Below are 144,179 nucleotides of genomic sequence, written 5' to 3' on the forward strand. Positions count from 1 at the left end.
CCCTACACCACCACTCTGGTTAAATAAGTTTCTTCGGGGTTCCCTATTTGAGTTCTTGGTGACTATCTTATATTGATGCCTTTAGTTTTGCTCTTCCCTAGAAGTGGATACATCCTCTCCGTGTCTACTCGATCGAATCATTTCATAATTTTAAAGACCTCTATTATATTATCCCTCAGCCTTCTCTTTTCAAGAGAAAAGAGCCTGTTCATTCTTTCCTGATAGGCATAACCTCGTATTTGTGGTATCATCCTTATATATCTTTTTTACATCCTCTCCAGTGCCTCTATATCCTTATTATGAAATGGCTCGATGTCAAATTTTGTTTGATAACGCTCTTGTGAAGTGCCTTGGGACTTTTTACTGCAGTAAAGGTGCTATATAAATGCAAGTTTGGTGGCTGTTGAAGAAGCCAGGCCCCTTGGCCCTGGTCCCTGTCACCTCCCACTTGCCCATCGCAACAAACAATGGCTCCGCCTGTCAATCACCCTCATCCGGGGTCTGCGGGAAAGGGGCGGGGTTCGCCGCGAGGCGCAGGGGTGCGTGATGACGTGTATGCGTGGGGAGGGGCGAGGAGGTGGACGGTCGGTTGGAGCCGGCGGATATGCTGGGGCTGAGCCGACTGCACTGCAGGTTCTCGCACAAACGTCCCGCCTGTAGTCGGGGCGCCAGGCAGACACGGAGCAGGAGAGGCCTCGGGGTCTGAGCGTGGGCCCGCCCGTCCGCCCGCAGGTGACTGAGGGATCGGCCAGGAGCAGCCTGTAGTCTGCTTCGGTCAGCACAGTGGGGGGTCAGGGGGGCAAGGAGAGCGGGCCCGGGAGAGGAAGCGAACAGGGTCGAAGTGAAGGGCAGGGGCTGGGAGGGCCAGACCGGGGTTAATACCCTGGGGGGTCAAGGCCCTGGGGGGGTCAGCAGACCAGGGTCAATGCCCTGGGGGGGGGGGGGGGGTCAGCAGACCGGGGTCGTTGCCCTGGGGGTCGATAGGCCCCGGGGTCATTGCCCTGGGGGGGGGGGGGGGGTCAGCAGACCGGGGTCGTTGCCCTGGGGGTCGATAGGCCCCGGGGTCATTGCCCTGGGGGGTTCAGCAGATCAGGGTCAATGCCCTGGGGGGTCGCCAGATCCGTGGTCATTGCCCTGGGGGGTCGCCAGACCGGGGTCATTGCCCTGGGGAGTCAGCAGACCGGGGTCATTGCCCTGGGGGGGGTCAGCAGACCGGGGTCAATGCCCTGTGGGGGTCAGCAGACCGGGGTCATTGCCCTGGGGGGGTCGCCAGATCCGTGGTCATTGCCCTGGGGGGTCGCCAGACCGGGGTCAATGCCCTGGGGGGGGGTCAGCAGACCGGGGTCAATGCCCTGGGTGGGGGTCAGCAGACCGGGATCATTGCCCTGGGGGGTCAGCAGACTGGGGTCATTGCCCTGGGGGGGGGTCAGCAGACCAGGGTCAATGCCCTGGAGGGCGCCATGGGAGCTCCGAAACTTCAGGCCCTGGGCTCGCCATGGGAGACCAGTTTACTGTGTGGTGTAGTCTGGGAGTTCAGACGGGGCTTATGGATTAAATAATCAAAACTGACGAAAAATCGTCGACCCGAAACATTATCTGTTTTCCTCTCCACAGAATGCCGCCTGACCCGCTGAGATTTCCAGCATTTTCTATTTCAGATTCCAGCATCTGCACTATTTTGCTTTTTGTGTAGTGGGGCTTGTGGATTGATCAACTGGGAGAGACGGATTTTTGTAGCTATTAATTTGGATAGCTGTAAACTCTGATGTGTTAATCGCAAGTTGTGTATTCTTGATGCTGAGTAAAATAATCTCTTGTGACTGACACATGTATCACTTTACAGAGTTTTTACAGAAATGTAATTGGTGTGTGTCTCATAGACCTGAATTTACAGTATATTGAAAGGTACAGGGGGTTACTTTGAATCGCCCCATCTGGAGCACTTTAGATTTAGTTGTTCAAACTCTTCATAGAAACCTAGAAAATAGGTGAGGAGTAGGCTATTCGGCCCTTCGAGCCTGCACCACCATTCAATAAGATCATGGCTGATCATTCCCTCAGTACCCCTTTCCTGCTTTCTTTCCATATCCCTTGATCCCTTTAGCCGTAAGGGCCAAATCTAACTCCCTCTTGAATATATCCAATGAACTAGCATCAACAACTCTCTGCGGTAGGGAATTCCACAGGTTAACAACTCTGAGTGAAGAAATTTCTCCTCATCTCAGTCCTAAATGGCATACCCCTTATCCTTGGACTGTGTCCCCTGGTTCTGGACTTCCCCAACATCGGGAACATTCTTCATCTAACCTGTCCCATCCCGTCAGAATCTTATACGTTTCTATGAGATCCCCTCTCATTCTTCTAAACTCCAGTGAATACAGACCCAGTCGATCCAGTCTCTCCTCATATATCAGTCCTGCCATCCCGGGAATCAGTCTGGTGAACCTTCGCTGCACTCCTTCAATAGCAAGAACGTCCTTCCTCAGATTAGGAGACCAAAACTGAACACAATATTCCAGGTGAGGCCTCAGCAAGGCCCTGTACAACTGCAGTAAGACCTCCCTGCTCCTATACTCAAAACCCCTAGCGATGAAGGCCAACATACCATTTGCCGCCTTCACCGCCTGCTGTACCTGCATGCCAACTTTCAATGACTGATGTACCATGACACCCAGGTCTCGTTGCACCTCCCCTTTTCCTAATCTGCCGCCATTCAGATAATATTCTGCCTTCGTGTTTTTGCCCCCAAAGTGGATAACCTCACATTTATCCACATTATACTGCATCTGCCATGTATTTGCACACTCAGCTAACCTGTCCAAATCATCCTGCAGCCTCTTAGCGTCACCTAAATAATTAATGTATATTGTAAATAGCTGGGGTCCCAGCACTGTACCCTGTGGCACCCCACTAGTCACTGCCTGCCATTCTGAAAAGGACTCGTTTATCCCGACTCTCTGCTTCCTGTCTGCCAACCAGTTCGCTGTCCACATCAATACATTACCCCCAATACCATGTGCTTTAATTTTGCACACCAATCTCTTGTGTGGGGCCTTGTCAAAAGTCTTTTGAAAGTCCAAATACATCACATCCACTGGTTCTCCCTTGTCCACTCTACTAGTTACATCCTCACAAAATTCCAGAAGATTTGTCAAGCATGATTTCCCTTTCATAAATCTATGTTGACTTGGACCGATCCTGTCACTGCTTTCCAAATGTGCTGTTATTTCATCTTTAATAATTGATTCCAAAATTTTCCCCACTACTGATGTCAGGTTAACCGGTCTATAATTACCTGTTTTCTCTCTCCCTCCTTTTTTTAAAAAGTGGTGTCACATTAGTTACCTTCCAGTCCATAGGAACTGATCCAGAGTCGATAGACTGTTGGAAAATGATCACCAATGCATCCAGTATTTCTATGGCCACTTCCTTACGTACTCTGGGATGCAGCCTATCAGGCCCTGGGGAGTTATCGGCCTTCAATCCCATCAATTTCCCTAACACAATTTCCCGCCTAATAGGGATATCCTTCAGTTCCTCCTTCTCACTAGACCCTCGGTCCCCTAGTATTTTCGGAAGGTTATTTGTGTCTTCCTTCGTGAAGACAGAACCAAAGTATTTGTTCAACTAGTCTGCAATTTCTTTTTACCCCATTATAAATTCACCTGAATCTGACTGCAAGGGACCTACATTTGTCTTCACTAATCTTTTTTTCTTCACATATCTATAGAAGCTTTTGCAGTCAGTTTTTATGTTCCCGGCAAGCTTCCTCTCATACTCTATTTCCCCCCCTCCTAATTAAACACTGTCCTCCTCTGCTGAATTCTAAACTTCCCCCAGTCTTCAGGTTTGCTTCATGACCTCACCCCTCTCTATCTCTGTATCTCTCTCTGCTCCACCAAATCTGACCTCTTATGCATCCCCACTTCCTTTGACGCATCTGTGCCTCAGCCATCTAGGCCCTAAGCTCAGGAATTCCCTTCTTGAACCTCTCCGTCTCTCCCCTTTTAAGACTCTCCTTAAAAGCTACCTCCTTGATCAAACTTTTAATATCCTATCATAATATCACCACCTTTGGTTTGGTGTCAGTTTTTGTCTGGTAATGTTCCTGTGAAGCGCCCTGGGATGTTTTATTACGTTAAAGGCGTTATAGAAATGCGATATGTTCTTGATTTCCATATGTGGACTTTACCTTTTACTGCTTCAGCTGTCCATCTCTCGGTGAACAATGAGGAGCTGTTCTGCGTCTGGACGGAGCTGTCTTCGGGCAGAGACGTTTCCCTGGCTGTTTGATGTTGTCCGCCCCTTGCAGCGCCATTTGTCCAGCAGCTGTCAGAGGGGAAGCTCGACAGCACCCGAGTCAAACGTGAAGCCGCTGCCTAGACAGGCCCACGTTGTGATCTGTGGAGGAGGGATTGTAGGATCGTCCGTGGCATATCACCTCTCCAAACTGGGTTGGAATGATGTTGTGCTACTGGAACAAGGACGGTACGCAATGAGAGAGAGTGTGGCTAACTGTTCGGAGAAAGTATTTTTCTTGTTTAGTCAAATGCAGATCCTGTGCAGCCATTTGATACTTCATACCAGATGAAGCATACTACTGTGCTAAATTCTGATACTTTTAAAGAGAGGAAAAGGGTAAGTAAGGCTGTGTGACAGGTATTTCAATGTAAGTGCACCAATGTTTCTATAATGAGCAGGGTCAAGTTGTGTCATCACCTCGGGCTGCTCCCAGTAGTTATACCATGTTACATAGAGGAAAATGCGTCCTTTATGCTTAAAACACACCTAACATAGCACAATGGACATTAGACAAAGCTTCCCTCACTAAATAAACCATGTATTGAGTACTGACCTAGGATATTAAAGATGCGATCCCTGATTTGGGCTGAGGTAGCTAGTCTCAGCTGGGGAGGTGATGTGTGGATACCACAGTCGGCCTCCACCACCTTTGCTAGGAAGGGGCAATATTACCCACACCTATTATCCAATGACCCTCAGCAGAAAGTGTGTGTGTGGACATTAAGTGAGGCCTGGATGAGTGCGCACGAGCAATAACCACTTGTACGATGAGCTAGCAGTCTCTCGTGCTTGTGGGAAATGTACTCCTTTTGGAAGTAACTCAAAACTGGAAGTAAAGCCAACATTAAAAGGTAGCCCTGTACATTATACACTCACTTAATAGTAGTAGAATTTTATCTCCTTTTGTAGTTGTTCCAATTCAATTGCCACAGTGCGAATGGAATAAAGATGAGGGTCTGATGGCAAATGAAAACGTGGGATCTTTTCTTTCTCTGGAACCGCAGCCTGGGAAAATTGTCACTGCTGCTTTCTAAGTGGATTTTAATCTCCCCTCCGATTACATAAGAACATAAGAAATAGGAGCAGGACTAGGCCTTTTGGCCCCTCGAGCCTGCTCCGCCATTCAATAAGATCATGGCTGATCTGATCTTGGCCTCAATTCGACTTCCCTGCCCGCTCCCCATAACCCTTGACTCCCTTATCATTCAAAAATCTGTCTATCTCCACCTTAAATATATTCAATGACCCAGCCTCCACAGCTCTCTGGGGTAGAGAATTCCATAGATTCATGACTCTGAGAGAAGAAATTCCTCCTCATCTCTGTTTTAAATGGGCGACCCCTTGAAACTATGCCCCCTAGTTCTAGATTCCTCTGAGGGGAAACATCCTCTCTGCATCTACCCTGTCAAGCCCCCTCAAAATCTTATATGTTTCAATAAGGTCACCTCTCTCTCATTCTTCTAAACTCCAATGAGTATAGATCCAACCTGCTCAACCTTTCTTCATAAGACAACCCCTTCATCTCAGGAATCAACCTCATGAACCTTCTCTGAATTGCCTCCAATGCAAGTATATCCCTTCTTAAATAAGGAGACCAATACTGTATGCAGTACTCCAGGTGTGGCCTCACAATGTTGTGATCTAGTTCCACAGCCACTAACACTGACTCAGTTGAAAGTTTTTCCATGTGCGAGGATAGATTTTGAAGCTCATCAGAGGAGCCTCACCCTGTTCTTATCTAACAGGTGGTGTTATATCACAGTGAGGAATAGCAACACTGGCTAACTCCGCGCACGCAAGTGACTTCCCTTAGTCCAGTGGTACTGAGGCCATTTCTATTGCTTGCAGCACTGTGCTGTCTGAGATTATCGAGCTGAGTACAAATCGGGTGTTTAGTCTCACACAAGTGGTGCATTTATCAACTGACCAAGTGTCCTGGCCGATATTTATCCCTCAATTAACATAACAAAATAGATTATCTGGCCATTATTACATTGCTGTTTGTGGGAGCTTGCGGTGCGCAAAATGGCTGTCGCGTTTCCCACATTACAACAGTGACTACACTCCAGAAGTACTTAATTGGCCGTAAAGCACTTTGAGATAACCAGTGGTTCTGAAAGGCGCGATATAAATGCAAGTCTTTCTTACAAGGAAGACTTACTTTGAACAAAATTAATTACAGTAAATTGTTGTCATAGCTTCATTGTAAGCGGTATAATGATGCAGTGGGTTCACAATGGTGGGGATCATTGGGTGTGAGAGAGCCTGTGCCCCGACAGTTCATGTTGTAACAGCAGCACTGATTAATGAGCCTTTTTAAATTTAATTCCGAGTTCAGTCCTGAAATAGGTATGGGCTGTTGGTATCACCTCGCAGTCGCTCAGTGTTCGGCACTGTGAGAAGTGAACAATGCGCTCACACACCACATTCCAACGTGAGCTTCGAGCTGCGGACTCAGGCTCGCCGTCAGCTGAAAGTGAAGTTCGGGCATTGGGACTTGGCCCAAGATTCACCGTCAGTGTTCTTGTACCTTATGTACTCTTGCATGCTGTTTTTGTGTGTAAAAGAATAATAGTTGCTCATTTTTTTTAAATTTTGTGAGCTGAGCAAGTGGGATCTATTCAGTCAACCAAATTTATCCACCTGTGTGCCTGTTTTCCTCATCAACTTTACTCTGTTGATGTTCTAACTGATATGGATTTAAGAAAATGACGTGAGACAGTGTATGTGTATATTTAGTATATAAGCGTGCGTGGTGTGTGTGTGTGTGTGTGTGTGTGTAGCTGGGTATGATAGATGGCCCAGTCCCAGCCTGTGTGCTTCTGCTATCTCATTGCCTCCCCTCGGTTCTGTTGGTGTTGATAGGTTGGCCGCAGGAACCACTCGTCTCTGTGGCGGCATTGTAAGCACAGTCAAGCACATCAGCATAGAAACAAAGATGGCAGACTATTCAAACAAACTGTATCAGCAGTTGGCACAAGAAACTGGCGTCACGACAGGTAAAGGCTTTGTTTCCACATTGCTTGTTTTTTTTCTATGGGTTGGGTTATGCAGATATCATCACCTTCCACCGTCTGGGGAGAAGTGCTTCAGGAGACCCTAGTCGGTGAACAGGACTAAATGTTCACTTATCGAAGCACTTCAGTTATTTTTCTAACTGGGATACATAAATTCTATTTTTGGATTTTCATCTAAGTACATAGTTAGTGTACAGTGGAGAGCTGGAATGTAACAAACTACCAGTTTTGTTGGGAGGACGGAGGTTGTGGTAAGTTTATCAGGTGGCAGTTGGATTGGTGATTCACACATGTAAAGAATAAGGTTTACAGCATTTCTGTTTGTTTGTATATGTGGGGAGGGGTTATAGTGTGACTGTTTACTAGTGTACATGGGGGGAGGTGTTAGTGTTTCTGTTTACCCTGAGTACATGGGGAGGGGTTACAGTGTGTCTATTTGCCCTGTGTACATGAGGAGGGGTTACAATGTTTCTGTTTACCCTGTGTACATGTGGAGGGGTTACAGTGTGTGTTTGTGTACAGGAGTAGGGGTTACAGTGTGTCTGTTTACTTGTGTACATCGGGAGGGGTTACAGTGTTTCTGTTTACCCTGTGTACATGGGGAGGGGTTACAAGTGTGTCTGTTTACCCTGTGTACATGGGGAGGTGTTAGTGTTTCTGTTTACCCTGTGTACATGGGGAGGGGTTACAGTATGTCTGTTTACATTGTGTACATGGGGAAGGGTTAGTGTTTCTGTTTACCCTGTGTACATGGGGAGGGGTTACAGTGTGTCTGTTTACCCTGTGTACATGGGGAGGGGTTACAGTGTGTTTACTTGTGTACATGGGGAGGGGTTACAGTGTGTCTGTTTACCCTGTGTATATGGGGAGGGGTTAGTGTTTCTGTTTACCCTGTGTACATGGGGAGGGGTTACAGTGCGTCTGTTTAGTGTACATGGGGAGGGGTTACAAGTGTGTCTGTTTACCCTGAGTACATGGGGAGGGGTTAGTGTGTCTATTTACCCTGTGTACATGGGGAGGGGTTACAAGTGTGTCTGTTTACCCTGTGTACATGGGGAGGTGTTAGTGTTTCTGTTTACCCTGTGTACATGGGGAGGGGTTACAGTATGTCTGTTTACATTGTGTACATGGGGAAGGGTTAGTGTTTCTGTTTGCCCTGTGTACATGGGGAGGGGTTACAGTGTGTCTGTTTACCCTGTGTACATGGGGAGGGGTTACAGTGTGTTTACTTGTGTACATGGGGAGGGGTTACAGTGTGTCTGTTTACCCTGTGTATATGGGGAGGGGTTAGTGTTTCTGTTTACCCTGTGTACATGGGGAGGGGTTACAGTGCGTCTGTTTAGTGTACATGGGGAGGGGTTACAAGTGTGTCTGTTTACCCTGAGTACATGGGGAGGGGTTAGTGTGTCTATTTACCCTGTGTACATGGGGAGGGGTTACAAGTGTGTCTGTTTACCCTGTGTACATGGGGAGGTGTTAGTGTTTCTGTTTGCCCTGTGTACATGGGGAGGGGTTACAGTGTGTCTGTTTACCCTGTGTACATGGGGAGGGGTTACAGTGTGTTTACTTGTGTACATGGGGAGGGGTTACAGTGTGTCTGTTTACCCTGTGTATATGGGGAGGGGTTAGTGTTTCTGTTTACCCTATGTACATGGGGAGGGGTTACAGTGCGTCTGTTTAGTGTACATGGGGAGGGGTTACAAGTGTGTCTGTTTACCCTGAGTACATGGGGAGGGGTTAGTGTGTCTATTTACCCTGTGTACATGGGGAGGGGTTACAAGTGTGTCTGTTTACCCTGTGTACATGGGGAGGTGTTAGTGTTTCTGTTTACCCTGTGTACATGGGGAGGGGTTACAGTATGTCTGTTTACATTGTGTACATGGGGAAGGGTTAGTGTTTCTGTTTACCCTGTGTACATGGGGAGGGGTTACAGTGTGTCTGTTTACCCTGTGTACATGGGGAGGGGTTACAGTGTGTTTACTTGTGTACATGGGGAGGGGTTACAGTGTGTCTGTTTACCCTGTGTGTATATGGGGAGGGGTTAGTGTTTCTGTTTACCCTGTGTACATGGGGAGGGGTTACAGTGTGTCTGTTTAGTGTACATGGGGAGGGGTTACAAGTGTGTCTGTTTACCCTGAGTACATGGGGAGGGGTTAGTGTGTCTATTTACCCTGTGTACATGGGGAGGGGTTACAGTGTTTCTGTTTACCCTGTGTACATGGGGAGGGGTTACAGTGTGTCTGTTTAGTGTACATGGGGAGGGGTTACAATGTGTCTGTTTACCTTGTGTACATGGGGAGGGGTTACGGTGTTTCTGTTTACCCTGAGTACATGGGGAGGGGTTTAAGTGTGTCTATTTAGTGTACGTGGGAAGGGGTTACAGTGTGTCTGTTTACCCTGTGTACATGAGAAGGGGTTACAGTGTGTCTGTTTAGTGTACATGGGGAGGGGTTACAGTGTGTCTGTTTACCCTGTGTACATGGGGAGGGGTTACATTGTTTCTGTTAATTGTGTACATGGGAAGGGGTTACAGTGTGTCTGTTTAGTTGTGTACATGGGGAGGGGTTGCAGTGTGTCTGTTTACTTGTGTACATGGGGAGGGATTACAGTGTGTCTGTTTACCCTGTGTATATGGGGAGTGGTTACAAGTGTTTCTGTTTACCCTGTGTACATGGGGAGGGGTTACAGTGTGTCTGTTTACCCTGTGTACATGTGGAGGGCTTACAGTGCGTCTGCTTAGTGTACATGGGGAGGGGTTACATTGTTTCTGTTTACTTGTGTACATGGGGAGGGTCCCAGCTGTTTTCACTGTACATTAATGATTTAGACGAGGTGATTAAATGTCGTATCTCCAAATTTGCGGATGACACTAAGTTGGGTGGCAGTGTGAGCTGCGAGGAGGATGCTATGAGGCTGCAGAGCGACTTGGATAGGTTAGGTGAGTGGGCAAATGCATGGCAGATGAAGTATAATGTGGATAAATGTGAGGTTATCCACTTTGCTGTTAAAAACAGAGAGACAGACTATTATCTGAATGGTGACAGATTAGGAAAAGGGGAGGTTCAAAGAGACCTGGGTGTCATGGTACATCAGTCATTAAAGGTTGGCATGCAGGTACAGCAGGCGGTTAAGAAAGCAAATGACATGTTGGCCTTCATAGCGAGGGGATTTGAGTACAGGGGCAGGGATGTGTTGCTACAGTTGTACAGGGCCTTGGTGAGGCCACACCTGGAGTATTGTGTACAGTTTTGGTCTCCTAACCTGAGGAAGGACATTCTTGCTATTGAGGGAGTGCAGCGAAGGTTCACCAGACTGATTCCCGGGATGGTGGGACTGACCTATCAAGAAAGACTGGATCAACTGGGCTTGTATTCACTGGAGTTCAGAAGAATGAGAGGGGACCTCATAGAAACGTTTAAAATTCTGACGGGGTTAGAAAGGTTAGATGCAGGAAGAATGTTCCCAATGTTGGGGAAGTCCAGAACCAGGGGACACAGTCTAAGGGTAAGGGGTAAGCCATTTAGGACCGAGATGAGGAGGAACTTCTTCACCCAGAGAGTGGTGAACCTGTGGAATTCTCTACCACAAAGTTATTGAGGCCAATTCACTAAATATATTCAAAAAGGAGTTAGATGAAGTTCTTACTACTAGGGGATCAAGGGGTATGGCGAGAAAGCAGGAATGGGGTACTGAAGTTGCATGTTCAGCCATGAACTCATTGAATGACGGTGCAGGCTAGAAGTGCCGAATGGCCTACTCCTGCACCTATTTTCTATGTTAGTGTGTCTGTTTACCCTGTGTATATGGGGAGGGGTTACATTGTGTCTGTTTACGAGTGTACGTGGGGAGGGGTTACATTGTTTCTGTTTACTTGTGTACATGGGGAGGGGTTAGTGTGTCTGTTTACCCTGTGTACATGGGGAGGGGTTACAGTGTGTCTGTTTACATTGTGTACATGGGGAAGGGTTAGTGTTTCTGTTTACCCTGTGTACATGGGGAGGGGTTACAGTGCGTCTGTTTAGTGTACATGGGGAAGGGTTACAGTGTGTTCGTTTACCCTGTGTACATGGGGAGGGGTTACAGTGTGTCTGTTTAGTGTACATGGGGAGGGGTTACAGTGTGTCCGTTTACCCTGTGTACATGGGGAGGGGTTACAGTGTGTCTGTTTAGTGTACATGGGGAGGGGTTACAGTGTGTCTGTTTACGAGTGCACATGGGGAGGGGTTACATTGTTTCTGTTTACTTGTGTACATGGGGAGGGCTTACAGTATGTCTGTTTCCTAGTGTACATGAGGAGGGGTTAGTGTTTCTGTTTACCCTGTGTACATGGGGAGGGGTTACAGTGTGTCTGTTTAGTGTACATGGGGAGGGGTTATAGTGTGTCTGTTTGCTCTGTGTACATGGGGAGGGGTTAGAGTGTGTCTGTTTACCCTGAGTACATGGGGAGGGGTTACAGTGTGTCTGTTTACCCTGTGTACATGGGGAGGGGTTACAGTGTGTCTGTTTTCTTGTGTACATGGGGAGTGGTTACAGTGTGTCTGTTTACCCTGAGTACATGGGGAGGGGTTATAGTGTGTCTATTTACCCTGAGTACATGGGGAGGGGTTACAGTGTGTCTGTTTATGCTGTGTACATGGAGAGGGGGTACAGTGTTTCTGTTTACATTGTGTACATGGGGAGGGGTTACAGTGTGTCTGTTTACCCTGAGTACATGGGGAGGGGTTACAGTGTGTCTGTTTACTGGTGTACATGGGGAGAGGTTACAGTGTGTCTGTTTATCCTGAGTACATGGGGAGGGGTTACAGTGTGTCTGTTTTCTTGTGTACATGGGGAGTGGTTACAGTGTTTCAGCTTACCCTGTGTACATGGGGAGAGGTTACAGTGTGTCTGTTTACTGGTGTACATGGGGAGAGGTTACAGTGTGTCTGTTTACCCTGAGTACATGGGGAGGGGTTATAGTGTGTCTATTTACCCTGAGTACATGGGGAGGGGTTACAGTGTGTCTATTTACCCTGAGTACATGGGGAGGGGTTACAGTGTGTCTGTTTACATTGTGTACATGGGGAGAGGTTATAGCGTGTCTGTTTACCCTGAGTACATGGGGGTGGCTGTAACGTTTGCAAGTTGTGCACCATCAAAGTGAATGAGCACTGAAATGTAGCTTCAAACTGGTCTGCTTGCCTTTACCAGGTTATATCCAGACTGGTTCAATCTCACTGGCTCGTACACAGGACAGGCTCATTTCCCTACGCCGTCTCGTCTCACGATTACAGTAAGTAAAACCAATGGCATGCCCCTCTGTTCAGAGTGACTTCAGATGGTGCTTGATTGGGGAAAACGCAGGTCAAGTGTCCTACAGAGCGCCTATGTGGGTCGATTGCTGGGGCTGCCTATGGCTACTGTTTAAACAGTGGTGTAGAGATGCTAATGTCGTCAACATTGCAGAGCTGGGTCACAAGAATGCCGGATTGCATCCAACTAATCAAAATGGTTAATTGCATTGGAACAGGGAAACGTGACTCTCGAATACAAATCTGGTGATGATCAGATATTCCCTCATGGGCACGAGTTTTGAAACCTGTCCGATCTCCATGTGTGTAGATTTGTTCACCGGTTAATTCATTAGAACTATGACCCAGTCCTGGCTTGTACAATACAGGTCAGAAATAATGTAGGCAAATGTATATGTAACTTACCATTGAATGCGGTGTTCTAAGTTCCACATATTACTGTCACTAAATGCTCCCCTATATTCATAGGGCATTAATTGATCATGAATGTGTGACTTGTGCATCAAATTCTGTGGCGAGTATAGGTACCAATTTCTGAAAATCTGAGTGTGTTACAATGACACTGTATATTAGAAGTACTTCCAGTGCACAGTGCCAAGTACGCAGGTTCAAGCCCCACACTCTTGCTAAGTTCTTGATCTTGGCTGTGGTGAGGCTGGGCATTTTCCCTTGGAGAGGGGAGGAGAGGATAATGGCAACATGTCTCCCCACTGTCACGCACCTGCAGACCAGTGGACACGAGTGGCAAGGGAGCAAACCACTCGTCCTCCTTGGGATGAGCTGAGAGAGCAGAAATGAATGCATAATTTCCACTGGACAGCGTCGTACAAAAACAAACCCTGTGCAATGCTTAAAGGAAGCAACAGTGAAGTCACATTAAGCTGTTTAGTTTATAATCATGTAATTTATGCAGTGTTTAAAATGTTCTGCTAGTACTAACTGACACTCTGGATTTTAATAGAGCCACTTTGAGATCACTGGCCCCACTCCAGAAGACCCTGGAAATGCAGGAATTTGTTGTGAAAATGTGAAAGGACTGCTTTGCTCGTGACCACTCTTGTATTAATTCTATGTCCGTGTGCAAGTTATTCAGAAGTCTTCACAATGAGATGTGATGGTCCATCATAGCAGATCCTGTGATCATCACTGCTGTCTAATTGTATCAATAGTGACCACGTGCAAGGCAACTTGCTCGCTTTCCTGCTGGGAGTGTGTGCGTTCTGTAGGACTTGTAATACACAGTATTAAATGTTTTCTTTCATTTGTGTTATCAGGGTAATGGGGATCGCCTGCGACATCATCAGCCCAAAGCAGGTAGCACAGCTGCACCCTCTGGTAAACATCCATGACCTAGTGGGAGCGATGCACGTCCCAGGAGATGCAGTCATCTCGCCTCCAGATGTTGCTCAGGCACTCGTGACAGCGGCTGTGCGCAACGGTGAGTATTCACATCATTGATGACATCTGCCTGATTATTTTCTAATAGTGAGCAGTTAAATGATAATTCTCAAAGAGTTTGGTTTCCTATATAACCGGGTAAACACACTAACCCTGATATTTGGCTTGCTTTTCGCTTACAGTACAACCTAGACAGTCTCTTTCCACATTGCACTTTCAGTGTACTTTGTACGCCTGTGAAAGGACTTGTACATGGTTTCGCCAAGCGGGGTTAACATGCAGCTCACACCGTGCTGTTTACGGTACCTCAACCCTCCAATTCTCTACTGGGTAGTGAGGTCAGCAGCAGGCTGGCCACATGATGTAATGCTGGAGTTATGGAGGGTTTATTGAGCCTGTAGATATGGTGAACATTCCTTTTGTCTCTGCAATCCCATTCTGTGGAATAAGAACATAAGAAATAGAAGCAGGAGTAGGCCATTCGGTAGAATTGCCTTCCTAAACCTCCTTTTACGACTCCTTCAGATCCACCTCTTTGACCAAACCTTTTACGTTTACGGTCCTATATAAATTCAAGCTGTCCAGAGAAAGCTCTGGAATTTCCTCCCTAAACTTCTCTGCCTCTCTACCTCTTCTTACTCCTTTTAAATTTGGTTCACTAATGTCCTTTAGTGAAGGAAGTCTGCCATCCTTACCTGGTCTGGCCTATATGTGACTCCAGACCCACAGCAATGTGGTTGACTCTTAATTGCCCTCTGAAATGGCCTAGCAAGCCACTTAGTTGAAACAAACCGTTACAGGAAACAAGAATAGGAATAAAACCGGGAAGACCACCTGGCATCGATCTCGGCACCGGCTACGGACACGACAATGGCACACCCAGCCCAGTCGACCCTGAAAAGTCCTCCTCACTAACATCTGGGGACGTGCCAAAATTGGGAGAGCTATTCCACAGACTAATCAAGCAACAGCCTGACATAATCATACTCACAGAATCATACCTTTCAGCCAATGTCCCAGATTCCTCCCATCACCATCCCTGGGTATGTCCTATCCCACCGGAAGGACAGAGCCACCCGAAATGGGAGGGAGGGAGAGTCCCTGGGAGTCCTCAGCGTTGACTCTGGATCCCATGAAGACTCATTTGCTTCAGGTCCAGCATTGGCAAGGAAACCTCCTGTTAATTACCATCTACTGCCCTCTCAGCTGATGAATCAGTGCTCCTCCATGTTGAATGCCACTTGGAGGAAGCACTGAGCGTAACAAGGGCACAGAATGTACTCTGGGTGGAGGACTTCAATGTCCATCACCAAGAGTGGCCAAGTAGTACCACTACTGACTGAGCTGGCCAAGTCCTGAAGGGCATATCTGCCAGACTGGTGAGAGAACCAACACGAGGGAAAAACCTACTTGACCTCATCCTCACCAATCTATCTGTCGCAGAAGCAGCTGTCCATGACAGCATTGGTAGCAGTGACCAAATCACAGTTCTTGTGGCGATGAAGTCCCGTCTTCACTGAAGACACCCTTTATCAAATAAGGGGTTATGGGGAGCGGGCAGGGAAGTGGACCTGAGTCCATGATCGGATCAGCCATGATCGTATTGAATAGCGAAGCAGGCTCTAGTGACCGTATAGCCTACTCCTGCTCCCATTTCTTATGTTCTTATCGTACTGTGTGGCACTACCACCGTACTAAATAGGATAGATTCAGAACAGATCTCGCAGCTCAAAACTGGGCATCCATGAGGTGCTGTGTGCCATCAGCAGCAGCAGAATTGTATTCCACCACAATCTGTAACTTCATGCCCCGGCATATCCCTCACTACCATTACCTTCAAGCCAGGGTACAAACCCTAGTTCATTGAAGAATACAGAAGAGCATGCAAGGAGCAGCACCAGGCACACTTAAAAATGAGGTACCAATCTGGGGAATCTGCAACACAGGACTACATGCATGTTAAGCAGCAGAAGCAGTATGCTATGAATAGAGCTAAGCGAACCCACAATCAATGGATCAGATCAAAGCTCTGCAGTCCTGCCACATCCAGTGGTTAATGGTGGTGGACAATTAAACAACTAACAGGAGGAGGAGGCTCCATGAATATCTCCATCCTCAATGATGGCGGAGCCCAGCACGCAAGTGCCCAGCACGACAACATCCTGGCTGTCGTGCTGAAGACTTGGTTCCAGAACTAGCTGAGCCTTTAGCCAAGCTGTTCCAGTACAGCTAAAACATTGGCATCTACCCGACAATGTGGAAAACTGCCCAGGTATGTCCCATCCTCAAAAAGCAGGACAAACCCAATCTGGCTAATTACTGCCCCATCAGTCTACTCTCAATCATCAGCAAATGATGGAAGGTGTTGTTGACAGCGCTATCAAGTGGCACTTACTCACCAATAACCTGGTCACCGATGCTCAGTTTGGGTTCTGCCAGGACCACTTGGCTCCTGACCTCATTACAGTCTTGGTCCAAACATCGACAAAAGAGCTGAATTCCAGGGGTGAGGTGAGTGACTGCCCTTGACATCAATACAGCATTTAATCAAGTGTGGCATCAAGAAGCCCTAGTAAAACTGAAGTCAATGGGAATCGGGGAAAACTCTCCACTGGCTGGAGTCATACCTAGCACAAAGGAAGATGGCTGCGGTGCAAGAAGGCAGCTCACCACCACCTTCTCAAGGGCACTTAGGGATGGGCAATAAATGCTGGCCTTGCCAGCGACGCCCACATCCCGGAATGAATTAAAAAAAAGGCTCTCCTTAAAACCTACCTGTTTTACCAAGCTTTTGGCCACCTGTCCTAATATCTCTTTATGTGGCTTGGTGTTCCATTTTGTTAACGCTCCTGTGAAGCAGCTAGGGACATTTTTACTATGTTAAAGGCGTTATATACTTTGTTGAAGCAGGTTTTATTATCTAAATGTAAATTGTTGAATTCTGAGACCCGGTTACTGATTAAATAACGTCTACTGCAGGTGTCCAGATATATGAAGGGACCAGTGTCAATCATGTGATGGTCGAGAAAGGTTATGTGACTGGAATTGAAACTGACAGAGGGCACTTAGAGTGTGAATACTTTGTGAACTGTGCCGGACAGGTAAGCAACCAGGCAGACCATGGATCAGCGTTACACTGATCTGCTTCTTGTCACTTGTGAAGCTGCTGACCTCTATTATGTCCATTCCCTCCCCGCCAATCAGAAAAGCAGAAAATAGTGATGTGAAGCAGAGCTCAACCCACTTTGTAAACAGAATGAAATGTTGAGAGCAACATAAATATCTCAACAGGATATTTGATTTGTGAGGGGGTGGTTAATATTCCCCAATAATTTCAAGCAGACTAAAATGGAGGATCTTCTATGGTCCATGACCTTTGGCTGCCTCCACACTTTAGTCTTGAACTCAAGCATAATACTGTTCCTTTGATGCGGTGTAGCCTGAAGATTTGAGATGTCAGTGGTCTGTAGCCCCTGTGACAGTTCTGCGAGCCCTCGCTGAGCTGGTGCCCCCATCCCTTCCGCTGTAAGATGGGGCAGGTGCTTCGGGGGATGCTGAAGGCTGGTGTGACTCAGGAGAATGGTACAATATGCCTCCCCTGTGAAATTTGTTTCTCCTGACAGCAGAGATGCCTGATGTAGAACAGGACTGACAGCTACATGGTGATTCATTCCGATTCACAGTCGTAAACTGGATTCCCTCGTCCCATGCCTAAACCTCACAATCCGCTATTCCGCACTTCAAATTTGGCGACTAGCATACAGCATTCGTGGATTGTTCCAAAAATGGTTTAATATTGGAGCAGTTTGCTTTTTTCCATTTCTACCTTTGGCTTCATACTATTCAGCATCATAGAATGGTTACAGCACAGAAGGAGGCCATTTGATCTGTCGAGCCCGTGCCTGCTTTCTGCAAGAGCACTTCAGCTAGTCACACTGCCCCCGGTCTTTCCCTGTAGCCCTGCAATTTTTTTCCTTTAGGTACTTATCCAATTCCCTTTTGAAAGCCACGATTGAGTCTGCCTCCACTAGGTTTCAGGCAGTGCTTTCCAGATCTTAACCACTCCCTGCATAAAAAAGTTTTTCCTCATGTCGCCTTTGGTTCTTCTGATAATCCTCTGGTTCTTGACCCTTCTGACAATGGGAACAGTTTCTCTTTATCTACTCTGACTAGACCCCCCATGATTTTGAACACCTCTATCAAATACAACCCCAGCTTCTCCAGTCTATCCACTGAAGTCCTTCATCCCTGGAACCATTCTTGTAAATCTTTTCTGCACCCTCTCTTAAGGCCTTCACATCCTTCCTAAAATGCGGTGCCCAGAATTGGACACAATACTCCAGGTAAGGCTGAACCAGTGTTTTATAAAGGTTCATCACAACTTCCTTGCTTTTGTACTCTATGCCTCTATTTATGAAGTCTAGGATCCCATATATTTTTTAACTGCTTTCTCAACCTGCCCTGCCACCTTCAACGATTTATGCACATATACCCCAGATCTCTCTCTTCATGCACCCTCTTTAGAATTGTATCCTTTAGTTTACATTGCCTCTCCTCGTTCTTCCGACCAAAATGTAACACTTTTCTGCATTAAATTTCATCTGCCTTGTGTCCGCCCATTCCACCAGCCTGTCTATGTCCTCTTGAAGTCTATCACTGTCCTCATCGCTGTTCACTAATTTTGTGTCATCTGCAAATTTTGAAATTGTGCCCTGTACACCCACATCCAAGTCATTGATATACATCAAGAAAAGTAGCGGTCCTAGTAAGGACCCCTGGGGAACATCACTGTATACCTTCCTCCAGTCCGACAAACAACTGTTCACCACTACTCTCTGTTCCCTGTCACTTAGCCAATTTTGTATCCATGCTGCCACTGTCCCTTTTATTCCATGGGCTTCAACTTTGCTGGCAAGCATCAGACATCCTGGGAATGAAGGAATTAATGCCTGTAGAGTAAGCTGGCCAAGGTTTTTGCAGTTGAACCCATATGTAGAACCCAAGCATTACGGTGCACGTGTTGTGCTTATGGTTTATATCTGACGCTAACACTGATGTCTCTCTCTGTCTCCGGCCAGTGGGCCTATGAGCTCGGACTAGTGAGCGAGGAGCCCGTAACTGTCCCGCTGCATCCGTGTGAACACTTTTACATGGTGACACGACCACTCAAGCAGGAGCTGCGGCCCGACACACCAGGTAGGGAGATTGACTTGACGCGCACCTAGCTGTAATCAGCAGTTTGTTTACACCAACACGCCTATTTAATATGAATCAATCCTGTGCACTCCCTGAAGCTCATTAATGATACTTTGGGAGAAAGTGTGATTGTTGCTTTCAGTCTGATCGAGTAGATAAATTCGATCAAATAATGAGACTCAAACTGGCTAATGCACCAAAAAGCTTTAAAGATGATCTGGACAAATATCTCATTAAGAATAGGACTGAAAGCCGTGGGCTCCTTTTCATCTTGATTTGCTCACCCCTAAACTCCCCTCCAACAAATCCCTCTTTGCGTCTTCCAGTGAAGTCTCTTGTATTTGCACCACCTCTGCTGCCTGGCCAGATGAGGCAGTAGCCATCATGCTTCCAGTGGTCAGTCCATAGGAGGTGTAGGTGTTATGGGGTGAGGTAGCCACCATACCTCGGAACAGTTATCTGACCACCCAGGCCAGGACGCCCCTCATGTCTGTGGCCAACTGACTCGAGTGATGGGCAGAGCTGAGGCTCAAACCAAACCCTTGAGTTTATGGAGCCAACACAGTCAGCATTAACTCTGGCACTGTCTCATGGCCAACTTCAGAATTTCATTGTGTTTTAATTATTTCACCGTATGGAAAGAAATATGATTTGTCATTCCGTTGTTCAAGAATTTGAAGGAGGTCGGTTTAAAACGCTTCGAGTGAGCAAACTGAAAGGAGTCAGGAATTTGGGGAAATGCAGATTCTGTGGACCTTCAACTTTCTGCTGTAGCAAAATGTTTAAATGTCAGGAGGCAAAGGGTCTGTTAAACTCAGAGCTTTACCTGAAGTGGGAACAGCCCTGTGAAGTGAGGTGATGCTGTCTGTAGTGTGAGGAGGGGGAGGGGGGGAAGGCTGTCTGCAGTGTGAGGGGGTGGGGGAGGCTGTCTGCAGTGTGAGGGGGTGGGGGGAGGCTGTCTGCAGTGTGAGGGGGTGGGGGGAGGCTGTCTGCAGTGTGAGGGGGTGGGGGGAGGCTGTCTGCAGTGTGAGGGGGTGGGGGGAGGCTGTCTGCAGTGTGAGGGGGTGGGGGGAGGCTGTCTGCAGTGTGAGGGGGTGGGGGGAGGCTGTCTGCAGTGTGAGGGGGTGGGGGGAGGCTGTCTGCAGTGTGAGGGGGTGGGGGGAGGCTGTCTGCAGTGTGAGGGGGTGGGGGGAGGCTGTCTGCAGTGTGAGGGGGTGGGGGGAGGCTGTCTGCAGTGTGAGGGGGTGGGGGGAGGCTGTCTGCAGTGTGAGGGGGTGGGGGGAGGCTGTCTGCAGTGTGAGGGGGTGGGGGGAGGCTGTCTGCAGTGTGAGGGGGTGGGGGGAGGCTGTCTGCAGTGTGAGGGGGTGGGGGGAGGCTGTCTGCAGTGTGAGGGGGTGGGGGGAGGCTGTCTGCAGTGTGAGGGGGTGGGGGAAGGCTGTCTGCAGCGTGGGGTGGGGGGGTGGTGTCTGCAGCGTGAGGTGAGGGAGCGGGGGGTGTCTGCAGCGTGAGGGAGCGGGGGGTGTCTGCAGCGTGAGGGAAGGGGGGTGTCTGCAGCGTGAGGGTGGGGCGGGTGTCTGCAGTGTGAGGGGGAGGGCTGTCTGCAGTGTGTGGTTTTGGGGGGGTGGTGTTTATAGTGTGCGCGGAAGGGGTCAGTGCTGTCTCATTAAAGCTCTAAAAATTGCTCGTCTTTCTCTCTGCGAGGAGTAATTCCAAATATTGTGAGTTATTGTCAGTCTGGAGCAGGTCCCGTTCATCTGCTCTGCCCTGACACAGCCATCCTTGGTGTTATTTGTCGTGGCTCCACGAACAGGGCATGTCATTGTTTTGTGTAAACTGGCATTTTCAGAGTCCTGGGTGCTGCTCCATTGACTGAAATGTCTACGCATTGGTTAATCATGTTGACCAGCTGCCTCACCTGCTTGCGAGCAGGTTTCCCCACAACCCTCAATAGTAGGAATTTGTCCTAGCGTACAGAACAGAAATACAGTCTTTATTGGGCAGCAGTTTACACTGAAGTATCTTTTGCCTGAACTGTCATCTGCACAAGCTTTAATAATCTCCTGCGAACATCTTTCACAGGGCTGTGTTTTCTGATCAACTGTGTTCCTATCTTTCCCAGTAATCATTGATCTGGACGGTAGGATCTATGTCCGCAACTGGCAGGGTGGTGTTCTCTCCGGGGGCTTTGAAAAGAACCCGAAACCGATCTTCACGGAGGGCAGAAACCAGCTGGAGTTCCAAAGCATGCTCGAGGACTGGGATCACTATGGTATGTGATCAGGGAGAGATAAAGGCCAGACAGAGACTGGACAGTGGAAAAGAGAGCTTGGATGTGCCTGGCTAGGCACGTCCGTGTGTGTGTGTCTCAGCCAGATGTATGTGTATGCATGTCTAAGCCTACTGGATGGGAGATGAAAGACGTTATAAGCTGGTGTTGAAAAGTCATTAGACAGTTGGACAGGTGTAACAGACATTAACAGCAGAGTGTTGGCGTTGCAAGTGCTAAAAACATACGTATGTGACAGGCAGGAGTAGACCATCTGATCCATCAAGCCGCCCCACACAATCACGAAGCCTGAAACATTGTGATTTGACCCCCCCCCCCCCCCCCTTACCCACCAGCAGCTGGGTAACCTTGGAGGGGCACAAAAACAGAACCAATTCTTCTCTGACCCCTGATCAAAACTAGTCCAGGACACCACATTGACCATGCTTATATTGCCTGATATTTCACCTACCTTTTATTAGAGGTCATCTCCGCCTCAGCCATGAACTGGTCCAGCTCTCTTTTGAAGGTTTGCAGCGAGTCAGCACTTGCAGCATGAGCCAGAAACTTCTTCCATGAGTCCACTCTCCCCTGGTGAAAGAAGAACTGTCGAAACCAAGCCCTTCTGTTGGGGTAAAACAAAGATTTCTCTTTCTCTGGGTGGACTACCTGATTTAGGTAATCGACACCTCGCCCTTCGCCCTCTGAATAACGACCACGGAATCAAACAAACAAAACCTTAGGTTCAACCGGCTTTATTTCGAGCAAATGCAAGGGAAAGTTCAATCGTGGAACCTTCAAAATACAAGAGTTTCGAGTATAATTTATACAGGTTTTGGAGAGGAGCTACCCTCCTACAAAATCATCGATAGGTCTATTGCTATCAGCGGAGTTACATTGATTTGTTGTCTCTTATCAGACTGGCTCTGAGTGGTATATGCAATTGTCCATCTCCCATCATTTGTTAATTGTGTTTGTTCACTTAAATGTGCACTTTGCCTTCGTCTATATCGCCTGGAGTAACTGTTCCAAAATACTGGCTTTCTTATCTCTTCCTCAGAGATTTCTAATCAAAATGTTATTTATTGTAACTGCTGAGTTCTGCCATTTTATAATGTGTTACTAAGGTTAAGGATTTATTAACCATATGGTTTTAATTCTTTATAAGTGTGCTATACCTACATAAGCAAGTGTTACATACAATAGGCAATTATAATCCATACCATCACCGATTCCTCAGACCCTCCTCATATTGATCAGTTCACTACCTTCAGCATTGTTTTTTGACCACCTATCTGTCTCCTGCCTGCTCGAATTGTATATCCCTTACACCTCCCTTTGTACAGCTGTGACGCATCACCCTGTGTTAAGCAATTCTACTAACGTATGCTGGGTATGTGTCCCGACATTACTATGCCACTGGTCTATGCCTGTCCCCATGTAAGGATATTCGGGGATAAAATTTCTGCAGTAGTTGAATAGCTCTAGTACCTGCCTGACCCCTTTCACGGTTACTGGCCTGGGTATTGATCGAATAGCTTCTTTTATGTACTCGGGCATCTGTCTCTTGTGATATTATGTATCCTTAATATATTACTTCGCTCCTTCCTACCTGCACCTTCCTAGGATTAATTATTAATCCCGCACTCTAAATCCCAACTTAATTATCTTTTGATGGGCTGCTCCTAGCCTGTCTTTAAACATCCCGTGCTGGAGGAATTTTTGCATTTTTTGCTACCGCTGTGCACTGCACTATCTGTCTTTTATCTCTTCCAGCTTATTTATCTTAGCTTCTAACTCTTGAATTTGTTTTGTTTGCGTATCTATTCTTGTTCTGACTATCCCACCTGTCCCCCTCTGTCTGTCAGGTGACTCTTCTGGCTGTCATCCTTGCTTTTTCATTTCTTTTATTAAGAAATCCAAATTAATAATATCCAGTATAAAACAACTGTCAATGGAAAGGGTTAACTCCTTTGCAGGTTTGTAAGAAGGCCTGACGTCATTACGTGACTTTGCGTAATTTTTTAAACCTTTCCCGATATCAGAATTTTTTCCCCAAGTCTTTGTGCCTTCAAAACTTGCTTAGAAATTAGAAATCCGTTAAAACAACAGAAATCATTAGTAAAGCTGTCATTAGCTTTAAATAAAACATTTTCATCAGGAAAGACAGCATTTTAGATTAAAGTCCAATTGTTTCTAAACTTCCAATTCAAATACTTGCTAAAGATTTTTTTTTTTAATTGATGTAAAACAAGACCACACATTTTCAATAGCTATTTTGTTTACTGAAATTCAATTTAAAATTTCATTTTTTAAGGTCCCGTTCACTGAGCAAATCTTGATTTATTTCTCTTGGCACAAAAGCTAAAACTTCCGTGTCGGTTCCATCTTTTTAAAAAATTGTCACCAGCATTTTCTAATTCCCAATTTTGTTGTTTCCTTTGCTGAGTTCGCATAGCTTAGATCTTTTCCCCTCATGATCCTGCTTGTTTAGACCGTTTGGAACTTTTCTCGATAAGCACCGTCCATTTTGAAAAGATTCTCAAACCCGAAATTTAAATCTCCTTTACTGCAGTGAAACTTTCTCGTAATTTAAAATAATTATCAACATAGAATGTCTTTTATCTCTCTCCCAATATTCACACTTTGAAACAAAGCCGAGATTTCACTGTGGCCATTATGAAAGTTTGGCTTTCATTGGTTAATTACCCTCCAATTAAACCAATATCTTTTTCCCAGCCAATATCAACTAGTATCCAGTAAGTTACGTCTTTTTCCAATTAAATCTCCTTTCTTCAAATTCGGTTTTGTATCTAACAAACATTTTACACAGAGGGCTTGTGTCTCTGTGAATTTGTTCATTTAAAATACATAAGACAATCGCAAACACTTTTTTTCCCCAATTAGACGTTCACTGGTTTCCTTTTAGCAATCTAGCTTCAAGGTTGCGTCTTTTAGCTTTTGATAAAAACAAGCTGTCCTTTGTGAATTTAAAGGACATTGTGAAGATACTATGTTTTTTCCAGAAAATTAATGCATGCCAATTTTCATCTGGGTACGTTTACCCCTCTACCAGATTCCGTGTACTGTTTCCAAGCCTTTGGACCCCTCTAACGTCCGGCCAAACTAACAATACTGCTTGCCTCCCTAATTTGGTTACTCCGACTTGAAGTGTCGGTTTTATTTTTCGTCTTTCCTGCTAGCATTTATACCCGGGACCCTTTTGGTCCATATCTCAGAGACCCACCTTGGTCTTCATTTTATCCCACTGGCCAGTTTTTCCTAAACATCTTGAGATCCCACCTCTCTTTAGGTTGTATTCCTTCTTGTTCAGGCAATACACCTATTCCCCCACCTTGGTTTTAGTCCTTCCATGGTTCGCTATAACTTTGTTCTACAGATTACCCCCTTCTAGTTCTTTATACAGATTACCTCCTTCCCCATCAATGCTACAACTGCAGGTGGTACAAAAACATACTCACTGCCATTGTTAGCTGTCACATCATCCAGGTCGGAGGGTCTGTACCCTGCTCGCTGCGCCAATTGTTGGGGTAAAAGGAAGACTTCCCTTCCTCGGGGCGGACTATCTGATATAGGTAATCGACACCTCGCCCTCCGTATAATGACCATGGAATCAAACAAACAAAACCTTGGGTTCAACCGGCTTTATTTCGAGCAAATGCAAGGGAAAGTTCAATCGTGGAACCTTCAAAATACAAGAGGTTTCAAGTATAACTTATACAAGTTTTGGAGAGGAGCTACACTCCTACAAAATCATCGATAGGTCCATTGCTATCAGCGGAGTTACATTGATTTGTCGTCTATCAGACTGGCTCTGAGTGGTACATGCAATTGTCCATCTCCCATCATTTGTTAATTGTGTTTGTTCGCTTAAATGTGCACTTTGCCTTAGTCTATATCGCCTGGAGTAACTATTCCAAAATACTGGCTTTCTTATCTCTTCCTCAGAGATTTCTAATCAAAATGTTATTTATTGTAACTGCTGACTTCTGTTTTGTTATGTGTTATTAAGGGTAAGGATTTATTAACCATATAGTTTTAATTCGTTATAAGTGTGCTATACCTACATAAGCAAGTGTTACATACAATCGGCAATTATAATCCATACCATCACCGATTCCTCAGACCCTCCTCATATTGATCAGTTCACTACCTTCAGCATTGTGTTTTGACCACCTATCTGTCTGCTCCTGCCTGCTACAATTGTATATCCCTTACACCTGCCCTTGCACAGCTGTGATGCATCACCCCAGTCTTCCAAATCTATCAATGGGAAGACAACCTAGCCCTTTATAACTTTTTTATATACCTCTATCAAATCTCCCAGAAATCTACACTTCTCTAAAGTGAACACACCCAGTCTTTTAAGCTTCTCTGAGTAACTAAGGTTGTTTAAACTGGGAACCATGGATCCACCTGGAGTTTATGCTCGTGATGATCCATGTCAGCACTGGCCCAAAGTGCATCTGTAGGTGGCTTAAGTTCAGTCACTGAGTCCGTCCGACCACTAAACAGTGGTTTAGCTCTCCCGATGGCTTCAGGGATAAAAGCAGCACCAAGTAAAATACTGAGAATCATCCCAGGTTTGTTTCCCAATCTGTGCAGGAGTTAGCTGATTGCAGCCAAGGATTCTACAGTTGGCCTCAGCACCCTTGGGTGAGGAAGGATAAAGATCAGCCAAGGGGTCCCTGCTCCGCATCACACTCTAATGACTGCTGGAAAGCACAAGGGCATGGACCAAACATGAGGGAAGGATTGGGCTTGTTTGTGGTGTTCACCAGTGATGGATAGCTTGACAGCGCTCCGTGTCTGGGCTCATACTTGGAAAAATGGGGAAGGGGCGGGTGGGGGAGAGGTGGTTGTGCCATTGGAATTGTACCCCAGAAAGAGCCAGCGCCTTCAGTCAAGTTGTGGGGAGGGAGGAATGGGACTGCGAGGGGTTAATGAGATTATTACTGAATACGAATTCTGTGGAGCTCTCCACTGTCAGACCCAGAGGTACGATGTTGCAGGATGAATGTGGTTGAGCTGCTTCGATTTATTACTGTGACTGTCCTTTGTTGCCAGAGCCACTGCTGAGTGCATTGCTGCGACGGATGCCATCCCTGGAGTCAGCCGAGATCCTGCAGCTGGTGAACTGCCCAGAATCCTTCACTGCTGACATGAGATGCATCATGGGAGAGTCAGCAGCCGTGCAGAACTACTTTGTTTTGGCGGGAATGAACTCCAGTGGCTCGTCCTTCGCAGGCGGAGCTGGGAAGTGAGTGGCTCGCTGACCCCTGGGAGAGACGCAGTTATAACCTTTGAATGGGAGTGGGTGAATCATTTCACAGCAAGCGGGACCATAAAGCAGAGGCGACGGGGCATTGGGTTCATGGGGAGGGAAAAATCGGGACGATTCTTCTCTCTACTCCCCAAACACCTTCTGCACGGCTCATTGGCAGATGTGAGAACCAGTACCTGTGTCTATGCCAGAGAATTGTGTGTAGCATGTGGTGGGGGGATTGGTGAAAGAAACTTACTCATCGCCTCCCCCCCCCCCCTCCCCTCTCAATTAATTTCATATTTCCTTAAATGTTAGAGTTTGCATTTTGTGTCTCCAGTACTCGGTGAATTGTATATTTTACCCTGTTGAAGCGATAGTAGGCACCCTGCAGAGATTAGGAGGGGACTGGACGGAGAAGGAGAACACATGGCATGTGATCGGTTCCATGGGCCTTATCAAGCTGATACCCAAGACTCTCTGTGCCTCCAGAGCATCTACTCCAAAGTTTACTGAAGTAAAAGAGCCTAAAGCATCGTGGCTTACTGATGTCTCGGGTTCAACACTAAGCTGGTGTAGATGGGAGAAAGTCTGAGCTCCATTGTGTGAGATCCACTCAGACTTACCTGTTGGTCACCATTCAGCTGTTGTGGTCCAAAATGGCTTCCCTGTTCAGACATAACTCTGTTTCAGCAAACTAACTTGTTTTTTTTACTGCCTGTATATACGTGTTGGGATTGCAGAGTCCTGCTGTGCTGTGACATACTGCTGTTCCTCCCTGCGTATTCAGGTGGGATTAGAGAGTACCGCAGTCCCTGACGCCTGGACTGCTGTGTGTATTGGTTGGACAGAGGCATCACTTTACGTGTAGGTTGTTCTCGGACCATATAGATCTTGTTTTCATCGGTCTTTATGGGAAATGGTCATAATACAAGCCCAGACCATCATGGACGAGAGTTTTTGCAGTTGATGGGTTGCTGTTGATGTGGATGTTCACTGACTGAGGTGTGAGGATGATATTACTACTGACCATCTGAACATAACTGAGCTGCCCTTTCTTGACTGCAGCTTATTAATTGCTGTGTTTGATCCCTGTTCCTTGCAATTCTACAGCTCCTGCAGTATGATTGTTTTTAATGACCATTTCCTGGAAGCTTTCAATTATATAGACTCTCTGTCTTTTGACCCTGTGTTTTCTTTCCCTCTGCAGATACTTGGCAGAATGGATGGTTCACGGATACCCCTCCGCAAATGTCTGGCCGTTGGACATCAAACGCTTTGGAGGGCTCCAGAGCAGCCGCACATTCCTCCGCCACCGTGTCACGGAGGTGATGCGTAAGTCTCCAGGGAACTAGTATATAAAGGGACAGTGACTCGGAGCAGGAGCTGGGACCGTGCTGTGCTACAGAGATCTTTATCTCTGAATGTATCGGGTGTAGAAAAAGGATCGTGACTGGGGGAGGAGTCTGCCAATACTGTTCACTGCAACTCCAGTCTGTGCTGAAAGTTCTGCGGAGTGACAAAGGTTCTGGGGGCTGGTGGTGTGGTTATGGAATTGCGAGATACAAGGGAGATGGAATGGTAGGAGGCAGGTTCTTGTCTGTTGCTCCTCCCAGAATGAATTCCTTTTTTTTTCAAAAATATACTTTATTCATATAAAATGTTCACAATACATTGGAAAATAGTTCAGTACCATGCGGTCAGCAATTCCATACAATTCGTTTGGATGCTGACAGCAGTTCCATACAACGCACTAGCATACATTTCATTTCAAGGTACAGTTTAGTACAATCCGTAAATCACGTTACATGTAGTACTGTGCAAATAAGAGTATTACATGAAGCAGATAAGAACAGGTTTAGAAACATAGAAAATAGCTGCAGGAGTAGGCCATTTGGCCCTTCGAGCCTGCAACACTGTTCAATAAGACCATGGCTGATCATTCACCTCAGTACCCCTTTCCTGCTTTCTCTCCATACCCCTTGATCTCTTTAGCTGTAAGGGCCATATCTAACTCCCTCTTGAATATATCTAACGAACTGGCCTCAACAACTTTCTGCGGTAGAGAATTCCACAGGTTAACAACTCTCTTAGTGAAGAAGTTTCTCCTCATCTCAGTCCTAAATGACTTACTCCTTATCCTTAGACTGTGACCCCTGGTTCTGTACTTCCCCAACATCGGGAACATTCTTCCTGCATATAACCTGTCCAATCCTGTCAGAATTTTATATATTTCTATGAGATCCCCTCTCATCCTTCTAAACTCCAGTGAATACAGGCCCAGTCGATCCAGTCTCTCCTCATGTGTCAGTCCTGCCATCCTGGGAATCAGTCTGGTGAACCTTCGCTGCACTCCCTTAGTAGCAAGAACGTCCTTCCTCAGATTAGGAGACCAAAACTGAACACAATATTCCAGGTGAGGCCTCACCAAGGCCCTGTACAACTGCAGTAAGACCTCCTTGCTTCGATACTCAAATCCCCTAGCTATGAAGGCCAACATGCCATTTGCCGCCTTCACCGCCTGCTGTACCTGCATGACCACTTTCAATGACTGATGTACCATGACACCCAGGTCTCGTTGCACCTCCCCTTTTCCTAATCTGTCGCCATTCAGATAATATTCTGGCTTCATGTTTTTGCCACCAAAATGGATAACCTCACATTTATCTACATTATACTGCATCTGCCATGCATTTGCCCACTCACCTAACCTGTCCAAGTCACCCTGCAACCTCTTAGCATCCTCCTCACAGCTCACACCGCCACCCAGCTTAGTGTCATCTGCAAACTTGGAGATATTACACTCAATTCCTTCATCTAAATCATTGATGTATATTGTAAATAGCTGGGGCCCCAGCACTGAACCCTGCGGCACCCCACTAGTCACTGCCTGCCATTCTGAAAAGGACTCGTTTATCTCGACACTCTACTTCCTGTCTGCCAACCAGTTCTCTATCCACGCCAATACATTACCCCCAATACCATGTGCTTTAATTTTGCACGCTAATCTCTTGTGTAGGACCTTGTCAAAAGCCTTTTGAAAGTCCAAATACATCACATCCACTGGTTCTCCCTTGTTCACTCTACTAGTTGCATTCTCAAAAAATTCTCGAAGATTTGTCAAGCATGATTGCCCTTTCATAAAACCATGCTAACTATAATTCCCCGTTTTCTCTCTCCCTCCTTTTTTAAAAAGTGGTGTTACATTAGCTACCCTCCAGTCCATAGGAACTGATCCAGAGTTGATAGACTGTTGGAAAATGATCACCAATGCATCCACTATTTCTAGGGCCACTTCCTTAAGTACTCTGGGATGCAGACTATCAGGCCCCGGGGATTTATCGGCCTTCAATCCCATCAATTTCCCTAACACAATTTCCTGGCTAATAAGGATTTCCTTCAGCTCCTCCTCCTCACTAGACCCTCGGTCCCCTAGTATTTCCGGAAGGTTATTTGTGTCTTCCTTCGTGAAGACAGAACCAAACATTACATTCCAGGATACATTTCAATACCGATCACGAATCACGTTACATGTAGCACTATGCAGACGAAAGCAGTACACGGAACGGATAAGAATACATTTACATTTCTTTACAAGTTACTAAACAGTGCAGAGACTTTCATTACACATGGCACAACGCAGGTGTTTTTCAGTACAATGGTGCTCTATGTATACAAGCAGATTAACAAGTGCAGCCCGAGGGGGATCTGATTCCATCCCCTGGGTTTACCGTGGCGGAAGGGCCTTAGACTGTGGCTCTTCCCCATCGTGCCTTTGCGGCGACTGCATCAACCTTTAGTGCGTCCCTCAGCACGTACTCCTGGACCTTGGATTGCGCCAGTCTGCAACACTCGGCCGTGGGCATCTCCTTGCTCTAGAAGACCAGCAAGTTTCGGGAAGATCAAAGTGCGTCTTTCACCGATTTGATGGCTCTCCAACAGCAGCTGAATTCTGTCTCGGTGTGCGTCCCTAGGAACAGTCCGCAGAGCACAGAGTTGTGTTACGGAGCTGCTTGGGATGAACCTCGACAGCAACCACTGTATCTCCTTCCAGACCTGCCTTGCAAAGAGGTAATCCCGAAGGAGATGGATGACCGTCTCGTCCGCACCACAGCCGACTCGAGGGCAGAGTGCCGTGTCTCTGAAACCCCGGCTGTGCATGAAGGATCTGATGGTAGGGCCCTTCTCACCGCCAACCAAGCTACATCTTGGTGCTTGTGTGAAAGATCTGACGATGAGACTTTCTGCCAAACAAGTTCGACAGTCTGCTCGGGGAACCGCCCGACAGGATCCATCATCTCCTCCTTCCATAGAGCGTCCAGGACTTTGCGTGCCGACCATTGCTTAGCCAGGATCCCATTGCCCACCAGGAGAAAGGACAAGAATATATTGGGCCAGTCACCTTTTAGTGTCACCACACACCACTGTGAAGTGGCCAGTTGCTGCTTACGACTCCCACATGGCTCCCAGTGTCCAGCTGAATGACGTGTAAGAGGATTCCAGTCTGTCCTCCTGGTTGGAGATGGTGTATGACAGGAAGATCGGAATGGGATAAATGAAAGAAAATAAAGCCCCAATGAAAAGCGCTGTTTTTCCATAACAGTGCAGTAGAATGCAGTTTGATTTGACCTGTGTTAATCTGATGCGGTTTTTTAATGTGCGGGGACCATTGATATCCCAGACAGAGTTTACCTAAACTGAGTTCAGCTCATGGCTGTTTTGAAGATTGCCAATAATTTATAATTTTCATTTAGTTCACTGCTTAAACCCATTTAAAAGAATCATAGAATGGTTGCAGCACAGAAGCAGGCCATTTGACCCATCGAGCCCGTGCCGGCTCTCCCCAAGAGCTCCTCAGCTAGTCCCACTCCCCCGCCCTTTCCCCGTAGCCCTGCAAATGTTTTTCTTTCAGGTACTTATCCACTTGAAAGCCACAATTGAGTCTGCCTCCATCACCCTTTCAAGCAGTGCATTCCAGATCCTAACCACTCACTGAGTAATAAAGTTTTCCCTCATGTCGCCTTTGGTTCTTCTGCCAATCACTTTAAATCCGTGTCCTCTGTTTCTCGACTCTTCCGCAAATGGGAACAGTTTCTCTCTACCTACTCTGTCTGGACCCCTCATGATTTTGAACACCTCTGTCAAATCTCCTCTCAACCTTCTCTGCTCTAAGGAGAACAACCCCAGCTTCTCCAGTCTATCCACGTAACTGAAGTCCCTCATCCCTGGAACCATTCTCGTAAATCTTTTCTGCACCCCTTCTAAGGCCTTCACGTCCTTCCTAATGTGTGGTATCCAGATTTGGACACAATACTCCAGTTGAGGCCGAACCAGTGTTTTATAAAGGTTCATCATAACTTCCTTGCTTTTGTACTTTTACATGAGCAGCTGTGATTCCTGGCGTCTGTTCCTTCTGCAGTCCCCTTTGCTGGTCTGTGCATTAAGTGACTGGCCCTGGCTTAGAGACAGAGAGAGCAGCTGTGTAAGGAGAAGCTGTTGGCTGGGCACATGTTAAAAAAAAAAAACTGCCCACCTTTTGTTTCCTTTTCCGATCGCAGCTCTGATGTATGAGCTGAAGGTTCCTCGTTGGGATTTCCAGACTGGCCGACAGCTCAGGACCTCTCCCCTGTACGATCGCCTGGATGCGCAGGGTGCGCGCTGGATGGAAAAGCATGGCTTCGAGAGAGTCAAGCACTTTGTCCCTCCCGGGAAGGGTAAGTACACATCATGTACTTCACACCTTCCTTGTGTTGGTACTGTTGCTGTGAGATGTAGCTTTGGGCAGTTGTAAGACGTTCTTGGACCTAAATCTGCATCATTAATGGTGCTAGTTACTGGGCAAACAAGATGACTTCATCTGTACACTGATAACTGGTAACTGACTCCACAGAGGGGAACTGAGTAATATCAGAAAGAAAGAAGGAATATGCATTTATATAGTGCATTTCACAATCTCAGGACGTCTCAACCAATGAAGTACTTTGGAAGTGTAGTTACTATTTTAATGTAGGAAATGCAGCAGATAATTTGTGTACAGCAAGCTCCCACAAACAGCAATGAGATAATTACCAGATAACCTGTTTAGTGATGTTGGTAGAGGGATAAATACTGGTCAGGACCCAGGGAGAATTCCCCTGCTCCTGTTCGAAACCGTGCCAGGGCATCTTTTACGTCTACCTGAGCGGGCAGACGGGGCTTCGGTTTAATGTCTCATTTGAAAGATGGCACCTCCGACAATGCAGTCAGTACTGTGCTGGAGTATCACCCTAGATTTTGTGCTCAAGTCTCTGGAGTGGGACAACCTTCTGACTCCAAAGCTTAGAGTGTTACCATTGAGCCACGGCTGAGGCCTTTTTTTTTTTAAGGTATTTATAATTTTTTTTTTAAAGTGTGTCCTAGGTCTGAAAAGCTGTCTCGTCTGTCTGTTTTTGTGTCATTATCTCTAAGTCCTAAGGATTAGTTGTTGAGCTATTCTGTCTGTCTTTTTGTTTGGGTCGTGTGCTAACCTTCACTGTTTTATAATCGACAAATATTTGTTAAGTATTCCAGTTTCCACTACATCAGATGAACTATTTCATACTTGCACTTATCCTTTCCAGCAACTGGAGAAATGATACAGGCCACAGTCATTCAACTGCAACACAGCGGTGACCATTAACAAATTGTTTGACTGCATTGAATGCTGAGCACTGTAATCCAGCCTCTGATGCTACTCCCTCCGATCTGTCCTAGTCTTACTCTGAGCTTCCTCCCATTGTGCCTGTCATAGAATCATGGAAGTTTACAGCACAGGAGGGGGCCATTCTGTCTTGTGCTGTCTCTTTGCTGGAGTGATCCAAAACTAATCCCACTACCGATCGTTCGACACATAGCCTGTGCTTCAAATACTTATCCAGTTTTCCATTAAAAGATGTCGAGGTCTCTGCCCAACCACACTTTGCAGCAAATATTCCATGTAAAGAAATTTCTCCATTTTTCTTTTCACTCCCTTAAATGTTTGACTCCTTGTCACTGATTCCCCAAATAATGTTTTCCTATTCACTGAGTCTGTTAAATCCTTTCATCCTTTCCTGTTCCAGTTGAAATAGTCCCAGTATCTCAAGACTGTAATCATAACTAGTTTCCCATTCTTGGCATCATCCTGTTGTATCTACTCTGTACGCTCGCTATGGGTTTAATGTCTTTTCTATAATGTGGTCTAATCAATGATTTCCACGTTTATCATTACTTCTTTACTCTTCTACTCTATTCCCTTATTTATAAAACCCACTATACTGCTGGCCTTTTTCTTCGGCTTTTTTGTAGCTACACTCGCACTTTTTAGGAATTGTGTTCTTGAACCCCTGGTCTCTGTTAATCCACCTCAGTATTTTTCCTCGTTTTCTACCAAAATGCATTACCTGTGTTAATCTACATTAAATTGCATCTGCCACCTGATTGCCCATTCGGCTATCCTGCTTCTGAGCTTTCTCTTCTTTTCTATTCCACATCTCTCTGAAATCTCATTCTTTGAACTACTTCCTATTGTATTCCCAGATTTGCTGGAATTAGACCAAGGAAGACCGTTTCCAGTCTTTTATAGTTCTCCTCGCTGTTTGCCAAACCTATTTTTATCTTGTCAGAAAATATCACGGTGATCCTGCCTATACCCAAGTGTATCATCTATATACTGAGAACAAAAATGGACCCAGCATTGACCCCTAGGGTACATCACTTCCAATCCTTTGCCAGTCCGAGCAACATGGCTCTGGTGTCCCACATCAGTCTGTAGTCTCAGTCTCTGTGTCTTTTCCTGTTGTCTGGCGCACATCCGTCAGTAATCTCTGCACCTTCTCCTGTTGTCTGTCTCACATCGGTCTGAAATATCAATCACTGAATTACTTTTCCTTGTCTGTCCCACACCAGTCTGCAGTCTCTGCACCTTCTCTTGTGTGTCCCACATCGGTCAGTAATCTCAGCCTCTGAACTTCTTCCTATTGTATTCTAGATTTGTTGGAATTAGACCAGAGTAAGACCTTCTACAAACCTGATTGGTTTGACATCGTAGGAGCAGAGGTCACATGCTGCAAGGAGGCTGTTTGTGTCATTGACATGTCGTCTTTCACCAAGTTTGAACTCAGTGTAAGTTTCTGCTAAAGCAGGAGTGTGTGCTGCAATTGATTAAAACTGATGGGAGTCCTCAAAAATATCTTACAGGCTTAAAAATATTAGTAGCTGAAAAATTACAACAGGACAGTGTAACTAACTCAGCAGGCCTGGGAATTCGAACGTGAAATCCCAAGCAGCTGGAAGTTTCAATCCAGCACTGTAGATCCCTTACCGTTGTTTCCATCGCCATTGAGACCTCGAGCGATTCGCTCGTACTTTGTGGTTTAAATCCATCAAAGTGGTCACTGAGATCGAGGGGAGGAGAAAAGGAGAAGGTTATGGGAATCAGGAACTTGGTGCCTGGCAATCACTGAAGCAATGGAAAGGTGCAAAAATTGCAATCTCATGAATTACTTTGCCTTTCTGCAGCTGAAAATGTGCACGGTGCCAAATGTTATGAAGCTGACATAAATTGAAAGATTTCAGGAAATCACACACGTCCAAGAATGTTTGGTGAAAAGCAATTTAGTAGTTGATTTAGGATTCACTTTAAAATTTGCTTCTTGAAGAAAATGGGTGAAAATATGAAATGGTTTATAAACAAATGCAATGCCAGCGAGTGAAGGATATAAGGGTGGAAACTGCGAAGGCTCTGGCCACAATCTTCCAATTCTCCTTGGATATTGGGGTGGTGCCAGAGGACTGGAGCATTGCAAATGTTGCATCCCTGTTTTTAAAAAAAAAAGGGGAAGAGGTGATGAACCCAGCAACTACAGGCCTGTCAGCCTAACCTCAGTGGAGGGGATACGTTCAGAGACAATAATCCGGGACAGAATTAATTGGGATTTGGAAAAGTATGGGCTCATAAATGAAAGTCAGCATGGCTTTATTAAAGAAAAATAGTGTTTGACTGAGTTCTTTTGAGGAAGTAACGGAGAGGGTTGATGAGGGTAGTGCGTTTTGACAAAGTACCACATAATAGGCCTTTTAGCAAAATTAAAGCCCATGTGATGCAGGGCACATTGGCAGCATGGATACAAAATTGGCTAAGTGACAGAAGACAGAAAGTAGTGGTGAACGGTTGCTTTTCAGACTGGAGGGACGTGTACAGTGGTGCCCCCTAGCTGTCGGTATTAGGACCACTGCTCTTTTTTTGATGTATGTTAATGACCTGGACTTGGGTATACAGGACATAATTTCAAAGTTTGCAGATGATACGAAACTCCGAAATGTAGTAAACAATGAGGAGGATAGTAACACACTTCAGGAGAACATAGACAGACTGGTGAAATGGGCAGACACATGGAAAGTGAAATTTAATGCAGAGAAGTGTGAACTTGATGCATTTTGGTAGGAAGAATGAGGAGAGGCAATATAAACTAAATGCGACAATTTAAAAAGGAGTGCAGGAACAGAGAGACCTGGGGGTGTATGTACATAATTGTAGGTGGCAGGACAAGTTGAGAAAGCTGCTTTTGAAAAAAAAAAGCAAATGGGACCCTTGGCTTTATTAATCGAGGAATAGAGTACAAAAACAAGGAAGTTATGTTAAACCTTTTTAAAACACTGGTTAGGCTTCATCTGGAATATTATGTTCAATTCTGGGCACCACACTTTAGGAAGGATGTCAAGGCCTTGGAGAGGGTTCAGAAAAGATTTATTAGAATGGTACCATGGACACGGGACTCCAGTTATGTAGAGTGATTGGAGCAGCTGGGATTGTTCTCCTTAGAGCAGAGAAGGTCAAGAGGACATTTGATAGAGGTGTTGAAAATCATGAATGGTTTTGATAGAATAAATAAGGAAAATTTTTTCCAGTGCCAGAAGGGCCAGTATCCTGTGGACACCGTTTTAAGGTCATTGGCAAAAGAACCAGAGGCGACATGAGGAAACATTTTTTTACACAGCGAGTTGTTGTGATCCAGAATGCACTGCCTGAAAGGGTGGTGGAAGCAGATTCAATAGTAACATTCAAAAGAGAATTGAAGGGGAAAAAAGTATAGAGCTATATGTGCGTACTCCGTGGTGAAGACAGTCGAGAGGCATGGTGTCCTTGTACGATGCACAAAGTGGGAAGTGACTGGGGTTCCAGGACCTAGAATCTGAGAAATTACAGCTCAGAAGGTGGCCATTTGGCCCATCAAGCCTGTGCTTGTTCAGGTTCCTTAACTGGAGGAATCTAATCCTATTTCCTTGTCCTTTCCCATATTTTTTTAATATTCTTTATTTTCAAATACTTATTCAGTTCCTTTTAAATTATATTGTGTCTGCCTCAATAGCCACTTGTGCTAAATCATTTCATATTCTAAAACCCTGTGTGAAAACCCTGCTAAATAACACTGAATTTATGCCCCTTTTACAGATTCACTAATGAGAAAACAATCTTTCCCTATTTACTCTCTCAAAACCTTTCAGAATTCTGAAAATCTCCATTAGATCCCATCTTAACCTATATTGTTGCAGTGAAAAAAAGCCCCATTTTTCATTCATAGCTACAAACTCTCAATCAAGGTTTTGTTCTATTAAACCTTTATTGTACCTTTTCCATGGTTCTGATATCCTCCCTACAATGGGATACTTGAAACTGGTCACAGTATTCCAGTGGGCCTAAACAATGATCTAGAATTTGCGATCAGATGCTTGCGAATGTCTGACCGCAAACATTTCTACGAAAGTACCTGATGGTCCCGGAGGTTCGGAAATTTGTGGTCCTGGGCCTCTACGCGAAGGCCTGCATAGAGGCTCACGCATCCCAGCAGCGTATGGACTTTGTACGCATCACTTGGATCACGTGGGCTGGCCCAACCTATCAGAGTCGGGGGATCCCCATTCATACTTATGGTGGTTCCCTATATACAGAACCATCATAAGTATGAATGGGAATACCACCCAAAGCACGCAAACACTGAAAATAAATGAAAAAAAATCTCACATTTCAAATTAATCAAGATGGAATTTAATTAATTACTGAAAACAAAATTTAATTAAAAAAAAATTTACATATTTTAAAGGGTCTAAAAAATAAACTTACCTTATTTAACAGGATTTTAAATGTTTAAATTATTTTTTAAAAATTTATTTTTCTGTACTTTAAAAGTCTTAGCCTGCTTTTATCAGCGTATCAGTCGAAATAATCTGAAGGGCATTCATTGGGCAGGAGTTGGGCAAATAACCCAACTCTCCACCCGCGGAGGCCCTTTACCTTCGGAGTAGGTGGATCTGTCAAGAGGTTTCTTGACAGATCGGTTTTGGGTTGTCTATACATCTACATCCCTAGATCTCTTCCTTCATTCTGTTGAGGACCTTGCTGTTTATGGTAACTTTCTTTTCATTGATTTTTTTTGTAAAGTTGAACTGCATCTGCAAACCGCCGGTCACTCTACTGAACTATATGTCAGACTGCAGTCTCCTCAGTTTGACATACCCCCTAATCTGATATCCTTAGCAGATAATATTCCTCTTGTGCCTATGTCAAAATCATTTAGATAAATGGAAACGAGAGAGATCCCAGGGGGAAGTCCTTGCCACACAGCACTGCCCATATCTCACCAATCTGAAAACTCCCTTTAGACTCTCACTCTGCTTTCTGTGCCTTCATCCATCTTTTAATCCAGTGTTGTTCAATACATTAGCCATTAGCCACCTGTGGCTAATTGGGAATCCAGACGTGGCTGATTGCATTTGTGATAAATAAAAAATGAGGAATAGACACAGTTAATCATATGATCTCAATACTCATATTCGCATAGTGTGTGCATGTTTATTCTCTCCTTTTTGTGAGTTTGGCAAAATGGTAACATGAAAAGCAGAGTGTGAGTGATTTTTGATCGATGAGTGTTTTACTTTGATTATTGAATGGTGGTGGATATTAAATACAGGTGAAGTACATTTATCTGTATGTGTGACTGTACCTCAGGCTAATTCTAAAATTAGTGCATGTGACTTCAACAATGTCATCGTAGCCACATTTTTGGCTAGTCAGTGATTTATTTAGGATAAGACTGTTTAATCTGTGCAGCTACATTCCCTTTAATACTCACAAGCCTTACATAATCCTAAGGTGGGAACTTATCAAATGCCTTATGAAAATCCACCTGTACACCATCCGTCACATTCCTTTTAATCTATACACTCTGGGATTTTCTTGAAAAATTCAATTAACTTGCTCAAACACAACCTGCCCTTCACAACTCCGTGCTGGCCATCCCTGATTAGCCTTTCTCAGTGTTCACTCATTTCATCTCATAAAAAAGATTTTTTAGAAATTTGCCAGCAGCAGAGGTAAGACGAACTGGCCTGTCATTTCTTGATTCATCCACTTCCCCTTCCTCTGATTATGTCCCGTTTGGTAGCTAGATTTGCCTAAGTGACACGGAGTGGAATTTGAAGTTCTTCATCATCAATCTTTTTTAAAAGATTAAATCCAGGCAAGAATTCAAGAGATGAAAATTCACTCTGATGAAAAAATCTAAGTTAAAGTCTTTGTGTACCTTTTCATGTAATCCTGTTTACTGCTATACAACGGCTTTATTTAGGTTATACCGATATATTGTTTTTGGTGTACTGGAGCGACCTCTTCAGATTATACCAGACACCATCCACATGTGCAGCTGACAGTACGCAGATCCAAGTCTCATGACTGAGAAAGCATATCTTGCATTTCTTTAGCACCTTACCATGTCTCAGCAGAAGTGACTGTAATGTGGATAAAAGCGGAGACCATTTTGTGAACAGCAAGATCTCACAACACAAGGTACCAGTTAATCTTCCTGATGTGTTTTTAATTTATTCATTCCTGGGATGTGGGCGTCGCTGACAAGGTCAACATTTATTGCCCATCCCTAATGGTGGTGAGCCACCATTTCAGAGGTCAGTTGAGAGGCAACCACATTGCTGTGATGTAGAGGAGACCGCAGCTAATCTCTTTGTGCAGCTGGTGGTTGAGGGTCGAATGTTGGTCAGGACAATCACACAGGTCTGAAAATTATGAGAAGATAGCGTGAGTTGGCAAGTCTGACTGTTTTAAGACAGAGATCAGATTCTGCATAATTAAAACATTTGGGAATTTATCCATGAAAATCTGCTTAAAAACTGGAAATCAGTTTGTTCTCCAGTGTGTGCATGTGTATGATGATCAGACTGTCTACTCCAGTCCTCAGGTGGCCAGGCACTCGAGATACTGCAGCACCTCTGCTCCAATGACTTGGACGTTCCTGTGGGGCACATCGTGCACACGGGAATGCTGAATGAACGGGGCGGCTACCAGAACGACTGCAGTGTAGTGCGACTCAACAAACGCAGGTACTTGTTCGCGTGTCTGGAGGCCACTAAAGCTCCTCGCGCAGGGATACGCACATTGTAAATTCAAACCCGCAATTGGAATATCATTGTCACAGCTTCCTTTTCATATAGCGGCTGCAACAGTCTTTATTGAAGGAATGCTCAACAGAAAGTGTGACTGTTTCACTGTTTGATTTGGGAAATAAATTGTTGGCACAGGACACTCGATGCACATGGTGGGAAATTCGCCCTGGTTTGCTCGATTAGGTCCAGTTGCTTTTAAGAGATCAACCACATGTTAGAATGATGTGTGTACTTGCTTAACACATGTCCAAAGGCTGTTGGGTCCTCACGATTCACTGTGCACTTTCAGCAGAGCCTGCCTAATGCCACCCGGCACGGCTTGCCCTGCTGAACGGCAAAGTCTGCGGAGACAAAATTGAACTATTGCTGGCGCCTTCACGTTTGTTTTGCCACTTTATCACACTCCAGTGCGTTACGTGGTTGTCATGTATCTCACACTACTGTATATAACTGTATCTTACCATGCTATACATGACTGTAACTAGATATGACCTGTAACCACAAGCATACTTTACCACCAGGGGTGCACTTGCGGAGACATTGCATACCTGTTCCACACAGGTATTTAAAGGCCGGTCTCAGGCAAGTGTGGCACTCGAGAGCTGTGAAATAAAGGTGCAGGTCCAGAGTGACCTTGACTTCAGCATGTGTCTCGTGTAAGTCTGTACTGCAGGGTCAGGACTTTATGGTGGCGACGAGTTACGGGATCACAGAATGGCTACCAACGGCTCAGATGATAAATATAATGCTGGAGACAATTGGGAGGACTTTATAGAAAGGCTCCAGCAAAGCTTTGTAACCAAAGACTGGTTGGGCGACGATAAGGCAGACAAGAGAAGAGTCCATCTCTTGACCAGCTGTGGCTCGAAAACATACGCCTTAATGAAGGACCTGCTGGCACCCAAGAAACCAGCAAGCAAGTCGTTTGAGGAGTTGAGCACACTGGTAAGAGACCACCTGAAGCCAGCGAGCAGCCTGCACATGGCCAGACACAGGTTCTACAACTACAGACGCTGTGTGGGCCAGAGCATACCTGACTTTGTGGTGGAACTTCGGAGGCTGGCTAGTTTATGTGAGTTCTCCGATGAACTAAGGAGAGAAGTACTGAGAGAGTTTTTTATTGAAGGAATAGGCCACGCAGGCATATTCTGAAAGCTTATAGAGACCAAGAACTTGACACTAGAGGCAGCAGCACTGGTCGCACAGACATTCTTGGCAGGAGAAGAAGAAACGAGGTTGATCTATACTGCAGGTACGACAACTAACGAAACTTCGGAACAAGGGGTTCACAGCGTGAAACAAGCCACTACCCCCACACACAGACAAAGGCAGGAGAGCAGGCCTTCAACAGCAGGCAGTGACACCAGAAGCCATCAAGGGCCACATGAATGGCCGTTCACACCTCATCAACCCACAATGCGAGCAATCAACTACAGACTGAGAGAAGCTCGAGAGATCAGCCAGACGCAGCTCATTCTTTGGAAACAATGGAAGCGGCCTGTGCTGGAGATGTGGGAGAAGGCACTCAACAAGGGGGTGTCGATTTCAGCATGCTGTTTGCAGAAACTGCAACTATACAGGGCATCTGTTTCGCATGTGCAGAAAAGCAGCAGCTCGGCTGGTATATGAATCGGAAGGGTCGGAAAGCGGACCAGAAGATGGTGGGGACAGTGCCTGGGACACTGAGATACAGCGGGTCAATACGATCAATGTCCACTGTTCTTAGAAGAAGACGCATCCAATAATGATGAGGGTCCTACTCAACGGGATACCCGTCAACATGGAACTGGACACGGGAGCTAGTCAATCTCTCATGAGCATCCAACAATTTGAACAGCTGTGGCCGCACAAAAGCAACAGACCAAAACTCACAAGGATCGACACCAAACTAAGGACCTATACCAAAGAAATCGTCCCAGTCCTTGGCAGCGCCATGCTCTCAGTCACACACAAAGGGACGGTGAACTGACTTCCCTTGTGGATTGTCCCCGGAGATCTCCCAGCACTGTTGGGGAGAAGCTGGCTGGCCTAAACTAAATTGGAAATGAGATGATGTTCACGCCATGTCGTCAGAGGAACGGACCTCCTGCTCAACAGTTCTAAGTCGTTTTGAACATCTCTTTCAGCCAGGTGTGGGCACCTTCAAACGGGCTAAAGTTAAAATCTACATCACACAGAATGCCAGACTGGTCCATCACAAGGCTAGAGCTGTGCCTTGTGTGATGAGGGAAAAGATTGAACACGAACTGGACCGGCTTCTGCGGGAGGGCATTATCTCACCCGTGGAATTTAGTGACTGGGCAAGTCCCATCGTCCCCGTCATGAAGCCTGATGGATCCGTACAAATCTGTGGGGATTACAAGTCTACCATAAACAGAGTCTCCCTACAGGACCAATACTCGCTGCCCAGAGCAGAGGACCTATTTGCCACATTGGCTGGAGGAAAACTCTTCTCGAAACTAGATCTCACATCTGCGTTTATGACGCAAGAACTGACCGAAGAGCCTAAGCTACTCGCCACCATCAACACACATTGAGGCCTTTTTATGTACAATCGATGCCCATTCGGCATCAGGTCGGCAGCTGCTATATTCCAGCACAACATGGAGAGTCTGCTCAAGTCCATCCCGGGGACGGTTGTGTTTCAAGATGACATACTCATCACGGGCAGGGACATCGACTCCCATCTCCGCAATTTGGAGGAGGTACTAAGTCGATTGGATTGGGTAGGCCTAAGAGTTAAGAAATCCAAGTGTCTGTTTCTCGCGCCCGAGGTTGAATTTTTGGGCAGAAGGATTGCCGCTGATGGAATCCGCCCAACAGATACCAAAAGTGAAGCAATTCGTCTGGCACCCAGGCCCAGGAATGTCTCGGAACTGCGCGCCTTTCTCGGGCTACTCAATTACTTTGGGAACTTTATGCAGAACCTGAGCACGCTGCTGGAGCCTCACCACGTGCTACTCAGAAAGGGGTGCGATTGGTTTTGGGGGGACGCCCAAGAACGTGCCTTCCGCAACCTTCGATGTTCCAAGGGTGTTTTAGTCTTTTTTTACCCAGGTAAAATGTTAGTCCTTATGTGTGATGCGTCAGCGTCCGGGGTCGGGTGCGTTTTACAGCACGTCAATGATGCAGCCCGTTGCTTGTGCCGCCAGGTGGGTGGAGCGCGGATACGGTATGGTAGAGAAGGAGGCGCTCGCGTGCGTGTACAGTATCAAAAAGATGCACCAATACCTTTTTCGGAGCCAAGTTCGCATTAGATACCGACCACAAACCCCTCACGTCCCTCCTATCTGAGAGCAAGGCAATAAACGCCAACGCCTCGGCGCGCATTCAGCAGTGGGCACTCATGCTGGCGTCTTACAACTGCACAATAAGGCACAGACCAGGCACAGACAACTGTGCCGACGCGCTCAGCAGGCTACCCCGGCGACCACGGAAGGGTCTGATGAACAGGACTGAGAGATGGTCATGGCAATCAATGCCTTTGAATCCACAGGTTCGCCCATGACAGCTCGCCAAATCAGAGCCTGGACGACCAGCGACCCCACGTTATCCTTAGTCAAAAGATGTGTTTTAACTGGTGACTGGGCAGAGGCTCGCGATGCCTGCCCCGAGGAGATCAAACCTTTCCATAGGCGCATGCATGAACTATCACTACAGGCAGACTGCCTGATGTGAGGCAGCCGAGTAGTTATGCCCTTGCGAGGCAGAGAGGCGTTTGTCCGGGAGCTCCACCGTGAGCACCCGGGGATCGTCCTTATGAAGGCCACAGCCAGATCCCACGTCTGGTGGCCTGGCATTGACGCGGACTTGGAGCTCTGCGTCCAGCGGTGCACCATTTGTGCCTAACTCAGTAATACCCCCAGGGAGGCCCTCCCAAGTCCCTGGCCCTGGCCTACCAAACCGTGGTCGCGGGTGCATGTAGACTATGCGGGCCCATTCATGGGAAAAATGTCCCTTGTAGTCATCAATGCATTTTCAAAGTGGATCAAGTGCACCATTTTAAACTTGAGCACCATCTCCACTACTGTGGAGAGCCTTAGAACCATGTTTGCAACACATGGAATTCCTGACATATTGGTCAGTGATAAAGGTCCGTGCTTCACCAGCGCAGAATGTCAAGATTTTATAGTTGACCATGGCACCGTTCAAGCCGACCTCCAATGGAGCGAGCAGTGCAAATCGTTAAACAAGGCATGCTAAAAATCCAAGGTCCCACGCTGCAGAGCCGCCTGTCGCAACTGCTGCTGGCATACAGATCTCGTCCGCATTCGTTGACTGGGGTTCCCCCCGCGCAACTATTGATGAAATGGACTTTAAAGACTAGGCTCTCGTTAATCCTCCCAGACATGCATGAAATTGTTGAGGCAAAGCGCCGGAAGCTAACTGAGTACCGTGACCGAAATTCGAGGGGGAGGTGCAATGAGATAGGGGACAAAGTGTTTGTGCTAAACTATGGCAGGGGTCCCAAATGGCTTGCTGGGACAGTAACAGGCAAGGACAGTAACTGGTTGTACAAATGGACAATGGCCAAACCTGCCGGAGGCATGTAGACCAAGTAAAAAGTAGATTCACCAACAACACTGCAGAACCAGAGGCAGACTACAATGTGGAACTCACACCACACTTGGTGGACGGACAGAGGGAACAACCTGAGGAAAGGGCAGTCCCAACAAACAGCCCAGGTGAGATACCAGCAATCATACTGAACGAAACAGACAGCCCAGGCGAGATACCAGCAATCACACCAAACGAAAAACAGGCACCAAGGCAAACAACTGAACCACAACTAAGGCGCTCCATGCGAGAGCGTAGACCACCTGAGACTGAATCTATAAAGACAATAAGACCTTGGGGGAGGGTGATGTCATGTATCTCACACTACTGTATATAACTGTATCTTACCATGCTATATATGACTGTAACTAGAGATGACCTGTAACCACAAGCATACTTTACCACCAGGGTTGCATTTGCAGGAGACACTGCATACCTGTTCCACATAAGTATGTAAAGGCAGGTCTCAGGCAAGTGTGGCACTCGAGAGCTGTGAAATAAAGGTGCAGGTCCAGAGTGACCTTGACTTCAGCATGTGCCTCATATAAGTCTGTACTACAGGGTCAGGACTTTACAGTGGTGATGTTTGCCATTATAGAACTTGGCTCGCTGTAATGGAGATAATGAACTGGTTTGAGGAGAGTTGAAACCTCTCTCCAAAAAGGAGTAAAATATATTGGTGTATTTTTTTAAATGTTTCATTATATTTGGCTTTGTTGTCACATTAAATTTTTCTTGTAAGTTAATTTATTGTCAGCCCTGTTGGAATTCTACCAACTGGTTTTTGTTTTTTGTTTTTGCAAAGAGCTTCTGTGCAATTTGTTGCAGTAAAAATGATTTTGATTTCCTGTTTGTCACTGATCTGCACAAACGGAGGAAGCACTGTACCAGAATGAAACACATAGTAAGGGGGTTTGCTTAAAATGATATTCACGGGGATTGAACATTTAAATGACAAGAGAGGCTTTAGATAAAAGATCCTTGGAGACGGAGGTAATTGAGGGAATTCTCATTGTTGTGGAGGAGTAGAGTGAGCTGAACAATGAAGATGTTGTGTGATACTTGTCTCCATAGTAATGTCGAGTCCTTTGTGTGCTGTATGGCGGAGTAAATTGTGTTGGAAATTAACACGTGTGTTTGTTTTTTCCCCAGTTTTTTTATCATCTCCCCCACGGACCAACAGGTGCACTGTTGGTCTTGGCTCAAGCAGCATATGCCCAAAGATAGTCAGCTGCAGCTCGAGGACGTGACCTGGAAGTACACAGGTACTGCATGCTTGGTGGTTGTCGCACGCCACACCTAATATCGCTGTTCCTAGAGGCACAAGTCACATTTTGTCACTCAGCTGCTTTCAGAAGAGACATTTCCCGACCGACTTGTACTCTTGGTCTTCTTGACAGGAGGGCTCCAGGTTTAAAAGTCTGCATGGAGAAGAAATGTTTTCAGTAACTTTTCACAGCACTTTGCTGACTGTATGGAGTGCTTGATCCCAGAGAGAAAGTTAAGAAACAGATCAGTGGGACGAAAAGGAAAAAGTACAAACTTTGAACGTCTTTTTCAGTTGATTACCTGCCTTTCCAAAACTTTTTGTAAATGAAACAGAGCCCTGGTAATTGATTTTGAGGCTGGAGTGAATGATTCATAGAGGCAGCAAGAGGTTGTGGCCTCAATAGCCCCACAACCTCCCCCTGAGATGTCTGTGCTCCTCTAATTCTGCCCTCCTGAACATCCCTGATTATAATCACTCAACCATTGGTGGCCGTGCCTTCTGTTGCCTCGGCCCCAAGCTCTAGAACGCCCTGCCTAAACCTCTCCTCCTTTCTACCCCGCTTTCTTCCTTCAAGACGCTCCTTAAAACACACCTTTGACCAAGCTTTTGGTTACCCGCGCTAATTTCTATTTATGTGGCCCGGTGTCAAATTTTTATCGCATAACCCTCCTGTGAAGCACCTTGGGACGTTTCACTATATTAAAGGTGCTATTATAAATACAAATTGTTGTTGTTAAGCCTCAAGCAGACATTGACTACACGGTCATTGTACCCGAGTGTTTAGCAGCAGTGGGTCACACAGCCAGCCCCAGTCATTAGGCTAATCAAACTAGATAATTCCAGTAGCGATTTTCCACTTTTGCCCTGCAGCAATTAAATGGTAATTTCTGATTCCCCATACTGACACTATCCTGTAGTCTGGGATTCAGGTGGCAGAGTTCCAGATTCCACAAAGGATCCTGGGATCTGTTGCACAGCATATTTTGTGATCGCGAATGAACTACTATTTTAAGATCAGTATAATTGCCGTCATTTAGAATTTCCTGCCCTGACTGTGACAACTGGGGGAATGAAGCTTCTGACTTTGTATCTGACTTTGCTCCCTGTGGAGTGTCGCCAGCATAGCAGGATTATTTACTATGTGGTGATCTGTTGATTTGAGCTTGTATTTTAGCTCTGTTTGAGGAAGCGAGTTTAAATAGCAGCCTGCCTGCTATTCCAAAAGTTCCCTTCTTTCTCACGTTTGTACGAAAAGGACCGCTGCAATCAATGAAGCTTATAGATTGCTGAATTGTATGGTCGAATACAAGTCTGGAGGGGAAGTCACGCTCAAACTATATAGTGCTCCCGTCAGACTGTCCAGCTCTGGGCACAGACACCAACCTTCAAGCAATAAATGTGGTTTGGAGAAGAGTATAGCTCACTGAAAAGCCATGTGGTTGATCCTTAGCATCAGGGGTCAGAAACCTGCGAGGAGGTGCCTGAAAAGTGATTTTGTGGAGGTATATAAAACATTAAATGGTACGGAGAAGGTAATTCTGGAAAATAACTTCACACTGTACGGTGAATAGGTGCCACATCTCGGGATTTTGTAACCATATTGACACAGGAAGGATTTGGGGTGGGGTGGGAAGCGGAAAAGTGTTGGGTTTTTAAACCCTGGGGGAATGTACTGAACCGGATCATAAACCCCAGGGGAATGTACTGAACCGGATCAGAAACCCTGAGGGAATGTACTGAACCGGATCATAAACTCTGAGGGAATGTACTGAACCGGATCATAAACCCCAGGGGAATGTACTGAACCGGATCATAAACCCCAGAGGAATGTACTGAACTGGATCATAAACCCCAGGGGAATGTACTGAACCAGATCATAAACCCCAGAGGAGTGTACTGAACTGGATCATAAACCCCAGAGGAATGTACTGAACCGGATCAGAAACCCCAGAGGAATGTACTGAACCAGATCATAAACCCCAGGGGAATGTACTGAACTGGATCATAAACCCCAGAGGAGTGTACTGAACCAGATCATAAACCCCAGGGGAATGTACTGAACTGGATCATAAACCCCAGAGGAATGTACTGAACCAGATCATAAACCCCAGGGGAATGTACTGAACTGAGACATAACACTGGATAGTCCGGTATAGAAACCGCAGGGGAATGTACTGACCAGGTAATAAACTGGTTTATCAGGAGTAAGATGAAGCAGAAAAGGGTGTGTATGACAGATGTCAGCTTGAGAATACAAGTGAGAACTATGCTGATTATAGGAAGTTCAGAGGGGAAGTGAAAAATCAAATAAGAGGTGCAAAAAGCGAATCTGGGAATAGATTGGCCACTAAGGTAAAAGGAAATCCAAAAGTCTTCCATAGGCATATAAATAGTAAATGGGGAGTAAGAGGAGGGGAGGGGCCGATTAGGGACCAAAATCGAGGCAGACAGCATGGCTGAGCTACTAAATAAGTACCTTACATCTGTTTTTACCAAGGAAGAAGATGCTGTCAAAATCATAGTGAAAGAGAAGGTAGTGGAGATACTGGATGGGATAAAAATTGATAAAGAGGAGGTTCTGGAAAGGCTGGTTGTACTTAAAGTTGATAAGTCACCAAGACGTCATTGAAGGTTGGCATGCAGGTGCAGCAGGCGGTTAAGAAAGCAAATGGCATGTTGGCCTTCATAGCGAGGGGATTTGAGTACAGGGGCAGGGGGGTGTTGCTACAGTTGTACAGGGCATTGGTGAGGCCACACCTGGAGTATTGTGTACAGTTTTGGTCTCCTAACCTGAGGAAGGACATTCTTGCTATTGAGGGAGTGCAGCGAAGGTTCACCAGACTGATTCCCGGGATGGCGGGACTGACCTATCAAGAAAGACTGGATCAACTGGGCCTGTATTAACTGGAGTTCAGAAGAATGAGAGGGGACCTCATAGAAACATTTAAAATTCTGACTGGGTTAGACAGGTTAGATGCAGGAAGAATGTTCCCAATGTTGGGGAAGTCCAGAACCAGAGGTCACAGTCTAAGGATAAGGGGTAAGCCATTTAGGACCGAGATGCGGAGGAACTTCTTCACCCAGAGAGTGGTGAACCTGTGGAATTCTCTACCACAGAAAGTTGTTGAGGCCAATTCACTAAATATATTCAAAAAGGAGTTAAATGAGGTCCTTACTACTCGGGGGATCAAGGGGTATGGCGAGAAAGCAGGAATGGGGTACTGAAGTTGAATGTTCAGCCATGAACTCATTGACTGGCGGTGCAGGCTAGAAGGGCCGAATGGCCTACTCCTGCACCTATTTGCTATGTTTCTATGTTAAGACCAGATAGGATGCATCCTAGGATGCTGAGGGAAATAAAGGTGGAAATCGCAGAGATACCATAAGTCTCCCAATCTTCTTCAGATACGCGGTTGGTTCCAAAGGACTGGAGAATTGCAAATGTTACATCCTTGTTCAAAAAAGGTTGTAAGGATAAACCCAGAAACTACAGGCCGGTAGTCTTGCCAGCAAAGCTGAAGCCCGTGGAATAAAAGGGACAGTGGCAGCATGGATACAAAATTGCCTATGTGACAGGAAACAGAGAGTAGTGGTGAACGGTTGTTTTTCGGACTGGTGGAAGTGATGTTAAGGGGTCGGTACTAGGACCACTGCTTTTCTTGATATATATTAATGACTTGGACTTGGGTGTACTGGGCACAATTTCAAAATCTGCAGATGACACAAAATTTGGAAGTATAGTGTACAGTGATAAGGATAATGATAGACTTCAAGAGGACATAGACAGTCTGGTGGAATGGGCAAATACTTGGCAGATGAAATTTAATGCAGAAAAGTACAAAGTGATACATTTTTGTCGGAAGAACGAGGAGAGACAATATAAACTAACAGGTACAATTCTCAAGGAGGTGCATGAACAGAGAGACCTGGGGGTATATGTGCAAAAATCGTTGAAGGTGGCAGGGCAGGTTGAGAAAGCGGTTAAAAAAAGCTTACAGGATCCTAGGGTTTATAACTAGAGGCATAGAGTACAAAACCAAGGAAGTTATGATGAACTTTTATATTAAACACTGGTTCAGGTTCAGCCTCAACTGGAGTATTGTGACCAATTCTGGGCACCGTACTTTAGGAAGGATGTGAAGACCTTAGAGTGAGTGCAGAAACAATTTACGAAAATGGTTCCAGGGATGAGGGACTTTAGTTACATTGAAAGATTGGAGAAGCTGGGGTTGTTCTCCTTGGAGCAGAGAAGATTGAGAGGAGATTTGATAGAGTTGTTCAAAATCATGAGGGGTCGAGACAGAGTAGATAGAGAGAAACTGTTCCCATTGGCGGAAGGGTTGAGAACCAGAGGACACAGATTTAAGGTGATTGGCAGAAGAACCAAAGGCGACATGAGGGAAAACTTGTTTACGCAGCGAATGGTCAGGATCTGGAATGCACTGCCTGAGATGGTGTTGGAGGTCATTTCAATCGTGGCTTTCAAAAGGGAATTGGATAAGTACCTGAAGAAAAAAAATTGCAGGCTACGGAGAAAGGGCGGGAGAGTAGGAGCAGCTGAAGTGCTCTTGCAGAGAGAGCGTGCATGGACTCGATGGGCCGAATGGCCTTCATCTGTGCTGTAACCATTCTATGATTCCAACCCCACGGGAATGTACTGAACTGAATTATAAATCCCGGAGGAATGTACTGAACCGGATACAATTAAAACAAAAATAATAATAAATATATATATATGTTTAATTGTATAACTCATTTTGATAAGAGGAAAAAAATGCTTGTGTTTTTATAACACAGGGTGGGGACCTCGAAGCAAAGAGGAGGAACTCCTGTTGTAGGACCCAACCATGTGATCACAATATGGGATTGGTAGTGGGAATATATAGGATCGGAAAAGATTGAGTGTACACTGGTCAACCTGCAACTTCACAAATACCCCACTATGGGCTCAAGTTTCGGCCTGAGTTGCTCTTATTTTTTTTGAGCAACTCGTTTAGACTGGAGCATCTTAGAAATTGCAATTCTCGGCATTTAGTTTGCTCCAGTTCTAGTGAGTTAGAATAGTTTCATTTTAGAACAGATTTTTTTTTCAAAAGGAGGTGTGTCCAGCCACTTACGCCTGTTTTGCAAGTTTAGGCAGCGAAAACTTACTCCAAACTAACTTAGAATGGAGTACGTGTAGATTTTTGTACGCTCAGAAAAATCTTGCCTACACTTATAAATCAGGAGTTGGGAACGAGAGATGGGTGGGGGAGTGGGGGAGGGAAGTTTACAAACATTAAACACTTCACTTTTACAAATAAAGAGCCATCATCAATAATAAATCAATCAAAAAAAATGTAAATAAAAAATAATAAAAAATCAATCAATAAATAAAAAATTACGTTTCTACTCACCTACTGCAGCACTGGGAGCCTTCCAACAGTGTGTTGGGACAGGGTCCTCCCAGTGTGTGTCTCTCTCTCTGGACCCAAGTTTCGTGCTGCGGCGAAAACGGCGCACCTCCGAGCTGGGCGCCTGTTTTTCGTGCCGAAAACTGTGCCTAAAAAAAAGTCCGATATTCTCTGCTTGGCGCGGCGCACTCTTCGCAGCAGGGGGCGGAGCCTAACACTCGCGCCGATTTTCTAAGTAGCAGGAGGCGGGTACAATTTAAATTAGCCTTCGTGGTGCCGGCAACCGTGCGCGTTGGAGCGTGCACGCACGCGCAGTCTCACACAAACATTGGCACTCGGCCATTTTAAAAAATACTGCAGAAAAAATGTAGATTTGTTTCTTGGACCCCTGCAAAGGCTTGTAATTTAATTTTTTTTGATATTTCTGTGTGTGAGGGAGTGCTTTTAGCAGCACTGCTGAATAAATCAGTGAGTTCAGCTTTTCACTGCTAAACTTGCAGAACCGGTGCTGCGTTGGTACATGCAAATTAAGGACTGTGTGTTTGGAGAAATAAGAGTGCCAATTCAACTTTGCAATAATACGTGGTGTTGACAATGCAGCACCCATTGTGCAAATTTAAATATAAAACTGTCGATGTGGCTGCCTCTCCCTGTCCAAATGGTCTCAGTCCCCCTCACAGCTCAAAGGCTGCTGCTGTATCTTCGGCTGCCGGCCAGCCACTGACGCCGCTGATATCCTATGGCCGAATGGCCTCACATCCGTCTGCTGCTGATTCTTTGGCTGCCGGCCAGCCACTGACGCCGCCCCTAAAGCATGGCCAAATGGCCTCAAGAACCTTAATCAGCTGCGTGTGTCCTGCATTGATTCTTCGGCTACCGGCCAGCCACTGACGCCGCTGCTATCTCATGTCCGAATGGCCTCGCATCGGTCCGCTGATTCTTCGGCTGCCGGCCAGCCACTGACGCCGCTGATATCTCATGGCCGAATGGCCTCACATCAGTCCGCTGATTCTTCGGCTGCCGGCCAGCCAGTGACGCCGCTGATATCTCATGGCCGAATGGCCTCGGGTCCGTCCGGTGCTGCTTCTTCGCGGCCAGCCACGAAGAGAATGAAGGCTTGCCTCAAGCACTGCAGCTCAGCTCGAAGCTTGCTGCCGCTGCCGTCGAGACACTGACGCCACACCGCTGCCTGTCTCCAACATGAAAGGCCTGCCTGAAGCACTTTCATACAGCTAGGAACATGGTTTATTTAATCTTTTCTTTGCTTATAAATTTTTATTCAGGTTGGATTTATTTGTATAATATTTGTATAAGTATAACTAAGGATTGATTGTAGAATTTAATGACTTCCCTTCCCCCTCCACTATTCCCTACGCCTAATTTGTAACCTGCGCCTGATTTTCTAAAGTGTAGACAAGGTTTTTTCGAGCGTACAAAAATCTTCACTTACTCCAGTCTAAGTTAGTTTGGAGTAAGTTTTCACTCACAAAACTTTGAAATCAGGCGTAAGTGGCCGGACACGCTGCCTTTTGAGAAAAAAATTCTGTTCCAAAGTGAAACTGTTCTAACTGACTAGAACTGGAGCAAACTAAATGTGGAGAATTCCGATTTCTAAGATACTCCGTTCTACACCAGTTGCTCCTAAAAATCAGGAGCAAATCATGTGGAAACTGGGCCTCTGTCTCTGTCAGTGTCCCTCTCTCTCTCTCTCTGTCAGGGCCTCTCTCTCTGTCTCTGTCAGGGCCTCTCTCTCTGTCTGTATCAGTGTCTCTCTGACTGGGAGGAGGGGGGGGAAGAGGAGGATGAGGAGAAGGGAAGGGAGGGTGGGGGAAGGGGAAGCTGAATGTGGGGGGGCGGGGGGGAGGCTGAACGGGCCCCGCCGCCGAAGAAGAAGCAGGGCCGCTGATGACAACAGTTCGGGCAGGGCCCGCTCTCAGCGAGATGCCAGGCGGGTGGGCCCCACCGACGACGTGGGGGAAAGGAGGGGGAAGGGCTGAACGGGAGGGGTGGGGGGGGGGCTGAACGGGAGGGGTGGGGGGGGGCTGAATGGGAGGGAGGGGAGGCTGAACGGGAGGGAGGGGGGATGGGGGCTGAACGGGAGGGAAGCCCGAATCCCGATCTTCAATGCCCGGTGAGCCCATTCGGCTAGAGCTAGGGGCGGCGTTCTTCGGGCCCCTCCCACGCAACCTGCATAGATTCAGGCTGCGAGGAGCTACTGCCCATGCGTGCACACTTTCGTGCGCATATGCAGAGGTCCAGGCACCGTTTTCAGCGCCGGGACCTGGCTCCGCCCTCCATGCGTTCTGTTGCGCTGCGCCAAGTGCCTGGATCGACCGGACTGCGGGGAGAATACCAAGGTAAAGAATAGGCGCCGTTTCTGTTCTTAAAAAGTCGCCGCACCCTACGGAGGGAGGTGCGCCGTTCTAATCCTGGGGGCAAACTTGGGCCCAGAATTTATATCCTTCAATCACCTTTCCTCTCTTGAAGTTGCCAACACCAGCAACCTCTACTCTGTCCCTGGATAGTCTGTTCTACACAATCATCGCTGTTTGTGTGCGTCATTATAATTAAGCTGTTCGCTTTACCATTTCTGAGCACGAGTTTGTGGTCTTTACATTTTGACAATACAGCAATTATGAAAACTTTGGTAAGATCTCCCTGAGATCCAGGTTCTCCAGTGTGAATTATTCCCAGATTCCTCAGTCTTTTCTCAGCCAGTGCCTTACATGAGCTCACTTTCACCCAAAAGGCAGAGGTGGGCACCATCCCTCGAGCTGCATAGAGGGTTGACGGTCTGTACCCTTCAACATTGACTGCATTCACTCGGAGAGTGGGTTAATACTACTAGTGGGAGACACCTCCATTTACATCTTCAGCAGCAGACCCATTAAATAGTCTTACTGAGTGAACCCCTTTCCTTCTGCTCTCGGATAGAATTGGATGCAGTCTCTGTTGCTTTGTGTTCACCTCAAAGCCTTCATTTTCAGGCTAAGTTAAGACTTTCTAGAAATCTCCTGCACCAACTTTTTCACTTTGTGTGACTTGTTGCAATGTAGTAACATGGCTTCTGGCTGTGAGAAACCCCAGGATTTTATCTAAAAAGAAAGGCTTGGATTTATATAGCACCTTTCACGACCACCGGACGTCTCAAAGTGCTTTACAGCCAATGAAGTTCTTTTGGAGTAGTCACTGCTGTAATGTGGGAAAGGTGGCAGCCAATTTGTGCACAAGCAAGCTCCCACAAGCAGCAATGTGATAATGACCAGATGATCAGTTTTTTGTTATGTTGATTGAGGGATAAATATTGGCCAGGACACCGGGGATAAACTCTCCTGCTTTTCATCAAAATAATGCCATGGGATCTTTTACGCTCACCTGGGAGAGCAGACAGGACCTTGGTTTAATGTCTCATCTCAAAGGCAGCGCCTCTGACAGTGCAACGTTCTCTCAGTACTGCACTGGAGTGTCAGCCTGGATTTATGTGCTCAAGTCCCTGGAATGGGACTTGAACCCACAACCTTCTGACTCAAAGGCGAGTGTGCTACCCACTGAGCTACGGCTGACACTATTGTACCATTGTATTCCACCATTATATGTTTTGGACACCAAGGCTATTGTGTTAGTGTATTATACCTTCTGGCATTTCTTTATTCATTCCATGTTGCATGAAATTCTGATGGCAAAGATCCATCAAGGCATAGCCTGCCTATCTCTATTTGTCAGGCATACGTAATGATAGACGGATAGCCTTGCTTGCACAGATTGTGTGAAGTGAGTTGGGGATAACTGATCAGCACTGTAGGTTTTGATGTGTTAGAGTGGAGAGAATTGATTAGTGTAATGGTATAAAACCCTTGTTTGTTTTTTTTCCCTCTAGCATTGAATTTGATCGGTCCCCGTGCAATGGATGTCCTTTCCGAGTTGTCCTATGTACCAATGACTCCAGATCACTTCCCCTCACTATTCTGTAAGGTGGGTTACAGAAGTGTGTCGTAGGCACGTACTGAGTGTGAGCAAGGAACAGCCTCTAATACAGGTTGAGCGTCCGAATTCTGGATTTCCAAAATTCGGAATGTTCCCGAATCCAGACACCGGGCCGATCCGTGGCGGGGTTGTCCAGAAACTGGAAAATGTTCCGAAATCCGGACCCCCCCCCCAGCCGAATCGGCGGCCTGGCCCTTGACTGGCCGGCTGGCCCTCGCGGCGGCCCGACTTCGCCCGCCCCAACTTTGCCCTGGCACCCTTCCTCCCCCTTACCTCGACGGGCCGACCTCACTCCCTTACCTCGGCTGCGCGACCTCACCTACAGTGGCCCAGGCAAAGACGTTCCAAAATCCGGAAATATCTGGAACGGCCTCAGTCCCAAGATTTCCGGATTTCGGACGCTCAACCCGTAGCTGTGTACCGTACCTATTTTTGGTGAAATTGGTGCCAACCTCAAATGATCTTTTTAGAAATTGGTTAATTAGTGTATTTCCCCAGTACTTGTCAGATATTCTACTATCCAGTGACTGTGAGACCGGTCAGTGTTTCAAAACTACCTGCGAGATACCCTGTACTCAATTTTCCCCAAAGCTTTTTTTTGGCATACTGGAGGAGTTATGCCCGTTTTTTGGGGGTCCAAGTACGGCAAAAAAAAATGTTCTAAGTTTCCCTGTTGTCCTTTTAGTTTTGTGGGGGGAGCCTTGATCTGCGCCAAAAAGTTCGGGTTGCCACGATAATCAGGGACACAAGGTGATCTGAGGCTGGAAAGTGAAATATACAGTCAGCTCGCAGCACAGTAAAACACATGGCATCAACTTAAAAACACATTAAAATATATTGCAGCAACTTACCTCCAATTATTAAAGTTCCCCCACCCCTCCTGGTGCCAATCCCCACCCCTATCCCAGACCTAAGGGCCTCCCAGTCTGCTTCCCCCGAGCGCCTTGCTGGTCCCGGTCGTCTTCTCCCCCTGCCCCCCTCCCCCCAATCCCTCCCAGCTCTGAGTGGCCTCCCAGTCCGCTCCCCCGCCCCTATCCTAGGCTGAATGGCTTCCTCCCTCCTGGCCCCCACACCTAACTACACCCAAAAGGCCTCCACCACCCCCCCCAACCCCTCTCTCTCTCCACCCCCCCCTCTCTCTCTCTCCACCCCCCCCTCTCTCTCTCTCCACCCCCCCCTCTCTCTCACCACCCCTCTCTCTCTCTCCACCCCCCTCTCTCTCTCTCTCCACCCCCCTCTCTGTCTCTCTCTCTCTCTCTCTCTCTCCACTCTCTCTCTCTCTCTCCACCCCCCTCTCACACTCTCTCTCTCTCTCCACCCCCCTCTCTCTCTCTCCACCCCCCCTCTCTCTCTCTCCACCCCCCTCTCTCTCTCTCCACCCCCCTCTCTCTCTCTCCACCCCCCCTCTCTCTCTCCACCCCCCTCTCTCTCTCTCTCCACCCCCCCTCTCTCTCTCTCTCCACCCCCCCCTCTCTCTCTCTCTCTCTCTCTCTCTCTCTCTCTCTCTCCACCCCCCTCTCTCTCTCTCTCTCTCTCTCCCTCTCTCTCCATCCCCCCCCCTCTCTCTCCATCCCCCCCCTCTCTCTCTATCCCCCCCTCTCTCTCCATCCCCCCTCTCTCGCTCCATCCCCCCCTCTCTCGCTCCACCCCCCCTCTCTCGCTCCACCCCCCCCTCTCGCTCCACCCCCCCTCTCTCGCTCCACCCCCCTCTCTCGCTCCACCCCCCCTCTCTCGCTCCACCCCCCCTCTCTCGCTCCACCCCCCCTCTCTCGCTCCACCCCCCCTCTCTCGCTCCACCCCCCCTCTCTCGCTCCACCCCCCCTCTCTCGCTCCACCCCCCCTCTCTCGCTCCACCCCCCCTCTCTCGCTCCACCCCCCCTCTCTCGCTCCACCCCCCCTCTCTCGCTCCACCCCCCCTCTCTCGCTCCACCCCCCCTCTCTCGCTCCACCCCCCCTCTCTCGCTCCACCCCCCCTCTCTCGCTCCACCCCCCCTCTCTCGCTCCACCCCCCCTCTCTCGCTCCACCCCCCCTCTCTCGCTCCACCCCCCCTCTCTCGCTCCACCCCCCCTCTCTCGCTCCACCCCCCCTCTCTCGCTCCACCCCCCCTCTCTCGCTCCACCCCCCCTCTCTCGCTCCACCCCCCCTCTCTCGCTCCACCCCCCCTCTCTCGCTCCACCCCCCCTCTCTCGCTCCACCCCCCCTCTCTCGCTCCACCCCCCCTCTCTCGCTCCACCCCCCCTCTCTCGCTCCACCCCCCCTCTCTCGCTCCACCCCCCCTCTCTCGCTCCACCCCCCCTCTCTCGCTCCACCCCCCCTCTCTCGCTCCACCCCCCCTCTCTCGCTCCACCCCCCCTCTCTCGCTCCACCCCCCCTCTCTCGCTCCACCCCCCCTCTCTCGCTCCACCCCCCCTCTCTCGCTCCACCCCCCCTCTCTCGCTCCACCCCCCCTCTCTCGCTCCACCCCCCCTCTCTCGCTCCACCCCCCCTCTCTCGCTCCACCCCCCCTCTCTCGCTCCACCCCCCCTCTCTCGCTCCACCCCCCCTCTCTCGCTCCACCCCCCCTCTCTCGCTCCACCCCCCCTCTCTCGCTCCACCCCCCCTCTCTCGCTCCACCCCCCCTCTCTCGCTCCACCCCCCCTCTCTCGCTCCACCCCCCCTCTCTCGCTCCACCCCCCCTCTCTCGCTCCACCCCCCCTCTCTCGCTCCACCCCCCCTCTCTCGCTCCACCCCCCCTCTCTCGCTCCACCCCCCCTCTCTCGCTCCACCCCCCCTCTCTCGCTCCACCCCCCCTCTCTCGCTCCACCCCCCCTCTCTCGCTCCACCCCCCCTCTCTCGCTCCACCCCCCCTCTCTCGCTCCACCCCCCCTCTCTCGCTCCACCCCCCCTCTCTCGCTCCACCCCCCCTCTCTCGCTCCACCCCCCCTCTCTCGCTCCACCCCCCCTCTCTCGCTCCACCCCCCCTCTCTCGCTCCACCCCCCCTCTCTCGCTCCACCCCCCCTCTCTCGCTCCACCCCCCCTCTCTCGCTCCACCCCCCCTCTCTCGCTCCACCCCCCTCTCTCGCTCCACCCCCCCTCTCTCGCTCCACCCCCCCTCTCTCGCTCCACCCCCCCTCTCTCGCTCCACCCCCCCTCTCTCGCTCCACCCCCCCTCTCTCGCTCCACCCCCCCTCTCTCGCTCCACCCCCCCTCTCTCGCTCCACCCCCCCTCTCTCGCTCCACCCCCCCTCTCTCGCTCCACCCCCCCTCTCTCGCTCCACCCCCCCTCTCTCGCTCCACCCCCCCTCTCTCGCTCCACCCCCCCTCTCTCGCTCCACCCCCCCTCTCTCGCTCCACCCCCCCTCTCTCGCTCCACCCCCCCTCTCTCGCTCCACCCCCCCTCTCTCGCTCCACCCCCCCTCTCTCGCTCCACCCCCCCTCTCTCGCTCCACCCCCCCTCTCTCGCTCCACCCCCCCCCTCCTCTCGCTCCACCCCCCCCCTCCTCTCGCTCCACCCCCCCCCTCTCTCGCTCCACCCCGCCCCCTCTCTCTCTCCACCCCGCCCCCTCTCTCGCTCAGCCCCCCCCCCCCCCTCCCTCTTACCTTTCCTGCTGCTGCTGTCCGGGCATCTGTAGCACTTACCTGCGCCGATTTCTTTAACTCTCCAGAAGGTTTTTCTGCAGAGGCCACATAATAAGAACTGGAGTAACTCTCAGCTGGCCAAACTTCCCTAAAAGGCCAGAATTGTCACGGGTTTGGCTGAAAATAAAACTTAGCTAAAAAAATCGTAACTAACTGAGTTACGTTGGTGCAAATTGATTGGGGAACCTTTTTTTTTAAACTTCAGCCAAAAAAAGTGCAAATCACGGGAAAATTGAGCCCCCCACATAGACAGCAAGAAAGTCCAGCTGATCTTACCAATGCCCATCAGCTTTATCCTAGATGTACAGTGACGATTTGAGGAGGAGGAACCTGCACCATTGTTTTAAGTTCTATTATTTTAGTGGAAGTAGCACAGTATCTTCCACAGGTTGCTTCCATGCTGTTACTAGTTTCTACTTTCTACTTTCTAGTGTTTCCCAGAGACGGCTGCAGTTGTCCGGTTTCTGACCAGCTTGCTCTGACCATCTAGTGTGTAGCTCCAACCCCCTGTCCCAGAGTAGGGAATGCTGCTTGCTTATTGCTCTAGCTACACTGGGAGAGCGGGGAAGAGGGAAGAATCTCTTCCCTGCATTATTGCTGACTCCTGTTCCTGCACCAAATATACAGCTAAGTGCAGTAGGACTGGGATTTCCATGTCTTGGGATCAGAAGCTAAGGCTGGTAGGAAACTTGATAGTGGCCACCTGATCATGTAACCCGTGCAGTGCTGGGCAATGCTCCCGTTAAGCTGCGTGGTGGTCTAGAGATCCTGCACTGCCCCCTCACCGGCTTTTCAATGGAAGAAACCACCTGTGAAACTTTGAATGGGCTGTGCAGCCAGTCAAAGGGACCGTGCATGGAAAGAAAATGAGAGAACATGGGAGCTTGGTCTCAGAGAGCGACTCGCTACTGCACCAGCAAAGCTCAACTCTGACTACAGAACCTATTGTCCCAACCAGAAGGCAGCTGTGATATGAGTGGCGGCTTCTCCACCATTCTCTCTACCTCTATTCTCCATTCCCGTCACACCCCATTCTTTGGCTCTTCAATGGTGACAGAGGAACAGCCACCTACTGCACTCCGGTGAGCGAAAGGAAGAGGTGGTGTTCGAAATCAATCTGTCCCAGCCTCCACAATACACAGAAAGAGCTTCATTAATTTCAGTAGTGGGTGGAAGTTCCATACACATCAAATAACTGCACAGATCCTGCAGCATTAGACTCTGCACTACTGACCTGAAATGTGACGTTACTGGGAGTTGGAGAGGGGTGTGGGGGGTAGATATTTATTGAGGGGATGGAGGAGTTCATGTTTGTTTGCTGGGGAGAGGGTGTATGTGTGTATTTACTGGGGGTGGGGGAGGGGGGGTGAGGGGAGGGAGAAAAAATGTTGCATGTTTACTAATTGTGTGTGTGTGAGAGTCAATGAGAGGGGTGACGCTGCAAGTTAGATGAGCTGGTATTTACTGTGAGTTTCCAATTAACAGGAGATGAGTGTCGGTTACGCTAATGGTATCCGGGTGATGAGTATGACTCATACGGGAGAGCCTGGCTTCATGCTGTACATCCCCATCGAGGTGAGTGCCGCAGTGAAGTTTAGTGTCCTTCACCGAATCTATTCATTAATGTTGCTTCTTGTATTGGTTCTATAAAAACACGCTGTATAATAGATGTCTGACAACTGCCTGAGAGTGCAGTCTTTTTATTTTGGGTTTGTTCACCCAGACCACAAGATGCCTGGAGATATCTGCCAGTGTGAACATTATGAGAATGCGGATTTATATTTAGCAAATGTCAAGCGATACATACGATGGTTTAGTGGGCAAAGTATTGAACCACCCGGAACAGTTAGATCCCAGCCTGTGCTGTTAATCTACCCTGAGCTGGCAGTCAAAGTACTGCAGTTGGATTCAGTGCCCTGGGCTAGAGAGAGGGTAAAAATCAGCCAGGGCTCCTGCTCCTGTCTGATCTGCACTGAATGTTGCTGGTAAATGAAGATGTATTGACAGTAGGTACACCCAGGATTGACGAGGCTTTGGTGCTCACCAGTGTTGAATAACCTGCCAGCACTCGTCTTAAGTTCACACGTAGAATGGCTACTTGGGCGAGATACTGGAGGGTGGCTGCCTGCTGCAGAACTGTACTCCAGCAAGATTGAGCACCTTCAGGACATTCTGCAGCAGCCAGCCTAGCCTGGTGGTTGAGCAGTTGTGCCTCTGACTCAGCTGTTCCATTTTTCAGTATGCACTTCACGTCTACAATGAAATCATGAACGTGGGGCAGAAGTATGGAATCCGGAACGCTGGGTACTACGCACTGCGCAGTCTGCGGATCGAAAAGTTCTTTGCCTTTTGGGGTCAGGACCTGGACATGTTTTCAACACCGCTGGAATGTGGCCGTGAATTCCGAGTAAAGTTTGACAAGGTACTTATTTGTGTCTGGAGTTTAACCAGGGAGACCACATCAAATGGATTTCAGAATGTGCATGGTGACTGAGTAAAATTTTGGGGAGGGGGTGCTTACTTGTAATAGGTGTGTGTGTGTGTGTGTCTATATCTATCCTGCCTACCCACCGAGGGTGCTCTACATTGGTACTATTTCATCTCACCTTGTGTCACGAAATCCATTCACCTTTTCTCCTCCTTACTGGCGAAGGGAGAGGGAAAAGGGCAATGGAAGGACCTGAGATTTTGGAGCAGAGTCCTGTGTCTTAGTGTTTGACTGTAGATGTGACTTACTTGCCAGACTCATCTGAATACAACACGGATGGTTCTGAAATCTATTGCACACACTCTGCTCGGGACAGAGTGGTGCCGCTTATATTATGTCTCTGTGTTTTCTATATTTCTGGGGTTAACCTCCTCTTTGTTTAATCGTAGGGGACTGATTTTATTGGCCGTGAGGCGCTGTTGCAGCAAAGACAGGAGGGAGCCTGCCGTAGGTTCACCATGTTTGTCCTGGAGGATCATGACACTAACCTCGACCTTTGGCCCTGGTGGGGAGAGCCTATTTACAGGAATGGCCACTACGTTGGCATGACGACCAGCAGCGCCTACAGTTACACGCTGGCCCGCCATGTCTGCTTGGGCTTCATTCACCAGTATGACGAAGACTCCGGAGCCAAACTGGTGGTGACCCCAGAGTTCGTCAATCGCGGGGACTATGAGATTGAGATTGCCGGACAACGTTTCCGGGCGAAGGCCAAACTCTACCCATTCAGTTCCCCGTTTGCACAGAAGAGGAGGAAGGACGAGATGGAACTAAGCAGCTTTCAGGGGAAATAAGAACCATGGCACGCCTTCCAGGTTCAAGGTGGCGTCGGGTCAGTCAAGTGCTCCCCAGGAGGGAGGGTGGGGGCGGCTGAAGACTATTTTACCGGTGTTGGTGTGCGTACCTAATTCTCCCGCCTCTCACAAACACTCCGTACATATACACAGATCTGACTCATCCAGCAGCACTTGAAGGCACCGCTCCTCTGTTTTCTTGGTTTAATGTACAATAGTGGGCTGGAGCACCGCTTTCTGACCTGAGGAAAGGTGCGTGTCATTCTGTGAACAGAATTTAGGGCCGTCTGTATTTTATTGTCTCCTCTCTTTCAGATGAACTCGGATGGGTGTGGGAAGTAGGTACAGGCCTGGCACTGCATCCTAAGTGTCACAGGTGACACGTGGGTACAGACTTACCCTTTTACTGATGGTTCAGGCCTCCGTGGTACAGTGGACACAGGTTGAACTGCCCTTAATCACCTCTCCAATTAGCAGGCGAATAACATTTTGTGACAAAATGTTCTCTCTTCTCCTCTTCCCTCGTTCTTCCCTGGATCAGCAGAGGCTTCCAAGAGCCAAATATGTACAAACAGTCTGAAACTCCAGGCCAAGATCCTGCCAAATCTGCAGTCAGCCTGTGTCAGAGAGCTGGATTAAAAGGGTCCTTGATCCACTTGATAAAGGGAAATTCTAGGCGCTTTGCAGTAATATTCAGCTGATTGCCAGTAACACATTCAATATAACCCACCCGTGCATGTCCCATTTAGAGTAGGATGTCTCTTATTCTATTGATCCTGAAGTGAAAAAGGCAATAAATATAACAGTAATTAAAAAAAATTATTAGTTGCTTAATAAGTTGACGATGAGCGAGATGTTTGTTTTATGGTGAATTTTTAGGGGCTGGAAGCAGATGCTGCAGTACAGAGCAAGATCCACACTCCCAGTGGATCACTGCACAGTATGCTGTACTACAGACCAATTTAGCATCTCATATCTGAACTGTGTTAGCCAATCCCAATTGTGGCTGTGGCTAGGGTTGATTAGGGTGTCTGTGGGCTATGTAGGGTGCATGTGGAGAAAGCCAGGATCCTCCCTTTTTGTTCTCGGGATGTGGATTGCGCTGGCAAGGCCACATTTATTGCCCATCTCTAGTTATCCTGAGGTGAAGGATATTAGTGAAGCAGTTAGGTTTTTACAACAATCCAGCAGCTTTCGTGGTTATTTTACCCACTGTCCAGTGAAGGACAGACTTCTCTGGTAAAGGTGCCCCACTTGGTACCATGGTAGAGCTGTTGGCTGAGGCACTGCCTGTGTTGGCTTTGCCCTGCGCGGTTCCTATACTTACTGCACAGCACAGAAGGAGTCCCCCTCCCCTGCTCTTCCCCATAACGCTGTAAAGCTTTCTCCTTCCGATTTATCCAATTTCCTTTTAAAAGTTGCTGCTTCCAACAACTTGCCGCGTAAAATACGTTAGATGTTGTTGGAAGCTCCTCCTCCAGTTGTTAGATACCCACAATCGCTGCAAAGTCCTGCCCCGTTACCTCTTTCAGTACTGACCATCTGTACCCCAACAACTCAGAAGGTCACAAACCTCTTGAGATCCATCAGGTGAAGAATCTGCTCTTAAAACTTTCCTGAAATAAAGGCCTTATCTTTGGTCATCAGGGATCTGGCATCCCACATGCTCACCTTGCATTTCAATTCATGGTTGTAGAGCTCTTGTGTCGACTTGCATTGTTTAATGTATCCCAGTGGCAACAGGCATTGATCCTGACCAACACTGACTGTCACTTCACTGTCAGACCTATTTTGGTCAAGGCCAGTGGATATTACGGTTCCCACTTGGACATCTGATAAAGGAGGACACAGGGAGTGTCACTATCTCCTATCTGGTTCACTTCTAGAGGGGGTATTTGCCTTGTTTTATCTACATGCTAATTTTATCTCCATTCGTGCTGCTTCCTTGTTGAGAGTGAGGTGCAAATCGAGCAGAAATGCAGGTTGGGAGAGACCGTAGGGCTTGTGTGGCTCTCTCAAGGGTGCAAATTCTCGGGACAGTATCACTAGAGGTTCCTTTGGTATGATGGCTATTCTTTGCAAATAAATTACAGAAACAGCTTGGTGTCATACGAAAAGCTTTTCACGGGTACGGTTAATGGGGAATGAAGGGGAATCTCGCCCAATGATCAGATTATGTCCAAGTATAAAACTGAAAGAGACAGCTTGGATCTCTTGAGCTAAATGTACGAGGGTGTTGGTTCACTGCGATGCGCAGGTGTTTACTGTGTATGGTGCAGACTTACGGTTGTATTTGATGGGCTTGAACTCATGGTGGGGAGCTACATTCGTTGGGAAGGCAGGTCTCAGAATTCGACACAGGTTTCGGGGTCAGATTTGCAGCCATTTGAACTTTCTGGCTACTAATTTTACCCCATGCAGCTCGATTTGGGGAAAACTCAGCAGGTCTCACATTTTGCCCCTCCTAATGGAGTTTGATAAATTGGACAGATTTGGTCGAGTGATTCAAAGGGGACATTTTGCTTGTGGACAGATTTCAGCGTTCGCTACTTGCTGTTTCCTATTTCTGACTGACCCAGTGAATGTATCTTTTTATTCGTTTCGGGATTTGGGGCTTGGTGGCGAAGCCAACATTTATTACCCTTGTGAGGATGGGGGTGAGCCACCACCTTGAACCACTGCAGTTGTTGTGGTCAAGGTACTCCGACAGTGCTGTTAGAGAGGGAGTTCCAGGATTTTGACCCTGCAATGATGAAGGAACGGTGATATATTTCCAAGTCAGGATGATGTGTAACTTGGAGGGAAACTTGGAGATGATGGTGCTCCTCCCATGCGCCTGCTGCCCTTGTCCTTCTAGATGGTAGAGGTCGTGGTTTGGGAGGTGCTGCCGAAGAAGCCTTGATGAGTTGCTGCAGTGTATCTTATAGATGGTACATACTGCAGCCACAGTACGCCGGTGGTGGAGGGAGTGAATGCTGAAGGTGGTGGATGGGGTGCCAATCAAGTGGGCTGCTTTGTCCTGGATGGTGTTGAGCTTTGAGTATTGTTAGAGCTGCACTTATCCCAGCGAGTGGAGAGTATTCCATCACACTCCTGACGTGCCTTGTAGATGGTGGAAAGGCTTTGGGGAGTCAGGAGGTGAGATACTCACCGCAGAATACCCAGCCTCTGACTCGCTTTTGTTGCCGCAGAATTTATATGGCTGATCCAGTTTCTGGTCAATGATGGCCCCCAGGCTGTTGATGGTGGGGGATTCGACGCTGGTAATGCCATTGACTACCTCGCTTGTTGGAAATCGTCATTGCCTGGCACTTGTGTGGCACTAATGTTACTTGCCACTAATCAGCCCAAGCCTGAATGTCGTCCAGGTCTTGCTGCATGCGGGCATGGACTACTTCATTTTCTGAGGAGTTGCAAATGGAACTGAACACTGCAATCATCAGCGAACATACCCACTTCTGACCTTATGAACTCCAACAACCGCAACCATCCTTCCTTTGTGCTAGGTATGACTCTAGCCAGTGGAGAGTTTTCCCCCCCCCCCGATTCCCATTGACTTCAATTTTACTCGGGCTCCTTGATGCCACACTCGTTCAATTGCTGCCTTGATGTCAAGGGCAATCACTTGCACCTCACCTCTGGAATTCAGTTCTTTTGACCATGTTTGGCCCAAGGCTGTAATGAGGTCTGGAGCCAAGTGGTCCTGGCGGAATCCAAACTGAGTAACGGTTGTCAGGTTATTGGTGAGTAAGTGCCGCTTGATAGCACTGTCAACGACACCTTCCATCACTTTGCTATTGATTGAGAGTAGAGTAGACTGATGGGGCTAATTGGCCGGATTGGATTTAAGAACATAAGAAATAGGTGCAGGAATAGGCCACCTGGTTCCTCGAGCCTGCTCCACCATTTAATAAGATCATGGCTGATCGAATCATGGACTCAGCTCCACTTCCCTGCCTGCTCCCCATAACCCTTTATTCCTTTATTGCTCAAAAATCTGTCGATCTCCACCTTAAATATATTCAATGACCCAGCCTCCACAGCTCTCTGGGGCAGAGAATTCCATAGATTTGCAACCCTCATCTCAGTTTTAAATGGGCAGCCCCTTATTCTTAGGCTATGTCCTCTAATTTTAGTTTCTCCTATGAGTGGAAATAGAAACATAGAAACTAGGTGCAGGAGTAGGCCCTTCGAACCTGTATCACCATTCAATATGATCATGGCTGATCATTTTTGCAACTTTAATACCCCATTCCTGCTTTCTCTCCATACTCATTGATCCCTTTAGCCATAAGGGCCACATCTAACTCCCTTTTGAATATATCTAACGAACTGGCCTCAACAGCTTTCTGTGGTAGAGAATTCCACAGGTTCACAATTCTCTGAGTGAAGAAGTTTCTCCTCATCTCGGTCCTAAATGGCTTACCCTTGGTTCTGGACTTCCCCAACATCGGGAACATTCTTCCTGCATCTAACCTGTCCAATCCCGTCAGAATTTTATATGTTTCTATGAGATCCCCCCTCATTCTTCTAAATTCCAGTGGATATAAGGCTAGTCGATCCTAGATGTCCTCTCCATCCACCTTGTCGAGCCCCCTCATTATTTTCTATGTTTTGATAAGATCACCTCTCATCTTAACTCCAATGCGTTTAGGCCCAGCTTTCTCAACCTATCTTCATACCTCTGCTTTTTGTGGATAGGACATGGGCAGTTTTCCACATTTTCGGGTAGATGCCCCAGCGTAGTAGCTGTACTGGAACTGCTTGGTTAGAGGGGCAGCTAGTTCTGGAGCACAAGTCTTCAGCCGACAGCCGGGATGTTGTCGGGGCCCATAGCCTTTGCTGTATCCAGTGCGCTCAGCCGGTTCTTAATATCACATGGAGTGAATCAAATTGGCTGAAGACTGGCTTCAGTGATGGTGGGGACCTCAGGAGGAGGCCAATAGGGATCATCCACTCGGCACTTCTGACTGAAGATGGTTGCAAATGCTTCAGCCTTGTCTTTTGCACTCCTGTGCTGGGCTCCGCCATCATTGAAGATGGGGATATTTATGGAGCCTCCTCCCGTTAGTTGTTTAATTGTCCACTACCATTCACGACTGGATATGGCAGGACTGGAGCTTTGATCTGATCTGTTGATTGTGGGATCGTTTAGCTCTGTTTATAGCATGCTGCTTCCGCTGCTTAGCATGCATGTATCCTGTGTTGCAGCTTCCCCAGATTGGTCCCTCATTTTTAGATACGCCTGATGCTGCTCCTGGCATGCTCTTCTGCACTCCTCATGAAATCAGGGTTGGTCCCCTGGCTTGATGGTAATGGTAGAAAGACGGATATGCCAGGCTATGAGGTTACAGATTGTGGTGGAATACAGTTCTGCTGCTACTGATGGCCTACAGTGCTTTATGGATGCCCAGTTTTGAGCTGCTAAATCTGTTATGAGTCTATCTCATTTAGCACGGTGGTAGTGCCACACAACACGATGGAGGTGAAGACGGGACTTCGTCACCATTACTGACACTAGCTTTTTGATTCCAGATTGATGTATCTTTTGAACTATATGGTTTCCAGTTCGTTCTATCTATCCATTTAAAAAAAAAAACATAACTTTTCAGGTTTTGATTTTGGAGGTGGTTGTAACAAAAGGTACTGGGTAATGCAATTTTCTAATTGGTCCCGAGAGAAAACTGCAGCATGTTAGTTTAAAAAAAAAACAGTTGAGATGCCTGACATGCTAATGCCTGACATCTGCCCGAGTCCTCGCCCTTTGGCACTGCTGAGATGGGCAAGATACTGTATGTGGAATCTGGGGAAAACCTGTCTCATACTCTGAGACCGTACTTGAGGGCATAACTCCAGCACCTCTGGGGCTCCCAATGCACACATGGTGCACTCCACTTCAGTCCAACTAATGCAGCGCACTTCATTATTGGAATATTGTGCGCACAGGGTTTGGATTCTTTCTATGGCATTGGCTCTGTCAGACTTGTTAAAGGGAACTTGCTGTGCTCCGATGGCTCAGTGGGTAAATTACTGCTGAGCGTGGAACCAGGCCATATGGACCGGTAATCTCTCGCGTTCAAGCTCTCTGTTGTGTTGAGTTCGCTGACCTCTGGTCAATCTACAGTTGACCTCAGAGTCCCTAAAACTTGATGAGGGGCACTGGCCCTGCTCACTCGTGCTGGAAAGGTGTGGATGGTGGCCGAGGACAATACGACCCTTTATTATTGAATAACCTGCCAATACACACCTCGGAGGTAATGTATTCCAACTTAACTACTTCCAGTAGAGAGAATTAAAAAAAAAAATTGTTATGGGCTTGTTTTAATTTTGCAGAGATCCTTCTGCTGCACCCGTGTGCTGGTAACGATGAAGCAGCCCAGCCTCCTGTACAGTAGAAGAACTTTTACTGTGTGCAGTGGAGCCTCCTCCTTAATTGCACTCCAGCTCTCAAGGGGGGGGAAAAAAGTAGTTTCAAAGTTGCTTAATGTTTTTCTTGCCATCCCAGTCAGAGTGGGGAGAGGGAGGGTCTCTGTTTCTCGGTGTCTCTCAGTGACCCTCAGATTCCTTCCACTCACCCCTTCAGCCAATGAGTCCACTTAACATTGATAACTCGTCGTGCGTACAGTCTTGCACTTTCCGGTGCAGTGCAATGGGACGACAAGGTACTGTACAGTTTAACCCTGGATGAAGAATGAATGGTGAGTTTGGCTGGAGTGAAGCAAATGGAGACTTCAGGAGAACGGCATAATGCATATCTCGCACAATTGATTTTAAATGAGACACAACAATGAAGCAGTTTATCATGGGAATATTGTGCAAGTGATTTAAAATATATATTTTTAAAAACCTGCGGAACATTTACATAAATGAATCTACAGTGTTTAGTGTTGGTCACTACTCTTGTGACTTGTTTTGTTATATTTCTACAAAGTGAATGTAAAAAATCAAATGCACCTCTAAACTTTAAAATAGAGAACATTTCCAAAATATCACTGGCCTCTTGTGTGGATTCTCTTTCCTTGTTCTTGTGTGCAGTGAGTTGAGCATGCCAAGTGTTGAGGATGGCCTACATTCACACCAAAAAAGGATGAGTTCACAAGTGTTTTAATGAGAGACCTGACATTCCAGGTCCTGAACTACATCTTGAAGGGTGGACGATGCCTGTGCGTGAATTCTTTTAACGTGAAGTGACCGTTGCACACCAGCCACCACACGGACTTGACAGGAAGATGTTGGTCCAGTGGCAAGGGTTAACCAAGACGACTGAAGACCAAGCCTTGTTGCACGGACCTAGTGCGCACACATACTCTTACTGTCCTTGGAATCCGTTGCAGTGTGGGCTGGCCCGTGCTGCGCCTTCCCTGGGCCCTGACCCCACTGTTATACGCTGTGCCACTCCTGGGCTTCTGCCTCGCTGCTGGGCTCCGATTCAGACCTCGCTGCTCCTGGGCCATGACCCCGTCGCTCCTCGACTCCAACCTGGGCCACGACCCCGCCCCTTCTCTACTCTAACCGCGCCTCAAATCTCACCGCTCCTCGACTCCAAACTCGCTGCTCCTGGGCCACGACGCCAATCCAGTCGCCCTCCTCAAACGGCTCGTGCTGCTCCCTGCAGAGGCTAGCTCCAGCTCATAGCCCTGACCTGCCGATGGTGTTCTCTCACAGGTTGGGGGATTCCGCAATGTTTCCCGGGCCACTCCAGCTCTTACAGCCCTGATCTGCCGATGATGTTCTCTCGCGGGTCGGGGGATGCTTAGTGTCTCCTCCGAGGTTGTACCTGTTGGTGTTCACCATGCTGAGGGGAGCCCTGTTGATGCAGACTGTGCATGATCTGTTTGAAGGAGTGGCTTCATTTGCAATGTGCCTTTCTGATATGGATAGTAAGGAAACTACTGACGAGCAGTATAAAGGTGGAAGAAGATGGTGTCATGTCCTGTGTGCAATTTCTGGGTAAGTTGGAACCCATTACAGGCTGTATCGTGGTTTAATTGCATTCTGTTCACTCCGGACGCTGCTGGTGGGAAGTAAAGATCCTGGGGGGTCATGGACGAAATAGTCCCATTTTAAAAACCCAAACAAGGTCCTATATTGTTAGGATTGGACTGATAACTTGAAGACATTAAATTCTCAAGGTTATTTTTAGAACTAAACATTGACAGATTTATTTGCTAACCATCTCTGAGCACTTTGTTCTGGAGTGTGACTCCAGCAAACCAAGAGTCTTTATTTTTTAGTATGATTTCTGTGTCCACGATCTGCAAAGTTGGTCAACAAGAGAAGTGAGAGATAGTATAGAACTAAAAGAATGCACAGAACAGTCGAAATTCCGCTGACTGGGAGAAAAATAAAGAACAGCAAAATGCTATAAGAAAGCAGTAAGAGCTGCAAAAAGGAATAGGAGGGATATCCGGGACAACACTAAAGGGTTTTACAAATATTGTTAAGTGTAATATGGCCCCTTAAAGACAGGTGCAAGTGATATTGTTAATGAAAATCAGGAAATGGCAGACTTGCTAAATACTTTGTATCGGTCTTCACGGTAGAGGATGAGGATAAAGTATCAGATACGAGGAAAAGTAAAAATAAATCAAAGGGAGAAACTTACTAGATTTAATATGTTTTAAAAAATGGTAACGGAGAAAACAATGAGACTACAGATAGACAATTCTCCAGGACCTAGTGGTATCCACCACAGGGTATTAAAAGAAGTAGGTGAGGAAATTGCTGCTGATCAAGTAATGATCTTCCAAAGCGCGCTCGGTTCAGGAATTGTCCCCTTAGATTTAAAAAAATGTCACTCCACTGTTTAAGAAAGGTACGAGAGATAAATTAGGAAATAATAGGCCTATTAGTTTAATAGCTGTTGTGTGGAAGTTACTGGAATCTGTTATTAGGGACAGAGTGACTGAGCACTTGGACAAATATGAGCTGATCAGAGCGAGCCATCAAGGATTTGTAATGGGTAAGTCATATCTAACTAACCTAGTTGAATATTTTGAGGAGGTAACTAACATGGTAGATCATCATCATAGGATATTATTAATATGGACCTCCAGAAAGCTTTCAACAAGGTTCCACATAAGAGACTGTTAACAAAAATTAAGAGCGCATAGAATTGTAGGCAAGTTATTGACATGGGTCAGGAATTGGTTAGGAGGTAGGAGACAGAGAGTAGGGATAATGGGTATGTACTCCAATTGACAGATGTGGCTAGTGGTGTCCCTCAGGCATCTATACTGGGTCTCAGCTTTTCACTATATTTAACTTAGATGAAGGAATATAGAGTTGTATATCCAATTGCTGACAACACTAAGTTAGGTGGCACAGTAAACAGTGTAGATGGGAGCAGAAAGTTGCAAAGGGACATTGATAGAGTAAGTGAGTGGGCAAAACTGGCAGATGGAGTTCAATGTGAGGACATATGAGGCCATCAGCTCTGGACCGAAGAAAGATAGATCTGAGTATTTTCCAAATGGCGAGGAGCTAGGAAATGTGGAGAAGCAGAGAGATTTAGGGGTCTAAGTACAGAAATATCTAGTGGACAAATCCTTTAAAAAGGCTAGTGCAATATTGGCTTTTCTCAAGGGGGCTGGAATTCAAAGGGGTAGAAATTGTATCACAGTTACTACATTCAGTTCTTGGCGTCGCACTGAAGGAAGGATATATTGACCATGGAGGGAGTGCAGTGCAGATTCACTGGAATGGTACTGGGTAAAAAGGCTTAAATTATGAGGACAGTTGCATAGGCTAGGCTTGTATTCCCTTGAGTATAAATTAAGGGGTGATCTAATTGAGGTGTGTAAGATGATTAAAGATTTGATAGGGTAGATAAAAACTTTCCTCTGGTGAGGAAATCCAGAACAAGTTTAATCAGGAATGCTCAAGATGGCAGAATTAGAGGGGTGCAGACATCTCTGGGAGTGTAGTGTGGGGTGGTTGTGGGGCTGGAGGAGATTACAGAGAATAGGGTGGGATGAGGCCATGGAGCGATTAGAAAACAAGGATGAGAATTTTGAAATCAAGGCGTTGCTTAACCAGAGGCCAATGTAGGTCAGCGAGCACAGGGGTGATGGGTCCCTTGGAGAGCGCCACACACCATAACACACCGCACTGCTTATTGGATGTTGTAAGGGTTACACATTTCATGATCAAGGCACAGCAAAAGGTCACGGACTACAATAGTCTAAAAGAAAACCTGTGGGACTGTTGGGAGGGAGAAAGAGCGGCAGCCTGGGGCAGGTGGTGACTCATAACTGATTAATGCAGTTTCTGCGGTCAGGAGCGAGACCCGATTAACATCGAGACAAAGGGTTTTGATACAATCAAGCAGAGAAGCCCATGGATTAATTGGTCAGAGGCGAAAAACCAGTTCCCTTTGGAGATTACAATTCTGCGAAAACCCAGGACAACAAAGGATCCCACAAGGCGTGCATTTTTGGATAACGGGGTACAAAAGATAAGGAGTTATCTTCTGCCCTGTCGATCCCGTGCACAGAACAAGGTGCGAATTGTGGCCATCCAAACAGATCCAGACCCATCATCAGAGCCATCGAGACTCATCCAGATGCATTAACTGAAAGCTGCCCAGTAGGAGATTTGTATAATCAGATGGATATATATGTAAGAGCAGAGGAACAGGTCAGAACAACAGGTCGAAGAAACACCTCCCAACAACAGGTCAAAAGAAACAACCACCATGAAGCAAGCAGCTGGAACCCAACATCTTCCCTAGCTCCATGAGCCTACAATCGACGATGGCAGCAACGGGCTGGATGGATGATTGTATGTCTTTGATCAATCTCTAAGAAGTCTTGTTCTGTAATTTTTTGTTGTTTTTTGTGTAATAAACTAACAGTTGGGTTAAGCCAAAACTTTGCGTTATGTGGAGTTCTTCCTGTAATTTACGAATCAAAGAAGAGTGGAAAATGAACACCCTACATAAAATGGCGACCGCGGCAGGACTTCGGAGTTTGGAATAGGATCACGATACAAATCAAGGAACCCTGAGGAGGCTTGGTTCAGTCTCAGGGAGACCAAAGTAATCTCATGGGTGACTAAGGTAGCCAAAGAGCTTGGGCTGACTAGGGTAGCCACCGAGAAAAGTAATTGCAGGTAGTCTGCAAAGGGGTTTCGGGGAGGCCAGAAGTAATCTCACGGATGGCCAGGGCAACCGGAGGAGAAAAACAGTCTTGGATAGGCTGGAGTAATCTCGGATTGACTGGGGTAGTCACAGAGAAAAGCCAGAGTAACAGTAACCGCAGGTCACTGCGAGGTGGTCTCGGGAGACCAAGGTAGTCGGGGATAATTTCTCAGCCAGAGGCACTGGAAATGGACTCACCCCAGCGAAACGTGGTAGAGCCAGCCACTAAGAGTAGTCGTAGGAAGTCCATGGAGGCTAAGGTAGCTGCACATATATGCAACAAATTGGACATTCGGAGCCATGGGCATGAGAAATTCTACATGCTGGGGATCTGCAGGAAAGAGTGACAGAGTAGACAGTAGTAACCCCAAAGGCTCAAAAGAGAAGGCCATTTGGCTCATGTGCCTGCAGAAGCAGTCGCAACTGTTTCGGGAAAAGGTAGCACAGCCGGAGGATGCGAGTAGGGAATTAAAAGATGAGATAAGCATTATGAATAGAGAAAAGCAGGACCAAAGTATTCAAGAAAAAATGGCGTGTAATCACCTAGAATATTTGCAGTGTCAGGTGACCGAGTGCAAAAGCAGCAGCAGGCTTACATCGAGCAGAGTGAAAGGCACATAGAGCCAAAGAAGCAGAAGAACAGCTAAGAAAGATAAAAATAGCATATCAGGTAGTGCAGAAACATGGTTGAGAGGGGGCAGATCACGGACCTTGTAAAGAAAAGTTAATGGCCAACGGGATGGTTTGACTCATGGCACCAGGAGGAGGCGAGGAAGTTTGGGACCCAGAGGGCAAGGAGTCAGATGATGAGTCCCAGTATAGCATTGGTCGGCTCCCGAGGCACCGGGACCCCAAAACTGGAGTCCCTTGAGACAGCAAAAATTCGGCCCACCCCCACCAAATGGTGGTCCGGCACCATTACAGAGTTACTGTGTGATCCCATACACACCGCTTCAGCTGCAGGAGATGCTGATGAGTATGGAAAAATTAAAGTAAGGGGGGATGTCTCTTCATTTTGCCAATATAGAGCAGATAGGGGGTATCAATAACTGCAGCGAGAAGGAGATAGTGAAGTTTACACTGCTCTCCTTGGAAGGGAAGCTATATCAGCCATGAAGTTAGGTGGAGGAACGCCACAGGGTTTAAAGGAGGAAATTTTGGCAGTGTTAGGATACAGCCAAGGTAGTCCGTTCTGGCAGATAGAACAGACTAGGCAGCAAGTAAACGAATCACCCGATATGTTTGCAGATAGATTGTGGCCTATTTATTTAAGGGCCAATGGAGGAAATCTGATATGGGCAGACTTAATAGGGGAACCCAGAAACCATTGGCTGAGAACCATAATGGCTAACATTTGACCAGGGCTCAGAGCAAAGGTCGAAGCATGGTTTGACCCAGACAATCTTCAAAATACTGAGGCAGGGGTATTGAGAAGATTGACTAGCATTTAAGTCCAGACAAGGAGAAGAGGAGAAACAAAAAGGGAAAGTGCACAAAGTAAGAGGAGATGTTAGGGCAAAGAGAGAATGGAGATAAAAGTGAGGTAATGCGGGTCGATCCAGAGGATGGTTTAACAGTGGAAAATTGGGACACTGGAGCAAAGATTGTAGGCTCTCGAGGGGAGGGAAGCCAGGTCACGAGGGTGCTGAGGCAGAGAAGGGTCAAAGGAAGGTAGCTGACGACCCAGTACAGGTTTTAGTGGCCACATTACAGTAGGTTATGAGCAAGGGTGGAGGAAAGCTGGACGCTGCAGTCAGTGAAAAGGCGCCCAGTCAGAGTACCTGTGTCCGCTCATCTACGATAAGTGGGGCAGGCCGTGTGAAGATGTAAAGGCGGAAGCCGTTAGCGGAAGGTATCTGGTAGATACAGGAGCCTCTAGCACGGTTGTCCACTTTCCGAATCTGACCTCTTTCCCTGTGGTCGAGCGGAGTCCCGTTTACATTGGCAGGCTTTACGGGTAACAAACCGGCTGGAGCAGTGTCAAAACCCTTAACCATAGAATTAGGACCTAACTCAACAAAGTGGGAATGCATTTTAATGAAGCGGGAACAGCCCGATTCGGGAGTTCTCGGGGCCGACTACATGTTGGCACACCACACCATAGTGGATATGAAGAACAATTGTCTATGGGGGGGCAGTTGATGCAGATAGGATAGGTGCGATTGTAGTGATTCCCAGGGACAGTAGAGGCAAAGGCAGCACCTGCACAATGAAGCTGAAAGGGAGTTATGACTTAGAAAGATTAGTCGACAATGTTTCAGCCAGGTATCAAGGGCATGTGCGGGAGAATATAGATGCATTTACAACGCACAAGCATGATTGCGGGAGAGTAACTGGGGTAGAGGTGAAGATAGACAAGGACCCGATGACACGGCACCAGAAACACTATAATTTTCCCCGGGAAGCAGAAAAGGATTTGGAAACTGCTATAAATTCCCTGGTTGAGCAAGGTGTGTTAAGAACCATAGCCACACACGTAAACTCACCCCTATGGCCAGTAAAGAAGCCCGATAACTCATGGTAGATTACCAAGTCCTAAATAAAAATATTCCAGCCTGTGCACCCATGGTAGCAGTGGTAGCAGATTTGATGGGGAATATCCCTGCGACCACAACAACTTTTACCGTGCTGGACATTTCAAAGGGGTTTTGGTCCATTCCTCTGAGACGGGAGGACCAGTATAAATTTGCCTTTACCTTTAAGGGTCAGCAGTACACGTGGACATGTCTTTCACAAGGGTTTCACAACAGTCCCTCAATCCTTCACCAGAGTTTGGACGAGACACTAAAAGGTTTGAGTCAGCCGAATCGGTCGGTCCAATATGTGGAGGACTTGTTGTTCTCCGAAAATGCGGAGGACCACGGCCATTATTGAGTGAATTGCTGCATTTGTGAAAAGAAGCAGGTTTTAAAGTGAATCCGAAGAAAGCTCAAGTCGGCCAAGAGTAGGTGCAGTTTCTAGGATTGACCATTAGAGTAGGAGAGAGAGCCATACAATGAGCTAAGAGAAAGGCAGTCCAGGAGCTATCTGTTCCGAAGGACGTGTCAGAATTGTCTCGTATGTGCCGCAAACAACCCAGAGCCCCACTGGAGGAAGGCTCTGTTGGGACACACGAGAAGGGTAGAGGGGCCATGGCAGTCTATGCAGATAGATTTAATTGGGCCACTGCCCACTTCAGGCAGAGGCGATAAATATTGCCTGGTGTGAGTAGATCTTTTCACGAAATGGGTCGAAGCTTTCTCTTGTAGGGCGGCCACCCCAGTAGTCACAGCAAAGATTCGAGTGCAAGAAGTATTTTCTTGATGGGGACTGCCCCTAATAGTGGAATCAGATCAAGGGAGTAATTTCACCGGAGTGATAATGCAGGCCACCATAAAGCTGTTAGGAATACAGGGAAAATGGCATGTGGCATATAACCCCCAATCGTCGGGTCCAGTAGAGAGGACAAACTGGACCTTAAAAGAGAGACATAGAAACATAAAAAATAGGTGCAGGAGTAGGCCATTTGGCCCTTCGAGCCTGCACCACCATTCAATAAGATCATGGCTGATCATTCACCCCAGTACCCCTTTCCTGCTTTCTCTCCATACCCCTTGATCCCTTTAGCCGTAAGGGCCATATCTAACTCCCTCTTGAATATATCCAATGAACTGGTATCAACAACTCTCTGCGGTAGAGAATTCCGCAGGTTAACAACTCTCTGAGTGAAGAAGTTTCTCCTTATCTCAGTCCTAAATGGCTTACCCCTTATCCTTAGACTGTGTCCCCTGGTTCTGGACTTCCCCAACATCGGGAACATTCTTCCTGCATCTAACCTCTCCAGTCCCGTCAGAATTTTATATGTTTCTATGAGATCCCCTCTCATCTTTCTAAACTCCAGTGAATACAGGTCCAGTCGATCCAGTGTCTCCTCATATGTCAGTCCTGCCATCCCGGGAATCAGTCTGGTGAACCTTCGCTGCACCCCCTTAATAGCAAGAATGTCCTTCCTCAGATTAGGAGACCAAAACTGGACACAATATTCCAGGTGAGGCCTCACCAAGGCCCTGTACAACTGCAGTAAGACCTTCCTGCTCCTATACTCAAATCCCCTACCTATGAAGGCCAACATACCATTTGCCGCCTTCACCGCCTGCTGTACCTGCATGCCAACTTTTAATGACTGATGTACCATGACATCCAGGTCTCGTTGCACCTTCCCTTTTCGTAATCTGCCACCATTCAGTTAATCTGCCTTTGGGTTTTTGCCACCAAAGTGGATAACCTCACATTTATCCACATTATACTGCATCTGCCATGCATTTGCCCACTCACCTAACCTGTCCAAGTCACCCTGTAGCCTCTTAGCATCCTCCTCACAGCTCACACCGCCACTCAGCTTAGTGTCATCTGCAAACTTGGAGATATTACACTCAATTCCTTCATCTAAATCATTGATGTATATTGTAAATAGCTGGGGTCCCAGCACTGAGCCTTGCAGCACCCCACTAGTCACTGTCTGCCATTCTGAAAAGGACTCATTTATCTCAACGCTCTGCTTCCTGTCTGACAACCAGTTCTCTATCCACATCAGTACATTACCCCCAATACCATGTGCTTTAATTTTGCACATCAATCTCTTGTCAAAAGCCTTTTGAAAGTCCAAATACACCACATCCACTGGTTCTCCCTTGTCCACTCTACTAGTTACATCCTCAAAAAATTCCAGAAGATTTGTCAAGCATGATTTCCCTTTCATAAATCCATGCTGACTTGGACCAATCCTGTAACTGTTTTCCAAATGCGCTGCTATTTCATCTTTAATAATTGATTCCAACATTTTCCCCACTACTGATGTCCGGCTAACCGGTCTATAATTACCCATTTTCTCTCTCCCTCCTTTGTTATAAAGTGGTGTTACATTAGCTACCCTCCAGTCCATAGGATCTGATCCAGAGTCGATAGATTGTTGGAAAATGATCACCAATGCATCCACTATTTCTAGGGCCACTTCCTTAAGTACTCTGGGATGCAGACTATCAGACCCTGAGGATTTAGCGGCCTTCAATCTCATCAATTTCCCTAACACAATTTCCCGCCTAATAAGGATTTCCTTCAGTTCCTCCTTCTCACTAGACCCTCGGTCCCCTAGTATTTCCGGAGGGTTTTTTGTGTCTTCCTTCGTGAAGACAGAACCAAAGTATTTGTTCAACTGGTCTGCCATTGCTTTGTTCCCCATTATAAATTCAGCTGATTCTGACTGCAAGGGACCTATGTTTGTCTTCACTAATCTTTTTCTCTTCACATATCCATAGAAGCTTTTGCAGTCAGTTTTAATGTTCCCAGCAAGCTTCCTCTCTATTTCCCCCCTCCTAATTAATCCCTTTGTCCTCCTCTGCTGAATTCTAAATTTCTCCCAGTCCTCAGGTTTGCTGCTTTTTCTGGCCAATTTATATGCCTCTTCCTTGGATTTAACACCATCCTTAATTTCCCTTGTTAGCCCCATTTTATTTTTACTCCAGACAGGGATGTATAATTGTTGAAGTTCATCCATGTGATGTTTAAATGTTTGCCATTGCCTATCCACCGGCAACCCTTTCTTTAAGTATCATTCTAGCCAAATCACGTCTCATACCATCGAAGTTATGTTTCCTGAAGTTCAGGATCCAAGTCTCTAAATTAACCGTGTCACTCTCCATCTTAATAAAGAATTCTACCATATTATGGTCGCTCTTCCCCAAGGGACCTCGCACAACAAGACTGCTAATTAGTCCTTTCTCATTACACATCACCCAGTCTAGGATGGCCAGCCCTCAAGTTGGTTCCTCGACATATTGGTCGAGAAAACCATCCTTAATACACTCCAGGAAATTCTCCTCCACCGTATTGCTATCAGTTTGGTTAGCCCAATCTATATGTAGATTAAAGCCGCCCATGATAACTGCTGTACCTTTATTGCAGGCATCCCTAATTTCTTGTTTGATGCTGTTCCCAACCTCACTACTACTGTTGGCTGATCTGTACACAACTCCCACTAGTGTTTTCTGCCCTTTGGTATTCCACATTCCACATACAGATTCCACATCATCCAAGCTAATGTCTTTCCTTACTATTGTGTTAATTTCCTCTTTAACCAGCAACGCTACGCCACCTCCTTTTCCTTTCTGTCTATCCTTCCTGAATGTTGAATATCCCTGGATGTTGAGTTCCCAGCCTTGGTCACCCTGGAGCCATGTCTCCGTGATGCCAATTGTATCATATTCATTAATTGCTGCCTGCGCAGTTAATTCGTCCATGTTATTACGAATACTCCTTGCATTGAGGCACAGAGCCTTCAGGCTTGTCTTTTTTAACACACTTTGCCCCTTTAGAATTTTGCTGTAATGTAGCTCTTTTTGATTTTTGCCTTGGATTTCTCTGCCCTCCACTTTTGCTTTTCTTCTTTCTATCTGTTGCTTCTGCCCCCATTCTACTTCCCTCTGTCTCCCTGCAGAGGTTCCCATCGCCCTGCCATATTAGTTTAACTCCTCCTCAATAGCACGAGCAAACACTCCCCCTTGGACATTGGTTCCGGTCCTGCCCAGGTGCAGACCGTCCGGTTTGTACTGCTCCCACCTTCCCCCGAACCGGTTCCAATATCCCAGGAATTTGAATCCCTCTCTTCTGCACCACTCCTCAAGCCACGTATTCATCTTAGCTATTCTGCAATTCCTACTCTGACTAGCACATGGCACTGGTAGCAATCCTGAGATTACTACCTTTTGAGGTCCTACTTTTTAATTTAACCCCTAACTCCCGAAATTCAACTTGCAGGACCTCATCCCATTTTTAACCAATATCGTTGGTACCTATATGCACTACGACAATTGGCTGTTCACCCTCCCCCTCCAAAATGTCCTGCAGCCGCTCCGAGACATCCTTGACCCTTGCACCAGGGAGGCAACATACCACCTGGAGTCTCGATTGCGGCCGCAGAAATGTCTATCTATTCCCCTTACAATAGAATCCCTTATCAATATAGTTCTCCCACTCTTTTTCCTGCCCTCCTGTGCAGCAGAGCCACCCATGGTGCCATGAACTTGGCTGCTGCTGCCCTCCCCTGATGAGTCATCCCCCCCAACAGTACCCAAAACCGTGTATCTGTTTTGGAGGGGGATAACCGCAGGGGACCCCTGCACTATCTTCCTTCCACTGCTCTTACTTCTGGTCACCCATTCCCTATCTGTCTGTGTAACCTTTACCTGCATTGTGACCAACTCACTAAATGTGCTATTCACGACATCCTCAGCATCGCGGATGCTCCAGCGTGAATCCACCCGCAGCTCCAGTGCCGCAATGTGGTCTGTCAGGTGCTGCAGCAGGATACACTTTCTGCATATGTAGTTGTCGGGGATACTGGAAGCGTCCCTGAGTTCCCACATAGCACAGGAGGAACATAACATGTGTCCGAGCTCGCCTGCCATGACTTAATCCTGAGATTAATTTAATTTGCCAACAATGATAAAGGTTATCTACTGATAAAGGAAAAGAAAAAGAAGAAAAACTACTCACCAATCACTTAGCCCCTTGGTTGTGTTGTCACCCTTCGATTTCTTTCTACTTTTTTGCCTTCTCTTCCTGCTGCAGCTGCACCAGCTGGCTCTTCGATCTCCCGCTGGCTCCCCGACAATGTTGGGCCTTTTATAGGCCTCCTCGACTCACCGCGCCAGCTCCTCGATCTCCTGCTGGCTCCCCGACAATGTTGGGCCTTTTATAGGCCTCCTCGACTCACCGCGCCAGTTCCTCGATCTCCCGCTGGCTCCCCGACGACGTTGGGCCCTCTTATAAGCCTCCTTGACTTACCGCGCCGCCTCCTCGATGAGATCGGAGATACCCTGAAGAAATGGGATAAGATCCTACCCCTAGTACTGATGAGTCACCGAGCCAGTTTCTCTAAAAGTACGGGACACACCCTGCATGCGCTGATGGCAGGGAGATTAATGAGGACTCCGACTCATATATTAGCACCAGTTCTGACCGAAATGCAAGTTAAAGATGTCACACGGGACAGATTTGTCAGAGATCTGTATGATACTCTGAAGGGGCTGTATTGGGAAGCAGCTAACAATATTGGCAGGCAGCACCAGCAAAATAAACTGCTGCTGGAACCCCGGATTACATAGGAATGGAGGATAGGGGAACAGGTGATGGTCAGGAATTATGCCAGAGTAGGGACATTTGAACCGTTGTACAAAGGACCATATAACATAGTAGACAAGGCAAGCGTATGCTCTATGCGATCCAAGTGCCAAAACGAATAAAGTGGTTTCACATAATCTTATCGAAACATATAAGATTATGAGGGGGCTTGACAAGGTGGATGCAGAGAAGATGTTTCCACTGATGGGGGAGACTCGACCTAGAGGGCATGATCTTAGAATAAGGGGCCGCCCTTTTAAAACTGAGATGAGGAGAAATTTCTTCTCTGAAGGTTGTAAATCTGTAGAATTCACTGCCTCAGAGAGCTGTGGAAGCTGGGACATTGAATAAATTTAAGACAGAAATACAGTTCTTAAACGATAAGGGGATAAGGGGTTATAGGGAGTGGGCGGGGAAGTGGAGCTGAGTCCATGATCAGATCAGCCATGATCTTATTGAATGGCGGAACAGGCTCGAGGGGCCATATGGCCTACTCCTGCTCCTATTTCTTATGTTCTTGCATAAACCAATGTAAGCTGTACAACCCCGGAGAGAAAAGTAAAAGGCCCAAGGAACTGTGATGAGTTTGATTAATGTAAACCTTCCACTCATGCTGTGGGATGATAATAATGGAGACGTAAGAGACGGAGCATTAAGACGGAGTGGTCGGGTGCTACAACTTAGGGTGCCCTGGACGCCTCCTCCATCTCCACCCCGGAGTCTCTGAAAGCCCAAGCATCATGATAAATGAAGAGGAAAGCAGTGATCTAAATCATGTAAATGTACAGAAGTGTATAACTGAAGGAGGACGTGTGAGGGGAGACCTCACAGAGCAGGGGTATTTCTTTCATTTTGTCTTTATAGTAGCGAATTGAGCCAAGGATACGAGATGAGGTGGACGTTGTGGATGGCCCTGATTATAGCAGGATGGGGAGAACGGGGAGACACCGAGACATTCCTTACATACGGGTGTATGGGAGGAATCGGCCCCACCGTAACTCAAGGGGGAGCAATAAGGGCACAAATGCTATGCACACACTGGGAGTTGGTCAGGGTGGTTTGGGTCAAATCCGACCAAGTACTTCAGACAAACGGAGGGTAAATTTGCGGAGGTATCAGTGTCCTGCCCAAGGGTAAACATCACGACCAGAAAGCTGCGGGTGAAAGAGGGTAGACGAGTTTGTCTGGAATGTAAAGAGAATACCCCCATGGGAGGGTGGTGGTGGTTACGGAAAACAGACAGGAGGAAAATTAATGCATCCACAGAATGGGAGAAATTGGGTAATAGTTCAAACAGGCGGACCACAGGAACAAAAGATGGGGCGAAATTGTGTTGGGAAAAGTGATGGAAGGAGGAACAAGGGACTTATGTCTGTGTGGTTGGATCAAGCCACAAGTGCAGGGGAGGTGCGGCGATTGTTTTTAAATGACAGGGTCAGGTATAAATTGGATGCAGGGTTTTGATTCTTGTGACCTTGAACCCTCCAAAAGCAGTCAATGCAACTGAGCTGATCACGAGCAGATTAAAGCCTCTCCCTAAAATGCTGGAGATTCCAAACCAAGAAGTTCTATGTCCTATTCTAACACCTGGGCCTAAGAATGGGCTGGTATTAATCCCAACAGGGAAAATGTTGCATCATACTGTGTATTACGAAGTAGCATAAGTTATTCTTAATTAACAGAGTTATAATTACCCTGGAGGTGCCTGCCAGAATCGGCAAAGTTATATGAGCGATTGTTAAGAGAAATGTTTAAACAATTCTATTAGAAGAATTATGGGGACTAAAGTCAGGGGGAAGCATACAAACCGATAAGCAACAGCCAGACGGGCTGGTGGAGACGAAAAAGGAGATTGATGAATGATGCGGCTACAGCGTTGAATACAGGGACATCACTGATCAATAATGTAGACAATGCGCAGTTACAAGTCCAAGTAAATACCTTAAGGGACCAGTTAAAGAATATACTGGGTAGTGACATAGAGGGTCACAAACTACAGGAAGACCAGGTAATGACAATCCATTTGAAGGAGATGATAGCTGAGGTGGAGACACACGCTCAGACCATCACTGCTTTAATAAAAGAGGGTCGAAATGCGTCAGATCAGAATGACGTGTGTGTCATGTACGGGGCTTGGTTGTTAAATGAAGGATGCAGTAATTTAGAGGATTTAAAACAAGGCCACATACCATTGTGGATCAGTAACAAGCACCTAAAAGCTTTGAGTGTCTACAATAACCTCCGGAATTCGTGCCAGCTACGATCAGCCTCCAAAGCGTACCCAGTCCCGGTCAACTGTGGTCAGAATAAACAGTCTATAATGGGGATATTGCTTAGAATACTGGTGATGGATCTATAATGGGGATATTGCTTAGAATACTGGTGATGGATCTATAATGGGGATATTGCTTAGAATACTGGTGATGGATCTATAATGGGGATAGTGCTTAGAATACTGGTGATGGATCTATAATGGGGATAGTGCTTAGAATACCGGTGATGGATCTATAATGGGGATATTGCTTAGAATACTGGTGATGGATCTATAATGGGGATAGTGCTTAGAATACCGGAGATGGATCTATAATGGGGATAGTGCTCAGAATACTGGTGATGGATCTATAATGGGGATAGTGCTTAGAATACTGGTGATGGATCTATAATGGGGATAGTGCTTAGAATACTGGTGATGGATCTATAATGGGGATAGTGCTTAGAATACTGGTGATGGATCTATAATGGGGATATTGCTTAGAATACCGGTGATGGATCTATAATGGGGATATTGCTTAGAATACTGGTGATGGATCTATAATGGGGATATTGCTTAGAATACTGGTGATGGATCTATAATGGGGATATTGCTTAGAATACCGGTGATGGATCTATAATGGAGATATTGCTTAGAATACTGGTGATGGATCTATAATGGGGATATTGCTTAGAATACCGGTGATGGATCTATAATGGGGATATTGCTTAGAATACTGGTGATGGATCTATAATGGGGATAGTGCTTAGAATACTGGTGATGGATCTATAATGGGGATAGTGCTTAGAATACTGGTGATGGATCTATAATGGGGATATTGCTTAGAAAACCGGTGATGGATCTATAATGGGGATCGTGCTTAGAATACCGGTGATGGATCTATAATGGGGATATTGCTTAGAATACTGGTGATGGATCTATAATGGGGATATTGCTTAGAATACTGGTGATGGATCTATAATGGGGATAGTGCTTAGAATACTGGTGATGGATCTATAATGGGAATAGTGCTTAGAATACCGGTGATGGATCTATAATGGGGATATTGCTTAGAATACCGGTGATGGATCTATAATGGGGATATTGCTTAGAATACTGGTGATGGATCTATAATGGGGATATTGCTTAGAATACTGGTGATGGATCTATAATGGGGATAGTGCTTAGAATACTGGTGATGGATCTATAATGGGGATATTGCTTAGAATACCGGTGATGGATCTATAATGGGGATATTGCTTAGAATACCGGTGATGGATCTATAATGGGGATATTGCTTAGAATACTGGTGATGGATCTATAATGGGGATATTGCTTAGAATACTGGTGATGGATCTATAATGGGGATATTGCTTAGAATACAGGTGCTGGATCTATAATGGGGATATTGCTTAGAATACCGGTGATGGATCTATAATGGGGATATTGCTTAGAATACCGGTGATGGATCTATAATGGGGATATTGCTTAGAATACCGGTGATGGATCTATAATGGGGATATTGCTTAGAATACTGGTGATGGATCTATAATGGGGATAGTGCTTAGAATACCGGTGATGGATCTATAATGGGGATATTGCTTAGAATACTGGTGATGGATCTATAATGGGGATAGTGCTTAGAATACCGGTGATGGATCTATAATGGGGATAGTGCTTAGAATACTGGTGATGGATCTATAATGGGGATAGTGCTTAGAATACTGGTGATGGATCTATAATGGGGATAGTGCTTAGAATACTGGTGATGGATCTATAATGGGGATATTGCTTAGAATACTGGTGATGGATCTATAATGGGGATATTGCTTAGAATACTGGTGATGGATCTATAATGGGGATAGTGCTTAGAATACTGGTGATGGATCTATAATGGGGATAGTGCTTAGAATACCGGTGATGGATCTATAATGGGGATATTGCTTAGAATACAGGTGATGGATCTATAATGGGGATAGTGCTTAGAATACCGGAGATGGATCTATAATGGGGATAGTGCTTAGAATACTGGTGATGGATCTATAATGGGGATAGTGCTTAGAATACTGGTGATGGATCTATAATGGGGATAGTGCTTAGAATACCGGTGATGGATCTATAATGGGGATATTGCTTAGAATACTGGTGATGGATCTATAATGGGGATAGTGCTTAGAATACCGGAGATGGATCTATAATGGGGATAGTGCTTAGAATACTGGTGATGGATCTATAATGGGGATAGTGCTTAGAATACTGGTGATGGATCTATAATGGGGATAGTGCTTAGAATACTGGTGATGGATCTATAATGGGGATAGTGCTTAGAATACTGGTGATGGATCTATAATGGGGATATTGCTTAGAATACCGGTGATGGATCTATAATGGGGATATTGCTTAGAATACTGGTGATGGATCTATAATGGGGATATTGCTTAGAATACTGGTGATGGATCTATAATGGGGATATTGCTTAGAATACCGGTGATGGATCTATAATGGGGATATTGCTTAGAATACTGGTGATGGATCTATAATGGGGATATTGCTTAGAATACCGGTGATGGATCTATAATGGGGATATTGCTCAGAATACTGGTGATGGATCTATAATGGGGATAGTGCTTAGAATACTGGTGATGGATCTATAATGGGGATAGTGCTTAGAATACTGGTGATGGATCTATGATGGGGATATTGCTTAGAAAACCGGTGATGGATCTATAATGGGGATCGTGCTTAGAATACCGGTGATGGATCTATAATGGGGATATTGCTTAGAATACTGGTGATGGATCTATAATGGGGATATTGCTTAGAATACTGGTGATGGATCTATAATGGGGATAGTGCTTAGAATACTGGTGATGGATCTATAATGGGAATAGTGCTTAGAATACCGGTGATGGATCTATAATGGGGATATTGCTTAGAATACCGGTGATGGATCTATAATGGGGATATTGCTTAGAATACTGGTGATGGATCTATAATGGGGATATTGCTTAGAATACTGGTGATGGATCTATAATGGGGATATTGCTTAGAATACAGGTGCTGGATCTATAATGGGGATATTGCTTAGAATACCGGTGATGGATCTATAATGGGGATATTGCTTAGAATACCGGTGATGGATCTATAATGGGGATATTGCTTAGAATACCGGTGATGGAGCTATAATGGGGATATTGCTTAGAATACCGGTGATGGATCTATAATGGGGATAGTGCTTAGAATACCGGTGATGGATCTATAATGGGGATATTGCTTAGAATACTGGTGATGGATCTATAATGGGGATAGTGCTTAGAATACTGGTGATGGATCTATAATGGGGATATTGCTTAGAATACCGGTGATGGATCTATAATGGGGATATTGCTCAGAATACCGGTGATGGATCTATAATGGGGATAGTGCTTAGAATACCGGTGATGGATCTATAATGGGGATATTGCTTAGAATACTGGTGATGGATCTATAATGGGGATAGTGCTTAGAATACCGGAGATGGATCTATAATGGGGATAGTGCTCAGAATACTGGTGATGGATCTATAATGGGGATAGTGCTTAGAATACTGGTGATGGATCTATAATGGGGATAGTGCTTAGAATACTGGTGATGGATCTATAATGGGGATAGTGCTTAGAATACTGGTGATGGATCTATAATGGGGATATTGCTTAGAATACCGGTGATGGATCTATAATGGGGATATTGCTTAGAATACTGGTGATGGATCTATAATGGGGATATTGCTTAGAATACTGGTGATGGATCTATAATGGGGATATTGCTTAGAATACCGGTGATGGATCTATAATGGAGATATTGCTTAGAATACTGGTGATGGATCTATAATGGGGATATTGCTTAGAATACCGGTGATGGATCTATAATGGGGATAATGATTAGAATACTGGTGATGGATCTATAATGGGGATAGTGCTTAGAATACTGGTGATGGATCTATAATGGGGATAGTGCTTAGAATACTGGTGATGGATCTATAATGGGGATATTGCTTAGAAAACCGGTGATGGATCTATAATGGGGATCGTGCTTAGAATACCGGTGATGGATCTATAATGGGGATATTGCTTAGAATACTGGTGATGGATCTATAATGGGGATAGTGCTTAGAATACCGGTGATGGATCTATAATGGGGATATTGCTCAGAATACTGGTGATGGATCTATAATGGCGATAGTGCTTAGAATACCGGAGATGGATCTATAATGGGGATAGTGCTTAGAATACTGGTGATGGATCTATAATGGGGATAGTGCTTAGAATACTGGTGATGGATCTATAATGGGGATAGTGCTTAGAATACTGGTGATGGATCTATAATGGGGATATTGCTTAGAATACTGGTGATGGATCTATAATGGGGATATTGCTTAGAATACTGGTGATGGATCTATAATGGGGATATTGCTTAGAATACTGGTGATGGATCTATAATGGGGATAGTGCTTAGAATACCGGTGATGGATCTATAATGGGGATATTGCTTAGAATACTGGTGATGGATCTATAATGGGGATAGTGCTTAGAATACCGGAGATGGATCTATAATGGGGATAGTGCTTAGAATACTGGTGATGGATCTATAATGGGGATAGTGCTTAGAATACTGGTGATGGATCTATAATGGGGATAGTGCTTAGAATACCGGTGATGGATCTATAATGGGGATATTGCTTAGAATACTGGTGATGGATCTATAATGGGGATAGTGCTTAGAATACCGGAGATGGATCTATAATGGGGATAGTGCTTAGAATACTGGTGATGGATCTATAATGGGGATAGTGCTTAGAATACTGGTGATGGATCTATAATGGGGATAGTGCTTAGAATACTGGTGATGGATCTATAATGGGGATAGTGCTTAGAATACTGGTGATGGATCTATAATGGGGATATTGCTTAGAATACCGGTGATGGATCTATAATGGGGATATTGCTTAGAATACTGGTGATGGATCTATAATGGGGATATTGCTTAGAATACCGGTGATGGATCTATAATGGGGATATTGCTTAGAATACCGGTGATGGATCTATAATGGGGATATTGCTTAGAATACTGGTGATGGATCTATAATGGGAATATTGCTTAGAATACCGGTGATGGATCTATAATGGGGATATTGCTTAGAATACTGGTGATGGATCTATAATGGGGATAGTGCTTAGAATACTGGTGATGGATCTATAATGGGGATAGTGCTTAGAATACTGGTGATGGATCTATAATGGGGATATTGCTTAGAAAACCGGTGATGGATCTATAATGGGGATCGTGCTTAGAATACCGGTGATGGATCTATAATGGGGATATTGCTTAGAATACTGGTGATGGATCTATAATGGGGATATTGCTTAGAATACTGGTGATGGATCTATAATGGGGATAGTGCTTAGAATACTGGTGATGGATCTATAATGGGAATAGTGCTTAGAATACCGGTGATGGATCTATAATGGGGATATTGCTTAGAATACCGGTGATGGATCTATAATGGGGATATTGCTTAGAATACTGGTGATGGATCTATAATGGGGATATTGCTTAGAATACTGGTGATGGATCTATAATGGGGATATTGCTTAGAATACAGGTGCTGGATCTATAATGGGGATATTGCTTAGAATACCGGTGATGGATCTATAATGGGGATATTGCTTAGAATACCGGTGATGGATCTATAATGGGGATATTGCTTAGAATACCGGTGATGGAGCTATAATGGGGATATTGCTTAGAATACCGGTGATGGATCTATAATGGGGATAGTGCTTAGAATACCGGTGATGGATCTATAATGGGGATATTGCTTAGAATACTGGTGATGGATCTATAATGGGGATAGTGCTTAGAATACTGGTGATGGATCTATAATGGGGATATTGCTTAGAATACCGGTGATGGATCTATAATGGGGATATTGCTTAGAATACCGGTGATGGATCTATAATGGGGATAGTGCTTAGAATACCGGTGATGGATCTATAATGGGGATATTGCTTAGAATACTGGTGATGGATCTATAATGGGGATAGTGCTTAGAATACCGGAGATGGATCTATAATGGGGATAGTGCTCAGAATACTGGTGATGGATCTATAATGGGGATAGTGCTTAGAATACTGGTGATGGATCTATAATGGGGATAGTGCTTAGAATACTGGTGATGGATCTATAATGGGGATATTGCTTAGAAAACCGGTGATGGATCTATAATGGGGATCGTGCTTAGAATACCGGTGATGGATCTATAATGGGGATATTGCTTAGAATACTGGTGATGGATCTATAATGGGGATATTGCTTAGAATACTGGTGATGGATCTATAATGGGGATAGTGCTTAGAATACTGGTGATGGATCTATAATGGGAATAGTGCTTAGAATACCGGTGATGGATCTATAATGGGGATATTGCTTAGAATACCGGTGATGGATCTATAATGGGGATATTGCTTAGAATACTGGTGATGGATCTATAATGGGGATATTGCTTAGAATACTGGTGATGGATCTATAATGGGGATAGTGCTTAGAATACTGGTGATGGATCTATAATGGGGATATTGCTTAGAATACCGGTGATGGATCTATAATGGGGATATTGCTTAGAATACTGGTGATGGATCTATAATGGGGATATTGCTTAGAATACTGGTGATGGATCTATAATGGGGATATTGCTTAGAATACAGGTGCTGGATCTATAATGGGGATATTGCTTAGAATACCGGTGATGGATCTATAATGGGGATATTGCTTAGAATACCGGTGATGGATCTATAATGGGGATATTGCTTAGAATACCGGTGATGGATCTATAATGGGGATATTGCTTAGAATACTGGTGATGGATCTATAATGGGGATAGTGCTTAGAATACCGGTGATGGATCTATAATGGGGATATTGCTTAGAATACTGGTGATGGATCTATAATGGGGATAGTGCTTAGAATACCGGAGATGGATCTATAATGGGGACAGTGCTTAGAATACTGGTGATGGATCTATAATGGGGATAGTGCTTAGAATACTGGTGATGGATCTATAATGGGGATAGTGCTTAGAATACTGGTGATGGATCTATAATGGGGATATTGCTTAGAATACTGGTGATGGATCTATAATGGGGATATTGCTTAGAATACTGGTGATGGATCTATAATGGGGATAGTGCTTAGAATACTGGTGATGGATCTATAATGGGGATAGTGCTTAGAATACCGGTGATGGATCTATAATGGGGATATTGCTTAGAATACTGGTGATGGATCTATAATGGGGATAGTGCTTAGAATACCGGAGATGGATCTATAATGGGGATAGTGCTTAGAATACTGGTGATGGATCTATAATGGGGATAGTGCTTAGAATACTGGTGATGGATCTATAATGGGGATAGTGCTTAGAATACCGGTGATGGATCTATAATGGGGATATTGCTTAGAATACTGGTGATGGATCTATAATGGGGATAGTGCTTAGAATACCGGAGATGGATCTATAATGGGGATAGTGCTTAGAATACTGGTGATGGACCTATAATGGGGATAGTGCTTAGAATACTGGTGATGGATCTATAATGGGGATAGTGCTTAGAATACAGGTGCTGGATCTATAATGGGGATATTGCTTAGAATACCGGTGATGGATCTATAATGGGGATATTGCTTAGAATACCGGTGATGGATCTATAATGGGGATATTGCTTAGAATACCGGTGATGGATCTATAATGGGGATATTGCTTAGAATACTGGTGATGGATCTATAATGGGGATAGTGCTTAGAATACCGGTGATGGATCTATAATGGGGATATTGCTTAGAATACTGGTGATGGATCTATAATGGGGATAGTGCTTAGAATACCGGAGATGGATCTATAATGGGGACAGTGCTTAGAATACTGGTGATGGATCTATAATGGGGATAGTGCTTAGAATACTGGTGATGGATCTATAATGGGGATAGTGCTTAGAATACTGGTGATGGATCTATAATGGGGATATTGCTTAGAATACTGGTGATGGATCTATAATGGGGATATTGCTTAGAATACTGGTGATGGATCTATAATGGGGATAGTGCTTAGAATACTGGTGATGGATCTATAATGGGGATAGTGCTTAGAATACCGGTGATGGATCTATAATGGGGATATTGCTTAGAATACTGGTGATGGATCTATAATGGGGATAGTGCTTAGAATACCGGAGATGGATCTATAATGGGGATAGTGCTTAGAATACTGGTGATGGATCTATAATGGGGATAGTGCTTAGAATACTGGTGATGGATCTATAATGGGGATAGTGCTTAGAATACCGGTGATGGATCTATAATGGGGATATTGCTTAGAATACTGGTGATGGATCTATAATGGGGATAGTGCTTAGAATACCGGAGATGGATCTATAATGGGGATAGTGCTTAGAATACTGGTGATGGACCTATAATGGGGATAGTGCTTAGAATACTGGTGATGGATCTATAATGGGGATAGTGCTTAGAATACTGGTGATGGATCTATAATGGGGATAGTGCTTAGAATACTGGTGATGGATCTATAATGGGGATATTGCTTAGAATACCGGTGATGGATCTATAATGGGGATATTGCTTAGAATACTGGTGATGGATCTATAATGGGGATATTGCTTAGAATACCGGTGATGGATCTATAATGGGGATATTGCTTAGAATACTGGTGATGGATCTATAATGGGGATATTGCTTAGAATACCGGTGATGGATCTATAATGGGGATATTGCTTAGAATACTGGTGATGGATCTACAATGGGGATAGTGCTTAGAATACTGGTGATGGATCTATAATGGGGATAGTGCTTAGAATACTGGTGATGGATCTATAATGGGGATATTGCTTAGAAAACCGGTGATGGATCTATAATGGGGATCGTGCTTAGAATACCGGTGATGGATCTATAATGGGGATATTGCTTAGAATACTGGTGATGGATCTATAATGGGGATATTGCTTAGAATACTGGTGATGGATCTATAATGGGGATAGTGCTTAGAATACTGGTGATGGATGTATAATGGGAATAGTGCTTAGAATACCGGTGATGGATCTATAATGGGGATATTGCTTAGAATACCGGTGATGGATCTATAATGGGGATATTGCTTAGAATACTGGTGATGGATCTATAATGGGGATATTGCTTAGAATACTGGTGATGGATCTATAATGGGGATATTGCTTAGAATACAGGTGCTGGATCTATAATGGGGATATTGCTTAGAATACCGGTGATGGATCTATAATGGGGATATTGCTTAGAATACCGGTGATGGATCTATAATGGGGATATTGCTTAAAATACCGGTGATGGAGCTATAATGGGGATATTGCTTAGAATACCGGTGATGGATCTATAATGGGGATAGTGCTTAGAATACCGGTGATGGATCTATAATGGGGATATTGCTTAGAATACCGGTGATGGATCTATAATGGGGATATTGCTTAGAATACCGGTGATGGAGCTATAATGGGGATATTGCTTAGAATACCGGTGATGGATCTATAATGGGGATAGTGCTTAGAATACCGGTGATGGATCTATAATGGGGATATTGCTTAGAATACCGGTGATGGATCTATAATGGGGATATTGCTTAGAATACTGGTGATGGATCTATAATGGGGATATTGCTTAGAATACCGGTGATGGATCTATAATGGGGATATTGCTTAGAATATTGGTGATGGATCTATAATGGGGATATTGCTTAGAATACTGGTGATGGATCTATAATGGGGATAGTGCTTAGAATACTGGTGATGGATCTATAATGGGGATATTGCTTAGAATACCGGTGATGGATCTATAATGGGGATATTGCTTAGAATACCGGTGATGGATCTATAATGGGGATATTGCTTAGAATACTGGTGATGGATCTATAATGGGGATATTGCTTAGAATACTGGTGATGGATCTATAATGGGGATATTGCTTAGAATACAGGTGCTGGATCTATAATGGGGATATTGCTTAGAATACCGGTGATGGATCTATAATGGGGATATTGCTTAGAATACCGGTGATGGATCTATAATGGGGATATTGCTTAGAATACCGGTGATGGATCTATAATGGGGATATTGCTTAGAATACTGGTGATGGATCTATAATGGGGATATTGCTTAGAATACCGGTGATGGATCTATAATGGGGATATTGCTTAGAATACTGGTGATGGATCTATAATGGGGATATTGCTTAGAATACTGGTGATGGATCTATAATGGGGATATTACTTAGAATACCGGTGATGGATCTATAATGGGGATATTGCTTAGAATACTGGTGATGGATCTATAATGGGGATATTGCTTAGAATACTGGTGATGGATCTATAATGGGGATATTGCTTAGAATACTGGTGATGGATCTATAATGGGGATAGTGCTTAGAATACTGGTGATGGATCTATAATGGGGATATTGCTTAGAATACCGGTGATGGATCTATAATGGGGATATTGCTTAGAATACCGGTGATGGATCTATAATGGGGATAGTGCTTAGAATACCGGTGATGGATCTATAATGGGGATATTGCTTAGAATACCGGTGATGGATCTATAATGGGGATATTGCTTAGAATACTGGTGATGGATCTATAATGGGGATATTGCTTAGAATACCGGTGATGGATCTATAATGGGGATATTGGTTAGAATACCGGTGATGGATCTATAATGGGGATATTGCTTAGAATACTGGTGATGGATCTATAATGGGGATATTGCTTAGAATACCGGTGATGGATCTATAATGGGGATATTGCTTAGAATACTGGTGATGGATCTATAATGGGGATAGTGCTTAGAATACTGGTGATGGATCTATAATGGGGATAGTGCTTAGAATACTGGTGATGGATCTATAATGGGGATATTGCTTAGAATACCGGTGATGGATCTATAATGGGGATCGTGCTTAGAATACCGGTGATGGATCTATAATGGGGATATTGCTTAGAATACTGGTGATGGATCTATAATGGGGATATTGCTTAGAATACTGGTGATGGATCTATAATGGGGATAGTGCTTAGAATACTGGTGATGGATCTATAATGGGAATAGTGCTTAGAATACCGGTGATGGATCTATAATGGGGATATTGCTTAGAATACCGGTGATGGATCTATAATGGGGATATTGCTTAGAATACTGGTGATGGATCTATAATGGGGATATTGCTTAGAATACTGGTGATGGATCTATAATGGGGATATTGCTTAGAATACAGGTGCTGGATCTATAATGGGGATATTGCTTAAAATACCGGTGATGGATCTATAATGGGGATATTGCTTAGAATACCGGTGATGGATCTATAATGGGGATATTGCTTAGAATACCGCTGATGGATCTATAATGGGGATAATGCTTAGAATACCGGTGATGGATCTATAATGGGGATATTGCTTAGAATACCGGTGATGGATCTATAATGGGGATATTGCTTAGAATACCGGTGATGGATCTATAATGGGGATATTGCTTAGAATACCGGTGATGGATCTATAATGGGGATATTGCTTAGAATACCGGTGGTATGGATCTATAATGGGGATATTGCTTAGAATACTGGTGATGGATCTATAATGGGGATATTGCTTAGAATACCGGTGATGGATCTATAATGGGGATATTGCTTAGAATACTGGTGATGGATCTATAATGGGGATATTGCTTAGAATACCGGTGATGGATCTATAATGGGGATAGTGCTTAGAATACCGGTGATGGATCTATAATGGGGATATTGCTTAGAATACTGGTGATGGATCTATAATGGGGATATTGCTTAGAATACTGGTGATGGATCTATAATGGGGATATTGCTTAGAATACCGTTGATGGATCTATAATGGGGATAGTGCTTAGAATACCGGTGATGGATCTATAATGGGGATATTGCTTAGAATACTGGTGATGGATCTATAATGGGGATATTACTTAGAATACCGGTGATGGATCTATAATGGGGATATTGCTTAGAATACAGGTGATGGATCTATAATGGGGATATTGCTTAGAATACCGGTGATGGATCTATAATGGGGATATTGCTTAGAATACCGGTGATGGATCTATAATGGGGATATTGCTTAGAATACCGGTGATGGATCTATAATGGGGATATTGCTTAGAATACCGGTGATGGATCTATAATGGGGATATTGCTTAGAATACCGGTGATGGATCAGTCGCAACACTCCGCACTGGTATACCAGGTGGAAAACATTGGGGTAATTCGGAACGGGGTACATGTGTGAAACATCATAAAACCCCTCAGTATGTGGTGAAATTGGGAGACTCAATAACTGGTGCTAGTTTGGAGGGATGTCAGAGTGGAGGTACACATGTGATATTGTGCCCCTATCATCTGAATCCTTTCGACCGGCCGATATGTGGGTCCAAGTTCGGGGGCGGGCAGCCTGTAAGCTGTATCATGGAAGTGATGGCTCACAACCATGTCCCGCCCCAGGCTGAGTACAAAGGGATTGGGACATACTGTGTCACCACCAGCGAAAGTCGGTATAGAATACACCATGACACTTGATGCCCAGTGAAAGATTCTACCTTTTGCTTCAAACCCCAGGTAGAGACACAAGTAGCACAAAAAAGGATAATTCCTATCTCAGACCACAAACATATCAGTATTACAGTCAACGATACTTTACCGAACCTCCAGGGATACATATCGCGTTTTGGATACGATATACCGCTGTTACCTGAACATTTGACTGGACTATTAAAGAACATCGAGCTGTCCCACAAACATTATTACACGTTACACCAAAAGAACAAAAAAGTAAGGGAGGAAATTGAGGAAATGATTGCCCCTCCACGGTGGGATGTGGGACTCAATATTGCGGCTCCCCCCCCCCCCGCACCCCCCGGGTTCGAATCGTATCACACTTGTTAGTAATTGTACATTAGTAATAGTGTTGTATCTATTCATCTTGTCCTGTAAATTAAAGCAAAAGACGAGGGAAGGGAATCTTGAAGGGTTGTTAAAATCAACCAAGGCTGTGGAAATATTAGAAAGGATTATGAAGTTAGTTCAGATCTTGGGTCTAAAAAACTAACAAGCTCTCTTGCACAGAAAACAAGCAGACGTTAACCTCAGGGTCAATAAGGGATGTGGTAGAGTTGTAAAACCATCAGGGAAAGTCACGGGATAATAAAGCCAAATACCGCATGATAATTAGCAAAGTTCCAGCAATTGCTAATGACCGAACAAAAGGTCAGGCTAGGAATAACAGATTGAAGACCAATGGACAAGAGGGTTACCTACCATCACAGGACCAGCTGTGGCCACAGCAGGGGGGTGATAAGAAAGAATTTAATGGGTCAAGATAATGGTCATACATGGGAAGGGAGACTCCTGACTTGGTAATAACTTTTGGAGGCGAGAGACAAGTTGAGATAACAGCAGAATGTCTCTGTATCTTGTAGAAACAAGCAGGCAATTAATAGCAATACATATGGTTAACAAAGGGACAAAAAAGGTATAAAGGTGGACAAATTGGGACAGTCTGTAGTGAGAACCCAGGACCAACACTCGACAGAAGCAGGGACCAGGGAGCGACCCTTGAAGGAACAGTGTCAGGATCGGATTGATCACCCGGGACGTATTGGGTAACTATGAGAGTATGTTGAGTTAAATAGAGTATTTTGAGTGGCAAGGAACACCCTTTGAAACGCCTTGTCTGCAGAGTTAAACAGAGTTGAGTTAGCAGAGTTGAGTTAAACAGAGTTGAACAGACAAGAGTATTTTGAGCGGAGAGGAACACCTTTTGGAATGCCTTTCTGCAGAGTTAAACAGAGTTGAAAAGAGTATAAATAGTGAGTCTTGTACTTCTTTTGTATTAAGTAACTATAGCGTATAAGTGGTGAGTCTTGTAGTTCTTCTGTATCGGAAAATTATTGAGTATCAGTAGTGAGTCTTGTACTTTTCCTGTGTTAAACAAACATTAACGATACTGTCATTTGTCTAGTGTGTAATTTGGTATTTAACTTGGGAACCATCGCAGGCAACTACTAGTCACATGACTAGCGAAATTGCTGCTTATGCAACAAAGGCCAAAGTGATTGTAAAAGAAGTGTAAACTGAAGTCAGATGGATTAAGGGCAAACATTGTTTTGTTGCTAAAAGGTATGTAATATGGAGAGTTGTCTGAAGACTGCAATACACCCAAAAAGGTTCAGGGAAAAGAAGCAGCAGCCACCTATAACAAGAGACATTAAAGGGGGAAGTGTAAGAGTTAAACATTTCGTGATCAAGGCATAGCAAAAGGCCACGGACTAAAATGGTTTAAAAGAAAACCTGTGGGACTGTTGGGAGGAAGAAAGAGCGCAAGCCTGGGGCAGGTGGTGACTCATAACTGATTAATGCAATTTCTGTAGTCAGGAGTGAGACCCGATTAATATCGAGACAAAGGGTTTTGATACAATCAAGCAGAGAAGCCCATGGATTAATTGGCCAGAAGAAAAAACAGTTCTCTATGGAGACTGCAAGTCTGCAAAAACCCAGGACAACAAAGGATCCCACAAGGCGTGCATTTTTGGATAACGGGGCACAAATTGCTCCGGCGATTCCATGCACAGAACAAGGTGAGAATTGTGGCCATCCAAATAGATCCAGACCCATTATCACAGCCATCAAAAATCATCCAGATGCATTAACTGAAAGCAGCCCAGTAGGAGATTTGTATAATCAAATGGATGTATATGTAAGAGCAGAGAACAACAGCTCAGAGGAACAGGTCAGAACAACAGCGCAGAACAACATGTCGAAGAAACACCTCAGAACAGCAGGTCAAAGGAACAACGACCACGAAGCAAGCAGCTGGGACCCAACATCTTTCCTCGCTCCACGAGCCTACAATCGACAATAGCAGCAACTGGCTGGATGGGTGATTGTATGTCTTTGATCAATCTCTGAGAAGTCTTATTCTGTAATTTTTTGTTGTTTTTTGTGTAATAAACTAACAGTTGGGTTACGCCTAAACTTTGCGTTACATGGAGTCCTTCCTGTAATTCCTGAGGTCTATGAATCAAAGTAGAGGGAAAACGAACACCCTACAATGCCCATTTGGATGATCCCACTGGATCCCTGGATTGATGGTGCATTCTCACAGCAGTGACTTTACCGACAATTACATAGAAATTACAGCACAGACTGCTGGTGTTTCTGCTCCACCCTACTTCAGCTAACCTTGGTAACATATCTTTCTGCTGTGGCTCAGTCCACCGCAAGTGCTTCGAACTTGCCCACCAGGTCTTGTCCACTTGACATATGCCGATCAGCCTCTACTCTTTCACCAGGTCCTTTCTAACTGTCTTTGGCCAGTTTGGATTATTGTGAACATCTGCCTCCTGGATTTCCCATTAAAGATAACTTGAGAAAAGGAGCCTTTAATTAAATCGGCGCTGTGTCAGAAATGTGTGCGTTCAAATCCCACTTCTGAGGCTTGAGCACGAACGAATCAATGCTGAGGGAGCACTGCATGTCGGAGGTGCCGTGTTTCGGATGAGATATTAAACCGAGGTCCCGTATGAGGTGGATCTCAAGGCACTATTCAAAGAAGAGCAGTGGAGTTCTTCACAATGTCCTGGCCAATATTTATCCCTCAACATAAGGAAAACAGATTATCTGGTCATTATCACATTGCTGCTTGTAGGAGCTTGCTGCGCACAAATTGGCTGCTGCGTTTCCCACATTACAACAGTGACTACACTCCAAAAGTACCTCATTGGCTGTAAAGCGCCTTGAGATGTCCGGTGATCGTTAAAGGCTCTATATAAATGTAAGTCTTTCTTTCCTCTATCCCTCATGTACTTAGCTTGTGAACACACACAGTATACATTGAGCCCCTCACCCTCACCACACACTGAATATGATTGTATCTCCAACTTCTGGAGGAGTGAGGTTCCTTCAGGCAAATTACAGCCTCTTGTTTGTGTCTGTCGCTTAGGAACAAACACACATGCAAAATCTGTTGCATGGAAATAAATGAAAAATGAAAAATTTGACCAGAATCCAGTCAACACGCACTGACTGAGAGACTCGGGGAAATAACACACATCTCACACAAAACTCCCCCTCGGTTACTGAGCCAAATGCCAGCCATCCACTCCCTCAGTAACCGGGCCAACTGCTGGCAATCGGTCGGTCCCCCCTCCCTCACCCCTGTAGCAACCGGGCCAATCGCCAGCAATCCTCCCACTTCCCTCCCTAAGTAACTGGGCCAACTGCCGGTAATCCCCCCCTCGGTAACCGGATGCACTGCCGGCAATCGGACCCGCTCTCCTCCCCAGTAATGGGGGATCTTCTGCAAATATTAACACCCAAGCAGCCGGGCCTTGATTTTAATGTCTCGTCTAAAAGATGGCACCTCTCGATCTCAGGATGTCACAAAGTGCACCATAGCCAACAAAGCACATGGATATAAGAACATAAGAAATAGGAGCAGGAGTAGGCCACCTGGCCCCTCGAGTCTGCTCCGCCATTTATAAGATCATGGCTGATCTGTTCACGGACTCAGCTCCACTTCCCTGTGTAAAGTCCTGTCCCCTCAGTACAGATTCACACAAGGCATGTAGTGAAGTCAAGGTCACTCTGGACCTGCACCTTTATTTCACAGCTCTGGAATGCTGCACTTGCCTGAGACCTGTACTTATATACCTGTCTCTTACAAGTGCACCCCTGTTGGTAAGGTATGCTGGTGGTTACAGGTCATATCTTATTAGTCATGTATAGCATGTTAGGATACAGTTATATATAATAATGTAAGATACATGACATCACCCTCCCCCAAGGTCTTATTGTCTTTATAGGTTCAGTCTCTCAGGTGGTCTACGCTCTCGCGTGGAGCGTCTGAGTTGTGGTTCAGTTGTTTGCCTTGGTGTCTGTTTTTCTTTGGGTGTGGTTGCTGGTATCTCGCCTGGGCTGTCTGTTTCGATTGGTGTGATTGTTGTTGACTCGCCTGGGCTGTCTGTTGGGATTGCCCTTTCCTCAGGTTGTTCCCTCTGTCTGTCCACCAGGTGTGGTGCGAGTTCCACATTGTAGTCTGCCTCTGGTTCCGCAGTGTTGTTGGTAAATCTGCTTTTGACTTGGTCTACATGCCTCCGGCAGGTTTTGCCATTGTCCATTTGTACTACCAGTAGCCTGTTTCCTTCCTTGCCCGTTACTGTCCCTGCAAGCCAGTTGGGACCCCTGCCATAGTTTAGTACAAACACTCTGTCCCCTATCTCATTCCATCTCCCCCTCGAATTTCTGTCATGGTACTCAGTCAGCCTTTGCCTCAACGATTTCGTGCATGTCTGGGAGGATTAATGAGAGCCTGGTTTTTAAAGTCCTTTTCATCAACAGTTGCGCGGGGGGGGGGATCCCAGTCAGTGAGTGCGAACGAGATTTGTATGCCAGCAGCAGTCGCGACAGGCGACCCTGCAGCGTGGGACCTTGGATTTTAAGTATGCCTTGTTTAATGATTTGCATTGCTCTCTCCGCCTGGCCGTTGGAGGCCGGCTTGAACGGTGCCGTCTTGACGTGATTTATGCCGTGGTCAATTATAAAGTCTTGGTATTCTGTGCTGGTGAAGCATGGACCATTGTCACTGACCAATATGTCAGGGATTCCGTGGTTGCGAGGCTCTCCACAGTGGTGGAGGTTGTGCTCGAATTTAAAATGGTGCATTCGATCCACTTTGAAATGCATCTACAACTAAGAGGAACATTTTGCCCATGAATGGGCCCGCATAGTCTACGTGCACCCGCGACCACGGTTTGGTAGGCCAGGGCCAGGGGCTCAGTGGAGCCTCCCTGGGGGCATTGCTGAGTTGGGCACAAATGGTGTACCTTCGGACGCAGAGCTCCAAGTCCGCGTCAATACCAGGCCACCAGACGTGGGATCTGGCTATGGTCTTCATGAGAACGATCCCGCAGAGGCATGACTACTCGGCTGCCCCACATCAGGCAGTCTGCTTGTAGTGATAGTTCATGCATGCGCCTGTGAAAGGGTTTTAATTCCTCGGGGCAGGCATCGCGAGCCTCTGCCCAGTCACCGGTTAGGACACATCTTTTTACTAAGGATAACGTGGGGTCACTGGCCGTCCAGGCTCTGATTTGGCGAGCCGTCATGGGCGAACCTGTGGACTCAAAGACATTGATTGCCATGACTATCTCACAGTCCTGTTCATCAGACCCTTCCATGGTCACCAGGGATAGCCTGCTGAGCGCATCGGCACAGTTGTCTGTGCCTTATGGTATAGTCATAGGACGCCAGCATGAGTGCCCACAGTTGAATTCACGCTGAGGCGCTGGCGTTTATTGCCTTGCTCTCGGATAGGAGGGACGTAAGGGGCTTGTGGTTGGTTTCTAACGCGAAATTGGCCCCGAAAAGGTATTGGTGCATCTTTTTGACACCATACACGCACGTGAGCGCCTCCTTCTCTACCATTCCGTACCCGCGTTCCGCCCGCGGAAATGACCTGGAGGCATAAGCTATGGGTTGTAATTTGCCCGCACTATTGACATGTTGCAAAACGCACCCGACCCCATATGCTGACACATCGCATGTGAGAACTAGCTTTTTACCTGGGTCAAAGAAAGTCAAAACACTGTTAGAACACAGAGGGTTGAGTGCCTTATTGAAGGCGTGTTCCTGGGCGTCCCCCCAAAACCTATCGCACCCCTTCCTGAGTAGCACGTGGAGAGGCTCCAGCAGCGTGCTTAAGTTCTGCATAAAGTTCCCAAAGTAATTGAGTAGCCCGAGAAAGGCGCGCAGTTCTGAGACATTCCGGGGCCTGGGTGTCAGGCGAATTGCTTCTGTTTTGGACTCTGTTGGGCGGATTCCATCAGCGGCAATCCTTCTGCCCAAAAATTCAACCTCGGGTGCGAGAAACAGGCACTTGGATTTCTTGACTCGTCGGCCTACCCGATCCAACCGCTTTAGTACTTCCTCCAAATTACGGAGATGGGAGTCGGTGTCCCTGCCCGTGATAAGTATGTTATCTTGAAATACAAACTGTCCCCAGGATGGACTTGAGCAGACTCTCCATGTTGCGCTGGAATATGGCAGCTGCCGACCTGATGCCGAATGGGCATCGATTGTACATGAAAAGGCCTCGATGTGTGTTGATGGTGGTGAGTAGCTTGGATTCCTCGGTCAATTCTTGCGTCATATAAGCAGATGTGAGGTCTAATTTTGAGAAAAGTTTACCTTCAGCCAATGTGGCAAATAAGTCCTCCGCTCTGGGCAGCGGGTACTGGTCCTGTAGGGAGACTCTGTTTATGGTAGATTTGTAGTCCCCACAGATTCGTACGGATCCATCAGGCTTCATGACTGGGACGATGGGACTTGCCCAGTCGCTAAATTCCACAGGTGATATAATGCCTTCCCGCAGAAGCCTGTCTAGTTCGTGTTCAATCTTTCCCTCATCACATAGGGTACAGCTCTGGCCTTGTGATGGACCGGTCTAGCATCCTGTGTGATGTCGATTTTGACTTTGGCCCCTTTGAAAGTGCCCACACCTGGCTGAAAGAGATGTTCAAATCGCTTTATAACTGTTGAGCAGGAGGTCCGTTCCTCTAATGACGTGGCATGGACATCATCCCATTCTCTGGGGACAATCCACAGGGGAAGTCGGTTCACTGTCCCTTTGTGTGTGACAGAGAACATGGCGCTGCCGAGGACTGGTACGATTTCTTTGGTATAGGTCCTTAGTGTGGTGTTGACCCTTGTGAGTTTTGGTCTGTCTCTTTTATGCGGCCACAGTTGTTCAAATTGTTGAGCGCCCATGAGAGATTGACTCGCTCCCGTATCCAGCTCCATGTTGACAGATATCCCGTTGCGTAGGCCCCTCATCATTATAGGAGGCGTCCTGTTGTAGGAGCAGCGGCCATTGATCGTGTTGACCCGCTGTACATCGGTGTCCCGGGTACTGTCCCCACCATCTTCTGGTCCGCTTTCCGACCCATCCGATTTGTTTACCAGCCGAGCTGCTGTTATTTTGCACATGCGGGCCAAATGCCCTGTATATTCACAATTTCTGCAAACAGCCTGCTGAAATCGACATCCCCTTGACGAGTGCCCACCCCCACACCTCCAGCACAGACCTGTTCTATTGTTTAAAGTGTTCCCAAAGAATGAGCTGCGTCTGGCTGATCTCTCTTGAGCTTCTCGCATTGTGGGTTGATGAGGTGTGAACGGCTGTTCCTGTGGCCCTTGATGGCTTCTACCTGCTGTCGAGAGCCTGTTATCCTGGTTTTGTCTGTGTGTGGGGGTAGCAGCTTGTTTAGTGCTGTGAACTTCTTGTTCCGATAGTTCGTTAGTTGTCGTACCTGCATTGTAAATCAACCTCGTTTCTTCATCCCCTACCAAGAATGTCTGTGCAACCAGTGCTGCTGCCTCTAAGGTCAGGTTCTTGGTCTCTATGAGCTTTCGGAATATGCCTGCGTGGCCTATTCCTTCAATGAAAAAGTCTCTCAGCATTTCTCTCCTCAGTTCATCGGAGAACTCACATAAACTAGCCAACCTCCGAAGTTCCGCCACGAAGTCGGGTATGCTCTGGCCCACACAGCATCTGTAGTTATAGAACCTGTGTCTGGCCATGTGTAGGCTGCTCGCTGGCTTCAGGTGGTCTCTTACCAGTGTGCTCAATTCTTCAAACGACTTGCTTGCTGGTTTCTCAGGTGCCAACAGATCCTTCATTAAAGAGTATGTTTTCGAGCCACAGCTGGTCAAGAGATGGGCTCTTCTCTTGTCTGCCTTATCGTTGCCTAACCAGTATTTGGTTACAAAGCTTTGCTGGAGCCTTTCTATAAAGTCCTACCAATTGTCTCAAGCATTGTACTTTTCATCTGAGCCGTTGTTCGCCATTCTGTGGATTCTGTAATCCTGTAACTCGTCGCCACTGTAAAGTCCTGTCCCCTCAGTACAGATTCACACGAGGCATGTAGTGAAGTCAAGGTCACTCTGGACCTGCACCTTTATTTCACAGCTCTGGAATGCTGCACATGCCTGAGACCTGTCCTTATATACCTGTCTCTTGCAAGTGCACCCCTGGTGGTAAGGTATGCTAGTGGTTACACTTCATATCTATTACAGTCATGTATAGCATGTTAGGATACAGTTATATATAATAATGTAAGATACATGACACCCTGCTCGCTCCCCATAACCCTTTATTCCCTTATCGCTCAAAAATCTGTCTATCTCCGCCTTAAATATATTCAATGACCCAGCCTCCACAGCTCTCTGGGGCAGAGAGTTCCATCGATTTACAACCCTCTGAGAGAAGAAATTTCTCCTCATCTCAATTTTAAATGGGCGGCCCCTTATTCTGAGACTATGTTTCAAGTTTTAGTTTCCCCTATGAGTGGAAATATCCTCTCTGCATCCACCTTGTTGAGCCCCCTCATTATCTTATATGTTTTGAGCATATATGCTTGCAGTAACCATGGCGATCAAATTCATAGACCTCTAGCCAGCTTCTCCCATTATATTACAGAGTGGAGCAAAGGCCCCCGGGACTGACTTCCCACATGCTGTATGTGGCACGGTCCAGTCCTGTGGTAATGAAATGCAGCCCGAGAACTCAGATTTTGTTCCCTCTCCAACTGTAGGTTCCTGTTGCTGCTGCAAAACCCTGCTGCTGGAAGCTGCTCAAAAACTGGTGGCAAGAGAGAGTACGTGGGAATGAATAAATAGAACAGTATGTGCAGAGTCACTGGGCACTTGTGGCACAGCCCCAGTCCCTGGTGGAAGGGCACGTGAGTAAACTCAAAGGGTTGAAAGGATTGACTCTTGTTTTTTTTACTATGACAGCGTCCCTTTTAAAGAAAAACACACACACACACAAGTCTTCACGGGGAAAAGGAAACAAGGTTTTAAAATACAAAACAAAGGATAGAAAGCAATACAAAATAAAACCGTCTGATCTTCATCTGCACTTCAAACTGGGAGCTCTCTGCAAGTGAAAAAGAGCACAGTGTCACAAAATAAAAGTCTATGCTTCTGTTTATTGTCCTATTTATCTGGTGTAAAAGCCTTCATCTTGGCTCTTCAGGTGGCTGTGAATTTATCGAATGAGTTACACAGAGCAGGAAGGTTTCAGGTTTAATTCCCTCACCAGTGTTCAGTTAGCCAATTTCAAGTCAGTCACAGCACCTGATTCAGGGTTTGCAGAATTGATCAAGGTTTCTATTCATGACCTAATTGAATGATGGAGCAGGCTTGAGGGGCTGAATGGTCTCCTGCTGGTCCTATGTTCCCAATCAGTGTATGGAATCTCTGCTGGCAGTGTGCATAATGTGGATCTCAGGTGAGGACCACATCAGCCTCTTCTGTGCAGCCTTCCAAGGTCAAATAGCTTGCCAATGCTTACTGTTAAGGTTCACATATAAATAATAGGCACTTGCTTGAAGTACTGGAGGATGCCTGTGAAGCTCGGCCAGTATGAATCAGTGCCTTCAGGAGAGAAAGGAAACAAAAGTCTAAACAATTGCAGCTGTTTGTTCAGGGTTTCTTACAGGACCTGCAGGTGGTGACTCTGAATACAGTAAGTGTCATGTATTCTACATGGCCAGTGTTGGTATTATCACAAGGTTCCACCAGAGGGCACAGCAGTGCGAGTCTTGTAGGTTACCTGTACAGGTGTGCCTGGCCTAGTATAAAAGGCAGGCCACCAGGTGTGATCCTCACTCTGGAGTTATCAATAAAGGACTAAGATTACTACAGTTCAAGTACAACACATTGCCTCGTGGAGTCATTATCAGAGCATCCAAGGCCATAACAATTGGCGACGAGATTACGGACTTTCACGCGAAAATGGCTACTCTTGGTACGTTGCAGCAGTTCTCCAATGGTGATGATTGGGACGCCTTTGTGGAGAGGCTCGACCATTTCTTCACAGCAAACGACCTGGCAGGAAACAACCCGGCCACACTGGCTGGCAAGCACAGAGCTATCCTGCTAACCAGTTGTGGGCCCACCATCTATGGCCTCGACAGGGGCTTGCTGGCACCAGCGAAGACAAACGACCAAGATGTATGAGGAGCTCATAACACTGATCCATGAGCAACTCAAGACCAAGGAGAGCATCCTCACAGCCAGACACCGGTTCTACACCCATCGACAGCCCGAAGGCCAGGAAATCGTGAAATACGCTGCAGACCTCAGGAGGCTGGCGGCACCGTGTGATTTCGGCGACCACCTCACTGAAGCGCTGCGGGGCATTTTTGTCATTGGAATCGGCCAAGAGGGAAGCTACTATCTGCGGATACCACAGTCACACTGCAAAATGCCATCTCCGTGAGCCAGGCATTCATGACCTCGACCTGCGGCTCTAGTCAGATGACTCATTCTCAGGCCTCAAACCTGGCAAATACTGTGCACAGAGTGGCGCCTTTTAGAGGCTGGACTGTAGAACGCGAACCTTCTCAGGGAAGAGAGAACAAGCCCCAAGTCCCTTAACTCAGAGTCCGCCGAGGGGGGCTAATTGAGTAGCATCATGCTGGCATTGTGGAGGGAATCACAGGGCTCACCAGTGCCGTTTTAAAGACTATGTATGCAAAGGCTGCAGCACAAAGGGCCACCTCCAGCAAATGTGTAAGAGAAATATGACTCATTGTGTCGATGAAGAATCTGCTGATGGCCATGAATCCAGCGCGGATTATGAAACGATAGTCAGAGAGACAGCTCAGCCCCACGATGAGGTATATGGCATATTTACCTGCACCACCGAGTGTTCCCCATTGAGGATGGAAATCGCGATAGATGGCGTTCCAGTCTTCATGGAAGTGGACACGGGGGCGAGCCAGTCAGTAATGAATCAAGAAGCCTTTGAGAGGTGATGGGACAATCAAGCTGAACGACCCAAGTTGGTCCCGGTTCAGGCAACGCTGTGCACCTACACCAATGAACTTATCCCAGTCGTTGGTAGTGCGGATGTAAAGGTACTCCATGATGGGGCAGTGCACAAGTTACCTCTGTAGGTTGTTGCAGGTGATGGACCAACGCTACTCAGAAGAAGGTGGATGGAGAAGATCCATTGGAAGTGGGAAGACTTCACCCCTCCAGCAATCGACGTCCTCTGTGCTCAGAGGCAAAGCAAGCCCTCACTTGAGGTTGGATCCGGCACCAGAGAGCAGACCAGTACAGCACAACTGCGTGGAGATGATCCAGCTGAGACGACCCGAACACACCTTCCAGGCTCCAGTGGCAGGACTTCGGAGGAAGAAAATCGGATCCAAAGGCAATTTCTCAGCTTCGGTGGCAGAACCCAGGGAGAAGAGAATCACCACAGTCGACATCATGGATGGAAGAAAGATGGTGCCCGAACCACGAGGTGATGCGCTGAAGAAAAAGATGGCGGCGGCCAGACCACGAGGTGCAGCGCTGATGGAGCAACATGTGGCACCAAACGGAGAAGAGGATTGGTGTAAAGAAAGCAAGGCTCTCTTAAAGGAGGCCTGCAACCCACCACACTTAAAGGGACAGTTCCACACACTCAAGCAATGTAATAGCAACTGTGAGTTAGAGGTATAATGTGTAATTGATGATCAGAGTTGAGTACATGCAATAAGCAAGGAAATGTCACGTGATTGCGATCATGTAAAATGTGTAACTGATGATCAGAGTTGAGTACATGTAATAAGCAAGGAAAAGTCACGCGATTGCGATCATGTAAAATGTGTAATTGACGATCAGAGTTGTGTACATGCAATAAGCAAGGAAAAGTCACGCGATTGCGATCATGTAAAATGTGTAATTGACGATCAGAGTTGTGTACATGCAATAAGCAAGGAAAAGTCGTGCGATTGCGATCGGAGCTACAGGGTATTCACAATAAGTAATGAAACGTTGTGCGATGTAGGATTTCAACTGCACACTGCCAATGTAGCTGGTAAACACCCATTGGGAGCACACAGGTCCAGCGAGCTACCCAACGCTGTAGCCTGCATCCCTGGGACCAGAGATATGCACCATGGAGTGTGGCCACAAGCAGTCAATACACACGAGCTGCAGAGCAAGCGATCTCAGGATGACAACGGCACCAGTATCGATACCCCGCCCCTGATCGGCTCCGTCTCTCAGGCACCCGATGGCACCAACCGCCACGAGTCTGAAAGTGAAAACTGTGCCAAGACGCAGACACCATCTCCGACCAAGGCCAGACCCGGGAACGAAGGGTCACCCACAACAGTTCTCCAAAAGGGAACCGGGACCAGCCAGGATCCCAAACCAAACAACGCCCAGGTTAGCGAGTCAGCAGTTCCCTGTGCACTGCTAGACGACAGCTCCTCAGGGAGCAGCAGTGACCCAGGGCACAAAGAAAGGACAGGGAGGTCACAGGCATTTGCGCACCTGCCCGACACTAGGAGCAACGGCAACAGTCCCGAGAGCAGGCAACTCGAGCCAACTGGGTTCCCACTGCCAGCACTGGGCACCGCGCCGTCACCAGACTGCCTGGACACCAGCCAGCAGTTCTGGGACTAGCTTGTCCTAATGCACCGGTTACCAATCCCCAGTACGTATCGATAATGTATCTCACCAGTCTAATGTACTTGTCCAACTGCTGAACCACAAATGTAATGCAAACTTGTTTTTCGGGGACTTAAATATATATGAATGAAATGAGCCTCCGGCTCAATCTATATGTGGGGGAAGAGAATGGAGTGGTCAGGGACACAAACAAACAGCACCACCAGCACTCTACTGCCAACAAAACACCAACCACTCACCCAAGATTGAAATGACCCTCTAAGGTTCAACCAGATAGAGCTAAGCCCAGAGCATAATCAATGCAGAGGCGATTTGCACTAAAGGCTTGGGGGAGAGTGATGTCATGTATCCTACATGGCTACTGTTGGTACTATCACAAGGTGTGCCACCAGAAGGCACAGCAGTGGGAGACTTGTAGGTTACCTGTACAGGTGTGCCTGGCCTAGTATAAAAGGCAGGCCACCAGGTGTGATCCTCACTCTGGAGTTATCAATAAAGGACTCGGGTCACTACAGTTCAAATACAACGCATTGCTTCATGGAGTCATTATCAGAGCATCCTAGGACATAACAGTAAGTTAAATAGTGTTGTTGAAGGAAGTTGCATTACTGCCCACATTTCCTGATAACTAACCCAGATTACTTTGGCAAAGAATCGTAATGAAGCTGATTCTGATTTCTCATAAAACCCATCGCGCTGAGTCTGAGGTCACTCGCTCACCCTGTCCTTTGGCGCCTTGGCTTTGTTTCTGTGAAAGAATGGCAAACAGAAGCTGAAGGTGGAAACTCTTGGTGTTTCTGGCTGCACATCATTCTCTGCAGATTGTTCCAGTTCTTTTGGACTAAAATAGAAATGGAATAATACAGGTTAAGAAACTAATGGATCTCTTGTGATATTGATCACAGTTTTATGTTGGAGGATACATTGGTTTAGAAAGGCAGGAATATTATTACCATGGAACGCACAATAGATTCTGCTGGCGAGGTGGAGCTGTGTATAAAGCAGCATGTCCCCTTAAAGCCTCAGGGCCAGAAATTGGTCTTTTAGCAATAACGGTATTTTATCGGCATTTATCAAAAATACCGTTAAAAATACCACTATTTTTTAAAGGCATAAAATTGACAAAAAATACTCCTGACAGTAAAAATTGGCATTGCACGAGGATTCGCGGTGGAAACCGCAGTCCTCGGCAACTTTAGTCCGAGGCCGATTGCTGCTAAAAAGACAGGCTTTTCTCAGGCGTTTTTTTTCACCCAGAATATGGGTGCGCCGAACGGCCAATTTAAAACGATAGTGCTTTTTTTTCGTCTTGTACGATGGCGGTCCGCTTTTCAGCAGAATTTCAAAACTGCCGGCACACAACTTTGGCCAAAAAGGCGAAATAGCGCCGACAAAACAGGCGTAAGGCTGGCCAATTTCTAGCCCTCAGTGTCCATTGGAGTGTAATTATTTGTAGATTGTCAGCTACTCGTACATCTGGCTCTTCACCAACATCAGTAAAACTATCAGGAAACGCTTAGCTTTTTTTTTTACATTTAAGTATAATGTCTGAATGTGTGTTAGCTGCGCGACTTCTAATTACACATACTCGCTGATCTCCAAAGGCATCAGTAAGTGTAAAAAAAACACATTGACTTCTAATTGAATAATTCATTTTTATTATAGTGTTATGGAAGTGCTCCTAATATTTTTGTGTGATTATGTCCATATTTCTGTGGAAATTGTATCTTTGTTTTCTTACATACTCAATTTTATGTTTTGTCTTTTTTAATATAAGGTGGCAGGAAAGATGTTTGAAATTGCAGGGGGATAGCAGGTTACGTTTGGTACTTCAAGGGGACAAGAGGGAAGATAATGGCAGGAACTGAGTGATGTTGGAGGCCGGGAGTACTAGGGAAGGAGTCCTTGGGTGCGGGACTAGAGGGAGGAGGGGGGGAAAGAGGCTGTTGGGTGTCGCAATTCAGAGAGGGCCCGGGGGTGTGGTAATCTTGGATGGAAATCTCAGGGCAGAGGGGTTGCCGAACTGGAGTGATGTAAGGGATCTGGGAGCAATCAGAAGTAGATGGTGGGATTTGAGAGCAGTGGATGGGCTGTTGGACTCTGGGGAAAGTGGCTGTGTGGGACTACTGGCAGGGCCACTGTGGGAACAGACGATGGCAAATACAGTAGAGAGGGCTGCAGGGATCTGTGACAGTTGGTGAGATGAGAGGGTTGAGTGGTAGGATGTGAAACTGGGTGTGGGGAGGACCTAGGATGTGATGGTGTTGGGGTCTGGTAATATTTTAATTGGGGAGGTGAAGAAAAATGTGTAAGCCTTTGTGAATTTGTTCGCTTTCCCTCCCCCTTCTCGCCCCCACCCCTCACAAATGTTTTATCATAGTGCTACCACAGCACTGAACTAGAAGATTGCTTTTGTTATTTAAACTGCTTATAGAGTGCTTTTACTGTAAGTGTCACTCTATTTTGGTCATTACTGTGTAAGCATACAATATGCTTCAGATATAGCACCACAGTTCAGTGCTGCGAAAACAGTTTGTGGGGAACCTTAGGAACATAATAAATTGTTTTAAAATGCCTTCTGTGTAAAGCCAGCTCCCATCTGGCAATGTAGCTGTGGTGCTTTTCTCAGGATGCGGATCAGCAGATGGGGAGGGGGAAGGTGGTGTTGACTTATGCACTTCTGGTGGGGAGGTGGTGGGGGAGGCAGGTAGAGTGAGAGGCCCAATTTTTTACAGGCTTCACTTACCATTTGAGATGGAGCTGCATGTGGGAAATGAAGGCCATGTAGTCTTCAGGTGGAGCAGGGTTAGTGGATGGGGAATGATTCGATCAGAATGGGCACCATTTTAAAGTCATACATTCTGTCCTTAGTTTTATATTTCCATTCTAAATTCCTAAGTCGCATTTGTAATATAAACTTCTGATGTAATTACATTGTCCATTAGTAGTAGTACTGAAATGCCTCTACTTCTGGGAGGGTGTAATTACAGTGTGACAAGTTTACATGGGCAGTTTCCATTCTAAATGTGGAGATAGGAATTTATGATGGGAAAAATGTTGAGAGAGATGCAAGATGTTTTAATGTATATTTTTTATACATAATATTTGTCTAGACTGCGAATTGATTTAAAAACACAGGGGTAGATTTTTGCCTTGGGTGGTAATCTATATAAAACCTGTCTGGTTTTCAGTTAGTTGAAATTAATGGATGGGTCCTATAAGGGCCGGGCGATCAGCTCCCCCAGATTATTGCCCAGGCAGTGATGATGAAAAGTTATCCCATAGTGTCTCATTTGTTAGACAAATTCGCAGCACTATGTAATTATTTCTGTGTTGAGGTGGTCAAGCGCTTTCCTCCAATAACACTGTCTGTCTGTGAACTATGCAAAACATTGCATTACATTACATTGCCAAACATAGATTCTGAATGAAGTACAACCTCCAAATACAAAATAGGAACTCGCCATGCAACAGGATCCCTTAAAGGGACACTATCCTTCTGTGACCTCCCTCTCCTGTGGTATGACTAAAGTTGTTTATGCCGGTTGTTTGAGGAAGAATGCATTTTATTTGGAAAAGTATTTTAATTTTTTTATTACTATTAAAGGTGCTGTAAATTGCTCAGCAAGCAGTCAGACTGTTAAAAGGAGACTGTTGTAATAGAGTTATAGTTGGGGAGAAAAAAAGATAATATATACTACAGCACGTTAAAGCCCATCCTCAATGTAACATACTAATAAACTCACCGTCTCAGTGTAACATTCTCGTAAACCCCTTGCGCTCACTGTAACACAGATGTACCCAACCCTTTATTTTAACACTGAGTAGATCAGATTGAAGAATAGTATATTGAAGAATGTATTATGGTGAGAGGTGCGGAGTAGCTGAGAGTGAGGTGTGTAATGGAAAATGTTACATTTAAGGGATGGTGTCCAGTCTCAATTAGTGGACACTGGAAGGTCAGCACCTTTGCTTTAGTAGCATTCTTGTTTCCTGAAGCAGATTGTCTCCCTGTAGTTTATGTAACTCTGAGCTCTTGCACGGTTACGCAGGCTCTGGTTTAAATAATGTATTTAGTGAGAGTGATTTTTTTGATACCGTTTGTCATTATGATGAATTCTTAATGTTGTAGCAATGAGTGAGCAGTCAGTTGGACATGAAATGGTGGTAACCAGTGCAGTGCAATTTCATGAATCAGTTCTGTTCAACATAAAAAGGACCTGCACTGTGTGTGTTGCAGCCTACACAAAGTCATGTACTGGCTGTGGGTTCGATACTCACTCTGTTATTTCCAAGCTTTTGAGTTCTTTCTGCAGATGAGTGCATTCATCTTTTAGGTGCTATGAGAAAAGTTGTAGCAATAAATCAATGCTGCTGTAGATCAGCAAAATAGAACATCTATTTGAAAAATGAGCTACTGCAGAATAGTGATGACCTACTTAACCCCGAGTGTAATTCATTACTTCATTTCCCACAGCGTTGATTCCTTCTGGGGTGGGAACTAATTAGGTGATTGATGGGGCAAAGTTCTCATGACCAGAAAGGCATGACTAAGGCCTCCAGGGTGAGGAAGTGTGTATTGGTAGATGGAGAGGTCTCTCATCACCTGCTCTGCTTATTTCTGGTTATGGAGCAAGATCCGAATTTCTACCTGTTGGAAGCCATGCCCACGATCCCTCCTAATTTCTTTCTTGCTTTCCTTCCCTCTGTGTCTCTCTCCTTCCCAACCCTGGCCCCCAATGCAAAATACCTTCACTCCCCACCACTAACTCCTGGCCTCAGTCCTCCAGGCTCCCTTATACCCAATCCTACTATTTTCTCTCACACTACTACAACTTGCACTAATATCTCACCTTTAATGTAATACAATGTCCCAACATACCTCAATGGCAAAAGCAACCAGCCAATAGTAGATTAGGAGTGGTGACCAAGGGCAAGACCAACTTTCACAACCAGTGAAGTACTTTTTGAAGTGTGGTTAAACATGGCAGCTAATGAGCACTGCAAGGTTTCACACAGCAATGAGATAAATGACCAGGTACTTTCTTTTTTTGGATGTTGATGGTGGGCTAAAAGTTAGTTAGGACACCGGGAAGAACTCTCCTGCTCTTCTTTGAATAGTGCCATGGGATCTTTTATGTCCACCTGAGAGGGCAGACAGGGCCTCAGTTTTAACGTCTCATCTGAAAGATGGCACCTCCGACAGTGCAGCACTCCCTCAGCACTCTACTGAAGAGGTGGATTTTAAGGTGCATTTTGAAGGAGAGAGATAGCAAGGTGAAGAGATTTAGAAACATTCCAGAATGTGGAGCTGGGATGGCTGAAGGCTCTGTGATCGAATGAGATGCAATAAAAAAAGAGCCATAGCTGCAAGGGTAGAACATTGTGCAGAAGGAAACTGCAGAGATGTAGAGTGATGAGGCAAGGCTACGGAAGGACTTGGTGGTTAGAAGAATTTTGAAGTTAATATATAGAGAGATTGGGGCTAATGAAGGTTGGCAAGGATAGGGGTGATAGGTTTTTGGTGGTGTAGTGTTAGATGTTAGAACTTGTGAAGTGTTAAACTTAGGAGTCTGGCAAGGAGAACATTGGCATACTCAATTCGTAAATAAATGTTCTTAGCAGAGTTGAGGGTGATCTGAGGCACCAATGTTGCAGAGATAGAAAAAGGCGAAGTAGGTGGTGGTTAGGATGCGGTGTTTGAAGCTCAGCTTGAGTCACAGTCAGGCTCAACCTTGGAGTTAAGTGCTGTTGTGGAAGAATTATCTCTTAGTTTATAATACTCTTGTTTTTGGTACCCTGTAAACATTCGTTGACCCCGAGTCATGAAGATAGGGGAACTAGGGAAACGGACGGTTGGAATGGCAAACAGATGTATATCACTTGTACTAATAACAGGAAGATAGTTCCTTGTTTTTCTGCTGATGCGAGGAAAATAACCCCACTTAACCTTTGACTTGCCACAATGCAAAGATAGATTGTCATAGCATTACCATATAGGGTAAGACGTTACAAAAATGTTAGATAATTGGACAATGGTGTAAGGGGGCGGGACCGCCCCCAAAGGTATAATTGTAACTTGGAAACTTCGCTCGGGGAGAAGGTGTGGCGAAGCTGCGGAGTTTCCCCACTTCTCCCAGAGCGCTCCGTACGAATAAACTGTGATGTTTTTCTTCACCGTACTCGGACTTGGTGTGGAATTTATTTCCCTAACAGATTTGGCGCTGCGAGCAGGGTGAATACGGTCGCTTCGGGTCGCCTAGCCGGTGGAGAGGGACGAGTAGTCAAGGTTTGACCGTCCAGTCAATTGGGCCCCGGAACAGGGCGACCCCTGAGCCCCGTTTCACCAAAGAACAAAACGTCCGTGAACAGTGAGAAAAACCACAGTTGAACCGCGGGTTAGAGTCTAAGCTAGCATGGTGTGAGTGGTGTGTGTGAAAGAAATGAGTGTTCCCCACCACCTCGATTGTCACAAACTATCTCAGTCACCTAACTTGAGCCGGAATTAAGAGGGCGACTGCCCCACATGAAGGCCAAGGATTAAGGTCGAAGGAAACAAATGAGAGGACAAAGTGCCGACGGAAAAGTGGAACAGTGAGTGAAGTAGGGACTAATCTCTTTGCGACTTTGAGTCACACAGGTCGGGACATTGGGGGTCGTGTGTAGAACAATTAATGTGGTTGTAGTAAGTTGCGGGTGCAGCTGGAAAAGATCGTAGTAGGTCGCGGAGGCGCCATTTTTAACGGATCGCAAGTGTAATCAGACACCTCTGACGATAAAGATTGCAAGTCCGCCTGGTAGAAGTGAGTACGACCAGGCGTACCTCTGACAATCGTGAGACCGTGACGTGAGACTACGATGAGTGGTAAGGAAACGGAGAGGGCCCCGCCTAGGGTCCCTCACCAGACTATACATAACCGAAAGGAGGGATGGGCCCCGACGGGGAAAAAAAAGTGTGAAAGAACAGAGAGAGTGATGGGAGATGCAGAAACAGAAAGAAAAACTGGGACATTTAAGATGACGAAAATTAGCCCTCAAAGGCTACGTGCTAGACTCCGTTCTAGTTATGAAAAGCAAAGATAAAGATGCAGCCTTGAAAGAAAACAAATTGAACAAAATTGAAAGAAAAAGTGTCTTCGATTGTCTGAATTAACAAAGTTACCGAGAGATGAGCCCTCTGTGCAAAATACCAAAATCTAATTTGAAGAAAGGAGATAAAAAAAGAGGACATAACTTACTAAATAGTCGTTGATATTGGCTGTGAAAAAAAAAGATATTGGTTTAATTGAAAAGATTTTTGGAAGAGGTAAAAGACACTCTCCATTGAAAATGATTTTAAATTACGAGAAAGTTTCATTGCAGTTTGAAAAGATTTCCAGAATAGACGTGTTTATCAAGAAAAGTCCCAAACAGTCTAAACAAGCAGGAGGGTTTTGAAAATAATGAGGAGAAGAGATCTAAGCTATACGAACTCAGCACAGAAAGAAAAATTGGGAATCAGAAAATCTTACTGATTTTAAAATTCTTATAGGAAATGTTGGAATGCATTCAGCTTGTGTGAAAATTGAAGTTCAGTAAACAAAATAGCTATTAAAAATGTGTGGTATCATTTTAAATCAATTAAAAAAAATCTTTGGCAAGTACTTAAATTAGAAGTTAAGGAAAAAAATTGAAATTTAATCTAAAATGCTGTCTGTCCTGATGAGAAGACTTCTATTATGACGACTTTACAAATGATTTCTGCTGTTTTAACGGATTCCTAATTTCTAAGCAAGTTTTGAAAGCACAAAGACTTAAAAAAAAATGAAATTCGGATTATTACGTGAAGTCACGTAATGACATCAGGCCTTCTTACAAACCTGTAAAGAAGTTAACCCTTTCCATTGACAACTGTTTTATATTGGACATTATTAATTTGGATTTCTTAATAGAATAAAGAAGACTCACCTGACAGATAAAGGAAATGGTGGGATAGTCAGAATAACATAAAACAGAACTAGCCCATGTAATAATACTCGCCTGACACAAATAATGAAAAAATTATTCTAGGAACAGACTTAATAAGGGAATTTAAACTATTAATAGACGCCGAGCTTAACAAAATAATCTGCCCGCAAGCGGATGGACGTAAAAGCAAATACTCTTTACGAAACACTGCGAAAATGGGCAGTGCTAAACCATTGGCCCGGGATTAGGGATACGAGTCGGGGATAGATGGGGTGATATGCGAGGCCCTAGAGCCGGTATGGGCCAAAACAAAGCAGGACACAGGCCTCGTGACATGACGCCGGTTAACATCCCAGGGCCCGAACATCAGGGACATAGGAGGAAACCCGGCAGAAGGCCTCCTGGGGGACAGTGAAGCTGCACCAGTATGAAGAAGTGGATAGTGAGAATATAGAAGGTCGCCTAGCAGGCGAACCCTTAACCGGGGCACAGATGACCCTCTACGTGGATGGGTCTAGAAAGTATGTCGATGGGACACCACGGACCGGGTGGGCCGTGGTAAATGGCCAGTTACAAACCATGGTGTCTGGCAAATTAGATGGGGGACTCTCATCCCAAGTTGCTGAGATTGTGGCCTTCACCGAAGCCTTGAAACTGGCAGGGGGCAAGACTGTTAATATCTATACAGATAGTCGCTATGCGTTTGGAGTTGTACATGATTATATGATAGCATGGGGACGCAGGGGGTCCGTCACAACAGGGGGAGAACCCATCCGACATCGGGAAAGAGTGAAGGGCCACTGCACGCTGCTGTGATAAAAATAAAAGCTCATCAAAAGGTACAAACCCAGGAGCAGGAAGGTAATCAGGCGGCTGATGCCGCCGCACAGCAAGCGTTGAAACAGGGCGTGGAGGAAAGAACTGAGGGAGTGGGTAGCATAATGAGGGACGAAGTGGATATAGTCAAGTTACACTCCGATGTTTCGCCGGAGGAACAGGAGGAATGGACGGCCAAGGGCGGGGTACCAGGTATAGATTCGGTGTGGAGAAAGGATGGAAAAGTCATAGCCCCAAACTGCATTAAGCAGACATTACTGGAACGACACCATGGAGTGGCCCATATAGGCAGGGGACCCATGATGGAGTGGCTCACGAGAAGATTGGTGGTGGTCGGGAATGGGGCGGGATATAGCCAAACACTCAGCGCTGTATCATGTGTGCGCAACATAATCCCAGTAAGCCAATTAAGATACGAATGGCGCACCAACCAAGGCCCCAAGGGCCATGGGAAAACATACAACTAGATTTTACTGGACCACTGCCCGACTCACGGGGGAAAACGATATTGCTTAGTGGTAATAGGCCAGTTCACCCAATGGGTGGAAGCTTACCCAACAAGGAACTGTACGGCCACTGCGTTAGCTAGAATTCTGGTGGATGAAATAATCCCTAGATGGGGGGGTGTCGTTGCAAATGGACTCGGACCAAGGCACCCACTTCACGGGGAAGGTAATAAAGGCCGTATGTCAACTAATGGGAATAAAACAGAAATTCCACAAACCATACCATCCCCAAAGTTCAGGAATGGTAGAACGGATGAATCGAACCCTTAAGATAATGATCGCAAAGGCAATCCGAGAAACTGGGACTTAATGGGTTGATGTGTTACCCATCATTCTGATGAAACTAAGGGCAGTCCCGAATCGAACAACGGGCTTATCCCCTTAGGAGTTAATGATGGGAAGGGCGATGCAACTCCCAGAAGGAATTTTTATGGGAGGAGCGGATGTAGGACCCCTAAGGGATAGAATTCGGAGATATATATATATTGGAAATGAGTAATAGTCTCCAGGAAATGTGAAAGCAAACCAGAGAAAGGCAGGCTCAATGCGATAAAAAAAAACTGGAGTTCGCCGCCTTCCCGGACATACCTCAAGCCGGAACGCGCGTGATGGTGAAGGTTCTCCCAGGAAAACCCGGGTTCGCCCCGAAGTGGATAGGGCCGTACGAGGTTATGATTAGTGGAGATACATGCGTCTGTATTGATATTAGGGGAAAAGGACAATGGAAACATAGAACCCAGTTTAAGGTTTTCGAGCCTGTTGCTCAATATATGTATTATCTGTCATTATTTTTCTGTTTACAGGTCAGGAGCAACTCTTCAAGCAAGCCAAACGGCCATTTTGCCTTTGAGTAATTGTTAACATAGAGTAATAAGATGAAACTATACGTCGCGATCTGTAATGGCCTTGGTCTGTATTGTATGTGCCCCATTGGTAAGACAAAAACGGGAGCTTCATGTAAACATCTTTTTATATATGTCCTATGCCTATGCGAGGAATGCGAACTTCTCTAGTTGCTGGGTGTGCTCTCATATCCCCACACTCTCGAGAGGAGGGATCCCTTTGCATCCCATTCCCCTAAATCTGACCGAAGTTGCCGCATGGGTCCTTCATCAGAACTCCTCCGGTCCCATACGGGAGGGATCCAAGGCCAAAGGATCATCTGCCTCATACAAGGTGGACGGAAGCGGGGATGAGGGAGATTGGGAAAGCGCTGGGTATCATACCAGAGGCACGCTTCATGGATGGTATCAACCATCCTACAATCGGCACGCATTACCTCCATCCTTGGCCCTGACTAACACATCGAGGATAGGGAGTCCCCGGGGAACAATATGCCTCACCCGAAATATAACTGGCACAAAAGGACACAACATGGGATATAGTAATTGCACCTACCGCCTTAACGTAACCGAAGGGGCGGAGCCAAGTTTCCCCCGACACCTCCCAAACATGACGGGGGGGGGGGGCAAAATTGGACATGGTCATTCTATCCTGAGACACAGAGCGCCCCAGCAGCATACAATGGCACATATTTTGTGTGCGGGCATAGGGCATATCCCTGGTTACCCAGGCGATGGACAGGGTCCTGTTATTTGGGATATGTGGTCCCCTTTGTCAGACAGGTACGTACCCAGGTCGACGAAGACGAGCGATTACCCCGGTAGAAAGACTCTTTGGAGTTGTGATGTTCCCATACGGTATAGGGCGCATCATGGATGAACAAGAAACGTAGAGAGGGTTCTGAAACAATTAGCTAACGACATTGCCGAGGCGATGGAGAGCACAACAGCTGAAATGGTAGCCATACGTACTACCGTACTTCAGAACCGAATGGCCTTAGATTACATATTGGCCCAGAACGGAGGCACTTGTGCATTGATTGGGGCCGAATGTTGCACTTATATACCCGATAATTCGGAGAATATAACCAACCTAGCCAACCATATAAGGAGAGAAGTGAGGAAACTAACCACCCTGGATGGTGAAGTTGGCTGGCTGGGGGGATGGATGTCTAAGTTGGGACAGGGTCTGATTTTGATCGTGGGCATATGCCTGGCCTTGTACCTTACGGTAATGATGATTAAGATATGTATGTCCAAGTTATGTACCACGATACCCATAGCTGCCGGGACTTACATCAACGATACAACAACCCGACTTCCACCTGCAACATATCAGAAGCTGCACCTCCATTTGCAGCAGGACCAGCAGGACCACCATCTCCAGGCTCGCCCAAGGACCCTGGCACAAGACGATGAGGCAGTTTGGATGTAAGATTGGATTGTTCTTATCCGCATGAGATGGGAAAAGATCAACAGGAGGGACTGTTGTGGAAGAATTATCTCTTAGTTTATAATACTCTTGTTTTTGGTACTGTACCATGTAAGCATTCATTGATCCTGAGTCATGAAGATAGGGGAAGTAGGGAAACGGACGGTTGGAACGGCAAACAGATGTATATCGCTTGTACTAATAACAGGAAGATAGTTCCTTGTTTTTCTGCTGATGCGGGGAAAATAACCCCACTTGTGTGTGCGTATGCTAGTTAACCTTTGACTTGCCACAATGTAAAGATAGATTGTCATGGCATTACCATATAGGGTAAGATGTTACAAAAATGTTAGATAATTGGACAATGGTGTAAGGGGGCGGGACCGCCCCCAAAGGTATAATTGTAACTTGGAAACTTCGCTCGAGGAGAAGGTGTGGTGAAGCTGCGGAGTTTCCCCACTTCTCCCAGAGTGCTCTGTACGAATAAACTGTGACGTTTTTCTTCACCGTACTCGGACTTGGTGTGGAATTTATTTCCCTTACAAGTGCCAAGATGTGGAGTTTTTGGTGAGAGCAGAACAGGATGGCTTTTATCTTGCCAATGTTGAATTGAAGTAAGTTTTTGCATTGTCCAGGACTTTGACAGCAGCTTGGTGATGGGGTGGTGGAGAAGTAAAGCTGGATCTTGTTAGCTTATAGGTGAAATCTGACCCCATACCTACTATTGTTGTTGCCAGAGGATATCATATAGGTGAGGAAAAGGAGTCAGGGATGGAGCCGAGAGGCACACCCCAGCTATTGTGCAAGGGTGAAGGGATAAGCCAATTACAAGAGATATGCTGGATTTGTTGGGACAGAAGAGGATGAAGTTGTTAACTGTGTCAAATGCTGTGGAGACATTGAGGATGGAGGGATACTGTACCTCTCACTCTTGCCACCCCAGGAACCCAAGGCTACAGAGAGGGATGGATGCCCAAAGTCAGGAAAGTGGAGCAATTAAGTGTTGGGAAGTGGGAGTCGCAGTGGAAAAAGAGGCGTGAAGACGTGTCAGGTTTGAGAATGGCAACGTTTCAGGACCTCAGGCAGTCCTGCCTGGGCCTCTGTGTCAGACCTTTCACTTTTTCCAACCTTCCCTGAGTTTTCTGTTCCAACTAAGCACCCAGTTAAGAATGGAGTTGGAGGACTTGGAGTGTGAGCAGAGCTTTTGGGAGAACAGGACATGTGTCACTGCAGCTTAGGAGTAAGAGGGGGGCCCAGACCTGGATTTGTTAGCAGGCTAGAAGGGAGCTATCCAGCAGCAATGTGAGCACCAGACTGAAGGCAAGGTGTTAGCCAATAGATGCTGCATCTCTAATCTGATTGGTTGCTGATTGGTCTAAGGAAATAGACCAATTAGAAGACACGGACACGGACACGGCGCAGACACAGGCCAAAATGGCCTCCTTCCGTTCTATGAAGAGGGTGACAGTTATCAGTCAGAGGTCAGATCGTTGGTCTCTTGGTATTCATGGACCAATCACAGTGCTCAGAACAGACAATGATTGTCAATTAACATAGCTTGCCAGAGTAATTCTTTGGAACAGCTACAATTGCATCCTGAATCTAGTTATCGCTAATTCAGCACTAAAGGCAATCTCACTTTGTGTGCTATATCAGATGGAATGTAACGGAAATTCACAGCCTTATTCCCATAGGCTGCCTTCGGATTGACTCTCTCACTAGGCCCTGTTCTGGTAATCCCACTAATTTAGAAACAGTCTTGGTCTGATATATAACTCCTCTAGTTCTATATATCTATATATAAAGCAGGATGGCTGTCTCTGAAACTTGTTAAAGCAGTGCCCTTTCAATGTGTTAGTACCTACAGCTGCAGTTCTACATGCTGACAGGATTATTGAATCCTAACCCTAATGTCTGTCTGAGTAACAGTGAGTTCTGACCTACCATGTTTGATTCCAACATCATCTCAAGTTTGTTCATCAGTCGATCAATGTACAGGTTTTTCTGAAAGGAACAAGAAATGTCAATGGAGAGAAAGGCTTGATCAAGAGAAGCAGGGTTCAGGACCAGTTTGTCCACACTGAGACCCGTGGACCATATGTGATCCTGAGCACCAGCACCCTGGCCTTCAAATCCCACGTAGCGTGATCCTATTTCCACTAATATTCTGGTTTAACCGCTTTACATTTTCATGGCCTAGAGTTTTGGAAAAGGCTGTTCTTAATGCTGTTATCTCAATGGTGGATAAATCCTCTCAGAAAACACAAAATGACCTTCCTTCCATCATAAGGTCAGAAGTGAGGATGTTCGTTGATGATTGCAGTGCTCAGTTCCATTTGCAACTCCTCAGATAATGAAGCAGTCTGTGCCTGCATGCAGCAAGATCTGGACGATATTCAAGCTGGGGCTGATAAATGGCAAGTAATATTCGCTCCAAATAAGTGCCAGGCAATGACCATCTCCAACAAGAGAGAGTCTAACGATCACCCCTTGACTTTCAACAGCATTACCATCATCAAATCCTCCACCATCAACATCCTGGGGGTCACCATTCACCAGAAACTTAACTGAACCAACCACAGAGCCGGTCAGAGACTGTATTCTGTGGCAAATGACTCACCATCTGATTCCCCAAAGCCTTTCCACCATCTACAAGGTACAAGTCAGCAGTGTGATGGAATACTTTCCACTCACCTGGAGGAATGCAGCTCCAACAACACTCAACACGATACCATCCAGCACAAAGTAGCCCGCTTGATTGACACCCCATCCACCACCTTACAAACATTCACTCCATCCACCACTGTGGCTGCAGTGCGCAACATCTACAAGATGCACTGCAGCAACTCACCAAGACTTCTTTGGCAGCACCTTCCAAACCCGCAACCTCTACCACCTAGAAGGGCAAGGGCAGCAGGCGCATGGGAACACCATCACCTCCATGATCCCTTCCAAGTCACACCCCATCTGGACTTGGAAATATATCCCTCCCTAACAGCACTGTGGCAGTGCTTCACCATATGGACTGCAATAATTCAAGAAGGCGGCTCACCACCATTTTCGAGGGCAATTGGGGATGGGCAATGAATGCTGGCCAAGTCAGTGCAGCCCACATCCCATGAACTAATTCAATTTTTTTTTAACATAAACAATTAGAGATAAATGCAAATTAACAGGAATGTGAATTTAAATGTTACATAGAGACTCCATGGCATGAACCTGTGGCCCACCCCCGATTTAGGAGAGTTGGAACAAGCAACAGATATTAGCTGAGGATTTCTCTAAAAGTATGTGTGAGGTAACGGTCTGAATGTGAGGCAGTCTCAACCCCAATTCTTAAGTGATTGTAAGTTGACAGAACAAACCTAGCTACTATTTAGACTAACCTGGTACTTAGTTAATAGAGAGAACATGAAACATTTTTAGCAAGGAAAATCCAAAGATGTTTTATAAATACATTAAGAGCAGGAGGATAACTAAAGAAAGAGTAGGGCCTATTAGGGACCATAAAGGTAATCTGTGTGTGGAGGTGGAAGATGTGGGTATGGTTCTTAATGAATACTTTGTGTCTGTTTTCACAAAAGAGAGGGGCGATGCAGATGTTGCAATCAGGGAGGAGGAGTGTGAAATATTAGATGAAATAAACATAGTGGAAGGAGAAGTATTAAGGGGTTTAGCAGCTTTGAAAGTGGATAAATCCCCAGACCCAGATTAAATGTATCCCAGGCTGTTAAGGGAAGCAAGAAAGGAAATAGCAGCGGCTCTTATTATCATTTTCCAATCTTCCCTGGCTACTGGAGGACTGCGAACGTTGTTTAAAAAGGGAGAAAGGATTAGACTGAGTGATTATAGGCCAGTCAGCCTAACCTCAGTGGTGGGAAAATTATTGGAAAAAATTCTGAGGGACAGGATAAATCTTCATTTAGAAAGACACAGATTAATCAAGAACAGTCAGAATGATTTGTTAAGAGAAGGTCGTGTCTGACATAAGAACATAAGAACATAAGAATTAGGAACAGGAGTAGGCCATCTAGCCCCTCGAGCCTGCTCCGCCATTCAAAAAGATCATGGCTGATCTGGCCGTGGACTCAGCTCCACTTACCCGCCCGCTCCCCATACCCCTTAATTTCCTTATTGGTTAAAAATCTATCTATCTGTGATTTGAATACATTCAATGAGCTAGCCTCAACTGCTTCCCTGGGCAGAGAATTCCACAGATTCACAACCCTCTGGAAGAAGAAATTCCTTCTTAATTCGGTTTTAAATTGGCTCCCCTGTATTTTGAGGCTGTGTCCCCTAGTTCTAGTCTCCCTGACTAGTGGAAACAACCTCTCTGCCTCTATCTTGTCTATCCCTTTCATTATTTTAAATGTTTCTATAAGATCACCCCTCATCCTCTGAACTCCAACGAGTAAAGACCCAGTCTACTCAATCTATCTTGATTAACTTGATTACATTTTTTGAGGATGCAACAAGGTCGATGAGGGCAATGCGTTTGATGTAGTGTAAATGGATTTTAGCAAGGCTTTTGATAAGGTCCCACATGGCAGACTGGTCACGAAAATAAAAGACCATGGGATCCAAGGCAAAGTGGCAAATTGGATCTAAAATTTGGCTCAGAGGCAGGAAGCAAAGGGTAATGGTTGATGGGTGTTTTTGTGACTGGAAGGCTGTTTCGACTGGGATTCTGCAGGGCTCAGTACTAGGTCCCTTGCTTTTTGTGGTATATATCAATGACTTAGACTTGAATGTAGGGGGTATGATTTAAAAAATTTTCAGATGATACAAAAATTGGCCATATGGTTGACAATGAAGAAAAAAGCTGTAGACTGCAGGAAGATATCAATGAACTGGGCAGGTGGGCAGAATAGTGGCAAATGGAATTTAATCTGGATAAGTGTGAGGTAATACATTTGGGGAGGGCAAAGGAACAAAGGAACCTTGGAGTGCATGTCCACAGATCCCTGAAGGTAGCAGGCCAGGTAGATAAGACGGTTAAGAAGGCATATGCAATACTTGCCTTTATTAGCCGAGGCATAGAATACAAGAGCAGGGAAGTTATGCTTGAACTGTATAAAACACTGGTTAGGCCACAACTAGAGTACTGCATGCAGTTCTGGTCACCGCATTACAGGAACGATGTGCTTGCATTAGAGAGGGTATCGAGGAAATTTACGAGGATGTTGCCTGGATTGGAGAATTTTAGCCATGAGGAAAGATTGGATAGACTAGGGTTGTTTTCTTTGGAACAGAGGAGGCTGAGGGGAAACCTTATTGAAGTGTATAAAATTATGAGGGGCCTGTTTCCCTTTGCAAAGAGGTCAATAACCAGGGGGCATAGAATTAAAGTGATTGGTAGGAGGGTTTGAGGGGAAATGTTTTCACCCAGAGGGTGGTGGAGGTCTGGAACTCACTGCCTGAAAGGGTGGCAGAGGCAGAAGCTCTCACCACATTTAAAAAGTACTTGGATATGCACTTGAAGTGCCGTAACATAAAAGGCTATGGACCAAGAGCTGGAAAGTGGGATTAGGCTGGATAGCTCTTTGTCGGCCGGTGTAGACACGATGGGCTGAAATGGCCTCCTTCATTGCTGTAAATTTCTATGATTATATGTAGGAAATGAGAAAGTTATACTGCTGGAAGAGGTGAATTCTTCTGATTAGGTCTAATGCGTGTTCTAGGAGTATATTTGACCTGAACTGATGGAACAGTATGGAGGGAGTTCGAACCAGCATTTAAATCCTGCTAATGTCCATTACTTCAGCCCAGGTGCACCTCCTCGACAACCCAGTGACCAGAGCAGCCAGTCTGAGCAAATAGTCTCAACTTTGCCTGGACTGGGTCTATCACAGAAATGTGTATCCTGAGGAAAGATTGAAAGCATTTTACCACAGTTACAATGTGATCTCTGTCTTCAGATAATATTCTGGCTTCATTCAGCACCTCCTGTAAAACACACGTTGGTGTCAGATACCAGGAGTATTATTTATAAACATTTCTGTAATAACACTGACTAACACTGCTATAATCTCTCTCCATTTGACACATAGTGAAATGCAACTTACATGAAGAAACTTTGCCTTACTGATCATGTCCTCGATAATGTGCTCCTGCTGACATCTCTGATTCTCCAGTTTCTCAATCTGGATTAAAACAAGAAGAAGAAACATTGGGGTTAATTTCCAAGCAGTGCAAATAAGTGGGTTTGGGACAGGTGGGATATTAAAATATAAAAAATCTCAAACCCAAACCCAGCCCAGCCTCGAACCCGCCCATTTCTTACCGCAGACAGGATGGGCTCGGGTGACCAATCCGCTCTCAAGAGACGGGTTGTTGATTCAAATATTTTAGTGAGGCTGGTCCCCGACGCCCATCACACGATTGGCATTGGACACAGCCCTGACATCACATGCCAGCTCGCTCAACAGCCCCATCCCAAGGTTCAGCTGTCGTTAGAAACAGAGGACTTGCATTTATACAGCACCTCAGGAGGTCCCAACGCGCTTTACAGACAATGAAGCACTTATTCAAGCGTGTGTCACTGTGGTAATGTATTGAAATGTGGCAGCCAGATTCTAGCCATTTTTTAGCTTTAACCCAGCAAGGTTTCCCAGACCTCGGCATACCCGGTATCTAAAGGGAGGCGAAGCCTGGTGAATGGAATGGGTCTGGCTTTCCAGGACTGCTTGTTGGCTGTTGCCCCTTTCAGAGGGTTTCCCACCAGGCAGCGAGCCAAGCTGCTCAATAAGGCTGGCTGCTGGGTGGCAACCTGTTTTAAAAAAACACAGGCACGGTTCGGGGAAACCCTGACTTCCGGATTCCCGACCAGAATTCCTCACTCCTTGGAAATCCCGCCCCAGTAAATATCGGGGCAATTGTGTCTGTCCGGTGATGACCTTACCAGCTCGAACAACCCATCATTACAATGCAGTGCACGAAAAAGGTTGCTGTCCAGAAACCATCATCCAGGGTGTAAGAACATAAGAAATAGGCCCCTCTAGCCATTCAATAAGATCATGGCTGATCTGATCATGGACTCAGCTCCACTCCCCTTAACCCTTTATTGTTGGAGGTGGTCTTGTAGACAGTGCAATGAAATGCAGTGATTATTCTACATGTAACCAATTTGCCTCTAAAAGATGCCATTGGAAGTTGACTTGTCCAGTTGTCAGGCACTAAACATATCTTTCATATAATATTACAATTTCGCTATAAATGCCGCCATATAATACAAGGGGAGCGTGCGCATACACTGGACATTGGGGAGAGAGAGCAGGAGAACAGGACACGTTGCGGGGGACAGTGCGATAACAAAGGCAATCTGAGGGCCATAGAGTGTAGAGGATGAATAATAAAAAAACACTGACTTACCTCCTGCTCGTAGAAACTGAACTGGCCAATGAGGCTCAGCCTTTGCTGCTCCTGTAGAGAAATTGAAACACGTTATGTCCAGACTGAACAAACGCCCGGTGTATTACACATGGACCGAACAATTCTCGGTGTATTATACACGGACTGAACAGCTCCCGGTGTATTATACACAGTCCGAACAGTTCTCGGTGTATTATACATATTCCAAACAAGTTCCGGTGTATTATAAACACGGTCTGAACAATTCTCGGTGTATTATACACGGACCGAACAGTTCCCGGTGTATTATACACAGTCCAAACAATGCCGGTGTATTATACACGGACCGAACAGCTCTCGGTGTATTATATACGGTCCAAACAGCACCCAGTATATTATACACAGTCTAAACAATGACAATGTATTATACACGGACCGAACAGCATCCGTTATATTAAACATGGGCCGAACAGCACCCGGTGTATTATACACAGACTGAACAGCACCCGGTGTATTATACACAGACTGAACAGCACCCGGTGTATTATACACGGGTCGAACAGCACCCGGTGTATTATACACAGACTGAACAGCACCCGGTGTATTATACACAGACTGAACAGCACCCGGTGTATTATACACGGGTCGAACAGCACCCGGTGTATTATACACAGACTGAACAGCACCCGGTGTATTATACACAGACTGAACAGCACCCGGTGTATTATACACAGACTGAACAGCACCCGGTGTATTATACACAGATGTAACTATTTGTACTGCACTTTTTTTTGACAAACATGCAACTGTCAAGCCCAGCCCCCCACATGCCACGTCTGTCAAGCTCCCCATCCCCCCCCAAAATCATTCCCACCACATGGTGCCGAGAAGCAGGACCTGAGGCCCGAAACTGCTGACCTGATCTCGACGGGCGGTCGAGAGCGGCGGCTGGGGGGCCAAAAATGGCGGGGGCCGAGAGGGGGGTGGAAGAGAGAGGGAGACTGTGGGGGAGAGAGGGAGGCTGTGAGGAGAGAGGCAGACTGGGGGAGAGAGAGGCTGTGAGAGAGAGAAAGAGACTTGGGGAGAGGGAGTGAGAGACTGGAGGAGAGAGAGAAAGAGGCTAGGGGGTGGGGGGAGAGAGAGAGAGAGAGGTTGGGGGACAAGAGTGAGAGAGACTGGGGGAGAGAGAAAGAAACTGGTGGAGAGAGAGAGGCTGAGGGAGAGAGAGCGCGACTGGGAGAGGAGAGGGAGAGGCACAGGGGGGGGGGGGGAGAGAAAGAGAGAGAGAGAGGCTGGGGGGACGGAGAGAGAGACTGGGGGGAAGGGAGAGAGAGACTGGGGAAAGAGGCTGGGGGGACATGGGTGGGGCAGGGAGAGACACGGTTGTGGGGGGGGGGTGGGGGGGAGATCGGAGGGGAGGGAGCGAACTCAGGAAAGACGAATCACATTCTTCCAACCCCCTACAAGGGACATCCTTGGAGTGGATGATATCCAGAAGTCACGACACTGTCACTGTTCACTTCATACCCAATATACCTATAAACCTGTTAACAATCCGCACGCAATGCCTCATCTCTGGTGGGGTCAGGAGGGGGGGAAGGATGCACTTGTGCTGGGGTGAGGCACTTCGGCTGGGGGAGGGATGTACTTGGACTGGGCTAAGGCAATTCGGCTGGCCCTTGCTCCCTTCTGGGAGCTCTGTCCTTTGTCGCTTCAGGAAGTCAAAGTGGATCGAGTTATAATTTGCAAAGTCAGTGAAACCTTGGGATGGGCGGTTCCAGTTACACATTCCAGTGAAACTTCAGGGTGTGGCTTATCCTCCAAGGGGACCAATCATAGACAAAGGGTGGAGCATGGTGGCCATTTTTGCAGTACAAATAAGCGCGTTGATTATACACAGACTGAATAATTCTCAGTGTATTATACATGGACCGAACAGTGCCAGCAGTTCTCAGCTCTTGATATGCAGAATGAAAAAATATAAAAGCTTCGTAAGTAGACTTCTATTAGCCTGCAGCTTAGTCTTTAATATACAAGACAAATTTAGTGAATATAACAGGTAAATGAACAGTGCTCAGTACAAACAATATATTTACAGTGATTATAAACTGTACTCTTCTCGAAAGGTCAAGCAGAAAGATGGTTTTCTTGCGCAATCTCTCAAACTTGCATGCCTATATGTCACCACAGAGCTCTCTGACTGGCTTTGTGCCACTAATGGCTCCATATTTACTATGGTCTACATGCAATACTGCCAACCATTAGTTGGGTTGTGGTGGATTCTCACTGCCTAAGATGGCCATTTGCCTCACTTCTTCCAACAGAATTCGCATGCCCTTATCAGAGAAAGGAGTTACCCTCTTCACTCCTGCCAGGTGTGTGTTTTGGTTACAAGGCAGCTGCCTTCCCAATCTGAAAATCCTGCAGCAGTACACCATTTCCTGCTGGTCCAAAGGGCAATCTCCCAATCACTGGGGCTTTCCACATCTAGAGCTCAATCACCGTAATAAACTGAGGCTATTGCAGAAACACATGTGATTGCTGCACCACCGTAATTCCAGCCGGGCTTGTGCCCGATCAGAGAAATTTACACTCCGCCTAAACATAATGGCCTGGATTATGTGATCATTGACGAAGTGATGGCGCATGCCGCTGACCTGGAAGAAAGATGCCTGCAAAGATCTCTGTGGTGTGGATTTTCCCTTTCCCAAGGTTAATTTGATCCTGGTGCCAATTCTAGGGAATCTCCAGCATCCAGCAACAGTGATGTCATCAAGGTGGCTAAGCAGCCAATCACATTGAAGAATTCTTAGCAAATCAGGAAGTAAAAAGAACTGATTATCCTTCACTTTTTATAAATTTTACAAAGAGCGAAATAAAGACTGGGACATACACATGGAATCAAGGTTGAAGCTGAAATATCATAGACAAACTTTAAAAAATATATATTAAACCCATGGCATTTTTATCATGAGAAAAATTTGACATTCCACAAATATAAAAATACTTTTTGGGGGGCCAGAGAGATTGTTCAGAACTAATTATGTCTCAGTACACCTTTAAAAACCCAGTTACACCTCATTGAACAAGGTTTAACTTTTTTGGAGGGTTTTAACAGTAATATTACAGAGTAGAAGGGGAAGTTCTCGTCAGTTCAATGATTTCAATTGATTGCAATCTGTTGGAGAATTCAACAGCGCAGCCTGTGGCGGAGGAGTATGACTGACAACAACTTCTGGATTTCCGTGTTTAACTGCACATGTGCAGACGCCAGAAGTTGCTGTCAGTTTCACAGTTGTAATAATGGCCAATATTTCATCTTCTAAATATGCTGCTCTGCACTCTGCTGGAAACGTTCAGCATGTGCCCTGGCTGCACTATCCACATGTGGAGATCAAAGGAGCAAAGGCAGATCTTGGTCTGGACGTTTAAAAAACTGTGGGCATATTCACATGCCAGGATGCAACCTTACAGGGGTTGCCGGTCTTAGTGCTATTGTTATAAGAACATAAGAACATAAGAATTAGGAACATGAGTAGGCCATCTAGCCCCTCGAGCCCCTGCTCCGCCATTCAACAAGATCATGGCTGATCTGGCCATGGACTCAGCTCCACTTACCCGCCCGCTCCCCGTAACCCTTAATTCCCTTATTGGTTAAAAATCTATCTATCTGTGATTTGAATACATTCAATGAGCTAGCCTCAGCTGTTTCCTTGGGCAGAGAATTCCACAGATTCACAACCCTCTGGGAGAAGAAATTCCTTTTCAACTCGGTTTTAAATTGGCTCCCCTGTATTTTGAGGCTGTGCCCCCTAGTTCTAGTCTCTCCAACCAGTGGAAACAATCTCTCTGCCCCATCTTGTCTATCCCTTTCATTATTTTAAATGTTTCTATAAGATCACCCCTCATCCTTCTGAACTCCAACGAGTAAAGACCCAGTCTACTCAATCTATCATCATAAGGTAACCCCCGCATCTCCGGAATCAGCCTAGTGAATCATCTCTGTACCCCGTCCAAAGCTAGTATATCCTTCCTTAAGTAAGGTAACCAAAACTGCACGCAGTACTCCAGGTGCGGCCTCACCAATACCCTGTACAGTTGCAGCAGGACCTCCCTGCTTTTGTACTCCATCCCTCTTGCAATGAAGGCCAACATTCCATTCGCCTTCCTGATTACCTGCTGCACCTGCAAACTAACTTTTTGGGATTCATGCACAAGGACCCCCAGGTCCCTCTGCACCGCAGCATGTTGTAATTTCTCCCCATTCAAATAATATTCCCTTTTACTGTTTTTTTTTCCAAGGTGGATGACCTCACATTTTCCGACATTGTATTCCATCTGCCAAACCTTAGCCCATTCGTTTAACCTATCTAAATCTCTTTGCAGCCTCTCTGTGTCCTCTACACAACCCGCTTTCCCACTAATCTTTGTGTCATCTGCAAATTTTGTTACACTACATTCTGTCCCCTCTTCCAAGTCATCTATGTATATTGTAAACAGTTGTGGTCCCAGCACCGATCCCTGTGGCACACTACTAACCACCGATTTCCAACCCGAAAAGGACCCATTTATCCCGACTCTCTGCTTTCTGTTAGCCAGCCAATTCTCTATCCATGCTAATACATTTCCTCTGACTCCGCGTACCTTTATCTTCTGCAGTAACCTTGTGTGGCACCTTATCAAATGCCTTTTGGAAATCTAAATACACCACATCCATCGGTACACCTCTATCCACCATGCTCGTTATATCCTCAAAGAATTCCAGTGAATTAGTTAAGCATGATTTCCCCTTCATGAATCCATGTTGCGTCTGCTTGATTGCACTATTCCTATCTAGATGTCCCGCTATTTCTTCCTTAATGATAGCTTAAAGCATTTTCCCCACTACAGATGTTAAACTAACCGGCCTATAGTTACCTGTCTTTTATCTGGCCCCTTTTTAAAACAGAGGCGTTACATTAGCTGCTTTCCAATCTGCTGGTACCTCCCCAGAGTCCAGAGAATTTTGGTAGATTATAACGAATGCATCTGCTAAAACTTCCGCCATCTCTTTTGATACCCTGGGATGCATTTCATCAGGACCAGGGGACTTGTCTACCTTGAGTCCCATTAGCCTGTCCAGCACTACCCCCCTAGTGATAGTGATTGTCTCAAGATCCTCCCTTCCCACATTCCTGTGACCAGCAATTTTTGGAATGGTTTTTGTGTATTCCACTGTGAAGACCGAAGCAAAATAATTGTTTAAGGTCTCAGCCATTTCCACATTTCCCAAAATTAAATTCCCCTTCTCATCTTCCAAGGGACCAACATTTACTTTAGTCACTCTCTTCCGTTTTATATATCGGTAAAAGCTTTTACTATCTGTTTTTATGTTTTGCGCAAGTTTAATTTCGTAATCTATCATTCCTTTCTTTATTGCTTTCTTAGTCATTCTTTGCTGTCGTTTAAAATTTTCCCAATCTTCTAGTTTTCCACTAACCTTGGCCACCTTATACGCATTGGTTTTAAATTTGATACTCTCCTTTATTTCCTTGGTTATCCACGGCTGGTTATCCCTTCTCTTACCGCCCTTCTTTTTCACTGGAATATATTTTTGTTGAGCACTATGAAAGAGCTCCTTAAAAGTCCTCCACTGTTCCTCAATTGTGCCACCGTTTAGTCTGTGTTCCCAGTCTACTTTAGCCAACTCTGCCCTCATCCCACTGTAGTCCCCTCTGTTTAAGCATAGTACGCTCGTTTGAGACACTACTTCCTCACCCTCAATCTGTATTACAAATTCAACCATACTGTGATCACTCATTCCGAGAGGATATTTTACTAGGAGATCGTTTATTATTCCTGTCTCATTACACAGGACCAGATCTAAGATAGCTTGCTCCCTTGTAGGTTCTGTAACATACTGTTCTAAGAAACAATCCTGTATGCATTCTATGAATTCCTCCTCCAGGCTACCCCTGGATTTGATTTGACCAATCGATATGTAGGTTAAAATCCCCCATGATTACTGCCGTTCCTTTTTCACATACCTCCATTATTCCCTTGATTATTGTCCGCCCCACCGTGAAGTTATTATCTGGGGCCTATAAACTACGCCCACCAGTGACTTTTTCCCCTGACTATCTCTAATCTCCACCCACAATGATTCAACATTTTGTTCATTAGAGCCAATATCATCTCTCACAACTGCCCTGATATCATCCTTTATTAACAGAGCTACCCCACCTCCTTGTCTATCCTTCCGAATTGTCAGATACCCCTGTATATTTAATTCCCAGTCTTGGCCACCCTGCAACCACGTTTGTGTAATGGCCACCAAATCATACCCATTTGTAATGATTTGTATCGTCAACTCATTTACTTTATTTCGAATGCTGCATGCGTTTAGGTAGAGTGTTTTAATACTAGTTTCAAACCATGATTTTTAATCTTGACCTCTCCTGCAGCCCCTTTATATTCATACATATTGGCCCTTCCTATCACCTTGTGGTTTACACTTACCCCAGTGCTACTCTGCTCTGTTGCCTCCTGCCATTTGCATTCTTTCTTGGGGTCCTGTTCATCTGAGCTCTCACCCACTCTAACTAGCTCAGAGCCCTCTCCTGGGTTCGCATTGAGGCACCAAGCTTTCATGCTTGCCTTTTTATTACATTTTGACCCTTTAGAATTTTGCTGTGCAGTGGCCCTTTTTGTTTTTTGCCTTGGGTTTCTCTGCCCTCCACTTTTACTCATCTCCTTTCTGTCTTTTGCTTCTGTCTCGATTTTGTTTCCCTCTGTCTCCCTGCATTGGTTCCCATCACCCTGCCATATTAGTTTAACTCCTCCCCAACAGCACTAGCAAACACTTCCCCTAGGACATTGGTTCTGGTCCTGCCTAGGTGCAGACCATCCAGTTTGTACTGGTCCCACCTCCCCCAGAACCGGTTCCAATGCCCCAGGAATTTGAATCTCTCCCTGCTGCACCACTGCTCAAGCCACGTATTCATCTGAGCTATCCTGCGATTCCTACGCTGACTAGCACGTGGCACTGGTAGCAATCCCGAGATTACTACTGTTGAGGTCCTATGTTTTAATTTAGCTCCTAGCTCCTTAAATTCGTCTCGTAGGACCTCATCCCGTTTTTTACCTATATCGTTGGTACCTATATGCACCACGACAACTGGCTGTTCACCCTCCCTTTTCAGAATGTTCTGCACCCGCTCCGAGACATCCTTGACCCTTGCACCAGGGAGGCAACATACCATCCTGGAGTCTCGGTTGCGGCCACAGAAACGCCTATCTAGTCCCCTTACAATCGAATCCCCAATCACTATTGCTCTCCCACTCTTTTTCCTGCCCTCCTGTGCAGCAGAGCCCGCCACGGTGCCATGAACTTGGCTGCTGCTGCTCTCCACTGATGAGTCATCCCCCCCAACAGTACCCAAAGCGGTGTATCTGTTTTGCAGGGGGTGACCGCAGGGGACCCCTATACTACATTCCTTGCACTGCTCTTCCTGTTGGTCTTCCATTCCCTATCTGGCTGTGTACCCTTTACCTGCGGTAAGACCAACTCACTAAACGCGCTATTCACGTCATTCTCAGCATCGTGGATGCTCCAGAGTGAATCCACCCGCAGCTCCAGTGCCGCAATGCAGTCCGTCAGGAGCTGGAGGCGGATACACTTCCCGCACACGTAGTCATCAGGGATACCGGAGGCGTCCCTGATTTCCCACATAGTACAGGAGGAGCATAACATGTGTCCGAGCTCTTCTGCCATGACTTAACCCCTAGATTAACTTAATTTGGCAACAACAATGCTAAATGTTACTTACTGATAGAGAAAAGAAAAAGAAAAACTACTTACCAATCACCAGCCAATCACTTACCCCCTTGGCTGTGACGTCACCTTTCGATTTCTTTTTACTTTTTTGCCTTCTGTCCCCGCTGCAGCTGCACCGGTACGCCTCTCGACGACCCCGGACTCTCGCTGCTCCGAGCTCCCGCCTCCTCGACCGACTGCTCGAACTGCTTGACTCCCGCTGGCCTTTATAGGTCTCTCGCCGACCCCGGACTCGCGCTGCTCCGAGCTCCCGCCTCCCCGACCGACTGCTCGAACTGCCCGACTCCCGCTGGCCTTTATAGGCCTCTCGCCGACCCCGGACTCACGCTGCTCCGAGTTCCTGCCTCCTCGACCAGTTCTGAGGGACTGGTCTGTGGTTCAGAGACAACAAGTTGTGGGGAGATCTCCTTATTGCAAAAGCTAAGTAAAACTCCTGAAGTTACTCAATTATACCTCTTGACTTAATGCAGTCTATCGTGTTAAATACAAGTCCAAATCCCACATACCTTCTGTACAAAGTGATAATGGCTACAGCGAGGAACTTGTCCAATTCTTTTTTGAACTGTCGCATCGAATCGCATTCAACAAAAGTTAATTGAAACATAGAAACATAGAAAGTCGGTGTAGGAGTAGGCCATTCGAGCCTGCACCGCCATTCAATGAGTTCATGGCTGAACATGCAACTTCAGTAACCCATTCCTGCTTTCTCGCCATACCCCTAGATCCCCGAGTAGTAAGGACTATATCTAACTCCTTTTTGAATATATTTAGTGAATTGGCCTCAACAACTTCCTGTGGTAGAGAATTCCACAGGTTCACCTCTCTTTGGGTGCAGTTTCTCCTCATCTCGGTCCTAAATGGCTTACCCCTTATCCTTAGACTGTGACCCCTGGTTCTGGACTTCCCCAACATTGGGAACATTCTTCCTGCATCTAACCTGTCTAGACCCGTCAGAATCTTAAACGTTTCTATGAGGTCCCCTCTCATTCTTCTGAACTCCAGTGAATACAAGCCCAGTTGATCCAGTCTTTCTTGATATGTCAGTCCCGCCATCCCGGGAATCAGTCTGGTGAACCTTCCCTCAGTAGCAAGAATGTCCTTCCTCAAGTTAGGAGACCAAAACTGTACACAATACTCCAGGTGTGGCTTCACCAAGGCCCTATACAACTGTAGTAACACCTCCCTGCCCCTTTACTCAAATCCCCTCGCTATGAAGGCCAACATGCCATTTACTTTCTTAACTGCCTGCTGTATCTGCATGCCAACCTTCAATGACTGATGTACCATGACACCCAGGTCTCGTTGCACCTCTCCTTTTCCTAATCTGTCACCATTCAGATAATAGTTTGTTTCTCTGTTTTTACCACCAAAAAGGGTTACCTCACATTTATCCACATTAAACTTCATCTAGCAATGCATTTGCCCACTCACCTAACCTATCCAAGTCACTCTGCAACCTCATAGCATCATCCTCGCAGTTCACACTGCCACCCAACTTAGTGTCATCCGCAAATTTGGAGATACTACATTTAATCCCCTCGTCTAAATCATTAATGTACAGTGTAAACAGCTGGGGCTCCAGCACAGAACCTTGCGGTACCCTACTAGTCACTGCCTGCCATTCTGAAACGTACCCATTTACTCTTACTCTTTGCTTCCTGTCTGCCAACCAGTTCTGAATCCACGTCAGCACACTACCCCAAATCCCATGTACTTTAACTTTGCACATTAATCTCTTGTGTGGGAGGGACCTTGTCGAAAGCCTTCTGAAAGTCCAAATACACCACATCAACTGGTTCTCCCTTGTCCACTCTACTGGAAACATCCTCAAAAAATTCCAGAAGATTTGTCCACATGATTTCCCTTTCACAAATCCATGCTGACTTGGACCTATCATGTCACCTCTTTCCAAATGCGCTACTATGACATCCTTAATAATTGATTCCATCATTTTACCCACGACCGACGTCAGGCTGACCGGTCTATAATTCACTGTTTTCTCTCTCCCTCCTTTTTTAAAAAGTGGGGTTACATTGGCTACCCTCCACTCCATAAGAACTGATCCAGAGTCTATGGAATGTTGGAAAATGACTGTCAATGCATCCGCTATTTCCAAGGCCGCCTCCTTAAGTACTCTGGGATGCAGACCATCCGGCCCTGGGGATTTATCGGCCTTCAATCCCATCAATTTCCCCAACACAATTTCCCGACTAATAAGGATTTCCCTTAGTTCCTCCTTCTTACTAGACCCTCTGACCCCTTTTATATCCGGAAGGTTACTTGTGTCCTCCTTAGTGAATACCGAACCAAAGTACTTGTTCAATTGGTCTGCCATTTCTTTATTCCCAGTTATGACTTCCCCTGATTCTGACTGCAGGGGATCTACGTTTGTCTTTACTAACCTTTTTCTCTTTACATATCTATGGAAGCTTTTGCAGTCCATTTTAATGTTCTCTGCAAGCTTCCTCTCGTACTCTATTTTCCCTGCCCTAATCAAACCCTTTGTCCTCTTCTGCTGAGTTCTAAATTTCTCCCAGTCCCCGTGTTCGCTGCTATTTCTGGCCAATTTGTATGCCACTTCCTTGGCTTTAATACTATCCCTGATTTCCCTTGATAGCCACGGTTGAGCCACTTTCCCTTTTTTATTTTTACGCCAGACAGGGATGTACAATTGTTGTAGTTCATCCATGTGGTCTCTAAATGTCTGCCAGCGATATATGGCACCCAGAATGTAGGCTGAATGGACTATTGGTCTCAAAGTTTTGTTTTGCTTGATGCTTGACCAGTGGGGTCCTCTCTGTGGTGAGTGTATGTGGTTGCGCTCAAGGCTGGGATTCTTTATGATTCAACTTTCCTAAAGTTCAGCTATGAGCCAGGATTTAGCTTTACATTAGGTGAATCCAAAGGAGCTCAGAACTGTATCTTTAGTCCTAAATACATATTACAGTTCTCTGTGCTTTTCATGCAGCTGCACCAAATCATGGTTTGGCACCAATAAATTGCTGCAAATGCTGCAAAGTGATTAGAATGAGAGCCAAAATCTGTTCGGCCAATAAATAAAAGATGTTTTTGAAATTTTAATTTGCTGGTGAATTTTTGTGCTTTGGCAAAAGATCTGAGGGGTGGGGGGGGGGTGACATTTTCTTTTAATGGAGCAAGTTGTTGGGATCTGGAATGCACTGCCTGAAAGGGTGGTGGAAGTAGATTGTAGTAACTTTCAAAAGGGAATTGAATAAATACGTGAAAAGGAAAAATTTGCAGGGCTATGGAGAAAGAGCAGGGAAGTGGGGCTAATTGGATAGGTCTTTCAAAGTACAGGTATTGGCTCTCAGGCATGATGGGCTGAATAGCCTCCTTCTGTGCTCTAAGATTCTATAATGATCTAGATGTTTGAGCGACAAGGGACTAAAAGGTTATGGGGAGCGGGCAGGGATGTGGAGCTGAGCCCATGATCAGATCAGCCATGATCTTATTGAATGGCGGAGCAGGCTCAAGGGGCCAAGTGCCTACTCCTGCACCTATTTCTTATGTTCTTATGAAGGTTTCAGTCCACTACTGTTCAGTTATTTTTGTCCTGCTGCCTTCTATAGGTACATGGTCTCAATATACAGGCCTCCATGCTGTCTGAACCTGTTATATATATAAAAACTTGTATTTACTCTGTACAGCCACCAATGGCTCATCCCCTGGAGTCCCAAGGGATCCCATAATCCCTTGGGAGCACAGGTATTTAAGGAGGCTTCACAGGTTGGAGAGGCACTCTGGAGACTTGCAATAAAAGACTCAGGTCACATTTTATTTTGAGCTCACAGTGTTCAGTCTGACTCTTTCTCCATACACGACAACTGGCGACGAGATACAGATAGCGAACCCAAAGATGCAGAGAACAGTGGGCATCCTGGAGAAATTCTCGGAGGGAGATGATTGGGAAACTTTTGTGGAGCAACTCGACCAATACCTCATGGCCAACGAGCTAGATGGGGAAGCGAGCACTGCCAAACGAAGGGCGATCCTCCTCACCAACATATGGCCCCATGAAGAATCTGCTCACATCAGCAAAACCCATGGAGAAACCTAACGACGATTTGTGCACACTGGTCTGAGAGCATTTGAACCCGAAGGAAAGCATTCTGATGGCAAGTTACCGGTTCTACACCTACAAAAGGTCTGAAGGCCGAGCTAAGATGCCTTGTACGACATTGCGAATTTGAAGGACATTTGAAGCACATGCTCAGAGACTTTTTCGTACTTGGCATTGGCCGCGAAACCATACTTCACAAACTTTTGACTGTAGAGACCCCAACCTTGAGTAAGGCCATAGCGATAGCCCAGGCGGTCATTACCACCAGTGACAATACGAAACAAATCTCTCAGCACACAAGTGCTGCTACAAGTACTGTGAACAAAGTGATGTTGTTTTCGAATCGTAACCTACAGGGCAGGTCACACATACCTGCAGCTACACGTCTGCAGATGTCTCAGAGTCCACCATCAAGGGTGATGAATGCAAGGTCATTAACACCTTGTTGGCGCTGTGGGGGTGATCATTGTTTCCATTCATGCCGATTCAAAGAGTACGTTTGCGAGGGCTGTGGAACAATGGGACATCTCCAACGAGTGTACAGGCGAGCTGCAAAGCCTGTTAAACCTGCAAACCACCATGTTGCAGAGGAGGGCTGATCCATGGAGGATCATGATGAACTAGAGCCTCAGATAGAGGAGGCAGAGGTACATGGGGTGCACACATTCACCACGAATTGACCCCTGATAATGCTGAATGTTGAACTAAATAGACTCCCAGTGTCAATGGAGCTGGACACGGGCACGAGCCAGTCCATCATGGGCAAAAAGACTTTCGAAAGGTTGTGGTGCAACAAGGCCTCAAGGCCAGTCTTAACTCCAGTTCGCACGAAACTAAGAACTTACATGAAAGAACTGATTCCTGTAATCGGCAGTGGTACCGTAAAGGTCTCCTACGATGAAGCAGTGCAGAAACTACCACGCTGGGTGGTACTGGGCGATGGTCCCACACTGCTCGGCAGGAGCTGGCTGGGAAAGATACGCTGGAACTGGGACGACGTCCAAGCGCTATCGCCCGCTGATGACACTTCGTGTGTCCAGGTATTAAACAAATTTCCTTCGCTGTTCGAACCAGGCATCGGGAAATTCCAAGGAGCAAAAGTGCAGATCCACCTAATTCCGGGGGCGCGACCAGTCCATCACAAGGCAAGAGCAGTACTGTACATGATGAGAGAAAGGGTAGAGATCGAGCTAGACCGGCTGCAAAGAGAGGGCATCATTTCCCCGATCGAGTTCAGCGAGTGGGCCAGTCCTATCGTCCCAGTCCTCAAGGGAGATGGCACCGTCAGAATCTGTGGTGATTACAAAGTAACTATCAATCGTTTCTCTCTGCAGGACCAATACCCACTACCAAAAGCCGATGACATCTTTGCAATGCTGGCGGGAGGAAAGACATTCAAGAAGCTGGATCTGCCTACATGACTCAGGAACTGGAGGAATCATCGAAGGCCCTCACCTGCATCAACACGCACAAAGGTCTTTTTGTTTATAACAGATGCCCGTTTGGAATCCGATCAGCGGCGGTGATATTCCAGAGAAACATGGAAAGCTTACTGAAGTCGGTCCCGCACATCATGATCTTCCAGGACGACATCTTGGTCACAGGTCGGAACGCAATCGAGCATCTGCAGAACCTGGAGGAGGTTCTTAGCTGATTCAACCGTGTGGGGCTCAGGTTAAAACGCTCGCAGTATGCTTTCCTGGCACCTGAAGTGGAGTTCCTCGGAAGGAGGATTGCGGCGGGCGGCATCAGGCCCACCAACGTGAAGACGGAGGTAATCGAGAATGCACCGAGGTCACAGAATGTGACGGAGCTGCGGTTGTTTCTGGGACTCCTGAACTACTTTGGTAACTTCTTACCGGGTTTCAGCACACTGTTAGAACCACTGCATGTCTTACTACGAAAAGGGGACGAATGGGTTTGGGGCAAAAGCCAAGAAAATGCCTTTGTAAAAGTGAGAAAATTGTTATGCTCAAACAAATTGCTTGTGTTGTGTGATCCATGTAAGCGTTTGGTACTAGCATGTGATGCATCGTCATATAGCGTCGGGTGTGTATTGCAACAAGCTAATGATTTCGGGAAATTGCAACCGGTTGCTTATGCATCCAGAAGTCTGTCTAAGGCTGAGAGAGCCTACAGCATAACTGAGAAAGAAACATTAGCGTGTGTTTATGGGATCAAGAAAATGCATCAATACCTGTTGGGGCTAAAATTCTAATTGGAAACTGACCATAAGCCACTTATATCCCTGTTCTCCGAGAGTAAAGGGATAAATACCAACGCATCAGCCCACATCCAGAGATGGGCGCTCATGTTGTCCGCATACAACTGTGCAATCTGCCACAGGCCAGGCACAGAAAACTGCTCCGATGCTCTCAGTAGGCTGCCAATGCCCACCATGGGGGTGGAAATGGCGCAGCCCGCAGATCTAGCCGTGGTTATGGAAGCATTTGAGAGTGAGCAATCACCTGTCACTGCCCGGCAGATCAAAACCTGGACAAGCCAGGACCCCTTATTATCTCTAGTCAAAAGCTGTGTGCTTCACAGGGGCTGGTCCAGTGTCCCAGTGGAAATGCAGGAAGAGATAAAGCCGTTCCAGCGGCACAAAGATTAAATGTCTATACAGGCAGACTGCCTTCTGTGGGGCAATCGAGTAGTGGTCCCCAAGAAGGGCAGAGACACCTTCATCAATGACCTCCACAGTACCCACCCAGGCATCGTAATGATGTAAGCAATAGCCAGATCCCATGTGTGGTGGCCCGGTATCGATGCGGTCTTAGAGTCCTGCGTTCACAGATGTAATACATGCTCGCGGTTAAGTAATGTACCCAGGGAGGTGCCGCTAAGTTTATGGTCTTGGCCCTCCATACCGTGGTCTATGGTACACATCGACTATGCAGGTCCGTTTTTGGGTAAAATGTTCCTTGTGGTTGTGGATGCGTACTCCAAGTGGATTGAATGTGAGATAATGTCGGCAAGCACATCCACTGCCACTACCGAAAGCCTGCGGGCCATGTTTGCCACACACGGCCTACCTGATGTCCTGGTGAGCGATAACAGGCCATGTTTTACTAGTGCTGAGTTCAAAGAATTCATGACCCATAACGGGATCAAACGTGTCACATCTGCCCCGTTTAAAGCAGCGTCCAATGGTCAGGCAGAGAGAGCAGTGCAAACCATCAAGCAAGCTTGAAGAGGGTAACTGAAGGCTCACTGCAAACTCGCCTATCCCGAGTCCTGCTTAGCTACCGCACGAGACCCCACTCACTCACTGGGATCCCACCTGCTGAACTGCTCATGAAAAGAGCACTTAAGACAAGGCTCTCTTTAGTTCACCCTGATCTACATGAACAAGTAGAGAGTAGGCGGCTTCAACAAAGTGCATACCATGACAGCACAAATATGTCACACAAGATTGAAATCAATGATCCTGTATTTGTATTAAATTATGGACAAGGTCCCAAGTGGCTTCCCAGCACTGTCGTGGCCAAAGAAGGGAGCAGGGTGTTTCGGGTCAAACGTTCAAATGGACTCATTCACCGGAAACACTTGGACTAAATCAAATTCAGATTCACGGACTATCCTGAGCAACCTACCTTGGACCCTACCTTTTTTGATCCCCCAACATACACACCAGTGGCAACCGGCACCACGGTTGACCACGAAGCAGAACCCATCATCCACAGCAGCCCAGCAGAGCCCAACACAACAGGCAGCACAGCAAGGCCAGCTGCACAGCAGCCCAGTGAGGGCCCAACAAATGATTCAACAACACCAGCTTTCACACCGAGACGATCAACCAGGACAAGAAGGGCCCCAGACCGACTCACGTTGTAAATGGTTAGACTATTGACTTTGGGGAGCGGGGGGAGTGTTGTTATATATGTAAACTTGTA

The 144,179-nt window shown here is 46.1% G+C and overlaps 1 protein-coding gene across 1 annotated transcript; it reads left to right on the forward strand.

Moving 5' to 3' along the window:
- The first annotated feature begins 549 nt into the window (after positions 1 to 549).
- Positions 550 to 69,274, forward strand: pdpr (pyruvate dehydrogenase phosphatase regulatory subunit). The gene is made up of 18 exons (XM_070897851.1): positions 550 to 732; positions 4,208 to 4,488; positions 7,168 to 7,301; positions 12,510 to 12,591; positions 13,885 to 14,048; positions 16,988 to 17,109; positions 19,087 to 19,204; positions 21,324 to 21,473; positions 26,559 to 26,751; positions 27,965 to 28,089; positions 32,313 to 32,468; positions 34,742 to 34,875; positions 39,995 to 40,143; positions 45,916 to 46,028; positions 55,304 to 55,398; positions 60,516 to 60,605; positions 61,270 to 61,452; positions 61,908 to 69,274. Exons 2-18 carry the CDS (start codon positions 4,229 to 4,231, stop codon positions 62,310 to 62,312), a joined length of 2,673 nt encoding a protein of 890 aa, XP_070753952.1. The 5' UTR covers positions 550 to 732; positions 4,208 to 4,228; the 3' UTR covers positions 62,313 to 69,274.
- Positions 69,275 to 144,179: the final 74,905 nt, after the last annotated feature.

The sequence above is a fragment of the Pristiophorus japonicus genome, chromosome 13, assembly GCF_044704955.1.
Source record: "Pristiophorus japonicus isolate sPriJap1 chromosome 13, sPriJap1.hap1, whole genome shotgun sequence".
Lineage (NCBI taxonomy): Eukaryota > Metazoa > Chordata > Chondrichthyes > Pristiophoridae > Pristiophorus > Pristiophorus japonicus.

Coding starts and splice junctions, on each gene's coding strand:
- pdpr (XM_070897851.1), top strand. CDS start 4,229: ATGAGGAGCTGTTCTGCGTCTGGACGGAGCTGTCTTCGGGCAGAGACG. Junction 26,752..27,964: donor TTCGCAGGCGGAGCTGGGAA/GTGAGTGGCTCG, acceptor TTCCCTCTGCAG/ATACTTGGCAGAATGGATGG. Junction 32,469..34,741: donor CTTTGTCCCTCCCGGGAAGG/GTAAGTACACAT, acceptor ATTGTATTCTAG/ATTTGTTGGAATTAGACCAG.